At 47.0% G+C, this 144179-nt stretch overlaps 5 protein-coding genes, 4 long non-coding RNA genes and 1 pseudogene across 9 annotated transcripts in view; 4 read left to right on the plus strand and 6 right to left on the minus strand.

The window, feature by feature from the left end:
- LOC120962358 (uncharacterized) overlaps positions 1-2144 on the plus strand; it is a 2277-nt gene extending 133 nt beyond the window's left edge. The window contains exons 1-2 of the long non-coding RNA XR_005753131.3: positions 1-1764; positions 1862-2144. The exon at positions 1-1764 is cut by the window's left edge and continues 133 nt beyond it. This is a non-coding gene — a long non-coding RNA (uncharacterized lncRNA). The remainder of the gene's footprint in view (positions 1765-1861) is intronic.
- Positions 2145-26331: 24187 nt separating this feature from the next.
- LOC109761804 (UDP-glycosyltransferase 73C3-like) lies at positions 26332-28156 on the plus strand. Its single transcript, XM_020320627.3, has one exon. It carries the CDS (start codon positions 26387-26389, stop codon positions 27803-27805), a length of 1419 nt encoding a protein of 472 aa, XP_020176216.1. The 5' UTR covers positions 26332-26386; the 3' UTR covers positions 27806-28156.
- A 5322-nt stretch (positions 28157-33478) lies between these two features.
- Positions 33479-35338, minus strand: LOC109761805 (UDP-glycosyltransferase 73C1-like). The gene has a single exon (XM_020320629.2). It carries the CDS (start codon positions 35245-35247, stop codon positions 33817-33819), a length of 1431 nt encoding a protein of 476 aa, XP_020176218.1. The 5' UTR covers positions 35248-35338; the 3' UTR covers positions 33479-33816.
- Positions 35339-35802: 464 nt separating this feature from the next.
- Positions 35803-38319, plus strand: LOC109761802 (cytochrome P450 CYP72A616). The gene is made up of 4 exons (XM_020320625.3): positions 35803-36144; positions 36595-36815; positions 36886-37130; positions 37228-38319. Exons 1-4 carry the CDS (start codon positions 35832-35834, stop codon positions 38048-38050), a joined length of 1602 nt encoding a protein of 533 aa, XP_020176214.3. The 5' UTR covers positions 35803-35831; the 3' UTR covers positions 38051-38319.
- Positions 38320-43902: 5583 nt separating this feature from the next.
- On the minus strand, positions 43903-45408 carry LOC109761806 (1-aminocyclopropane-1-carboxylate oxidase homolog 1). Its single transcript, XM_020320630.4, has one exon. It carries the CDS (start codon positions 45291-45293, stop codon positions 44166-44168), a length of 1128 nt encoding a protein of 375 aa, XP_020176219.1. The 5' UTR covers positions 45294-45408; the 3' UTR covers positions 43903-44165.
- Positions 45409-55871: 10463 nt separating this feature from the next.
- LOC109761801 (geraniol 8-hydroxylase-like) lies at positions 55872-61928 on the plus strand (annotated as a pseudogene).
- A 5957-nt stretch (positions 61929-67885) lies between these two features.
- LOC109761800 (dolabradiene monooxygenase-like) lies at positions 67886-70510 on the minus strand. Its single transcript, XM_020320624.4, has 2 exons — positions 69603-70510; positions 67886-68953 (listed from the first exon to the last, which is right to left on the minus strand). Exons 1-2 carry the CDS (start codon positions 70461-70463, stop codon positions 68336-68338), a joined length of 1479 nt encoding a protein of 492 aa, XP_020176213.1. The 5' UTR covers positions 70464-70510; the 3' UTR covers positions 67886-68335.
- A 24806-nt stretch (positions 70511-95316) lies between these two features.
- Positions 95317-98582, minus strand: LOC120970870 (uncharacterized). Its single transcript, XR_005765423.3, has 2 exons — positions 95672-98582; positions 95317-95554 (listed from the first exon to the last, which is right to left on the minus strand). It is a non-coding gene; the product is annotated as an uncharacterized lncRNA (long non-coding RNA).
- Positions 98583-116319: 17737 nt separating this feature from the next.
- LOC141021140 (uncharacterized) lies at positions 116320-119585 on the minus strand. Its single transcript, XR_012181149.1, has 2 exons — positions 116675-119585; positions 116320-116557 (listed from the first exon to the last, which is right to left on the minus strand). It is a non-coding gene; the product is annotated as an uncharacterized lncRNA (long non-coding RNA).
- A 17737-nt stretch (positions 119586-137322) lies between these two features.
- Positions 137323-139734, minus strand: LOC120962665 (uncharacterized). The gene is made up of 2 exons (XR_005753385.3): positions 137678-139734; positions 137323-137560 (listed from the first exon to the last, which is right to left on the minus strand). It is a non-coding gene; the product is annotated as an uncharacterized lncRNA (long non-coding RNA).
- Positions 139735-144179: the final 4445 nt, after the last annotated feature.

A 144179-nucleotide genomic window follows, 5' to 3' on the forward strand; every position in this document is an offset into this window, starting at 1 on the left:
CATGATGTACTCTTGATTACAGGTATAATGGCTAATGGAGTTGGAGGGTGTTGTAGATAGGAATGGGATTGCAAGTACAAAGGGGCGAACTTGACGAATGGAGCGACATACTCTGAGCAAAGGGATTTCGTCTCCTTTATATAGTGAAGGCGGGCGGAATAGGCTTTCGAGGCACTTGCAATGCAGATCAGCCACGGGGCCCTTCATATAAGTTGTAAGCCATGACGTCATGTAGTCGGTGGTCGCTGGTACGAGCAGTGGTACGAGCATCCACTGCATATGGCATGATGTCTTCTCTGGAAGTAGTTGTGCGTCTCCGGTTGATTGACATTGATCTTCATGCCCGTCATATTCCTTTTATGACTTGATTTTGCACCTACAATAGCCCATTTCTACAGGAAAATAATGAACAAGGACATTTGCAATGCTTTGCAATTATTAGTCGTAAGTAGGCAAATCAATGTGATGGCCTCAGAAAATTCAGAAATTATCATGTGTAAGCATGGCTAAATCTGAGTGAAAATCCACTCATCATGCAACGACGAGCTTTAGCCGTTTGACGCCTTCTGTGGTGAGCTGTTTTTATTGTGACTCGGCCTCCTGCTTGTGCGGGCAAGGTCCTCAATCCTGTGGCTTCTCACACAATGATCATGAATGTACATAGTATTTGGGATCACTGAAAGTGGACGTGACATCACAAGAGGAGTTTGATTTGATGGTGCTTCTCGAGCACCCGATCTCGAGCTCTGAGGTGAAAACACTAGGTCTGACCCTAGTTGATCATACATGAAAACGAGAGTGTTTTTGCGTTGTTACCTTATCATAGGCAGTGCTTGGAATTCACTCAGACCTGCTTTTCGGGGTAAAAGCTCACAATCTTCCCTAAGATGGTTCGATCTGACAAAGGCACATGAGCATAAGTCCCTTCCTAGAGGTGTTGCTTTTGGATAAACATTCTCTTATTCCTGTTGTCAAGAGATGGATGGGCCTGATGCTCGTTGTTGTACTTTGTCGGTGTCATTTGATTGCTTCTGGGGTTTTCCTTTATCCATCGCCGAGGCATAGCTTTAGCCTTGTATGACTTTGCCCTTTGCAGGCATGATTCTTTTCATGTGTGAATTGATGTTGTTTATGTGCATTCAAGTCATGTAGAGGTCAGATGATTGTCCATCGTGCTTGTATCCCCTTGATGTTTCATTACGTGTCAATAAAAAATGCCCCTTGTCAGAAAAAAACTTTCAATGTTGTTATAATATTTCCTAATAGGGTTGTAATTTAACTTTCTCTATTATATTATACATTTTTATATTTTTCAAGGGCTACTGCGGTAGGTGACAAAAAGGACGACGTACACAAAAGATAATTAAGAAACAACAAATAAAAGATAGAGAAGGGAATATGATGAAGGAAACATTAGTGAGCACATAGATAGTGAGATGCTCAACTGAGGAAGGTAATAGTCAGTGATCATATAAATATCACATTTATTGTATGGATATGCATGCTATTCAAGGATAGAGTTTAATAACATCCAAAGAAAGAAAAACAATCAATGCATTTGGCGTTATATAAACACTAGCACATGGGCATAGCTTTTACGACATATTGGCAAGAACAATAGCAGGGCAAAGAAAAAAAGCTAGCTAACTACTTTAGTTTTCTTTATGGTGCTTATGAAGAACAGCGTGCAGGCTATGTGCTTGGTGGCTCTTGTTATCATGTCTACCGTTTTATTGCCCTCTCATGTAGAAGGAAGAATCATGGGTACGTTTCTTTAGTCATATTTCTCTTAATATTTGCATATACTATTGGATGTTACTTACTAGAAGTTGTTGTTGTGATCCTCATCCCCTGCGTGCAGATACGAAGGAGAGGAGCCTCACATTGTGCTTTCTTTGGAAACGCTGCACAATCGATCTATGCCGGCAAAATTGTTCAGCACGTGGATATGCTAAGAGTGAAAGCACCTGTGATTCATACAAAGATAATAAATACTGCTGCTGCGCGACGGATTGAAGGATACAGCTGTGATGGATACTACACATCATATCGTCCTACATCTAATTATTTCTTGCAAATAGCAAATAATGACTACCGATGGAATTGATGTAGCAGATTCAATAAACTTTAAATTTTACTAGTAACTGGTTAATGTATAACTGTAGTGTGAGCAAGTGATAAGTTTTCCTTGCCATGGAATTGATGATTGGGTGGGTGGGTGGGTGGGGGTGATTAAACACCTAAACAGACATGCCTCTTTCAAGTTTCAGCGAAGCAGTTTCGATCAGATGAAGCGTCGGCCTGTCGTCTCGATCGAGCCGCCCCCCGTGTCACCCGAATCGCGCGCAAGGGATCTCGGAGATAGATCGCCCGCATCACCCGTATCGTGCCTCTGTCCCATTGACCTTCCCTCTGGCAGAGACGAGGGCTTTTTTGGGAGGTTAACGATAGACGCTCAGGCTTTTTTCTAATAGATAGGCACTCGGGAGCCCCTATTGGGCGCTGCAAGTGCCGGCCAGCGCTCCTGGCGCTTGCACGCGGCGGGTACCGGGCCGGCCCATGAATCAGTGGAAAAATAAAAGCAAACACGAACAGAATGACGCTAATTCGGGCACAACAGGAATCAATTTCTGCACGCCAAAGTTAACAGCTTAGAGCCTTCACCGGTACACCAAGCTCTGTTTGTTTCGAAATTACACTATTTTATGTCTCCTTTAGTACAAACATTAACATATATTCAACTTTGTTCACGTTGATTAATATGAAAAACGAAAAGTTCGCCCAAAATGAAAACGTTTACGAATTCAAAAATGTTCACGGATTTTCAACAAAAAATCACGAAAGGTTCAGCGAAGTTGAAAAAAGTTCATCAAATTTGAAAATAGTTCATTGATTCTTTAAAAAGTTCATCGGATTGGAAAAGAGTTCATCGTTTTTCTGAAAAAAGTTCACCGAATTTGATATAAGTTCATCGAATTTGAAAAATGTTCATTAAATTTGAAAAAAAGTTCATCGAGTTTAATAAAAGCTCATCGATTTTCAAAAATAGTTCATCCAAAAATGAGAAAAGTTCATCGATTTGAGAAAAGAGTTCATCGAATTTCAAAAAAGTACATCAAAAATTGAAAAAGTTCACGAACTAAAAATTGCACATTTAAGAAAATAAATAAAATAAAACGGTAAAAGAACTAGAAAAAGGAAAAAAAAAAGAACAAAACAAACTGACAAATGAATAAAAGAGTAAAACGAAGATACAGTGAACAAATTGGTTAGTGGCCGGATGGTGGTCCCGTGTTTGTTTGTGAAGGAGGTCGCGGGTTTGAATCTTTGGTGCTGCATTTAATTTTTTGGATTAAAACACAGAAATAACAAACTATATACGGGCCGGCCCAGCAAGGGAGGTGGCCTGCGCTGCAGGTGCCAGTTAACGAAAATGCACGTTAACGGGCGCCTGCAACGCCAAATAGGATTTGCCTAGGCACACTCAGGTGTTAGCCAAATCGGCCGGCAGATAAAGCCCAATAGAACCACAAGCCTCCGTTTTTTCTTCTGGAGTAGCTACCCTTTAGGATATGTAACACCCCGAGAATCATGCTACAGTAACTCCTTGTGATTAAGCTAATCATGTTACTAAACAGGGCTTGATCACATTTGAATCACATTCCTTTCAAACTCCTAGTTCAAACTTCAATTAAATTTAAAGGTGGAAAATAAAACTTTTCAAATGTCAAAACTAAAATGTTCTAAAAGTGACAAATAAATCATAGGTAATATTGGTGGAGGAACCAAGTCTTTATAAAATGTTAAATGCACCAAACTAATTAAATCAGTAGCTAAAACCATTAGTTAAATGTCTTTTGTATTTTGTAAAATATTAAACTATATTATTTTGGGATGAAACTTTTTGTGGTTGTGACATATTTGGTAACAACAAATTAGGTGCCATTTTGGTATCTTGCTAAAACAAAATAAAAGAGAAACTAGAAATAAAACAGAAAAGAAAATAAACAAATAAAAGGAAAACAGAAAACAGAACACACCCAGAGAAAAGGAAAAAAAAAGGAAAAGGGCCCGTTTCGCCCCACTGCCCCCCCCCCCCCGGCCCAAACTGGGCCGCGACCCCGACCCCCGGCCCAGCCCATCTGGGGGCTTTCCCTTACCTCTGTTCACCGGAGGCGTGGTGGCCGCCGTTCGACCGCCCGCGGCCAAGGATGGCCACGCGGCGGCCATCCGCCGCTCCCCGTCGCCTACTAGGTCGCCCCCGACCTAAACCCTAACCCTAACACCCGCAGTTCCCCTCTCCTTCGCGCCGCTCCTTGCTCCCCCCATCATCCCGAGCGCCTCCGACGCCGCTCGCCGTCGCAGCCGCGGCTACCGACCTCGCCTCGCCTCGCCGACCTGTCCAGCAGCTCCGCCGTCGTCGACTTCCTCATCCCCGTCCACGAGCGCAAGCCGGGGAACACCGCAGGCAACGGATCGAGCCGCCCCCCTTCCGCCTCTGCTCCGACGATCCCCTTCGACTCCGGCGACGCCTGCTGCTGCTACTAACCTTCCAGGGGCTTTACGTAGCCGCCCGGTGAGCCTCGCCTCTCTCCCTTCGTCTTCCCGCCGTGGTCGTGCCCGTAGGTGCCGTCCCCCCCCCATGTCCGAGTTCGCCTCCACCGAGCTCGTCGCCGGCCACGTTCCGGTGACCGAACGACCGCGCAAGTGTGCCCATCATGTTCGCCCGCACGCGTAGACGTCGTACGTGCTTAGCACCGCTTGTTTTGCTCGCCGTTGCGCCGTTTGCAAGCTCGCCGTGCCTCGGGTCTCCGCCGTCCATGTCACCGGCGACGACTCCGGCCATCCCTACTCGCGTCACCACCCGTGTTGGACGCGGCGCTCTCCACTCGTTCGAACACAAGTCACGGCGCGTGTTTTGGCTTGCTGTAGCGAAAGTCCCGACGAACTCCGGCGAGAAACCGCCGCGGACGCGCTCGCCGGAGCTCCTCCGGCGCCGGCCCTGACCTGGCGTGGCGTGGGGCCCGCCCAGTGCCGCTGACAGTGGGCCCCTGCGCCTCTGTTTGACTGCGTTGACCGTGGTCAACGCGGGGTACTATTCCCCAGTCACTGACATATAGGCCCCACCACCTAATTAGGTTAGTCAAACTTTTTAAAAAATAAACTTAATTAGTTAAAACCTGATCAGTCACTGACAGGTGGGCCCAGTAGTTAATTAACTAAAAACTAATTAGTTTAATCCTCTGTTAACCCACTGTCTATGACAGGTGGGTCCCCCGTGTCAGCTTTGACCAGTCAACCCGGACTGTTGACCGCTGACGTCACTCATACGTCATGCTGACGTCATATCCCTTTTTCTGTTAATTAAATAATTCCAGAAATTCAAATAAACTTTGAAAATTCATATCTTTTAAACCGTAACTCGGATGAAAATGTTTTCTATATGAAAGTTGCTCAGAACGACGAGACGAATCCGAATACGCAGTCCGTTCATCCACCACACCTCCCTAACCTATCGAACTAGCAACTTTCCCCCTCCGGTCCGTCTGTCCGAAAACGCGAAACATCGGGAATACCTCCCGGATGTTCCCCCCCTTCACCGGTACCACCTACTGTCGCGTTAGGGCACCCCTAGCACCGCTCATTGTCTTGTCACGCATCGTCTTGCTTATGTTTGCATTGTATTTACTGTTTCTTCCCCCTCTTCTCTCCGGTAGACTACGAGACCGACACTGCTGCTGCCCAGTTCGACTACGGAGTCGACGACCCCTCCTACTTGCCAGAGCAACCAGGCAAGCCCCCCCTTTGATCACCAGATATCGCCTACTCTAATCTCTACTGCTTGCATTAGAGTAGTGTAGCATGTTACTGCTTTTCGATATCCTATTCTGATGCATAGCCTATCCTTGCTACTACTGTTGACACCTTTACCTGCAATCCTACATGCTTAGTCTAGGATGCTAGATTTCCATCAGTGGCCCTACATTCTTGTCCGTCTGCTGTGCTATACTATCGGGCCGTGATCACCTGGGCGGTGATCACGGGCATATACTTATATACTATATACATGACACATGTGATGACTAAAGTCGGGTCGGCTCGTAGGAGTACCCGCAAGTGGATCTTTGTGGCGGAGCGACAGGGCAGGTTGAGACCGCCTAGGTAAGAGGTGGGCCTGGCCCTGGTCGGCGTTCGCGGATACTTAACACGCTTAACGAGATCTTGGTATTTGATCTGAGTCTGGCCATTTGGTCTATACGCACTAACCATCTACGTGGGAGTAGTTATGGGTATCCCGACGTCGTGGTATCAGCCGAAGCTCTTTTGACGTCAGCGACTGAGTGGCGCGCGCCGTGTTGGACCGCTTTGACGTAACCGCCGTGATCGTGTGGGTTGCTAGGTCTGCTCGCGGCCGCGTTCGCAACGTGCAGGTGTGCATAGGGCGATGGGCCCAGACCCCTGCGCGCATAGGTTTAGACCGGCGTGCTGACCTCTCTGTTGAGCCTAGGTGGGGCTGCGACGTGTTGATCTTACGAGGCCGGGCATGGCCTAGGAAAGTGTGTCCGGCCAATTGGGATCGAGCGTGTTGGGTTATGTGGTGCACCCCTGCAGGGAAGTTTATCTATTCGAATAGCCGTGTCCCTCGGTAAAAGGACGACCCGGAGTTGTACCTTGAACTTATGACAACTAGAACTGGATACTGAATAAAATACACCCTTCCAAGTGCCAGATACAACCCGGTGATCGCTCTCTAACAGGGTGACGAGGAGGGGACCGCCGGGTAGGATTATGCTATGCGATGCTACTTGGAGGACTTCAATCTACTCTCTTCTACATGCTGCAAGATGGAGATGTCCAGAAGCTTAGTCTTCGACAGGACTAGCTATCCCCCTCTTATTCCGGCATTCTGCAGTTCAGTCCACTGATATGCCTCTTTACTCATATACCCATGCATATGTAGTGTAGCTCCTTGCTTGCGAGTACTTTGGATGAGTACTCACGGTTGCTTCTCTCCCTCTTTTTCCCCCTTTCCTTTCTATCTGGTTGTCGCAACCAGATGTTGGAGCCCAGGAGCCAGACGCCACCGTCGACGACGACTCCCACGGCACTGGAGGTGCCTACTACTACGTGCAGGCCGCTGACGACGACCAGGAGTAGTTAGGAGGTCCCAGGCAGGAGGCCTTGCCTTTTCGATCGTTGCTACTTTTGTGCTAGCCTTCTTAAGGCAAAACTTGTTTAACTTATGTCTGTACTCAGATATTGTTGCTTCCGCTGACTCGTCTATGATCGAGCATTTGTATTCGAGCCCTCGAGGCCCCTGGCTTGTATTATGATGCTTGTATGACTTATTTATGTTTTAGAGTTGTGTTGTGATATCTTTCCCGTGAGTCCCTGATCTTGGTCGTACACATTTGCGTGCATGATTAGTGTACGGTCAAATCGGGGGCGTCACAAGTTGGTATCAGAGCCAGGTTTCGATCCTGGGACCTGTGGGTTATGGGCCCACGTCGCCATTGGGTGGTACTAGGATCTTTTACTCCTCGACCTTTACTCTGGGACTCTGAACTCTCTTCTACTCGGGTTAAACGAATTTACTAACTCTAACACTAGGATCCCGTGACCGCGTTCACCCCTAAGATGGATAAGCCATAGTTGTTTCTTAGAATAGTATTTTGGACAATTCACACACTGTCATTTGACTCCTTTGAAACGTCTTTGCTTTCAGATGGAACCCACGAGGCAGGTTGTTCGCCACACGATGGCCATTGGTGCCTCGGGATCACCTGCGGTGCTAGCTGAGATGATGACCTATCTGGGTTATCGCTGGCACCCTGAGTTCACCGTCTACGAGGAGTTCCAGGACTTTAACCAGGAGCAGTACCGTGCCATCGTCCACCTCTACTCTCGGGAGTATGACTCCACTACTGTGCTGCACACCGCACATGGTGTTGGTGTGACCATCGATATGGCTGTCCACGATGCTGCCTATGCTGCTCTGACACGTCTTCGTGGAGAGTATCAGGAGTTGGACACCTCCCCTTTCAGGCACATTGCTATCGCCTCTGATGTTGGTGCAGAGGGATACTATACTGCTGCCTACTCCACTGTCACCCGAGGGCCCTTCTACCATCAGCACCTGGTTCTGCATGCTGATGGGCTGGATCGAGCTAACCGAGCTCTTCGCCACGAGATGTACACCACCCGTCAGCACCTTTACCGTGCTCTGACGCTGCTGCACCCCTTTGTTCGGTCTGGACAGGTACCACGTTCTGCGATCTACCCAGCCAGGACCGTGATGCCCCACGGTGTCGGTTGGCCAGAGGTGGGAGGCTACTCTCCCGCACTTGGTTCTCTTCTGCCACCTGAGCGTCGGACTCTACACCTGAGTATCCGCGGCCCCCAGTCTGCTGACGTGGAGAGCTATCCGTTGCCTCACTACCAGCTGTCGGGCTACGATTATCTCCACAGTACCTCTTGGGACTGATGTAGGCTTGTTTGTAGTGTTAAAGGCATTCGCCGCGAGCCTGTGTGCCGCCTATGATGTTTTAGTCTATGTACTGAACTCTGTGTACTGAACTCTATGCATGACCCCTTTTGTAAGCTATGCCGACTACTATGTAGTAGCTATCGTGCTCCTTTCATTATGCATGTTTCATCATGGATGATTCTTGTCATTGCCAATTTTCTCAATGCTGAACTACCCCTGTTATATATTAGCAGGATGGTTAGACCAGGTGGTCGTGGTCGTGGTGGCGATGCCCCACCACCACCTGAGTACATGGCTGGTATGATCCAACAGTTTGAACTGAACCGCCAATTCATGGAAAATATGATGGCTCAGTTTCCTCGCCCCAATATGAACCAGCAGCCAGCCCAAGTGACTCTTCAAGATTTCATACGCCTCAACCCAACCATCTACCGCAGCTCAACTCAGCCTTTGGATGCTGATGACTGGCTCCGTGACATCACCTATGAGATGGAGTCTGCTGATGTAGCCCCTGCCAGCTATGTCAATTTTGCTTCCTTCTTCTTGAAGGGACCCGCAGCTCAATGGTGGGACAGCCACAGGCGTACTCTGCCAGCTGGAACAATCATCACATGGCCAGACTTCCAAGCAGCTTTCCGTGCCCGCTTCATTCCTCAGGGAGTCATGGACCGGAAGAAGCGTGAGTTCCGCAACCTCACCCAAGGCAACAAAACTGTCGAAGCTTATCAGCGGGAGTTTCTGGACTTGTCCCGCTATGCTGAAGAAGACATTGCAACTGATGCACGCAGACAGGAGAAGTTCCGTGATGGCCTTCAAGCTGACATCAAGCTCGCACTTCTAGTGCATGACTTTGCCGATTTCGCCACCTTGGTGAATAAGGCCATCAATGTCGAGACTGGTCTGCAGGAATACCAGAGCTCTCAGAGGCGCAACCGTGACACGGGCTCATCTTCGGGCTCGCCCTCACAGAAGCGTAAGATATGGATCCCAAACAGCATGTATCGTCCAAATGCACCTGCTCCCAGGAAATCTTATGCTGCACCGCGTCTGCCTCCTCCACCATCTAAGCAGTCAAAGCTACCAGCTCCCCCACCTGGGGCTCCTGTTCCCACTCCCGATAATGGTCTGTGCTTCAAGTGTGGTCAACCGGGTCACTTTGCCAGGAACTGCTATCAGAACCAGAATCAACTGGCCCTTCCAGCAGCTGGCCGTGGTAACAACCAGCCCCGCAACAACAATGCTAAGTCTCATGGTCGTGCTCATGCCAACCACGTTGATCTCAGCGAAGCTCAAGACCAGCCTGCTACTGTGATGGGTACACTCCTCGTAAATTCAGTACCAGCATCCGTTTTATTTGATACAGGAGCATCCCATTCATTCATATCAGCAGAATTTGCATTCCTGCATGGCATTAATTACGAAGAGATAAACACTCCGATAGTGGTACACACCCCTGCGGGCCAATGTCAAACCACTATGGTTAGTCACGATGTTACTGTTGAAATTGAAGGACTGGAATTTCTTGTCTCTCCCATCGTGCTGAAGTCCTGTAGCATTGATCTCATTCTGGGAATGAATTGGTTAAAAGCGCATACTGCTTCAATCGTTTGCACCACTAAGACCGTCCATCTGCTACACCCTTCAGATGAGATAGTTACTTACCAAGCCCATCTGGTGCAAAATGCCGAGGCAAGGCTCTATGCATTGAATGCATTGAACGCTGCACCACTCGAGGGCATTGAAAACATTCCCGTCGTGCGTGAATTCCTCGACGTCTTTCCTGAAGAACTTCCGGGGATTCCCCCTGCTAGAGCTGTCGAATTCATCATCGACTTGAAACCAGGCACCACTCCTATAGCCAAGCGACCCTACAAAATGCCGCCGCATGAACTCCTTGAGCTTAAGGAGGAAATCGACAAGTCTCTTCGCAAAGGATTCATTCGCCCAAGTTGCTCTCCTTGGGGAGCACCTTCTCTCTTTGTCAAGAAGAAGGATGGGACAAACCGGTTAGTTCAAGACTACCGTCCTATAAACCAAGCTACCATTCAGAATAAATACCCTCTTCCTCGGATCAATGATCTGTATGATCAACTGGCGGGTTCGTCAGTGTTCTCTAAGCTCGACTTGAGGTTGGGCTACCACCAGATCCGTGTTCGCGAAGAGGATATCCCAAAGACCGCCTTCGTGACTCGCTATGGTTCATACGAGTACACCGTCATGTCTTTCGGTTTAACCAATGCTCCAGCCACCTTCTCTCGTCTAATGAACTATATATTCATGGATTACCTCGACAAGTTCGTCGTGGTTTATCTGGATGATATCTTGATATTTTCCAAGAACGAAGAAGAACATGCTGAACATCTTCGACTTGTACTGGAAAAGCTACGAGAACATCAACTATATGCCAAGTTCTCTAAATGTGAATTCTGGCTACCCGAAGTAACCTATCTGGGGCATGTCATCTCTAAGGATGGTATTGCCGTCAACCCCGAGCGAGTTCAGGCTATTCTTGATTGGACTCCTCCCAAGAACGTTAAGCAAGTCAGAAGTTTTCTCGGTCTCGCCAGCTATTGCCGTCGATTCGTCGAGAACTTCTCTAAGATCGCCAGGCCTCTGACTAACCTGTTACATAAGGGCGTCAAGTTCCAATGGACAGACAAATGTCAGGAAAGTTTCCAGGCACTCAAAGACAAATTGACTTCTGCCCCAGTTCTAGCTCCACCTGATACTAAGAAGGACTTTGTCATTTACTGCGACGCTTCCCGTCAAGGATTAGGCTGTGTCCTAATGCAAGACCGCAAAGTGATTGCTTATGCCTCTCGACAATTGCGCCCTCACGAAGAGAACTACCCAGTTCACGACCTCGAACTTGCTGCCGTCATTCATGCGCTGAAGCAGTGGCGACATTACCTTCTCGGTAATCGTTGCGAGATCTTCACTGACCACCAAAGTCTGAAGTATCTGTTTACTCAGCCAGATCTGAACCTCCGTCAACAGAGATGGATGGAGCTTGTTGCAGACTTTGACTTGGGTATCTCCTATACGCCAGGCAAGGCTAATGTAATGGCTGATGCCTTGAGCCGCAAGTCTTACTGCAACCACCTTCAGGTTCACAAAGTTCAGCCCTCGCTTGTTGAGGAATTCAGGAAGCTGAACCTCCATATTGTTCCTCCGGGTGCACTCGCTCCCCCTCCTAAACAATTTGGCAAGGTGAACCTCCACGTTGTTACCCAGGGTTCCCTCAATACCCTAGTTGCTAGACCAGATCTCGAGGACAGCATCAAAAGGCTACAGAAGTATGACTCTGAAGCCTACAAGATTAAGCGCTACCTCGCAGAAGGAAGGCCCTCATTCTTCACCATTTCTGAAGATGGCGCCCTATACTTCAAGGGCCGCCTAGTGGTGCCATGTGCAGAGAAAAACCTGGATATGACACAGGAAGTTATGAAAGAAGCTCATGATACGCCTCTAAGTATCCATCCGGGTAGTACAAAGATGTACCAAGATATCCGCCAGAGATTCTGGTGGACTAATATGAAGCAAGACATTGCTCGTTATGTTGCTGAGTGTGACGTTTGCCGTCGCATCAAAGCAGAACATCAAAGGCCTGCTGGAACTCTGCAACCTATCTCTATCCCTGAATGGAAATGGGACCATGTTGAGATGGACTTCGTCACTGGATTTCCCAAATCGCAGAAAGGTAATGATGCTATTCTTGTCGTCATTGACCGGCTTTCCAAAGTTGCACATTTTCTGGCGGTCAAAGAAACGATCACTGCTAGCCAGTTGGCAACGCTCTATATGTCCAGGATTGTTTCACTCCACGGTATTCCATTGGTTATCAGCTCAGACCGTGGCAGCTTATTCACTTCAAGATTCTGGGCAAGTTTCCAAGAAGCAATGGGAACTCATCTGTCATTCAGTACTGCGTTTCATCCTCAATCGCAAGGACAAGTTGAACGCGTCAATCAAGTTCTCGAAGACATGCTTCGAGCTTGCGTTATTTCCTTCGGCAAGAAATGGGAGGAATCTCTCCCGTATGCTGAGTTCTCTTATAATAATAGCTATCAAGCTAGTCTGAAGATGGCCCCCTTCGAAGTGTTATATGGACGAAAGTGCCGAACCCCTCTGAACTGGTCAGAAACTGGGGAACGTCCACTCTTCGGTCCGGATATTATCCAAGATGCCGAAGAACAAGTCCGCATTATTCGCGAGAATCTCAAGGCTGCTCAGTCACGTCAGAAGAGTCAGTATGACCGCCATCATAAAGACATGGTCTATCAACCTGGCGAAAAGGCTTATCTTCGAGTCACACCTATGAAGGGTGCTCACCGCTTCGGGATCAAGGGCAAACTAGCTCCTCGCTATATTGGCCCATTCACTATTCTCGAAAGGCGTGGAAAAGTGGCATACCAACTGGAACTACCGCCGAACCTTTCTCAGGTTCACGATGTGTTCCATGTGTCACAGCTCCGCCGTTGCTTCAAGGATCCAATCCGAGCTGTGGATCACGAAGTGCTCGAATTGCAGCAAGACCTCTCCTATAAGGAGCATCCGGTCCGCATTCTCGACCAAGCTGAACGCCGCACACGTCAGAAGGCGATCAAGTTTCTCAAAGTCCAGTGGTCGCACCATTCTGAAGATGAGGCCACTTGGGAACGAGAGGATCGTCTGCGCGAAGAATACCCCGCGCTGTTTCCTTCTACCTCCTAAATCTCGGGACGAGATTTCTTGTAGTGGAGGAGATTTGTAACACCCTGGGAATCATGCTACAGTAACCCCCTGTGATTAAGCTAATCATGTGCTAAACAGGGCTTGATCACATTTGAACCACACCATTGTCAAGCTCCTAGTTCAAACTTCAAATATAATTAAAGTGGAAAATAAAAGTTTTCAAAAATTCAAACAGAAATGTTCAGTGGGTTCTAAATAATACACTGGTAATTATGGTGGAGAAAACACATTTTTATAAAATGTCTAAATACTTTTAAATGAAATAAAACAGAAAAGGAAATAAACAAAAAAGAGAAAACAGAAAACAAAACAGAAAAAGAAAGCAAAAGGAAAAAGGCCCGCTCCCCCCCCCCACTGGAACCGCGGCCCAAACCCCCCCCGGCCCAAGCTGGGCCGCCACCCGCAGCCGCGCCCCGGCCCAGCCCACCCCCCCCCCCCCGCCCCGCGTCCCCTTCCTGTTCCCCCGACCGGGTCGGAACAGGGGAGCGTCGCCGCCGAACCCCCTCGCCGGCGGTGAACCCAGCGAGAGGATAAGGGCGCCAGCGGCCCCGCTCCCTCGGGCCTCTCTCCCACTCACCCCGCTCGCTCCCTCGGCCTCTGCGCCTCTCCCCCGGGTCCGCGCCGCTCCCCTCTTCCCCACTCCCGACGCGCTCGCCGCCGTTCACCTTGTTCACGTGGCCACCGTGCCCCACTCGCCTCCTCGCCGTGTCGTACGACGTCGCCGCCCTCGACTACACCCCCTCCGCCTCTCCGTCGAAGCTCAGAGCCACTGCAACCGCCTCCCCGAGCTCGCCTTCAACCTCGGACGCCGGCGACCCCCTTCTTCCCCGGCGACGACCTGCTGCTACTAAGCCACCCACGGGCCTTTCTTGCGCCGCGCGGTGAGCTCCTCTACCTCCTCCCCCTCTCCGCTAGCTCGCTCGCGCTCCGTAGCGGCTCCCCCACGAGCGCCCGAACGCGCTGCCGCCCGCGCTCGTCGCCGGCGTGCCTCCGGTGACCAAATGGCCACGGGCCAGCGCCCGTTGCCTTCGCCTCCTAACGCACGAACCACCTAGCCTCTCCGTTCGCTCGCTAGCATGCTGCGTCGCCCTTTCCTCTGGCGTCCGACTCCGGTCGTCCGCCGACGAGCTCGCCGCGCTCGATTCCGGTCACCCCTGCCGCCACAACCACCACCGTTGGACGCGGCGCAGCCGTAGCTTTCGAACGCGACCGAAAACTCCCTGAACGGTGCCCTGTACGTGGATTCCGGCGAGGTCCCGAGCGCCTCCGACGTGTTTTCGGTCGCCGGCGTTGCTCCGGCGCCGGCCACCGACGTGGCACACCTGGGGCCACCCCCTGGGTCACTGCCAGTGGCCCCCACGGGCCCAGTTGACTGGGTTGACCCAGTCAACTGCTGACTGGGCAGGCCCAGTCACTGACATGCGGGCCCCGCCGCAAAAATTAAAAAAAAGAAAAGAAAAAGAAAATGTTTTATAAATAAAAGTAATTAGTTTAACTAATTAGTCACTGACATGTGGGACCCAGCAGCTAATTAACCACGTTTAATTAAAATAACCCACTGTTAGCCCTCTCTCTATGACATGTAGGACCCACTGGTCAGTTTGACCTGGTCAGCGAGACTGTTGACCGCTGACGTCACTCCTACGTCATGCTGACGTCATATCCTTTTTCTGTTATTTAAATAATTCCAGAAATTCAAATAAACTTTGAAAATTCATATCTTTTAAACCGTAACTCGGATGAAAATGATTTCTATATGAAAGTTGCTCAGAACGACGAGACGAATCCGAATACGCAGTCCGTTCATCCACCACACCTCCCTAACCTATCGAACTAGCAACTTTCCCCCTCCGATCCGTCTGTCCGAAAACGCGAAACATCGGGAATACCTCCCGGATGTTTCCCCCCTTCACCGGTGCCACCTACTGTCGCGTTAGGACACCCCTAGCACCGCTCATTGTCATGTCACGCATCGTCATGCTTATGTTTGCATTGTATTTACTGTTTCTTCCCCCTCTTCTCTCCGGTAGACTACGAGACCGACACTGCTGCTGCCCAGTTCGACTACGGAGTCGACGACCCCTCCTACTTGCCAGAGCAACCAGGCAAGCCCCCCCTTGATCACCAGATATCGCCTACTCTCCTCTATACTGCTTGCATTAGAGTAGTGTAGCATGTTACCGCTTTCGGTTAATCCTATTCTGTTGCATAGCCTGTCATTGTTGCTACAGTTGTTTCCCTTACCTGCTACCCTACTGCTTAGTATAGGATGCTAGTTTTCCATCAGTGGCCCTACATTCTTGTCCGTCTGCTGTGCTATACTATCGGGCCGTGATCACCTGGGCGGTGATCACGGGCATATACTTGTATACTATATACATGACACATGTGATGACTAAAGTCGGGTCGGCTCGTAGGAGTACCCGCAAGTGGATCTTTGTGGCGGAGCGACAGGGCAGGTTGAGACCGCCTAGGTAAGAGGTGGGCCTGGCCCTGGTCGGCGTTCGCGGATACTTAACACGCTTAACGAGATCTTGGTATTTGATCTGAGTCTGGCCATTTGGTCTATACGCACTAACCATCTACGTGGGAGTAGTTATGGGTATCCCGACGTCGTGGTATCAGCCGAAGCTCTTTTGACGTCAGCGACTGAGTGGCGCGCGCCGTGTTGGACCGCTTTGACGTAACCGCCGTGATCGTGTGGGTTGCTAGGTCTGCTCGCGGCCGCGTTCGCAACGTGCAGGTGTGCATAGGGCGATGGGCCCAGACCCCTGCGCGCATAGGTTTAGACCGGCGTGCTGACCTCTCTGTTGAGCCTAGGTGGGGCTGCGACGTGTTGATCTTACGAGGCCGGGCATGGCCTAGGAAAGTGTGTCCGGCCAATTGGGATCGAGCGTGTTGGGTTATGTGGTGCACCCCTGCAGGGAAGTTTATCTATTCGAATAGCCGTGTCCCTCGGTAAAAGGACGACCCGGAGTTGTACCTTGAACTTATGACAACTAGAACTGGATACTGAATAAAATACACCCTTCCAAGTGCCAGATACAACCCGGTGATCGCTCTCTAACAGGGTGACGAGGAGGGGACCGCCGGGTAGGATTATGCTATGCGATGCTACTTGGAGGACTTCAATCTACTCTCTTCTACATGCTGCAAGATGGAGATGTCCAGAAGCTTAGTCTTCGACAGGACTAGCTATCCCCCTCTTATTCCGGCATTCTGCAGTTCAGTCCACTGATATGCCTCTTTACTCATATACCCATGCATATGTAGTGTAGCTCCTTGCTTGCGAGTACTTTGGATGAGTACTCACGGTTGCTTCTCTCCCTCTTTTTCCCCCTTTCCTTTCTATCTGGTTGTCGCAACCAGATGTTGGAGCCCAGGAGCCAGACGCCACCGTCGACGACGACTCCCACGGCACTGGAGGTGCCTACTACTACGTGCAGGCCGCTGACGACGACCAGGAGTAGTTAGGAGGTCCCAGGCAGGAGGCCTTGCCTTTTCGATCGTTGCTACTTTTGTGCTAGCCTTCTTAAGGCAAAACTTGTTTAACTTATGTCTGTACTCAGATATTGTTGCTTCCGCTGACTCGTCTATGATCGAGCATTTGTATTCGAGCCCTCGAGGCCCCTGGCTTGTATTATGATGCTTGTATGACTTATTTATGTTTTAGAGTTGTGTTGTGATATCTTCCCGTGAGTCCCTGATCTTGGTCGTACACATTTGCGTGCATGATTAGTGTACGGTCAAATCGGGGGCGTCACATGCTTGCATTAGAGTAGTGTAGCATGTTACTGCTTTTCGATATCCTATTCTGATGCATAGCCTATCCTTGCTACTACTGTTGACACCTTTACCTGCAATCCTACATGCTTAGTCTAGGATGCTAGATTTCCATCAGTGGCCCTACATTCTTGTCCGTCTGCTGTGCTATACTATCGGGCCGTGATCACCTGGGCGGTGATCACGGGCATATACTTATATACTATATACATGACACATGTGATGACTAAAGTCGGGTCGGCTCGTAGGAGTACCCGCAAGTGGATCTTTGTGGCGGAGCGACAGGGCAGGTTGAGACCGCCTAGGTAAGAGGTGGGCCTGGCCCTGGTCGGCGTTCGCGGATACTTAACACGCTTAACGAGATCTTGGTATTTGATCTGAGTCTGGCCATTTGGTCTATACGCACTAACCATCTACGTGGGAGTAGTTATGGGTATCCCGACGTCGTGGTATCAGCCGAAGCTCTTTTGACGTCAGCGACTGAGTGGCGCGCGCCGTGTTGGACCGCTTTGACGTAACCGCCGTGATCGTGTGGGTTGCTAGGTCTGCTCGCGGCCGCGTTCGCAACGTGCAGGTGTGCATAGGGCGATGGGCCCAGACCCCTGCGCGCATAGGTTTAGACCGGCGTGCTGACCTCTCTGTTGAGCCTAGGTGGGGCTGCGACGTGTTGATCTTACGAGGCCGGGCATGACCCAGAAAAGTGTGTCCGGCCAAATGGGATCGAGCGTGTTGGGTTATGTGGTGCACCCCTGCAAGGAAGTTTATCTATTCGAATAGCCGTGTCCCTCGGTAAAAGGACGACCCGGAGTTGTACCTTGACCTTATGACAACTAGAACTGGATACTGAATAAAATACACCCTTCCAAGTGCCAGATACAACCCGGTGATCGCTCTCTAACAGGGTGACGAGGAGGGGACCGCCGGGTAGGATTATGCTATGCGATGCTACTTGGAGGACTTCAATCTACTCTCTTCTACATGCTGCAAGATGGAGATGTCCAGAAGCTTAGTCTTCGACAGGACTAGCTATCCCCCTCTTATTCCGGCATTCTGCAGTTCAGTCCACTGATATGCCTCTTTACACATATACCCATGCATATGTAGTGTAGCTCCTTGCTTGCGAGTACTTTGGATGAGTACTCACGGTTGCTTTTCCCCCTCTTTTCCCCTTTCTATACCGGATTGTCGCAATCAGATGCTGGAGTTCAGGAGCCAGACGCCACCGTCGACGACGACACCTACGACACTGGAGGTGCCTACTACTACGTGCAGGCCGCTGACGACGACCAGGAGTAGTTAGGAGGTCCCAGGCAGGAGGCCTTGCCTTTTCGATCGTTGCTACTTTGTGCTAGCCTTCTTAAGGCAAACTTGTTTAACTTATGTCTGTACTCAGATATTGTTGCTTCCGCTGACTCGTCTATGATCGAGCACTTGTATTCGAGCCCTCGAGGCTCCTGGCTTGTATTATAATGCTTGTATGACTTACTTATGTTGTAGAGTTGTGTTGTGGTATCTTCCCGTGAGTCCCTGATCGTGATCGTACACATTTGCGTGCATGATTAGTGTACGGTCAAATCGGGGGCGTCACAGGATAACTGGGCAGGAAAAATTAACTGCGGTGAAGGACAAAATTTACAGCACATCTAACGACCCAGATAAGCCAGATGATGCAAATGGACGGCCACAAATTGTGAGAGGGCTGGGTTTTGACTCTGTTTTACTATCCTAGATATGTATTATGTATGTATGTCTGCTACTACAACTTCTGCTAGTTTCGAGTATTCTTACATTTTTTTATGACAATCGAAATATAATGCTTTATATGATGACCAAATCCATACACGTAGAATCAATCAAGTAAATTGGGGAGGCTCCACTTATTCCTCTGACTAGCTTTTTTGAAAAAAGAATAGAAAAGGAGGTTAAAACCCCCGGCCTATGCATCAATCAATGAATACTTTCATTTTTATTAACTATTCAATGAAGGTCTGACAAGAACATACATCAAGCCACCTAAAGCCACCACTCAATCCTACAAACTCGATAATGCAGAGTGCTCTCACTACCAATATCTAAAATCGGTGTCGTCGCTGATCTATCCACATAATGTATTGGAATCAACAGCCGGTGCAGCAGATCTAAAGTGTACACCACATCATCGGACCATTGACCCATCTTCAGGAGAGAGATCCCCATCATTCTTGCCAGTCCGGCCATCCGTCGACGCCACCACGGCGGCCAACAGTGCCACCGCCCTGCTCTCATCTATCCAGATGCGAAGACTCTGGAAGATCTGTCGTGCGTGGCACCTGCCGACCAGGCATGACACAATGTAGCACCCGTCGGCCAGGCATGACTTAACATCATTCTGTAATTTTCTTATATGTTGTTGAATCAGAAATACCGAACATTTGAGGAAAAGAATTTCATTAAATTGGTGGTCTATTAATTGAGATGTTGGTGTCAACATTAATCTAAATTGTAGCGCGGTGCAAGAAACCGAAGGGAACTACATGCAACAACTTGTCAACAAGTACCATTCGTGGCACGAAACAAAAACGAAGGCAGAACGCAGTAACCAGCAGTCTGTGTCATATATCCAAACCCGAAAATCACCTCATCTGCCGTGTTTGAAAAAAAACAGCATATAACCTGAAATTATAAAACACTAAGCATACTAGACTGAATCTGGAACTACACATTAGCTACCCCTTGCAGCAGTTGGATTGAGTGGTGCAATCTGGTTTCGATGTACACCATATCCCGAATTGCAGAATGGTGGAGGCTGCAATGGAGCTATGGATTCATGCGGCGTGGGTGCTCCACGATAGAATGTGGCTGCTGACTTTGAACATTCTGCAAAAAGGGGGGCAGGGATTAATTTCACAATACAAGAAAGCTAAATGCTTGCATGGGGAGAAGTGCATACATAAGTACTCCCTCCATTTTTGTATACGGGTGGAATTACTATGACAAAAATACGGGTGCCCGTATTTTTGTCATAGTAATTCCACCCTTAATTGGATAATTAAGTAGAATATATTAAGCATCCTAAAAAAATACATTTCAGATTTCTTCAACAAGCATAATCACTCAAATATATATTTATATTCACACATCTCAAACAGTACAGCTGTACAGTTAACAGTTATATTACAAATCTTTGGAAACAAAAACAAATATAGGGAGACCAGACTATGCTAAGCTATACAACAATGCCACACCAAACTTAGACCAACACAAAAATATTTGTGGGTCAACCAGGACAGCAAGACACATTTGAGATACACATTTGACCACCACCATCACGTGCATAATATGTACTAGTAGAATGCACGTGCGTTGCTACGGGCTACAATACATATAACGTTGCTTTTAAATGTCTTCACTGAAGCCGAAGAAATTGAATTGGTAATCATCTGATCTCAATACGGATGTTTGATTGTATACCGAATTCGTATTGGAAACACCTGGCCAATTCCATGCCGCTTTCGCTCCAACGCAAAGCTCGTTCCCATCATTCGGACGGATACCACTCCGTTTTCCTCCTACTTGTCCATCTCCCGCAAAACTTACCCCTTCAACCCCTAGCACCCAGGAAAAGAAAGAAAAAATGAAAGGAGATCTCAGGGCGACATATCTACCAAGGCGGCGGCGACGCAGGTGTACAATCACGCTTAACACCCCTCGGTAAAAGGACGACCCGGAGTTGTACCTTGAACTTATGACAACTAGAACTGGATACTGAATAAAATACACCCTTCCAAGTGCCAGATACAACCCGGTGATCGCTCTCTAACAGGGTGACGAGGAGGGGACCGCCGGGTAGGATTATGCTATGCGATGCTACTTGGAGGACTTCAATCTACTCTCTTCTACATGCTGCAAGATGGAGATGTCCAGAAGCTTAGTCTTCGACAGGACTAGCTATCCCCCTCTTATTCCGGCATTCTGCAGTTCAGTCCACTGATATGCCTCTTTACTCATATACCCATGCATATGTAGTGTAGCTCCTTGCTTGCGAGTACTTTGGATGAGTACTCACGGTTGCTTCTCTCCCTCTTTTTCCCCCTTTCCTTTCTATCTGGTTGTCGCAACCAGATGTTGGAGCCCAGGAGCCAGACGCCACCGTCGACGACGACTCCCACGGCACTGGAGGTGCCTACTACTACGTGCAGGCCGCTGACGACGACCAGGAGTAGTTAGGAGGTCCCAGGCAGGAGGCCTTGCCTTTTCGATCGTTGCTACTTTTGTGCTAGCCTTCTTAAGGCAAAACTTGTTTAACTTATGTCTGTACTCAGATATTGTTGCTTCCGCTGACTCGTCTATGATCGAGCATTTGTATTCGAGCCCTCGAGGCCCCTGGCTTGTATTATGATGCTTGTATGACTTATTTATGTTTTAGAGTTGTGTTGTGATATCTTCCCGTGAGTCCCTGATCTTGGTCGTACACATTTGCGTGCATGATTAGTGTACGGTCAAATCGGGGGCGTCACATGCTTGCATTAGAGTAGTGTAGCATGTTACTGCTTTTCGATATCCTATTCTGATGCATAGCCTATCCTTGCTACTACTGTTGACACCTTTACCTGCAATCCTACATGCTTAGTCTAGGATGCTAGATTTCCATCAGTGGCCCTACATTCTTGTCCGTTTGCTGTGCTATACTATCGGGCCGTGATCACCTGGGCGGTGATCACGGGCATATACTTATATACTATATACATGACACATGTGATGACTAAAGTCGGGTCGGCTCGTAGGAGTACCCGCAAGTGGATCTTTGTGGCGGAGCGACAGGGCAGGTTGAGACCGCCTAGGTAAGAGGTGGGCCTGGCCCTGGTCGGCGTTCGCGGATACTTAACACGCTTAACGAGATCTTGGTATTTGATCTGAGTCTGGCCATTTGGTCTATACGCACTAACCATCTACGTGGGAGTAGTTATGGGTATCCCGACGTCGTGGTATCAGCCGAAGCTCTTTTGACGTCAGCGACTGAGTGGCGCGCGCCGTGTTGGACCGCTTTGACGTAACCGCCGTGATCGTGTGGGTTGCTAGGTCTGCTCGCGGCCGCGTTCGCAACGTGCAGGTGTGCATAGGGCGATGGGCCCAGACCCCTGCGCGCATAGGTTTAGACCGGCGTGCTGACCTCTCTGTTGAGCCTAGGTGGGGCTGCGACGTGTTGATCTTACGAGGCCGGGCATGACCCAGAAAAGTGTGTCCGGCCAAATGGGATCGAGCGTGTTGGGTTATGTGGTGCACCCCTGCAAGGAAGTTTATCTATTCGAATAGCCGTGTCCCTCGGTAAAAGGACGACCCGGAGTTGTACCTTGACCTTATGACAACTAGAACTGGATACTGAATAAAATACACCCTTCCAAGTGCCAGATACAACCCGGTGATCGCTCTCTAACAGGGTGACGAGGAGGGGACCGCCGGGTAGGATTATGCTATGCGATGCTACTTGGAGGACTTCAATCTACTCTCTTCTACATGCTGCAAGATGGAGATGTCCAGAAGCTTAGTCTTCGACAGGACTAGCTATCCCCCTCTTATTCCGGCATTCTGCAGTTCAGTCCACTGATATGCCTCTTTACACATATACCCATGCATATGTAGTGTAGCTCCTTGCTTGCGAGTACTTTGGATGAGTACTCACGGTTGCTTTTCCCCCTCTTTTCCCCTTTCTATACCGGATTGTCGCAATCAGATGCTGGAGTTCAGGAGCCAGACGCCACCGTCGACGACGACACCTACGACACTGGAGGTGCCTACTACTACGTGCAGGCCGCTGACGACGACCAGGAGTAGTTAGGAGGTCCCAGGCAGGAGGCCTTGCCTTTTCGATCGTTGCTACTTTGTGCTAGCCTTCTTAAGGCAAACTTGTTTAACTTATGTCTGTACTCAGATATTGTTGCTTCCGCTGACTCGTCTATGATCGAGCACTTGTATTCGAGCCCTCGAGGCTCCTGGCTTGTATTATAATGCTTGTATGACTTACTTATGTTGTAGAGTTGTGTTGTGGTATCTTCCCGTGAGTCCCTGATCGTGATCGTACACATTTGCGTGCATGATTAGTGTACGGTCAAATCGGGGGCGTCACAGGATAACTGGGCAGGAAAAATTAACTGCGGTGAAGGACAAAATTTACAGCACATCTAACGACCCAGATAAGCCAGATGATGCAAATGGACGGCCACAAATTGTGAGAGGGCTGGGTTTTGACTCTGTTTTACTATCCTAGATATGTATTATGTATGTATGTCTGCTACTACAACTTCTGCTAGTTTCGAGTATTCTTACATTTTTTTATGACAATCGAAATATAATGCTTTATATGATGACCAAATCCATACACGTAGAATCAATCAAGTAAATTGGGGAGGCTCCACTTATTCCTCTGACTAGCTTTTTTGAAAAAAGAATAGAAAAGGAGGTTAAAACCCCCGGCCTATGCATCAATCAATGAATACTTTCATTTTTATTAACTATTCAATGAAGGTCTGACAAGAACATACATCAAGCCACCTAAAGCCACCACTCAATCCTACAAACTCGATAATGCAGAGTGCTCTCACTACCAATATCTAAAATCGGTGTCGTCGCTGATCTATCCACATAATGTATTGGAATCAACAGCCGGTGCAGCAGATCTAAAGTGTACACCACATCATCGGACCATTGACCCATCTTCAGGAGAGAGATCCCCATCATTCTTGCCAGTCCGGCCATCCGTCGACGCCACCACGGCGGCCAACAGTGCCACCGCCCTGCTCTCATCTATCCAGATGCGAAGACTCTGGAAGATCTGTCGTGCGTGGCACCTGCCGACCAGGCATGACACAATGTAGCACCCGTCGGCCAGGCATGACTTAACATCATTCTGTAATTTTCTTATATGTTGTTGAATCAGAAATACCGAACATTTGAGGAAAAGAATTTCATTAAATTGGTGGTCTATTAATTGAGATGTTGGTGTCAACATTAATCTAAATTGTAGCGCGGTGCAAGAAACCGAAGGGAACTACATGCAACAACTTGTCAACAAGTACCATTCGTGGCACGAAACAAAAACGAAGGCAGAACGCAGTAACCAGCAGTCTGTGTCATATATCCAAACCCGAAAATCACCTCATCTGCCGTGTTTGAAAAAAAACAGCATATAACCTGAAATTATAAAACACTAAGCATACTAGACTGAATCTGGAACTACACATTAGCTACCCCTTGCAGCAGTTGGATTGAGTGGTGCAATCTGGTTTCGATGTACACCATATCCCGAATTGCAGAATGGTGGAGGCTGCAATGGAGCTATGGATTCATGCGGCGTGGGTGCTCCACGATAGAATGTGGCTGCTGACTTTGAACATTCTGCAAAAAGGGGGGCAGGGATTAATTTCACAATACAAGAAAGCTAAATGCTTGCATGGGGAGAAGTGCATACATAAGTACTCCCTCCATTTTTGTATACGGGTGGAATTACTATGACAAAAATACGGGTGCCCGTATTTTTGTCATAGTAATTCCACCCTTAATTGGATAATTAAGTAGAATATATTAAGCATCCTAAAAAAATACATTTCAGATTTCTTCAACAAGCATAATCACTCAAATATATATTTATATTCACACATCTCAAACAGTACAGCTGTACAGTTAACAGTTATATTACAAATCTTTGGAAACAAAAACAAATATAGGGAGACCAGACTATGCTAAGCTATACAACAATGCCACACCAAACTTAGACCAACACAAAAATATTTGTGGGTCAACCAGGACAGCAAGACACATTTGAGATACACATTTGACCACCACCATCACGTGCATAATATGTACTAGTAGAATGCACGTGCGTTGCTACGGGCTACAATACATATAACGTTGCTTTTAAATGTCTTCACTGAAGCCGAAGAAATTGAATTGGTAATCATCTGATCTCAATACGGATGTTTGATTGTATACCGAATTCGTATTGGAAACACCTGGCCAATTCCATGCCGCTTTCGCTCCAACGCAAAGCTCGTTCCCATCATTCGGACGGATACCACTCCGTTTTCCTCCTACTTGTCCATCTCCCGCAAAACTTACCCCTTCAACCCCTAGCACCCAGGAAAAGAAAGAAAAAATGAAAGGAGATCTCAGGGCGACATATCTACCAAGGCGGCGGCGACGCAGGTCTGCTTCTCCCCCGTTTGTACCTCTCCTCCCATACCCAGGTCCGATTGCTCCGCCCCCGCTCACATCCCTCTCAAAACAGGTTGTCGCTCCGCTTTATAGATAAAGCAACAACCGAAGAAGTATAGGCTGAACAATACATGATGGTGAGATATCCCTCTCTGATCTGGAGAAATCCGGCACATGCAGAACACACGCGATTATGCTACCAACAACAAGTATCGGAAGAACTAAACACCCTCACGCTACAACCTAGCACACCTAAACTCCTCGACAACGCCCCTAACAGGGATAGCAGTGCAGAGCGTTGCCACTGTCGAGTCCACACCGGACATAAGTCTTCACCCGAAGCCCTGACATGGAAAGAAGAACCACACTGACGTCTTCAAGAAGAGCGTGGCACCCTCGGGTGTCGCCGCCGTCGGCGCCAAGGCATGGAGCTTTTGTTAGGCAACTCACCCATGCCACCACGAGGCCGCCAGAAGTAGTGCGACAATGTCAGATCCCCAAATCCGGATCAGGACGCCGCCCCACCGAGAGAGAGGGAACGTCCGAGCTGCCCGTCTCAACACCTCTCGTTGCCCACACAAACCGGGACGGTAGCCACCACCACTGCAATGATGCTTGCCGAAGACCTGATCGCACTACAGTTGCAGCTCAACGACACCATTTATGAATACTGCGACAGAAGATGGAGTACCGTGACCAAAGCAGGGCAGGTCAACTCCTTTCTTCATCTCTAAGTATTGCAGAGTGTTTGATCAGCGGTACTAAAACAATGGTAAAGGACTTCGTGATCAGCGAACCGGTGGTGTTTGGACGTGACGAAGAACGAAACAGAGTGATTAATTTACTGGGCTTGCCACTCACCGAGCGTAGAGCTACCAAGCGCCTGAAAGGAGAAAATGTTACTGTATTTTACAGTGGTGTTGCTGTTTTCAGCATCCTTGTATCTAGCCATGGAGGTGTGTGTGTTGTGGTGTGTGTGTTTGTATCGGCTGGTTGCTTTATATATAAAGTAGCCGGAAAATTTGTGAGTTGGAGAGCATGAATCAGCTCGGTGGATCGCTTTATATAGTATATACACGGCATTCGCTGCAGCTCGACTTGTTGACATACAGCACACGCGCGCTTTGTATATAAATACAGCTCTATACCGGCCGTACATCTCAGCTGCAGTCTTATTTTCTTGCACCGTCGACAATGGCGCCCGCGACGGCGACGGCGATAGAGACATCCATAATCCTTCCACCGCACTTTGTTCTCGTCCCGCTCATCGGGCAGGGCCACACCATCCCCATGTCGGACCTTGCCTGCCTCCTCGCGGGACGCGGTGCGAGAGTGAGCCTCGTCACCACGCCCGTCAACGCCGCGCGCCTCGGGGGAGTGGCCGACAGGGCGCGGCGCGCCATGCTGCCCCTGGAGATAGTTGAGCTCCCGTTCCCGTCGGCCGACGATGGACTGCCCACTGGCAGCACCGCCAGCGTCGACAGCTTCCTCCGGTTGTTCCTGGACCTCTACAGGCTCGCCGGGCCGCTCGAGGCCTACGTGCGCGCGCTGCCGCAGCGCCCCAGCTGCATCATCTCGGACGCCTGCAACCCGTGGACAGCCGGCGTCGCAAGGAGCGTCGGTGTCCCGCGGCTCTTCTTCCACGTGCCTTCCGTCTTCTACTCGCTCTGCGACCTGAACGTCGCAACGTATGGCAAGGACGACCACAACGCGTCGTATGTCGTGCCGGGCATGCCGGTGCGTGTAGAGATGACCAAGGAGACATGGTCCTCCTCCTTCTATACCACGCCTGAGTGGGAGCAGTTCACCAAGGAGGCGCGGGAGGGCATGCGCTCAGCCGATGGCGCCGTGATGAACACCTTCCTAGGCCTCGAGCAACAGTTCGTCACGTCATACGAGGCGGCACTGGGCAAGCCGGTGTGGGCGCTCGGGCCCTTCTACCTCGGTAACCGGCGGGATGAGGACGCCATCCACCAGAGCACGGTCACCGCTTGGCTCGACAAGATGGACAAGGACACCGTCATTTATGTCAATTTTGGCAGCCTCGTGCAGATGCCTCCCAAGCAGCTGTACGAGGTCGGACACGGCCTCGAGGACTCTGGGAAGCCGTTCCTTTGGGTGGTGAAGGAGTCCGAGACGGCGTTGCCAGAAGCGCAAGAGTGGCTGCAAGCCCTAGAGGCACGCACGGCAGGGCAGGGGCTCATACTCAGTGGCTGGGCGCCACAGCTCGCCGTCATGTCGCACCACGCCGTAGGTGGCTTCATGACCCACTGTGGGTGGAACTCCCTGCTAGAGTCCATCGCGCACGGCGTGCCTGTCGTGACGTGGCCTCACTTCAGCGACCAGTTCCTCAACGAGAGGCTGGTCGTGGAAGTACTTGGGGTCGGCGTGCCCTTGATGCCGTCCGGTAACAACAGGGCCGTGATGCGGGGGCACATTGCGCGAGCAGTGTCAGAGCTGATGGGCGATGGGGAGGTGGCAGAGGAGAGGAGGAGAAAGTGCAAGGATTACGGGGAGAGAGCTCATGCAGCCGTAGCGAAAGGAGGATCGTCGCATGAAAACCTGACGCGGCTATTACAGAGCTTCATGCCGAGTGGCAGCAAGGAACTGTAGATTATCCAACGTTTGGTTTCATCATTTTGTAGCATATAAGCCATGCATTGTGAGTTATGTCCACAACTACTTGGCTGTTATTTCAGCTTTCACCCAGGCTGGCTCATCGCCGTGATTTCTTCGTGGGATGGCATGGACAAACGGGATCACGGTGGCGTCGTATGTCGACCGGCAAGGGGCAGTGGAAGGCGAAGCCCATAACTCGGTCATGCCACGAAGAATAGGTCGTTTTCAGTTAACTTTAAGAGTAACCAGAAGGATACCCGCTCATTGCAGCGAGATCCCTTTAGAAAACTAAATTGTGTAGACAAATGGGTATGACATATGAGATACATTATGTTGTCAAAATAAATATGCAAAGGATGAGTGTGTATTGTAAATTATTAATGTGAAAAATTGGATTGTTTAAGTAAGACTGCTAACAATGAAGAATAACTTAGACTAGTAACATGCATATGTCACCAGGCTATCTTACCACCTTTATAGTGGGTACTAACATATGTGTAGTGTCATACAACTAGGGTTGCTAAAGTGAGCCAGAGCGCATTGTAGTTTATCCTACGCTTAGACCCACCGAACGCACCTGGTTGCCTGCTTAGTTACGCCTTTCTCTAATTAACCCCATCACGTCATGCAGATGGTCAATCTTTTAATTTGGTTACTTCATTTATCAAGTTTTTACTGGGGTGCGAAACGAGAATGAAGGGTGGAGGAGGTTGCATGCTTATAGTAAACGAAAACGCTACACAGGGCAGTGCATGCAAATGATTCTATATTGGCCATGTTTTTTTTACCACCTTGAGGTTTGAGAATGAAAAGCAGGTGACGCTGCATGTTGATAGTAACCTTTTTAGTTCTGTTACTATATGTACCAAGTTCTGTCTCTAGCATGAGTAATGTGAATGTGGGAAGGAGACGTTGCATCCTGATGGTAACTCGTTTAATTTTGCTACTTTATTTAACATGTCTTTTTTACTAGCGTGTAGTATAAGAGCCATGGAGTGAATGTATCAATCGGTAAAGCATCTTCTTCCATTACCATTTACTTCGTCCTTTTCATTTTACAAATGAAAAGACAGGTCTTTGGAGTTCACACATCTTAATTCGTTACTAGACATTAGCATGGTTTTACTAGAAACTGTATTGGCTAGTAAAGCATTTTCTTTCGTTACATATACTTCATCCTTTTTACTACCAACTTTGTGAGCAAGGCACATATAGTAATTCGTTACTAGATATTAGCATGGTTTTACTAGGTTTAAGAGCCAACGGGCCGAACCACCCGAACCTTTTTGCTTGGTAGAGTATTTTCTTTCATTACTACTTATTCTATCCATTTTACTGCCAACAATTAGTGACTTTTGAAGCAGGGCATACATGGACTAGCGCATACGATGGTAACCAAATTAATCCCGTTACTATTTGTTCAAGCAATTTTACCCTCAACTAACTAATTAGCGGGGCGTACCTGGACCAGCGCATACTATGGTAACAAAATTAATTATGTTACTATTTCTTCACCCAGTTTTACCCTCAACTAACTAATTAGCAGGGAGAAGTGGAGCGACCCGCCAGTCTAATTAGGCCAGTGCGTGCGATTACCTATTCTGCGCGCTCGCTTACTTTAGCACCACGGACTCTATTTGTTATGGAACGGACTCATTTTGACTTGGTACATGTGATGTTACGGTAACATATTATGTTACAACAATCTTCTCTTTCCTCATTAATTAAGTGCCACATCATCTATTTTGCAAAGGTATATGTGACGTTACCAATCCTGTTACTCCCACAGTGTGTTGATAATAAATATAAGTGGAGATGACATGGACCATAAAAATTACATAGTGAGGTTGAGTTGAGTGCAACAAACACTAGAAATAATAAAAATTTGCATCTAGATCGTAGACCACCTAGCGATGACTATAAGCACGGGAGCGAGCCGAAGAACGAAGTATGTTTGGACTACAGAAACTTGAGTTTAGTAATATTACACAGATCCAAACACACTTGATTAGGACGTGGATTCATAGTGAGGTATGAATTAAGTCATTATTGTGAACAACAAAGGATAGTGGATGGTGCTGAAGTCCAAAGTATAGAGGAAAGTCACACAAACAGAGACCGTTGCCGTCATGCATGTTGTTGATATTAACACTATATCCTTTATTTTTTTCGAAATGGGGATATAACCCGGCCTTAGCATCTGTTGCACAGAGACCTTTTATTGCATCGTTTAGTAGTATCGGGATTACACTAATCACATATCACATGAGATTGAAACATGAATCAACCAACGAAAAAATGACGTCAGTAAAGCGATTAGGCACCCCGTAGTTGTCTAATATGCTGACACCTAGCCCGGTAGAATATATCCCGTAGACTAGCAGTATATTTCCATCCACAATAAGGTTTGTCATTCACAAGATGATCAGATATCGGATTGGGACAAGCCACATGAACAAAACAATTAATTTGAGTCGGGTGTTACTTATGTTTGAAGAGAACTATAAGGATCAGACAAAGTACAAAAATTATGTCCGTATCCGTAGCTCACGAGCCTGACAGATACGACTATAAAACGAGAAACTGGCCGATCTCAAGCATATTTAGGAGTCCGTTAATTAATGAGAAAGTGGCTGGTCGGGCATTTTTAGGAGTGTGTAGCCGACCACCGCTACATTACAGAGATCCTAGATCGATGACCCATGTTAGAAGGTTTAATTACACTCAAGCCTGACACAATGTAGGTTATTAAACGAGCAAGTGGCTGGTCAGGCATATTTAGTAGTTCGTTCAAATTATGTGTAAAGGCTACCCGCGCTGGGTGCACAGATCAAAAATGACAGATGCTTGCTCAGAAAAAAAAATTGACAGAAGACAGAAGGTTTAAAAACAAAGATGCCTGACAGGATGATGGTTGCCAACAAGCAATTGGCGCCTCAGGCATATCTGGGAGTCTGAATTTAAGATGGATGAAAGCCTGCAGCCGCTGCATACACAGATGACAAAAGCGAATGTTTGATTAACCACAAACCTGACACAGTGCAACTTGTGAAATGAGCATGTCGCCTGTCCACCGGTGCTTGCATGCTGAGATGAAGTTCACAGACGACCGGAAGTTTAATTTCGAACAAGTATACCCGAGAAGTTCGACGCATTAGTATAAACTAACACAGTGCAGGCCGCCACCCCTCCTACATAAATCTGCAGCCACCGACCCTATTTAGATATTTCTTCCGGTTGGAACGCTTGAGTCTGCTTAAATCGGTGGTGTCACGGACGGATCCAGCCAACGATCGTAGATGGAATATTATGTATTGCGCTCTGCCATGAAAACTAATGTTTCCCATCATATGTACCTTTTTTGCCGCAAAGATACATGATTACTATGTTCAAAATTTGCACATAAACACACAAGGACAAATTTTTGATAACTCTCAATTTAAAATTGGCTATCCAATTACATACAAGATCGTATGAGTTAATATCTCATTCGGCTAGACCAAAGTTATATCTGAATTTTATGCTTAGAAGAGTTTGGTATTGATGCACATGGATTGGAAAAATCAATATGTTGACCTACATTATTATCTAAAAAGAGTATAGCTATACTAAACCAAAAATGTAGATATATATCTCATATATAAGAACATGTAACTACTATTACTACCTAATGTTTTAGGAGTTATCACATCAAATCAGATTGGTAGTATGTGTATACCTTGAGAGATAATCTTGTGATAAGTTCCCTTGACGATGGTACGGGCGGAGCGACGGGGGCAAGTCGACAACGCGGCCGTCAAGGCATCGCTGATTGCCGGATTATGGACGCGGAGGAGGAGACGAAACAACTACGCAGCTGAGGTTTTCCATTGGTGCCATAGCATAGGCGGGCGGCGACGATGATAGGGCAAACTCGTTCTTATGCAAACTGATCGCGTTGATGGCTCCACCACTCCAGGCATCACCTATGTTGCTGTGTATAGTACGCCCTATGTTTCACAATGTATCACTTTTTAGCAAGGTAGTAGAACAGAGCGAGTAGGTATATTCAGGTTGTGTGGGCAGTTGGGCAATCTACCTCCTGAGCTTGTTGGGCTTGGCCCATGTGGCAATATCTACTATAATGGCCGTAAAAAATGCTACGATTAGCAAAATCCTACTGTAAAATAAATATTGACCATGCCGTAATTACTTTGGGGGCGGGGGGGGGGGGGGGGGGGGGCTGGTAGTGTGACACTGCTTAAGATATCTTTAATACAAAAGAATTCTTTGAAAGAGGATATGTAAGCTTTGGTGCAAAAGTAGCATGGAAAAAATATTAGAAATAAATAAAAGGACCACAAGCATTACAGAGATTGTTGTAGTATGTGAATGGAGCACATGGGAAAGGCAAGGCAGAAATGGGGATAGCAAATGATACTTCTTTTTCCGGCATTTATAGATTGATCGGAGCTTGCTTTACTTACTGCAGACGAAACTCGATTATATTTGTCTATGTAGGGTTGCGCATACAGAAAACAAAAGTTTTCGTTCGACTGCGCAACAGCCAAGATCTAGCTATCAAGATACATGAGAAGGTTAGATCTAAGTCATTACCAACACAACAATTGCGGAATAGATGTTGATAACGATGTTGGTGAAGCCTCATAAAGATTCTCAGCGCTAAGCCGTCCATGTAAGTTAGCATGAAGTTTTTCACTGAGTTATTACATGCTAGATGAATATTTTTCACTGTCCTTACTGTCATCCCGTGAGATAGGTGCATCTAGAACATAAAGTTTCTTGGTGTTTCTGAGAGTCATTCTCAGACTGCAGATCTAATCTATTCCGCAATCGTTGTTCGATAACGAGTGGACATGACTCAGTACTCTTGCTGCCCAATAATCAATGGCAGAGTTGTGGACGCCCATATTGACTACAACCATTATAGGAAAAGACACTGTTGAACTTGTTGATTTTCATGTATGTTCCTATTGCTTCACGATACTGATCAATACCTGATGTGAGATATTTGACATCCCGTGAGTGAACCCTTCAATCACTATGTCTACTTATCCTCGTTACTGGCATGACACCTTTTCTCGTTCCTGTATTCAAGTATTCCCATGATATGCATCATGCCGATGTCTGTGCAGACTTGTTTGTAAATGCTTTCATACTGAGTGAAGCCTAAAAGTATCTCTCTATTATCTAGAGGAGCAATTTCAATTCTTGAACTATTAAGACCAAATGTGTAGTCCCTAGATAACTCAATGACAACTTTTTTTAGCACCCTGTTACGGATGATACTTGGTAGACCAAAGTGATCCTTCTAGCATACATCATCTCAACACTCTCTTGGTTCAAGGATAAAAACAAGTAAATCTTTTTAGTGATGATACTATTTAATAAAACCAATAACAACGTCTCGTAGTATATTAGCTAGATGGGTCTACCCAGCCACATTGTTGAAACAACAATGTGCCCTCATTGAGATTCAATTGCCCATGACCATGAAAACGGAGTCATCTGGTGTTAACGAGTTCGTCTAAGAGACTAGACAAAAGGTATAAAGTTGTGTTCATGTTTCTACACGTGCGCATGGGTTTTTCTCTGAATCTCACATTCATGAACCATAGCAGTTATAGCATAAAATCATGAAACATAATTTTTGAAACAGATGTAAATAACAAATATTATAGTCTCTTGCGTATACATCCAACAGTATAGTGAACCTTGTACCGACATACCTTACCGCCTCAAGAAAGGTATTAGTATTATAAGTATTATTTGATTCAGATAATAGTAAAAAAAAATATGCCCACATACTGGTAACCCCTTTTGGTGGTGGAAAAGGTTCGAGGAGGGGATGTCCATTTCTAGTGGGCAAAATAACCAAGTGGTAGGGATATTCTTGAGCATTGATACTAGAGATTTGGACCATTTGTTATCCTTTGACAGTTTAGCACGATTCACACTTCACCTAGCAGAGCAACGGAATTGAGTGCCTAACAATTCCGAATCTACTATTCCTTGCGGCCACTCCGCATGAAGCTGTGTAATAGCAGCGTCAGGTTTTCATGCGACGAGCCTCCTTTCGCCATGGCTCCGTGAGCTCTCTCCCGGTACTCCTTGCACTTTCTCCTCCTCTCCTCTGCCACTGCCCCATCGCCCATAAGCTCCGACACTGCTCGCGCAATGTGCCCCCGCACTACAGGGTCCACGGCCTTTTCGGCATCGAACGGCCTAACTGGCACGCCGACGCCAAGTACGTCCACCGCAAGCCTCTCATTGAGGAACTGGTCACCGAAGTGAGGCCACGTCACGACAGGCACGCCTTGCGCGACGGACTCCAGCAGCGAGTTCCACCCGCAGTGGGTCATGAAGCCACCTACGGCGCGGTGTGACAGGATGGCGACCTGAGGCGCCCAGCCATGCACTACGAGCCCATGCCTTGCCGTGCGCGTCTCGAGGGCTTGGAGCCACTCTTTCGCTTCTGGCAAAACCGTCTCGGACTCCTTCACCACCCAAAGGAATGGCTTCCCAGAGTCCTCGAGGCCGTGTCCGATCTCGTACAGCTGCTTGGGAAGCATCTGCGCGAGGCTGCCGAAACTTACATAGACGACCGTGCTCTGGTCCATCTTGTCCAACCAAGCGGTGACCGCGCTCTGGTTTACGGTGCGAGCCTCCTCGTTCCGGCTATTGAGGAAGAAGGGCCCGGGCGCCCACACCGGCTTGCCCAGCGCTGCCTCATAGCACGCAACAAACTGTTCTTCGAGGCCGAGGAACGTGTTCACCACGGCGCCGTCGGCCATGCGGATGCCCTCCCTCACCTCCTCCACGAACTTCCCCCATGCAGGAATGCAAGTTAAGAAGGCAGCGGCCCATGTGTCCTTGCTCAAGTCCACTCGCACCGGCATGCCCGGCACGACGCACGTGTGATCGTCGCCTCTGTGAAGAAGCCCGTGCTTGGCGACGTTGAAGTCGCAGAGTGAGTAGAAGCAGGATGGGCCGGTGAAGGTGAGCCGAGGGACCCCGAGGCTCCTGGCGACGCCGACCGTCCACGGGTTGCAGGAGTCGGAGATGATGCAGCTGGGGCGCCAGGGCAGCGAGCGCACGTAGGCCTCGAGTGGCCCGGCGAGCCTATAGAGGGACAGGAACAATTGGAGGACACTGTCGCTATTGTCGCTGCTGCCCCGGGGCAGCCCGTCATGGGCCGGCGGGAATGGGAGCTCGACAATTTCCAGCGGCAACATGGCGCTCCGCGCCCTGTCGGCTAGTCCCCGCAGGCGCGCGGCGTTGACGGGCGTGGTGACGAGGCTCACTCGCACGCCGCGTCCTGCGATGAGGCATGCAAGGTCGGCCATGGGGGTGGTGTGGCCCTGCCCCATGAGCGGGACGAGAACAAAGTGTGTTGGTGGAAGAGTAATGGATTTCTCCGTCTCCGCGGGCGCCATTGTTGACGTGTACGCGGTACCAACGGTGTGAAAATGTGCCTCTATCTATTAGGAGTAGTCCCCAACGCCTCTATTTGTTGTCCATCTGCTTAAGGAATCTATGAAAAGGGAACACGTACAGCGGGAATTCAACAAAACAAAACACAAAAAACTAGCCATCACATGTGATGTGCCTCTGTGCTCGGCTGTTGGCCAAGCGCGTACTCCCATGCATGTCGTGTCCTCCCAGCAAATGCAACGGGCCAAAAGACAAAGCTACAAAGCTGCACATATGATAGTGCGGGTTGCACGTGTAATTCACGTGTTCGTACACACATTTTCCTTGATGTCCGGTTTTGGTTTCTAACGTGAGCACCCGAGTAGATTATACTTACCTCTATCTACAATGTAAGACATTTTCGCAATCTACTCCCTCTGATCAGATACATTCGTATCTTGACAAATTTAAGATAACTAATATGGATTGGAGGGAGTAGCAATAGAACAAACACAGTACTAGTATATAGCAGTGCAACGGTGAGCAGCCACCACGCGTAAAACATCATTCCCATTCCCCTCAAACTAACGACGGTCAAAGCATAAGCATGGCGACGAGCGTGGTAGAAGACTCTTTTCCATGGGAGCAGCAGCCGCTGGTGCATGTGTACGCGGTGGCTGGCACCGTTCTGGCGTGGTGCGCCGTGAGGGCGCTGGAGTGGGCGTGGTGGAGGCCCCGGCGCCTGGAGCGGGAGCTGCGGGCGCAGGGCCTCCGGGGCAGGGCGTACCATTCCGTTGCCGGCGACGCACCGTTTATGGAGCGTCTCCACAAGGAAGCCAGGTCCCGGACCATGCCGCTGGGCAGCCATGACGTCGTGCCGCGGGCGATGCCCCTGTTTCACCAGACCATCATGGAGCACGGTGCGTGTACTTTTCTTCCCTTTCCTTTTTCTTGAGTGACCGTAATGTTTCTTTTTAGCGGCATTATTAGCTTAGCTTCGCTACACCCTGAGTCGTTTGAGAACAACCAAATGTGTCCATGGAAGGATTTAGTTCTTGTTATGTTCGGTTTTAATGGTTCTATAATGCATGTCGGAAATGCCTTTATTAATTTAAAGCTGGAAAAAATATGATGTCTTTATAAAAAATGTTTTTGGGTATGAAATCCACTGTTCTACCAACATCTTAATTTGGTGGCATGGCATCTCACATGAGTCTCTCACACGCAACAGACGGCTTGATAATAGTCCCACTTGACAAATACTCCACCTAAATAAACAGACTATAACACAAAATGAAATCGGAAACGTGTATATGCCCATGTACACTGCTAGTAACAAGCTTCGATGTATTTGTCAAAAAAAAAAACAGGTAAATTGTCGATCACTTGGTTTGGACCGGTGCCTAGAGTGACCATCACCGAGCCTGAACTGGTGCGTGAAGTCCTGTCCAACAAGTTGGGTCACCTTGAGAAGCTCAACCTGGGCCGACTTCAAAGGATGCTGCACCATGGTGTGGGTAGCCACGAGGGCGAAAAATGGGCTAAGCACCGGAAGATCATCACCCCTGCCTTCCATCTCGAGAAGCTCAAGGTTATAATACTTGTGTTCTGTCATTGACAACAAGTTCAGACTGTAACAAAAATCCCCATTCCATTTACAGCGCATGTTGCCAGCTTTCGCCACATGTTGCACGGAGCTGGTGCACAGATGGGAAGTTCTAGCCGCTGGTGATGCGCCATGCGAGGTAGATGTCTGGCCTGATATGAAGAATCTGACAGGGGATGTCATCTCGCGGGCCGCATTCGGCAGCAGTTACCATGAAGGCAGGAAGGTATTCCAGCTTCAGGGTGAGCAGATCGAGCTCATCGTGCAGGCCATGGACAAGATGCATATCCCTGGTTACCTGTGAGTTCATTCTCCTTTGGCATTTACCATGGCTTAGCACAACAATATTACTAGATTGAATTGCTCTGATTGTGCTAATGCATTTTCTTATGTGCAGGTTCTTGCCAACCAAAGGCAACCGAAGGATGAATCAGATTGTTGCGGAGATCGAGAGGGTCCTGAAAGGCATCATTGCGAAAAGAGAGAAGGCCTTGAAAGCCGGTGAAGCTACGAGTGGCGACGATCTTCTCGGGCTGTTGCTGGAGTCCAACATAGCACACTGCAGGCCGGGAGATGCCGGCGCCGGCATCACGACGGAAGACCTGATTGGAGAGTGCAAGCTGTTCTACTTCGCCGGCATGGAGACCACGTCCTTGCTGCTCACGTGGACCATGATCGTGCTATGCATGCACCCGGACTGGCAGGACCGTGCCAGGGAGGAGGTCATGCATGTCTTCGCCCACGGCACGACGCCAGATTACGACAGCTTAACTCGCCTAAAAATCGTGACCATGGTGTTGTACGAGGTGTTGCGGCTGTACACGCCGCTGACGTCGGTCCATCGCAAGACATGTAAGCCCATGGACCTCGGCGGTGTCAGGTACCCAGCGGGCATGCTGTTCATGGTGCCATTCCTGTGCCTCCACCACGACAAGGATGTTTGGGGCGCGGACGCCGATGAGTTCAGGCCAGAGAGGTTCGCCAATGGGATCTCCAAGGCAGGGGCGTCGGCCGACGCGCCGGCCTTCTTTCCATTCGGGTGGGGCCAGCGGACCTGCGTCGGCCAGAGCTTCGCGATGCTAGAGGCCAAGATGGGGATCGCCATGATTCTGCAGCGCTTCTCCTTCGAGCTCTCGCCGTCCTACACACACGCGCCGTTCCCCATCGGCCTGCTGCACCCAGAGCACGGTGCGCAACTCATGCTCACAAGGCTTCCGTGAGTTGCATATTGCAAAATCCATTGGTTAACCTGCATGTTGTGTTCGAATAAATGGGCTCGGGCCAATAAATTTATGAATTTCCAGAAAATATCAAATGCTCATGTTGACAATAGGTGGGGTGCTAAGTTTGGTCACAGGTGGAAACTTAGAGCATCTCCACCGGCGCTCCCACTAGAGCGTCCGGCAAGTATACCGGACAGGCGGCTGCCCGCACCGGCGCTCCCAGTTGGTTTTATCTTTCATGTTTTTGAATGATGATTTTAAATGAACCGGTGATATTTGTTTTAAACAAAAGTTAACAAACTTAAGCGGAATTTAAACTAAACCCTAGATCTAGCAGCGCAATTGGCTCCGGCCTTGAGGTACTTGTATGATCATGGCCTGTCGGAGTCGATGGTGGCGGCGGTACATACGCTCTGGGCACGAGGAACTTGCATGCCTCAATGACCGGCCGGTGGTGGTGGAGTTGGCTGACGCAAGGATGCTTTAGCTCGGTATGATTCTGACCCTTGGAGGACACTCGGTCAGTTTTAACGTTAGTGTGTGTAGCTCAACTGCTAAATCTGCTCTTGGGGAGGAATTGAAATGAAATGAAATGATGGTGAGCTCGGAGGATACCAATGTTTCTGTTCAGGTGCTGCTCTTGCTTGCTTGTAGGTAGGATTGTGAAAGAGTCACATTCTGCTTAGACAGAGGAAGAAGTATACAGGCCAAGCTGTGTAATCCCGGCCTGCCGGGAGCTTGATTTGCACATCCATCCAGTTTGGGCGGCCATCTAAGCGGCACAAGCCCACCCCAACGGAGCAGGGCGATCCGACTTGCTCGCCGTCGACGGCTTCTCCCGCTCCCAGCCACCTCAGCCTCTGATCCACCCTTGCAAAGCAGCTAACGAAGATGCTCCTTCAATCCATCAGCGGAAGTGAGAGAGATTGATGTAGTAAGTACATATTGATGACCCCAGCTTGGGGTCTGAGCAAGGTTTTGGTTACCGAATGGTGCATTTTTACCCAGCGGGGGCGGTAAAATTGGTTGCCACGGTTACCACGAAATTTCGAGCAAATTTTGAAAAAAAATTATAATTTAATTTTGAATTCAAATTAGTTCAAAATAGATCGATATAGATAGCACTTGAACCTATATTTATCATAAAAGAGCTACTAGCTAGTGGAACGTTGTCTACATGTGTGCTATCAAGTGCTGCCATACTTTACTATACATTGAGCGTTTGAATTAAAAAAAATTGAAAAATTCGATTTTTTTGCTTGAAATGCCCATTTACCGAGGGGGACCGAAATATGCAGTAACCGTGGTAAATCTCGAAATTTCGAGCGGTAACCAAAACCCTGGGTCTGAGCAGCATGATCAATTTGTTAATCAGACTAAATAATATGTTAATTGCTTCCAAAACAAACTTATCAATATTAATTGGGGTTGCTAGATGGATGATCAATCATTTAATTCCGCCAGCGCAAGTGAGAGAGATTGGTGTACTCTTCTGTCTGATTAACAATGTGCATAATAGATTTGTAGTATGTTGGAGCAGTACGAAATGGATATTTCTAAAAAGGGAGCCATATCATCTAATCTTTTACTGAATTTGCCACCTTGAGCAGAAAAGTGATCTACAAGATCTATTGAGTAATCTTGGCGATCCTTCTCATTATGTTCAGGGCTTGAACATGAAAGGCTGCCCTCTTCTTCTACATAAGGCGGAGCAATACCATCAATTATGCATTAAGTCAAGATTGAATGAAAAGGGGGATATAATCCAGCTGACCTGAATTTATTGCATGATGCATTTGTGTCCTGTACTAGAGAGTACATCACAGACAAGCTCAGTGTATCTTTGAACTTGACCTCAGTACACTACACTGAAATATAATTACTTGCTTAAGAATTCACACAAAGATTTGAACTACATAATTATATGGTATTAATGCATCATTACATGTTAAAGAATTGATGTGAAGATATGAGTCACAAATATTATATGGGAATTGAAGGAAGCAATAAGTTAGGATTAGGTCTTGGCGACAGCGTCGGCGCAAACAAACACATCAAAAGTAGTAACACCTAATCTTATTTTATGTCCTTTCCAACTGTTGGAAGTTGCAACATTTCTAGTGGTTTATAGTGATTGCTAGAACTCCTTGAGGCTGATATAGGGTATTTATAAATAGGCAAACTTAGTTTTTTTACTGATTCAACCGCAAGCCATGCTCGGGTGTTGCACAGTAAGAATATGCACCTAGTTGGCGCAGATATATCATGAAGACGAGTCTTAAATACACATTATAAAGTCTCAGGATGGAGACAATCGTTAACGATGTGTCCATGTCATTTGCGGGTGAAATGATTATAGATGGAAATTCATTGTTTACCGATAGAGTGTCTACTTGTAGGCCACTAGGATAACATTGGCGCTCGGCAATGTGCGATTGCAGTGGCTTTTTTTATCTGCGAGCGCGCTGAAAATTGGACATCTGGCAATGCAGAAGAGCTTCACCTATGATTATTAAAGGTCCAGACCATTAAGGGGTCGCGTTAGAGTTTTAGCACCTCAATTCCACCACATTGTGACTATCTCCGTTAAGTCTCCATTTGTATACATCATTGATATCGTTTGACTCGTCATTCAAAATTATGCATTGCTCATGTACTTCATTATTTTGTGTTGACGCAAGTAACAATGACGTGAACAACCAAGCGTGAACGAAACAAAAGAAAAATGATAGCTAGAATGTTCCATGGTGGGGCCTTATAAGATATTGAAAAACAATTACATAGTTGAATCCAACGTACATTGAGACAACTTTTATAAGAGAAGAACTATCGGCTTCAAAAGAATACAACAAAGTACTCTTGTTCCAATCAATTAATTGCCGCTTTAAAAAGGAGAAACTCAAATTGATGGGGATGTATGGTTAAAGATGGCAGGGGTGTCTTTTTGGCATGCTTTCTTGCACTCCTCCATTGATACAAAGCAATCTTCCAGCACTAGACACAAGTAGCAACAATTACCCGAGCAGCCCTTACTATAGATGCACAGTCCAGTTGGTAAATTGATCTTGTCGTTCTCCATGCCCTCGATGATCCGGCCTGGGGAGTGAAAAAACGAAACCACAAGTAGTTCCCACTTGTGTATTAGTAAACAAAGTTTGAGTCGAATAGGAAACAAGACGAAAACGTACGAGAGAAGGAGCAATAGCTTTGTGGCATATATGATAGACGTGCGACTTACATTGTGCATGAAGAGCAAAGCACACGAGAAACAGTAGAGGGAGCAGCATGGCTGGTGCACGTGTGTGATTGGTGTGCCTGTCCATCAAGATCAACAATCTAATGGATGCTTTGGTTGATATGTGTTGTGAATATGTGTTCTAGTCAACTACCATATGCACTCGTCCTATATATAGAGAGATGGAGACCATGGTCGAGAAGGACGAAGAAATAGGAATATTGTTCATGCCGACCTGCCGTATCAAGGTTCCCCAAAAAAGATCTGGCCGTATCAATTGCAATTAATTTCTTGTTTCCTGTGGGATCTTCTCAATAAATAGAGAATATAAATATTGGCAAACAGTTAAATAGATAGATATTGCATGCGAGAAGGGAAATCCAACACAATATGCGCTTCATTCAAGTACCTAAATCAACAGATTTGCTATGGTAGGGAAGGATGGAGTCGGTCAGAGGTACATATATACTCTCCTTATGGCCTACAACCAATTCATATGCATGCAGATTAGTATGCCCATGGCGTTATGTGCTCTCAAGACTTTGAGGACACTATGTGGATTCTCAGCCCACATGGATGGTGGTTGATGTAGTTTGGAAGAGCTTGGGCCTCTTTCTTAGCTTAGGGCGATTGGTTTAGTGAGTCTGCAAAACTTACCTCATTCGCTACAAAGGTCAGGCTTAGTAAAATGGTATATCTTGCCAACCTTGGCTATATACTGCACCCGTGGACTGGGCATAGATGGAGTATTTGAGAAGGATCAAAGGATAATCGATGAGGTGTTTGATGAGATATTTTGGGCGTCAGCTACCGAGATGGACAATTTCAACAACACCAGTGCCCCACAATACCTTAAGGATAGTAAGAATGAAAGACTTGGCTTGCTGCATTCAACTCCTTGATGGCTTGTGTCAGAGCATCTCTAACCGACCCCTATAACTTAAAGGATAAAATTGCCGAGTATCCTTTAGCAGAGTATATACCCTCCTCTAAAAACTGGCATTTCTAACCGGTCTCCTAAGCTTAATAGAGTAAAACTTACATTTTGCTCATGCAGTTCGTCGAACATTTGCTATGAGCATCCGCAGCGAGAAGCAATGATCGATGGCGACACTGCTGGCGACAACCATGGACACGAACAGTGCGCCGCCGATGGCATTGTTGGGCCCTACAAAAAAATCAAACTAGAACAATCCCTTTGTGAAACCATTTGTGCATGGGCATGTTGCGCTCACTGTTCTCCCACGGTCGCAGCGGCCTGCGCTCCTCCAAGTGGCCACCACCGTCCGCTGCCCAGGGTGATGACTCCCCGATACACGATCATCTCTAGAGGACAATATGGAACGCATGTTCAGGATGTTCAATGGCAACCTCAACGGCAGGATCTCGCGGGTCGAGCTGGCCGCACTATTCAAGAGCAAAGCCCGATCGGCGGCAGTGGCAGCGGGGCGTCTTCTTACCCTCGCGCGACGGGGCAGCGCGGGTGGCCTCCTCGGGCCTGAGGCACTAGTGAAGGTTGTCGTGGTGTGGCGGCTCGCCGGCGTGGATGTCTGCGTGGGTGTTGCGGCGGCGTGGGAGAAATCGTGGCGATGGTGCTCGCTTGCTACGGTGGCCGGATCTGGCCTAAAGCCGCACCGGTGCGGACCGGTGACTGATGGGCCATGGTCCGGCGCGGTGGTGCTCTACACCTACTCCAGCGGCTGCATGGTGGCTGCGGTAGGATGCAGGGCGGCACTGCTTAGATTTGGCCCATCGTGATCAAGTGGAGGTACGTGGTGGTTGGCCCTGCTGTTCTTCGAGCTCCAAAATTTTGATCTATTCATGACGGCCTCCTCGATATGGACACCGACCGGTTCCGGTCTTCCTTTCGAAGATTTCAGCTTTTGGCACATGGCGCCAGTGGATATCTATCGGAATTAATCCGGTCGTACGCGCCCTCATCTTCGGCTAGAGAGGCTTCATGAGGGCGTGGCCGTGGGACATGTCTAAGTATATATTTCCACGGCGTTGACAGAGGTGAAGAAAGTCATGGTGGCTGCCATTAGAGACTGGTAATGGTGAACAGGATTTTTCGTTGGGTTGAAGAATGGCAGCACAGGTCTTTCCTGTGTGTCGGGTGTTGAGTACTTGCATCAGCGGCGTTGGTAGGAGGGGGCGGCAACACAGGTGGAAACCATTTTTGTGGTGCTCTTGAGTACCGAGCCGTGATTTCCAGGATGAAAGCCCAAGGCCTGGCCTTCATTGGTTGTACCTGGCAATGGCCTTGTTGAAGGCATTGATTTGCGATCTCGGTCTTTCTTCAGGATGAAAACTGAAGATCCTTGATCGGGCGACGACAACGCTTCTGCATTGTTTCATCTTTGGAGGCGTCGCTTTTGGAGAGCCTATTTTGCGGTCCGAGTGTTGTTTTTGGTGGTGGTTAGAGTGCTGCTGTTGCAAGTGTTTCGTCACCGGGGTCTTCGGTTTTATATTTTTTTTTGTTCTTGGTTATGTGCATTTTGGATGTCTTTCGATATCTATATCTTATTAGTGCATAGGCTGGGTGTAATTGATATCATTGTCATATTAATATATTACTCTATTCAATAAAAAAAATGTATTTATTAACAGCCTGTTGCAGAAAATGTAGTAAAAGGCTGCGTATAATAGACCCAAAGTGGTCAGAACCTGCGCAAGCAAGCGGGAGCTACATGCACCGGGCTGCCCTTGCATGTATGTATGTATTGCCAGGTATAGTGAAGACGGTACGTGCTTATGTTTTTACTGCCTTCCTGTATGCATGTATGTTCTAGACCGTACCTCTGACTTTTTATTGTCTTCCTGTATATGTATGCATCTTCCAGACTGTACGTGCTAGCCAGTTTCGATCAGATTGATTCAGAGCCTCAGGTGCTGCAGCGCAGAGCTGCCGTCGAGGCCCTTGGCCCTGTTGTGCCGGATCAGCTCTGCCATCGTCGTGCTCCTGAAGCGCGCCTCGCCATCAGCGACGATTGGCCTTAGCACTCTGGTAGACGTGGGCGCGTCCTGTCTTCGGAAGAAGCAGACCACGGAGACGCGAGGCCCGGTGCTCTGGGCCACCACGCGGTGCTCCACGCTCTTGAACCTGTCGTTGGAGACGATCTGCAGGAAGTCGCCGACATTCACCACCAGCGCACCTTCCATCGCCGGTACGTCCACCCACACAGCAGATGACTTGTTGCTGCTGCTGCTGCTGCTGCTGCCGCCGCCGCCATCGTAGTCTTCCTTGAGTAGCACCTGGAGGCCGCCGACGGCGTCCTGAAGAAGCACGGTGAGGAAGCAAGGGTCAGAGTGGCGTGTGGTGCCCAGTGTCAGGTGCGGCTCCGGGCAGGACGGGTAGTAGTGGCCGGCGAGCCTCTCCAGGCATGCCGCGTCCTCCTCCAGGTGGCTACTGCGAAGGCCCAGCGCCTCCGACAGCAGCTCAAGCAGGGTGCGTCCCAGCTGCTGCATCAGCCTCGCGTACTCAAGCGCGATGAGCCGGCACGCGGGTGGGATCTCCTCCGGTGGCGGCAGCTCCGGCGTCGTCTCCATGTACAAGGTGTCGCGCCACTGGGCCGCCGGTGACTGGAACAGGTCGAAGTTGCTCCAGTACCTCACGGGCCGACCAAGGTCCCGGCTGTAGTACGGTGCCTTGGCCTCCGCCGGCTCCTCGTGGAATCCCCGCACCGCCGCGAGTATCTCCGACATGACCGCCTTGGGCACGCCATGGTTCACTACCTGGAAGAAGCCCACCGTCTCTGCAGCTGCCTTCACCGCCGCAACCAGCTCAGTTCGCTTGGATGGTGTGGTAGTTGTACCACCCGTGGCAGCCGCGAGGTCGATGACCGGGATGGTGAAGTGGTGATCATGATCTGTGTGCTCTATGGGCAGTGGGTGGTGGAAGATGGAGGGGATGGTGGTGACGCCCGCATCGACGAGGCCTTTGACGCCGGCCTTGGTGTCGTCGAAGGCCTTGAGCGCACCAAGGCGATCGTAGTCTGAGGCCATCAATAATTGTACTACTCCACTCCACTCCACTAGATGATTATTGCTGCTCGCTCAAATGAACTCTGGGCTGGTGCAAATCCTGCGACAAAAGCTCAGTCCACTATATATTAATTTTCTGCATTACCTATCTCTTTCCAACTACTCCCTCCGTCCCATAATATAGGACGCTTTTTGATATTAATATAGTGTCAAAAAACGTCTTATATTATGAGACGGAGGGAGTAATATACAAGAGACAGCCTAACTTGCAGTTCCTTAATTATGTAATCAGTGCGGTGGTTGATCCATCATTGTTTCCCTATCATTTTCCGAAAATCAATCATTGTAGTTCTTTATGTAATCAGTTCTTACCTAATTTCGAATGCTAAGTAATTGCAGCCTTGCAGGGTTCAGTGGCTTGAGCTGGAACTGAAACAACAAAATTACTCCTTATTATGACTACCTTTCACACATCAACAGTCACGTGCTAAGAAATGGAAAGAGAAGGATAGTCAGATTTGATCAACAGAGACTATCAACAATTCCTGCTAAGGAGAGGTGCGGCTTGCACACCAATGTTTTAAATAGCGGGCTATTTGTACATGGGACCATTTAGCGGCACCCTAGTGAAAAGGCTATATAGCGGGCTATAGCGGAGCTATAGCCGGCTATTTAAAACATTGTTGCACACAACAGAAATGCACACTAGATTGAGGAGATGATCAATTTTTTAGTAGTGTGGTGGAGCTCGAACCGATGAATTACCTTGGATCGACCAGACAGATGGGAGACTGGATCTTGGTTGGCACTTGATCCATAGGAAAATCTCCCTCGCTCTTTCAGAAGTAATAGTTTTTTTTTCTTTTTGCGGAATTTGAGAAGTAATAGTGAGCAGCAAGGTCTCCATCTCCTTCCTAAAGTACACAAACCAAAGCTTGGTACTCAAAAAAATGATATGAGCTTAATAATTATTATTTTTCGCGAATGATATGAGCTTAATTTGTACTGCAGAAATCAAAATCTAGACTTTGTACGGAAGAAATTGAAGCCTCTATAGTCTGAATGAATCCCTTCACCACGATGTTGCCAAGTACCAGTCCCGGTTCTTTTGGGCAGGAAAAGGCAATAAACAGAAATACCACATGGTGAAGTGGTCTGAGTTATGCAAACCCAAGGACCAGGGTGGTCTTGGGATTATCTCATCCAAAAGGATGAAACTACTAGGGAAAACCCTAGTAGTAGCGCGGGTTTTGAGGCTATCAGCAGCGCGGGCAGCTGCGCTACCAATAAGGCGCTACAACTAACTGTTAGTAGTAGCGCGGTCTGTACCCGCGCTACTACTATGGACTATATCAGCAGCGCGTTTCCGGAACGCGCTACTATTTATTAGCTGTAGCGATTTCCTGGCCCCGCGCTACTGCTATATCTTTCATCATTTCCTCCCGGCTTCCTACCCCGTTTCAGCTTCAGCAATTTCCAGATACTAGGTACTACCAGATATCAATTTCATAAAGCATTATAGGTACTAGGTAGTACTCCCTCGGTTCCAAATTACTCGTCGTGGTTTTAGTTCAAATTTGAACTAAAACCACGATGAGTAATTTGGAACGGGGGAGTACTAGATAACAATTTCATATATACTCAACATGCATCCTCAAGCAGTACAAGGTGATGTCGACGACGATCATCATATGTAGTTCTAGATGATATCGACGACGATCATCATATGTAGTTCTACATGATATCGACGACGATCATCATATGTAGTTCTAGATGATATAGCCACACACACATATGTAGTTCTAGATGATATCAATGACGATCATCATCCTCAAGCCTGGGCAGTGGGTGTTCCTGTTAGTAATTAGGATGGCCTGTCCAACACGAAGATTCTTGCCAACGAGGAATCTCTTCCACCCAACCGAGTTTAAGTGTGTGCGACCGTCTGTGTCCATGCGGTAAGTACAGGTGGTGACGGAGCACCTTGCGGTAAGGCGTAGTCCAGCTGAGCCTTCTTCATCAGGCTCAATACCACAACTCACATATAGGTTCTTTGGCAATTTCTGAATAAGAAAAACATATCAATTAATAAATAGCCTCGCACATACTCTTGCAAATATATTTCTATTAAGTCTAGATTTCTACACTATCAAAAGACACAGTACTATGCATTTGTACTAACTAATCATAAATTCTACTAATAAGTATATATGGATTATCTACACTATTAAGAGTTCCTTGGATTCTACACTAATAAGCATGTGATCAGACTCTACACTAAAGCATATCATCGACTAGATTCCACAAAGCATATCATTGGACTCTACACTAAGCATATCATCGGATTCACTAAGCATATCATCGGATTCACTAAGCATATCATCGGATAATTTGCATTTGTAAGTATAACTATAAAGCATATATATATATCATCAAATTACTACAGTCAGTACGTATAACATACCATTTCATGCCGATCGACCATGGTACTTGTCAGGCGGGTCACGAATGGCACCCTGACAAAGTCATCACGTGGCGGAATTATGTCCCATATGTTGCACACCTCCTCCGCGCTCAGCCTCATTCTTTGAGCTACGATGGCTTCATGAAGTGGGTTCTCATCATCTTCATCGAGTGGGTCCTCATTATCTTCATCATCTTCATCATCTTCGTCATCTTCATCATCTTCCACCAGGTTGAGATAAATGACAGCCAACTTGGGTCTTTCTGCTCTGAAGGAGAAGCTGATCAACTCACCACTAGTAAGACGCATGCGGGCAAGGAAATGGGCCCATCCATCTCCTCTAATCTGCGACATATTGCGTCCTTTCTCGACCTCCATAGTGTACGCCCCCCCCCCCAGGAGCCTGAAATGTCACTACTAGGGAAAACCTTATACACAGAACATTAGCAGTAGCGCGGGTTAAAAACGCACGCTGGTGCTAATTAGCAGTAGCGCGGTGGTGTAAACGGCGCTACAGATACAGTTATAGCAGTAGCGCGGCCGAGTACAAAAGCGCTACTACTAAAATTCCCACGGCTTAGCCGATAGGCTGCACATAGTAGTAGCGATCTTCGTAGAACCGCGCTACCGCTATTTGCTTTGTAGCAGCGCGTTTACGCGGAGAGGCGCTACTGCTAAAGTAAATAAAATTAAATGGAAAGCAAATAGAAAAGTAAATTAAAATGAAAGAAATACAAAAAGGTGAAAGAAAAAAAATAAAATGTAAAGAAAAATAAATGAAGAAGGGAAAAAAGAGAATGGTATAGCAGTAGCGCGTATACGGAAACGTGTTGTAGCTATGTTAGCAGTAGCGCAGTTCCTGGAACGCGCTACTGCTACTTTTGACTTAACCGCTCGATTCGTTCTTCCCAACGGCCACTTCCCCCAAATCGCAACTCCTCCGCTGTCGCCGCCGCCGTCGCCCGTCGGCCGCCGCGCGCTCTCCCGCCTTAACGCCGCCCCGACCTCGGATTCGACGCCGCCCCCGACCCCGACCTCGACGCCGCCCCCGACCCCGACCTCGGCGCCGCCCTCCGCCGCGCGCCCGAGCCCCGACCCCGACCTCGGCGCCGCCTGCCCCTCCCTCGCCGCAGTCACCGTAAGGCTCTGCCTCTCCTCTCCCCTACCCTCCTCTCTCTCTCTCTGCTAGGGCAATTTATATATGTGTTGATGTTGTGTTGATGTTCATATGAACCCTAGTAGATTTGTTTAGGGCAGTAGGCATTTTTTAGCATTTAGGAAAAATGATTAGCAATTTTTTTAGGAAATTAGCTAGGGCAATTTTTTATGAAAATGCCTAAACAGTAATTTCATTTGCATATTGTTGTTATATGATATATGTCATTGATGAAATGAAGCCGAGAGGCTTTGTTGTTTCCAGCAAATGAAGCCGAGTGGCCTATGTTTTGCTGGAATGTTGATTCATTTCCGTTCCGGCAAATTTCAGGTTCTCGATTTGTCCACTTTTTAGCAAAAGTCATGCCAAAATTTTCCGTGAATTTCGGCATGACTTGTGCTACAAACTAGGACATATCGAGTGCCCGGGATTTGCCGCACCGGGAAGGAGTCAACGTTCCTGCAAAGCATAGGCCTTTTTATGTCATTATTCATTTTATTAGGTATAGAATTAATTGACTAGATTTAATCATAAGAACTAGTTGAATTAATAGAACTAGTTGAACATGTCACATTTGTTGTTATTATTTTAGTTAAAGCAATTTTTCCCGCATCGACGTCGACGATGCCTATCCCGCATCCTCGTCATCGAATCGGCGGAGGACACCAGCGTCACCAGATGGGCCATGTCCGGGACTGGGCTCCGCCGGGGTGGTACTGGGAGGCGCTACCTACCGGGGGGCGCAGGTTGGTGAGGAGCCAGCATGTCGTTGACCCGAACCTTCTTTGGTGGCGGTCGCGCGGGCCAGTGACGGTCTAGAGGCTCGAGGACCTCGCGAAGGTGGTGCGTCGCCGTGTTAGTGAGGAGGACGCGCACGTCCGTCGCTACTTGTTTGCGTTGGAGCACAGGTTCTCCAATACCTGGCATGTTCTCCAGGGATCTCACTGGAGCTATGATCCTGTGATGGTTCCTTCTCTTTGGGTGTCCACCGCCCACGCCGATACCCGTCGTGCGCTAGGGTTTTAGTTGTATTAGTGATGTTATATGTATGATACTATTCGGGATGTATTAGTGATAATATTCAACGATGTACGGACGCATGAGATGATTTACTTTTGCTTATTGAATGCATGCTAATTTGAATACTTATTTATTTTAAGATTTGGTTTTGCTTATTGAATGCCCATGTCAATATGAGTCCTATAAGATATTTGGAGTATCCTGGTAGTTGTCTTCGATCGATTTTCAATTAATGTTTCAACTATGAACATAGGAAATGTCTGACAACGAAAAGGATTTCGGTATTTGCAAATACTGCGAAGACGAGCGCGGCCTGTGCGACGGAATCTTCCTAGATGATGATAGGCGCTTCAGCATCAAGCTGGATGTGAACTTCGAAGTGGATACAGTAAGTCACAACGACAAGTCTTTTTTCGTAATTAAGCATGACATCTGCTTCATTTGCTTCAACTTATAATTTTTTTTACTATTCTACTAGCGTATCCCCTGCCATGCAAGAGTTTTTGTCTTGGATAAGATAGGTTTCAGTCGTACTATGGAGGTAAAGAAAGTTTAATTGAAGACCCAGCATGGTTATAGTTTCCACGCAAAATTATACAACGCAGACGATTACACCTATTTTGGATGCAAAACTTGGCGAGCACTATGCAAGACTTATTCATTTGAGCCTGATATGGTTATCACCTTTGATATTTGTCCGGAAGATGATATTGAAGGTAATACTGACATCTGGGTCGATGTGCAGACACCTCCAGTTATACCGTTATGTGAGTTTCTCAACCATATTTATGTCTTTGATATTGTTTATTTAAAAATAGTTGACAACTAATTTCTATTGTCAGCTTATTTCCGTTCAAGCAAACATGTCCAGCGCTTGGTAGACAGGACCTACTACTGTCCCGGGGCTGAACTAAACTGCGAGGAGCTAAGTCATTATGTTTCATGGCTTGAGGATCTTGATACTGTCAAGACAAATTTTCTTCCTGCACTTAGAAATGTTAGTACTGAAAACGTGCGACCAATAGTGTTCGTAATGAACTACGGTCACATCTATTTAGGAAAGATGGTAAGATTTTTACTATTTGTCCTCAGTGCATCTTTTGCATACATTATTTTTTAAGCTAATTAACTTCATTGCTAACTATGTTACTATACGATGTTCTTCAACAGGGACTCCTGATGAATGTTGTGCCTCATGGGATCGAGACTAATGGTACCATTAGTATTGTTAGCTTACGGCCAAGATATCCTACAATGCACTTTAGTGCATTCTGGATTTCTAAAAGCGACGAATGCTTAATAGTGAAAGACTGGACCAAATTTGTGATGGAGGAGCGCAGAGAAGTACTAGGGGGCAGCAATCAGAAGCGCAACCCACGATTAGGAGACAGGTTCATCTGCATGCTCCAACTTGATGAAGGAGGAGAGCTACACATGTTTTATGTTATTTTACCTGAGAGAGATCGAGCAGCAGGAGTGATTAGCTAGTAAGAAATGAGTTTGAAGATGATGATGTGCTACACTATGACTATGATGATTAAATAGCTAGTGTTGGTGGTAATGACTATGATGATTATTATTAGCTAGTGTTGGTGGTGATTAGATAGCTACCGCATCTAGTGTTGGTGGTGATTAGCTAGCTAGAATGAGTTTGAAGATGATTATGTGCTACACTATAACTATGGTGATTAAATAAATACAGTTGATGGTAATGACTATGATGATGATTAAATAGCTTATGCTGGCGGATTAGATTCAAGTGGAGGCAACATGTGGTGCACATCGAAAGTACTACTAGTCCAAACTAGATCAAGTTTGGATTAGTAGTATACTTTTGACATGCACCATATATTGCATCCGCTTGAACCTAATCCACCTTCATTTGACACACTGTTATGGACATAATGATATAAACATCATAATTGGTATTGTACCAAAATTTGTATAACGGCGTATAAATACACTAAAAATAAAAAAATAAAAAAAAGAATACTTGTAGCGATTGATAGAAAACACGTTGCAACTAGCTAGTTTAGCAGCAGCGCGGGAGAGAACAAGCGCTGTCGCTATGTGTCTTAGCAGTAGCGCGTGTCGCACGCGCTACTGCTAAGTAATAGCTGTAGCGCCTTATTAGTAGCGCGGCAGTCCGCGCTACTAGTGGACATTAAACCCGCGCTACTACTAGGGTTTTTCCTAGTAGTGTGTCACATTGTCTCCTGTCACCTTGTTGAATTTCAACCTCACATTGCATGGGACGATCTGTGTAAAAAAAGCAAAATGACACAATGCAGTAATGCCAACACTAAAAATAAAATAGTTGTTACATTTCATCTAATTTCTTACTGCTGCATGATGAAAACTCGGCTGGAAGTAGATGCCACAGCTTGCCAGTTGCAAGGCTGTTGGCGCACCTTGACATGCACAGTCGACATAGTGGTGGTGGTGGCGGCGCCATTTTCCTAAAGCAATATGAGCAAAGGATTAACGATTCACTTCACAGGAAAGAAAAACAGTAGCATGTGATATTTTTGGTTCTTCCGCGAGAAGAAATTTTATGGACAATTATAATCCTAAGATCTAGTAACATATTAGATAACAAGGTACCACCTACCAAAGCATTTCGGTGGCACCTATTGCCGAAAAAACTTTCCACAAATATCTACCAAATAAGGGTACCACCTACGAAGACATTTCATCTAATTTGGCCCCTATTGCTTAAGATAATTTATTAAAAAACAAGTGGCAAATTTAACTAAATTGGCACCTACATTTTGCCAAAAAATAACTTATTATAAAAAAAACAAAAGCATCTACCTATCCATGTACAGAAAAAATAACAATAAAATGCTGCATACTAAATCAACTAGCATCATAAATCCACTAGCATACTAAATCAACTAAATCAAAATGTTCTAAATCAACTAAATCAACTAGCCTACTAAATCAACTAAATCAACTAGCCTACTAAATCAACTAAATCAAAATGTTTTAAATCAACTAAATCAACTAGCCTACTAAATCAACTAAATCAAAATGTTCTAAATCAACTAGCCTACTAAATCAACTAAATCAAAATGTTGCATATGAACTAGCCTACTAAATCAAAATGTAGCAGGGAGGAGGGAGAAGGAGGGGCGACTCGAGGAGGGAGAAGAGAGTAGGACGGAGAAGGAAGGCGAAGCGAGGAGGGGCTGGCCGGCGGCGAGTGGAGGGAGGACGGAGGAGGAAGGCGGAGCGAGGAGGGGCCGGCCAGCGGTGAGTGGAGGGAGGACGGAGTAGGAGGCTGGTACCGAGTCCAGCGAGGAGGAGGAGGTGACGGCGGCGCGGATCGGAGGGGCGACGGGGGAGGACCGGCGCGGGGGCTTGAGGGGGAGATCGAGTGAGTGTGAGTGTGATCTGGATCGGATAGAGGAGAGTGGGGGTGGGAGATGGAATGGCTTACCAGTAGCGCGCTATAGCAAAAAGCGCTACTCCTAAACTACCTATCAGTAGCGCCTTTCACAAAGAACGCGCTACTGCTATGTGTCAACATGTAAAAATAGGCATTGATCATCAATGGTCTTTTTTTGTACAATCTGATTTGTCAATAGGAATTCTCACCGGTTGGTTTAAGAACCGGTGAGGATTCCTATTGCGGCCATAGATCCTACACATAGAGTTCAATGAAGACCAAGTGCTTGTGAAAGTTGTAGAAGTAACATATTTAAGGTGGTACAAACTCTCTTCACGGAGTAAGGTGGGACTAAATTTTTGTAGTAAACTTAGCAGTAGCAGTTATTGTGTAAATGCGCTACTGCTATGATCCGTAGCAGTAGCGCTCTTTATGTTAACGCGCTGCTGATAGAACTAGCCTCGCGGCGGCATCGTGGCAATTATAGCAGTAGCGCGTCTTAGAGCGAGCACGCTACTAATACATTTGTTACAGCAGCGCGTTTTTCGCGAGCGCGCTACTGATACTTAGCAGCAGCGCCTTATTTTAAAGTGCGCTGCTGATAAGATTCTGTGTATAGGCTTTTCCCTAGTAGTGATATTGCTCTCCTATCCAAATGGTTATGGAGGATCGCTTCCGGAGAGGGTGTTCTGTTGTTAAATATCATTCGCGCCAAATACTTGCGAGGCCAACCCCTGGCGTTTGCTCAAAGATCTGGTGGATCGCAATTCTGGTAGACGATTGTTCAGCTGATGCCAGTCCTACGGCTTGGCTCCTCCATCGAAGTGGGCCTGTGCACCTCCACCCTGTTTTTGCTAGACCGGTGGTGCAGCGTCCAGCCCTTCGCCATTAGTTTCCAGGCGCTCTTCAATATCTACACAGATAAAAACATGACAGTGGCAGCCGTCTTGTCCAACCTAGAGAATATCGCCTTTAGACGGACCTTCGGCCCCAGTGAACGGGACCTATGGGAGGATCTAGTTGCATGTGTGGCACTCCACACCCCATCCCTAGAGGCGGACGTGCTGCATTGGCACCTAGAGCCTAATGGACGTTTCTCCGCGAAATCCCTATACCAAGCGATTATGCCAACTCTGGGCCCGACCGAGTTGAATCACCTTTGGGAGATCAAACTGCCATTGAAGATTAGGATCTTCCTATGGAAGTTGGTGCGGGGACGTATACCCTCCGGCACGGAGGTGCTAAAGCGGAACGGCCCTCCGATGGGATGTGTCCTTTGTGTACGATTCGAGAGGACTCCAACCATATATTCTTCATACGTCCGGCTGAGAGGTTCCTTTGGAGCTGTTTAAGGGAGGTTGTAGCTGGCGGATGGTGCCATAACAACCTCCCAGATATGTTTAGCGAGGTGCTCGGTCCCCACAGTTCTGCTATACGACCGGCCCTCTGGGTTACCATAGGTGCCCTTTTGTGGATGCTTTGGAATATCTGAAACAAGCTTGTAGAGCATGTCATTCCTTTACGTGCGACTGATGCAATGTTCAAATTATGTGGTTTTCTACAGCTCTGGCGGCCGCTTAGCTAGCGCCACGATCGGGTCTCCATTGACAAAGATGTCGCCGCGCTTCGGTCCGTTGCCGCCCGCTTGACCGCGCCATCGCTCCTTCCTCCACCTCCGGAGCCGGATTAGTGTAGTAGTCCTTGGACTTCCTTTTTTGGGGATTATTGTGCTTTTCCCCAGCTAGACTTCATGTTCTGTGGTGCACTTCGTTTCTCTGTTGCGCGTATGTGTGGGTGTGCGTGTGTGTGTGCGTTGAACCTCTTTGTCACCTGTGTGCTTTGGTCGTGGCTTTATAATATAAAGCGGGGGAAACCCTATTTCGTCGGAAATTGAAGCCTCTGTGATAATCTAATATCTGAGCTTAATTTGTGCACAAATGAAAGTCTAGGCTTTGTTGTTAAAACTTTATTGCACGAACCAAAATCAAAGCTTTCTAATACATAAATAGGAGGTTTCAAACTTATATTTTTAGTTGCTTGAGCAGCTGTTGAAACATGCATGCTAATAAAAAATGATTGTGCAGAGCATACACGAACCTTCTGTTGAGGAAGAGAGCACCACTATGCATAGCAGAGAAGGGAGCCGACGATGAATTGCGCAGCGGAGAGGAGGAAGGTCCTCTCCACTCCTCTCCTCTCGTGTCAAACCCATCTCCAGACCAATGTGCTTGATTGATTGACTGAGGTCCCAGCGAGCGAGCGGCACCTTCAATGACACCGTCCCCACCCCCCAGAAGGGCCTGCGTGATTGAGAAGCTGGTGTCGCCGCTGCGCTACCAAGTGAAGGATGAGTTGGCATCACCACCTCTCCGCACATGAAGGCATAGCCATCGCCCCCCCTCCCCCCCCCCTCGGCGAGCAACTGCAGCATCCAAATCAGACGCGGCATGGAGGAGCCGACGTCACGACTGCGCGCGGTACCGCGGGAAGGATGAGCTGGCATCACTGCCTCTCTGCACATGAAGGCAGAGCAGCATCCAAATCAGAGGCCGTGTAAGGGAGGAGCCGATGTTGCTGGTGCACAACCGGTACGGCCGCATCAACCAGCCGGCATCATCGCCTTGCCACATCAGCCGCAGCAAGGCCGTGAAGGAGGAGGTGCCGCCGGTGGTTGTGAAGGCGCGGGCACCTCCTTCACGCCCCCGTGCCCTTCGGCAGCTGGAGGGAAGACTCCGACTCCGACAACCACAAGGATAGCGATGAAGCTGTCGAAGGGCAGCCCACCAGGGATACGAGGTCACTAGCCGCTACAAGCTAGCCTAGGTTTTTTTAGGTTTAAGATAAACGGACGAAATATCGTCCGATTTATGTAAATTATGTCTGAACTTATGTTCATTTGAATGAATTCCGTCCGCAGCCAAGCACGCTCGAATGCTGTCATGTCTATGGTCATCATATTCAGAACCAAGGGAAGTTTAGGCCAACATATAAAGTGAGTAAAAATGAGGTTTTAGCCAGGGCCACAATTTAGTAGACGTACATCAGATCTTTACCAACCACTCATGGCAGAAAAAACAAAAAAAAACACTTATCCGCGAAATAATGCAGTCCATGAAAAGCAAGAGCAACTTGGCAAATATTTGTATATGTATGTCCTAGTGCTAAGGCGTGCTTGCATCGCATCCTAGTGTCCCACTGACAGCAAAATAATACCTAAAAGGACCACAAATCGACTGAAATGTTTCACCAAACACACTGACTTGGTGTCCAATATATATGGAGCCTTTCTGTACCATGCAGTAAAATAAGAGCAATTTGTTCTGACACTGTTGCCTACAAAATACATCACGATATGGTCGAAAAGGACAAAAGATGGGTTTATAGGAAAAGGTGTAATACAATTGGCTTCTATTTTGTGGAGTCGACTCCCGCAATAGATCATTCAATTTGGTCACTTGTACTCCCTCCGTGAAGAAATATAAGAGTGTTTTGAGAGAACATCTTTAGATTGTGACGCATCACTTGCTACTACAGAAGTAAAGTCACCATGTGGGCTACAGACATGCATGCGATCGAGAGGATGGAGGTGGGGTGGATGAAGAAAGTGGCAGACAGAGGAGGCAGCAACGTTGGTCCTATGATTCAATTGCCTGATTGCTAATATTGTGGATCAACTTTTGAACGCTGACTAGCATAATGGACCGAGGGGGGTTGCTCGCTAGGCTTCGCCCCCCCCCCCCCCCCCCCTAGGGTTCCCCTCCCGCCGCCGGCGGCCTCCTCGCCTGCCTCCGCCGCCGTCGGCCGCCGGGCGAGCACCTCCAGGCTCTCCCCGCTCCCCCCACCCCCTCCCCCCTCCCCCCTCTCCTCCCCCCACCCCCCCCCCCCCCCGCGGCGCGCCCGCGCGCGCCAGGGGGGGACTGCTCCTGCTGCGCCTCGGTCCCTCCTTCCTCCCCTCCCCCCCGCCGTCGCCGGTGAGCTCCGTCGGGCAAAGCCCGGTGGGCGCAGCGGCGGCGGGGCCCCTCTCCCCCTGCTCATGGGACGCCGGCGCGGGGCGGCCTCCTCAAGCTGCGGTGCTGGACTTCGCGGGGTTCAGCAGTTCGGCGGCTAGCTCGCGGGGCAGCCGGCTGGTGGCGGCGCGCTGGTGCCCTGGGTCTCGTGCGTGGCGGGGCGGCTGCGGCGCTCCCATCTCGGGAGGTGGCGCGCGGTCGGCCCCTGCTGGATCCAGCCGGATCTGGTGGTGGGGGTCGGCTGGCGGCGCGTGGTGGCGGTGGTGCGTGCCCGGCGACTCCGGCGCTATGAGCTCGCCGGGCGACGCGGGTAGGGCAGCGGCCGGGCGTGGCCGTTGCTCCGGCCGTGGGCGGCGACGTGTGGAGGTCCGGCGGTGATGGACTCCCGGTGTCGTGGCGGTTCCATGGTGGCTTGGCGGATCTGCTTGCGGCGGCGGCTAGCTTCTCCCGCGTCGGCTTGTCTGCGATCGGTCCGTTTCGGCCTTCACTCCATCTCCTCGGCGCTCGGTCGCTTCTCCCTTCAAAGGGCTGGCCCTTTCCCAGCTACGGTTCATCGCTCGTCTCGCGCCCGGTGCAGCAGGACCGAGCTCGTCTCGCGCACAGTGCCGCCGGACCGAGCTCGTCTCGGGCACGGTGCAGCAGGACTGACCTCGTCCCCGCCCCACGGTGCTGCAGGACCGATCTCGTCTCGTGCTCCAGGCTGCAGGATGGGTCGATGGATGCCAGTGTTGGCCGACCTGTTGGGTCTCGATGCTGGGGGTGGGCCAGGTGTGCAAAGGCGGATCCTTTTTTGCTTGTCTCTTTGGTTGGGGTAGCGGCGGGTCTCGGGTGCGGTGGTGACAAGGTCTTGGATGCCTGGGCGGCGGCCCTAGTGGCGGTGCACGGTGCTCTTGGGCAAAGCCCGTGTCTTGGCGCTGCCCGGTGACCATGGCCGTGTGGGCGGCGTGGTTGCCGGGGTGTAGCGTTCGGCGGCGGTGAGTGTTGGTCGGGGTGAAAACCTGCTCTTTCTTCGGACAGACCGGCGACGGCGAAACTCGTTCCCTTCTTGAAGGCGTCGTCACGGCTCTCACCGCCCGTCGTGCGGCTTCGGAGGAAACTCTGATCCTCGGATCGGGCGGTGGCGGCGCTCCGGTGTTGTATCCTTCCTGAAGGCACCGCCTTGGAGTCCACGGTTCGTTATATGCGGCTTCATCTCTTCGTGGTAGTGTGCTAGGGATGGTGTTGCTGCGCTCAGCGCTTTTGTATCCTGCCTTGGGGGTGTGTGGTGTTGGCGTGCGTTTGTATTGGATGATGTGGATCTTTGCTTTATATATAAAGCGGAGTGAAAGCCTTTTTGGGTAATGGACCGAGGGAGTATAAGCTTGCAGTTCATGAGACACAACATGTACCGCGCAGCAGCATCATCAAATCATGCATGGATTGATCGCCTCATTACAAGAAAAGAAAAAACATCTCTTCTTTTTTTAGCCCACTATAGTTATTAAGGTATTTATTATTGTTTATACATATTACTGTCCGTTCTTTTTTATTTGAGGCAGTTGACTTTTAGCGTCATCATTGATCATCAGTTTTATTCAACAGATTGGTTCAAATGCGTAAATTTGAAGTCATGTTTCAAATACTTTTTGTAATAAACACAATATCACAAAATATATACTATTACTATATTTTTTTAAACAAGATAATTGGTCAAACGTAACTAAATAGTGAACTGCCTCAAATAGAAATTTAAGTGTTTCCCATAGAAATAACGGAGGAGGGAGTATTAGTACTAAACACAGTGCACTGCTCATGATATTTTTCGGCATCCTTTTCCTCTGCAACTACCATCATGCCATGCATGATTGCAAAAAGAAATAAATATAGGTTGGGTTCATAGATGAGAGGCTAGGAAGCAACCAAACGGTCGTCCATGTAATTAGTGGTAGAAGAAAGCACCGTCATTCCTACCACCGTCCATATAGGTTGGGTTCATAGATTTTTTCTAGATTGCATTCTTTTTGTGGTGCGATCAGCCAGATCACCTTTGTGGTGCGATTACACGTACCTTTTTCTAGAGAAAAGAACCATTTATTAAATGAGGTGCAAGTATCAATCTCCAGTACATAACTGTCAACGACTAAAAAATGGAAGGTCACAACCGGTAAAAATAGGGATATATGCCTACGTACAGAGCCTACATTTGATTGTTCTTCAAATATGTTGTACGTATCACATGCTACCATCTACCACGAGTTGCACCAAGATACCACAAGCTCACGCATTTTCGCATGGTGTAGAAAGTCAGAAAGGACAAGTACATATTCATCTTGTAGCGCGGAGGATAACCTGTAAACTGTAAACATTTGCTCTGTTAGAAATAGAATCATTGCGGCAGTTCCATAAAACCCGATGCAGGATACAAACTTCTACACGGACTGGTGTCTTAGTTTTTACCCAACCAATTGCCAAACATATTTTACATACTAGTAGGCGAAGGTAAGTTAAATGCCGCATAGATTGTACGTCAAAGTAATTGTGCCCCATAGTTTATTACACACGTAGTCTGCCTCCTATATAAAGTGCTCCATGTCACAGAGAGCTCAGCTCACCAAGTGATCACCAAGCATAGAGCTCCTCTTGTTTTGCACAACAGTTTTCATCCTCATCATCTCCTCTCTATACCTCTTGGGCCTCTTGGCCGACCGTCGTCGCAACCTGCCACCCCCCCCCCCCCCCCCCCGGTCCTCGCCCGCTGCCACGTCGGCAACCTCCTCTCCCTGGGTGCACTACCACACCGCTCCCTCGTGCGCTTCGCGGAGCGCCACGGCCCGATCATGGCGATCCACCTAGGCACGGTCACCACCATCGTTGCCTCCTCCCCGGATGCCGCCCGCGACATCCTCCAGCGCCATGACGCAGCTTTCTCGGGGCGCTCCATCCCAGACGGCACCCACGTGTTCGCGCACAACACACACTCCATGGGCTGGCTTCCGGCCAGCAGCCCCCGGTGGCGCGCCCTACGCAAGGTGTGCTCAGGTGAGCTCTTCGTGCCGCACCGTCTCGACATGCACCAGTCTCTGCGCCAGGAGAAGGTGCAGCAACATGTGTTTTGATTTTCGGTTTGAGCTTTTTTTTCGCCCTTGGCCGAGATGGCCGAATTTCGGCCATTTTCAAACATTTCGGCTGAAATTTAACCAAATTTTGACTGCAATTTGACTTAAATTTGATCAAAATTGGCCAAATTTGAGAAATTTCGGCCTAAATATACTTTTCGCCCCAGGCCGAGATGGCCGAAATTCGGCCGAAATCCACTTTTTTCGGCCGAAAATCAAAACACGCCAGCAACTCGTCTCCCACGTGACGCAGCTGGCACGAGAGGGCACACCCGTTTGTGTCGGCCGCCTCGGTTTTATGACTGCACTTAACCTGCTCTCCTCCACCATCTTCTCAACCGAGTTGGCCATCCTCGACGACCGCCATGTCAAGCCTTCGGACTTCAAGGCCATGCTCGCAGAGCTAAACGTGACCGTCGGATTGCCAAACCTCTCGGACTTCATCCCTGAAGTGGCGTGGCTAGACCTGCAGGGCCTGAGGAGACGCATCGAGGGCTTGTTCACGCGGCTGCATGCCATGATCGGCGAGCAGATCGAGCATCAGATGCGGGACCGTGCCGCCATCGCAGGTGCGCCGACCAAGAAAAACTTCCTGGACGTGCTGCTGGACTACCACAACTTCCTGGACGTGCTTCGAGCGCCAGACGGTCCTCTCATTGATTTCGGTATATATCTTCCAAGTTCTTTACTGAGTCTCTTTTCCCAACTGCAAACGTGCATCCATACCGAAATATAGCGACAAATATATAGCTCACGTACGTACGGTACATGCATGTGATCAGGACTTGTTCAGCGCGGGGACGGATACAAGTTCAGCCACGGTAGAATGGGCGATGGCGGAGCTGCTACTGAATCCATCATGCATGTCGAGAGCCCGCGAAGAGCTCGACCAAGTGATAGGCTCTAAAGAACACGTTGAGGAGTCCGACATTGGACAGCTCAAGTACCTCCAAGCCATCGTGAAGGAGACTTTCCGGCTCCATCCTCCTGCGCCGTTCCTCCTCCCGCACGTGGCGGAGAGAACGACACAGGTCCGGGGATAGACAGTTCCCAAGGGCGCGCGCATTCTGGTGAACGTGTGGGCCATGGGACATGACGGCAAGGTATGGCCCGAGCCGGAAAAGTTCATGCCGGAGAGGTTCCTGGAGAAGGAGGTGGACTTCAAGGCCGAGACTTCGAGCTCCTGCCCTTTGGGTCCGGGAGAAGGATGTGTCCGGGGTGGATGCTGGCTTCTCGCATGGTTCATCTCATGCTCGCGTCCTTGCTGCATCGCTTTGAGTGGAGGCTTCCCGTAGACGTGGAGAAGAAGGGGCTAGACATGGCTGAAAGGCTTGGGGTCAACTTGTCCATGGCTACGCCCCTTGAGGCTATAGCCACGCCAGTTTGATATGATCATCATCGTTCTTAATTTGCAGCTCACGTTGTGGCATGTGAACATCATCAACATGCGTAAATAAGGAGTAACCGAAAAGAGTTTGCCTTATACTGCTGCTATACTAATAAAAAAGTAGTAGCTAGGGTTTATGTGCTTGTGTTACGAACGTACTCCCTCTGTTTCTTTCCGATAAGGACTCCCTCTATTTTATATTAGTTGTCGTTGATTTAGTTATGACTTAGTATAAAGTTATACTAAATCAGCAATAACTAATATGGAATGGAGGAAGTAGTATTGCATTACTGAATGACAAAAGAGTGCATTCCCATAATACGCTAATATGTCTTTTAGCCTCTGCCGTTGTCAACTCTATGACAGAGAGGACATATCCTATATACCTAAAAAGTCCATCCTCACTATCTTATTTATCTAAACTTGCAACCTATCCACTTCACTTAGTTTGCCACTCACCAATTTCTTTATTATTTTCACATAAACGAATCGTGTGATTTATCTCTTCTTTAGTACACAATCGATTCCTCCACCATCTTGTGAAACCAATGAGGTAATCCACTTCTAAGAACTGAGATGTGTTATCCTAACTCCGCACGGCATCTGCTCCTCCATTTGGTCTGCACATCGCACCTTCCTTTCAATCAAAATTGTGAATGCTCCATGAAAGATTGGCAGACGATATGAGCTTGGGCTACCCCACTTGATGGCAGACGACCCAACCTAAACGTACTCACCTAGGTCTGGCAGCCCTGGCCTCTGGCTTCTCCGGCGAGTCGACTTTAGGCTGCGGAAGCGGGACTGTGGTCAGCAGGGTGCCACCACGTCCAGGTCGTGCAGACTGCGGAGGCCCCACGGTCGTCCAGGTCGTGCGGACTGCTTCTCCAACCTGAACTTACTCACCTCCACAAGGGTTAGCGACAAGCTGACAAATCCTTGATCTAGATGAACACTCAACCGTGCCAGTGAAGGTGTCCAGCATGACGCCTTGGGCGTCCTCATGAACACCGCCGTTGATCATGTCAGACGGTTCAGCGCATGGGACTAGGGGTTCGAGACAGTCGACCGGTCCTTCTCTACCTAAGCTCCCAGAGCCATCCAGGGGGGCTGCTCCAGCACCGACGAACGTGTTGTCACCAACGGTCAGATGAGGTTTGTTTATGTCATTTACACTGAACCATACAGGAATCCATTTGTTAATAATGAACTTTTTTTGTGTGTGGTATCTTCCATGCAACTGTTTATCTGCTGCAAATTGCTGAAAATTATAATGTAGGCAAATATTTGTTGAGGCCTGGAAAGTTAACTGCAACATCCAGGGTTTGATGTTTGGTATCTGCAATACAACTACATTAGCCTTGCTTTTTTTTTCCAAACGTTCCATCATGCATAGATCTTCTAGCGTAGCATTAAGGCCTCTCTACCATTTCAAGTCGCTGAAGGTGCTGAAATTTGGCCTCCACGATTTTGCAATTTCTCCTTTCCCAACATGCTTACAGTGATGAACATTCTCCAAAATTTTCATGATATCTAGACCGAGGAATCAAAATTTATCCTACTACATATTCTTGTAGTAATCTGGTGTACTAAAAATGCAGAGAAGCTTGGAAGCAGCGCAAGGATTACAACAAGGTTCATAATTCAAGGAGTTTATTCATTCACAGTTTATATGCACAATTCAGTCTTTGGACCAGAAATATTTTCACAATTGAGGGATAAAATAGTGAGATTTTTATCCTTTGGAAAGGTAAATCAATAAGGATCTGTTAAGAAACAAAAACGTAAAAACTCAACGCAGACTGATCGAGTCCATTTAGATCTGCACAACACATTATTTAATATGATTCCAACATATCCTAAATACACTGTCAAGACCAATCAGGGGTCTTTTATTATCTGTTTTACTTGTGCTAAAAGAAGTACTCTGGTCTTCAGAGTTCTACTCAAAGGAATTCGGAAGCATCTGGTCTGTAATACTTGACATACAAGAAAACCTTGGTAAACTAGGAGTAATATCAACCGAAAGATTATTCTGAACAAGAAACTTTGGAAATCTTCTTCAGCTTACTATAGTATGTTCTAATAATTGGGGCACATCTTTTCCTTAAGAAGGATGGATGGCAGTTCACTTCACCTTTTCCTAAGGGGTGAGCTTTAGCAACGGTCCTGGCTTACAATAGAAATTCAACAAGTCTCCAATTGTGTTTTATTAACCATTCCCTTCTTAATTATTTATAGTTTATTTGTTTCCTGCTTTCCTTTGGAAGCAATTAACTTACTTTATTCTTCTATTGTTATCTTATGCTTATCTTGATCATAGTATATTTATTTTGTAGGAATTTATTGAGCGTCATCCTCATGTCCACTAATAAGAAAGCCAAAATTATCCACACTAACTTGTTTATTTCTCAATTGTCTGATTGTAGGATCCTCCTATCATGGCAAGAAAAAGCTGAAAGGATTCGTAAAGCATCTCAACTCCCGTAACATGGGAGCCCGCATGTATATATATTGATATTGGCGAGGCCAGCTCTCGCAGAGGCATACATCGATAGAGATTACATCGTTGGTTAAACAACCAGAGAGATACGGGGATATAGAGGAGGATTACAACAATAAGAGATAAGCGAAACTAAACAACCTAGATCCTCCTAACTACTCTATCGTGAGGCTCAAGACATGCACGTACACAACCTGTAATGTGACATGTTTAACAAAAGCAACTAGGCAGAACTAGGCATTAAGAAAACTGAGAATTAGAAATTGGTTAGTTTATATAAACTAACCAATTTCTAATTCTCAGTTTTCTTAATGCTAGATATGCAACAAGTCACTTGGTCTTATAAGAATTCAGTTTTAACTGTATTTGCTAGATCATAGTTGTGTTATTTTCTGTAACCTTTCCCTCCCTAACATACTTGGTGCAAGTATGATATTAGAAGACAAGGGTGTCAAACACTCAAACTCCATATGTTTTGTGCTCCTGTATATAACCATCTGCCGCCGTTAGCTCATTTTTTCCTGCAATGATTCCGTCGCAAGTTCTGGTCACATGTGTTGTACATTCAGATTTTTTACTATGGCCTTTGTCATCAGAGCTACATTTGGATTACTATTTTCTCTATCAGTTGATATTTTTTTCATGAATCTTCAAAGATACCTTTTGGATTTTTAGATCTTTGGCTCGGTGGGCTGTGGTAATTATTAGTTAGCTTTCCTTCATTTTTCATGCGTTAAATATCATGTTGTTCTCTTTCTTATTGTCAATACACTGTAGCCTACATCAAAACGTTCTGCCATGTTCAATCTAAGTCACGATGCAATATTCTTCAAAGCCCTCGAATGAGCAGCTGTAATTACAGTAGTTTGGTAAGAATGGAATTGAGAAAATGCATCAATGTTAACTTTTCATGCTGAAATGTGTCACTCCAATATACCACACACTATCAGTTGCATTTTTTCATATTTCTCTAAATTATTGTCGAGTTTCCCGCTGCAATGCATGGGGTATCATCTAGTATACCGTTATACACACTCCCTCTCATTTTCTTTTCACTAGTAGAAAAGGGGCCTAATGTGAAGCACATTAGTCCCGGTTTGTAACTGAACCGGCACTAATGTGACCATTAGTGCCGGTTCGAACGGCTATGCATTAGTGCCGGTTCATGTTGAACCTTTAGTACCGGTTCGTGCCACGAACCAGTACTAAAGGAGTGGTGGCAGGCTGGCGTCAGGCCGGGGCCCCACGAGCCCCTTTAGTGCCGGTTTGTGACACAAACCAGGACTATAGGTTAGACCTATAGTCCCGGTTGGAGAAATAAACCGCACTATAGGGCAATTTTCATACCTCCCCCCCCCCCTCCCCCCGTGTATCGCCATTTCAGTTTTGAAAAAACCGAAAGAAAATGATAAAAAATTCAAAAATTAAAATCCTTCAAGATGTAGTTACGTTACTACATCTACTAGTTAGGAAAATTTAAAAACTTAAATTTGGACATGTTTTGCAAAAAAAGTGTGACGAAAAAGTAAAACGACTATATCTTTTGCATACGATGTCAAAAAAACGTATAATATATCAAAATGTTCAGCACGAAAATGCGCATCCGATTATGACTGCCGTAGGCCGTTTTGCAAATTTTTAGAATCCTCAAATTCTAAAAGGAAAAAAAGATATGCTCAAATTTCAATTTTTTTGAATTTTGGTCAAACTACTTATTCAAGAAATATTAGTGTTACTAAATAATTATTCAAGAATATTAGTGTTACTAAATAATTATTCAAGAATATTAGTGTTACTAAATAATTATTTTAGTTTTTTGAATTTTGGTCAACTCTGGTCAAACTGTGGTCAAACTACTTATTCAAGAAATATTAGTGTTACTAAATAATTATTGTTTTTTAGAATAATAGTTTCAAACTCAAACGGTGAAACGTGTGACCTAATGCTCAAGATAAACTCCTGAGGGTTAATAGGATTGACAGCTTACTATTGTCAGGAAAACAACAAGTGCAGACTTGAAAACTAGGGGGAATAGAACTCGGAAGTTAAGCGTGCTCAGCCTGAAGTAGTGAGAGGATGAGTGACCGGCCAGGAAGTTAGACGATTTGGAATGAGTGCTCCACACTTGAGCAGTGACGAGGGGTGATTAACGATTAAATCGTCAAATAATTCAGAAATTTGAAAATCGGGAAAAATATTCAGGAAATTTAAAAAAAAATCAAAAAAATCCTTTAGTCCCGGTTGGTGTTACCACCCGGTACTAAAGGTCCCCCATACCATGGCGCGGGCTCGCGCCACGTGGTGGGCCTTTAGTGACGGTTCCTGTTGAACTGGGACTAAAGGGGTGGGGAGGGGGGGGCTTTAGTCTCCACCCTTTAGTGCCGGTTGTAGAACCGGCACTAAAGGCCCTTACCAACCGGTAATAAAGCTCTGTTTTCTACTAGTGTTTGCTGATTTTGGTTTATGCAAATTTGTACTGGCCAAAATCAACAAACACTACTACAAAAAGATATGCGGTGGATTTCATCAAAATCATTGTAATCCGTAGAAATGTAACGTCATTTATAGTGGTGGGCTATCTAGTTAAGTATTTGAAACCCACAAAAAATAAATTGAGCTTGTATCACAAAACTACAGGTTTTTCAAATTTGAAATATGTGAAATACTCCCTCCGTCCACAAATATTTGATGCAGTTAACTCTTTGAGTTACGTTTGACCATTTGTATTATTCAAAAAATCTATTAAATATCATATATTTTTTTAGAATTTGTTTTATCACTGACGTTATTTGAAGTAGGACTTGTAATTTTGCACATTTGAACTAATATTTTGAATAGGACAGAGTTCAAAGATGATGCTAAAAATCAACGGCCTCTAATATTTGTGGATAGAGGGGCTATATAATTTTGATGGAAATTATTTATAATAATATTATTTAAGTACTTTTTTATAAAAAAATAATTTTTTTTGTTTTAAGATATATTTCTATGTAAACTACTCCTATTTGTTTTTACAAAATTTGTATCTCTTCACAAAGCTTCATCTTTGGGCCACAGCCCAAATCCTGCAGAACTTTTTATGGACCCTGCCATTCGTCCTGCACAACAGGAGCTTTGATTACCCTAAATAAAATCAGGAGTTAGATCTTTGGGGATGGTTTTGCTTTAACCTGATAAGCTCTTTCTCTCTCCTTGGAGCTTTATTCTCGTAGTTTTTATTATACTTATAAGTTTGTTAACCAATCTCAATGGAAGAGTGATGCTGACTGCTGGGTCTTTCAAAATTAAAAACTTGCATTAGGCAAATCCAGCATCAATTTAGGGTCCAGTGGCACTTCGAGAACTGAAATTTACTCCCTGGTTCGTCCAGTGGCACTTCGAGAACTGAAATTTACTCCCTGGTTTCTTGGTTCCTATGGGTGATCTCAAGGTCCGTTGAGTGCACGTGCTTTACCAAAGGTTAAATGTTCCCATTTGTTGAGAAATAACCCAAGCATCTTTTTTATTTATGGAGCAATCATAAGGCCAACATGTTATTAACTTCTTATCATCGTCATCTATGTGAATCCGAGATAAAAAAATGTGAAAAAATATCAGAAGGTATTATCTTCACGGAGGATGGACACCTACCAAAGAGAGGGCTAGGGGTTACCTATGAGTGCCACTCGCCATCCTGGCCTGCCCCAGGGTCGATACTTTTTTATCTTAGAAATGTTGATATTTTTTGTTGATAAACTTGGTCAAATTTCAAAAGTTGACTTAAAAGCAACCTAAATACAACTTACAATTTTTTCCTCAAAATACTATGCCCCCATGGCTCGGAAAACGTAACAACTCCGAGTTTGACCAAGTATACAAACATGGCCAACACAAATAGCGGGCTTGTGCGACACCAATTTGAGAGATTTCACACACGCGCGCCGCACACGCGCGCGCGCACACACAGAGACTCGCGACACAAATTTGAGAGATTTCACCCACCCACCCACACACACACACACACACATGCGCGCGCTAACAATCATGGTTTCCTTCTGGCAAGACTATTGGGACGGCACCCGAAGGACAGGACGCAGCAGGAGGTCAGCCTTCCGCCGCACCGTTAGACCAAACTCCTCGGCCATGTCAATCTCACCCGGTGGTGGACCCTCCCAGTCAAAGTGGAATAGCAGGCTTGCGAGGGCGAGCTCGATGTTGGCGAGGCCAAACCCTATCCCTGGGCACATCCTCCGGCCAGCGCCAAATGGAAGGAAGGAGAAGTCGGTGCCCCTGAAGTCCACCACAGCCGCCTCGCCCTCGAATCGCTCGGGCCGAAACTCGTCGGGCGGGTCGTGCCAGTAGCGCTCATCATGGGCCAGTGCCCAGACATTCACCAGCACATGTGTACCCCGCGGCACGTCGTAACCTAGCACCTGACATGGCTCCTGGCACTGCCGCGGGAGGAGCAGCGGCACGGGCGTGTGCAGCCGCAACGTCTCCCGGATAACGAGGTGCATGTAGGGGAGCTTGCCGAGGGCATGCTCTGCCACGGTGCCGCAGGCCTCGAAGGCTTGCCTGACTTCGGCTGTCGCCTTTTGCATCACTTTAGGGTTCTTGACCAGCTCTGTGATCGCCCACTCCAGCGTCGTCGCTGTCGTGTCATTGCCAACGCTGAATACTTCCTGCCGCGCATGCAAACATTGTGAAGAGTCACTCAGAAAAAAAAATATTGCGACGAAAGTTCTGAGATACCATGAAGGGGAGAGCTTTTCATTATCTAAAAAACTGGTTTTACTAAGTTTCAATCCACCGTGATTTTCTAAAAGTGAAATAAGGTGAAGTTGCACTTTTCTTGATGGTCTAAAGTTGTGACTTTTCTTGTAAATTTATCAAAGTTTTAAACAACGGACTATGAGAAATAGGGCAGAAGTAATGATAGCATGCTAATTTCGCGCTATAACACTCTAAATGGCTGCTTAGCATGATGCTGCTGGAAACTCTATAGCGCTAAGATAGCCGGAAAATGCGAACGGAGGCCGTCCTGCAGGCAGGCCGGAATCTCGGCCATTGAACCGCCATGGGGATCTGTGCTGCCAGAGTATATGTCACGTATTTTATTTATTTTTGGCCCGTATTGAACCAGGAAGGCCCCACGCACATGCAAAAGCATCTAGGCCTCCGACGTCCACGTGACATGTACGCAGAGCACTCGCGCGCTGTAGACCTGTACACCCTTGTGTACCCAGTATGATAGCGCGCTATTTAAATCTATGAAATTTATTGGGACAAGTATCTCAAGTAGTAAGCAGAGTAACAAGTCATAGTACTTACCAAGACGACGTATTTAACGGTGTCCATGTCGATCCTGCCCTCTTTGTGCATGCTTAGAAGACCATCGAGTAAGTTGTGCTCCTTCTGGCCTCCCATGGTCCTCCCACGGATGATGGCGTCAAAGACGCCATTCCCGATATCTGAGCACTCCTTGGCACGGCGCACGGCCCCGCTGAGACAGCCAACAAGCCTGGATGATGGCCACAGGTCCGGTGGGTTGAACCCCGCTGAGAGCTTCGCAGAGCGGTCGAGGGCGCTAAGGAACACCGCGCGCTCCTTGAACCGGCGGTCACCCATCACGGTGCGGGCCGTGATGTCGGTGACGAGCGCCGAGACACGCGCACGCAACTCCACGGGGCGCCCGGCCGCTGCGGCCTGCGCGACATCGCGAAGCATGAAGGCGACCTCCTCCTCACGGACGGCGCGGAAAGACAGGACGCGTGACGCCGAAAGCAGCTCCGAGACGGCGATCTTCCTGAGCTGGCGCCAGTACTCGCCATACGGCGCGAACACAATGTCCCGGCCACCGTCGGTGAGCACGCGCATGGTGGCATTCAGGGGCCGCGTGGCGAACGCCAAGTCGTGGGTCTTCATCAGCTCGCGGGCACCCTCCCTGGACGACACCACCAGCGTGGGCACCTCGCCGAGCCGGAGGAGCATCACCGGCCCATGGCGCCGTGCTAGTTCACAAATCGCGTGGTGGGGGAGCTGCCTGGAGAGGGCGAGGTGGTGCAGGCTGCCAATCAGAGGCAGCTGCCACGGCCCCGGCGGCTCGTTCGCCTTGCGGCTGCACCTAGCAACAAAGAGCACAATGGACATGGACACAAGAGCTACGCCGAGGTATATGACCTCCATTTGCATTCCAGCTGTGCGTGCTCTAATTGCAGGACTGATTGCGAATTGCGAGGTTGCATGTTTGCTTTTATAGAGCATGTAAGTCTTATATTACTAAATATCGTATATATTTTATATTTTATGAGTTTTATTTTAATTCAAGGTACTTTCATCAAGTTTATTAAAAAGAACTATATCTAGCCCCGCAAGAAAAACTATTTCTAGAATACCAAATCTATATATCTATCTATATCTATCTCTATCTCTATCTATATCTATATCTATCTACTGATGCAAGCGGACGGCGTCCGCATGTCCGGGACCGTTTGCTTGCATCCCTATATCTATCTATCTATCTATTACAACCTCCATTCCAAAATACAAGTCTTTTTAGAGATTCTAATATAGATTACATACGGAGCGAATCTACGCTCTAAAATGCGTCTATATACATATGTATGTAGTCTGTATTAAAATTTCTAAAATGTCTTATATTTAGAAATGGAGGGAATGCCTATTTTCTATCTATATATATATATATATATATATTAATTATCATCATCTATTATAGATTACTTTATTAATTCTAGATCTTCTTGAAGCCACCACATGAATCATTGTCATTATAATTATTTTAAGCATCCAATCTATATAATTGTGCAAATCAGATTTATCTTGAGCATTCAATTTACATAACACAAGTGTTCACACTTACCCAGTACAGCAACACCGATACCGCGCCATCCTTTCCACAAGTGGTACTAAACTAAATGAAGAACTTTCATGGTTTCCGAAAAGACACATCATGTGTATATCACTATCCTCTCAAGGTGTGTGCTACTAAACTAAAAAACAAACGCATACACCCTTCCGTATACACGCGCCGTCAACGGACACAGTTATGTTTTGTCCGGCGGATCTAACTGCGAACTCTGCCACCAAGCCAGGATAACGCAAGATTGGGGCCAGGCCCATACAGCTGTCGCCTAGAGCCACCACCCACATCATCCAGAGGCATGCCAGCCGCAGCTCCTTCTCCAGGCCACAAGGATGGACGGTCTCTCCGTCGCAGTCCTCCCCCGCAGCGAGCGGGCGCAACCGCCGAAGGAGGGTCGAGATGCTGAGGTGGTGTTTGGTTCTCTAGTCCTAGGACTTTTTCTAGTCCCTAGGACTTTTTGAAAAATACTCTTAAGGAGGTGCTTCTAAGGACTTTTAACAAAAAGTCCCAAAAAAGTCCCACCCTGTTTGGTTTGCTAGGGACTTTTTCTAGTCCCAACACAAAAAAGTCCCTGGAACCAAACACCCCCTGAATGTCAGAGCACGGCCCGACGAGGAAAGTGCATCACGCTGCAGCCTTGCCAAAGCACAGCGACGCACCGGGAGATATCGCACGCGCACCACAAGAGCACCCTTGCACGCGGGGGACCAGGGCCTGTCACCAATGGGCAGAGTAGAGGGACGAAGTGTGTGGGCGGGGGATGTGGGGGTAGGGCTCCACCCGAGTTTCCCATGAGAGCGACGCAGGGGACTTTTTGTTCTTACTCTTGTCCATGCTTACAAAGTTTGTGTGACCTAATGTCCAAGTAGGTAATCATGAACCGAAGCGACATAACTGAGTGGATATCAAGCTGACGAAATGCTTAGAATGATGAGGCCAAGTGATTGGGGGTGCATGTCTTGGCCCCCCAATTCCATAGATTGTCAATGCAGTTGGGCTTGAGAATCCCTTACCTTTGCCTGATGCAGCCTGAGAGCGGGCAACGGAAGAAGATGTGTTCCTTCTCTTCGAACTCGTGGTTGTAGCGAGGGAATGCGGAGTCATTTGAGATATGCTTCTGGGCTAGGTTGGCCTTGCCATTGAGCCGGCAATCAAACAGGAGGCACATAAACACTTTAACTTTGGTGGGTGTGCGTGTCTTCAGATTAGGTCGGCATGTTGGTCTTCCTCGTCCCCCTTGGATAGGACGGCATATTCTGCCTTGGAGTAGAAGTCCTTACCTCCATTGAAGAACCATTGGTCCGGCTCGAGCAATGTTATGAAGTCCCGCAACAATGCCAACAGGAAGTAATATAGGTTAGCCGATTCTATGGACTGGGGTCTAGAACATGTCGTAGAATAGTAGCGACTCTGACATGTAGGTTGGTGGAGTGTGTAAACAAGTTTGTGAATGCAAATGCTAAAGTGATGCGGCACAACTAAGTGCCTAACCATGCATAAATAAGCACTAGTGCAGAAAACGCTAGTGGTGACGTGTCAAAAACCACCTTGGTGGCGTGGTGCCCCACACACCACCAGCGTGGGGCACCACGCCACCAGTAAAAGATATAATGGTGGCACACCAAATGCCAGAACCCAGTAGGATAATTCTTGAGCTAGTGGCGTTCGATATTAGGCACGTCACCACTATGTTTCCAGCGAATAAAAAAATGCGGCACAATGGCAACGCATCCCACATGGAAGCGGCACATATTAAAGATAAAACTAACAAACAATCAGATTAATGTGTGGCCAAACGTATATAAAATGACCAACAATCTCACAACTTCATTGATCATCTAGAACCAACACTATGTATGTTCAGGAAAACTAGCTATTTCATCGTCAACACAATCAAACTATATATGCAATTTAAGACACAAATATCATACATGCACTTTTAGATGATATCAATGACGATCATCATCTTCAAGTTGGGGCATGTGGTGTTCCTATAGTGAGTAGCCCGGCATTTCGAACCTAGAGATTCTTCCTGAGCATCACCTTCCGACCCTCCTTGCTGCGACCGTCCGTGTCCACCGTCTACACACACGTACTGACGACACCCCTTGCTCCAAGGCATGGTCCAGCAAGGCATGCTTCATCACTCACTATGCCACTTCTCAAAGCTACATTCCTAGGAAATTTCTGAAAACATAAAAAAGCAACGATGTCAGACCGCCCCACATGATGGACACAAAAAAGGAAAGAAGATAACTAAATTACTTGAAATAACATACCATGACATGTTTGGTAAGATAGGTCGTTGTCAAATGGGTCACAAATGGCACCCTGACATAGTCCTCATGTGTTGGTAATTACAACATGCACATGCAACTACCGACCATGATCACTTTTTCTTGGCAGTTAAAATAAGGTATTACAACGATTACCTTTGTTTAGTTAATTATCGCAACGATCTAGCATATGTGCGAAAATTAGTGGCACAAGTCAGCGCTAGTGTGCTGTCTGTACGTTATTAACTATGTATCCAACTCCTTGCAGGTACTCACTACAGAAAAAGAATAAACCGAGATTGAGATTCTGAAGGATATTGGCTTTCAGATTATAGAAATCTGTGATCTCTACAACTTGTTATAAAATGATGGGAGAGCTCCTTTGCCAGAGGGTGAAAGGTCAACGTGCTTGGCAAAAGGTTTTAAATGATGCCATTTGCTCAGTATCCTAAATGCCAGAAGAGAAAAAATATACAATATTCTTAGCTATGAGGACTTGCCCTCTTGTTTGAGGCAATTCTTTTTGCATTTCTCCCTTAAACCTAAAAAGAAAGATTTGGTATCCTCTGAAATTATTGGCATGTGGACAGTGAAGGTTTTGTTCATGGAAATTAAGATGGATTATAAAAATTAGGATTTGAGTATTATAGGGAACTAATACTATAACCTTAGAGAGCCAGAGCCAGATTATATTGGTCTAGATTTCTGCAATATGCATGATGTTGTTCGCTCATTCGCTTAATTTTTAGCTTGAGATGACGCACTAATAACTGACACAAGAGAAAACATCAAAAATAGTTTGCAAAGCTTTCTTAGGTTTTCCATAGAAACCGAAGGATTGGAATCAGATGAATTTGAGTGGAGAACTTTACAAGAGTAGAAATCACTAAGATCATTAATGTTAATTGGGAGTTTGAAGATACAGGCAGGTGATTCATTGGGAACCTTTTCAAGTCAGATATAAAATCCTCAAATTTTGTTGACTTGGCTGAATCTCTGTACAAGCTGAAACATTCGAGGTATTTGGCATTAAATAAATGCAGTGACTTGAATAGACTGTCATTTTATCTGTTTCAGTTTGTTGATTCCATTCCATCTCAGTATGGTTTTGATTCCATTCCATCTTAGTTTTTGTTTTGAAGCCTGGACCGTAGAACAATCGTTCTATGTTATTTTTTTATATATATCAAAGCAAAAAAGTACAAAATAGCAATCCAAATGAGTACAACTAACTAATTCCAGCTCTCGGAAACATATAGAAAAAAATTTACAAATGATTATCTATCCAGGACTGTATCTTCTGTGCTATAACTAGTTTGGCTCTGTACACTGTTGCACAGAGGGTTTCTTTCAGATAGTAGGACCAGATCATGATATGTGGGGCTGCCATCCTGAAGATCTTATCGTTTCTTACTGACCAAATACTCCAACAACTTACACGAATTATGTCAAGTGCAATGTCTTGACGAAGTTCAGTGAGCCCGAGGCATATTTCATCATAGCTAGAGATGCCTCTTCTTCTGTTTGGTAGTATACCCAACAATCAATGGAAAAGTTGCAGTCCCAGAGAAGAGGCATGAGTGTTTCTTCAGACTTTTCGTTGCATATGGCATGGTTATAGTCTTCCAAGTACATAGACTTTCTTTTCAAGAGGTATCTGGTGTTAATTCTGTCATAGAGCATCACCAGAAGAACTTATGTGTAAGTTGTGCAGCACACTTCCATAGGAGCTTGAAGATCATATGAGTAGTACTAGGGCCAATTAGAGCTTTGTACATTTCATAGCAGAATAACCACTAGTTTTCCCCGGATAGCTCCATTTATCCTTCACTATCAGTTGTGCTCTGTTCTGTAGTTGTATCTTGAGGTGCAAAAGTTGTTGATATTTTCTGAATTTCAGACAGGGGGAGAAAATTCTCAAGGCGGCGCACTGAAAAATATGGGTAGAGAACGGTCTAGGTAGGCGATCCCCGTCTCGCATGCGCCGCTGGCCGCTCCGGCCGCGGCGGCCACCACCTCGGTCTCCCCTAGACGCCGCTGCCTCCATGGGGCACGGCCTGCGGTCTGCTATTGCGCGTGCGCCGGGGGGTTTCGCTGCCTCTGGCGTCCTCGGGCCGCGTGAGGCTTCTCTTGGAGGGACGGACGCTGCCGGAGTTCGGCTCCCTCCCTCCATCTCATTCGCGTCGAAGGAGGAGCTGCTCTTGGCGTCGTCTTTCCGGCCGGGCTTCCTCGCCGCCTCCACTCCGACCATGCTGCGTCGCCGGCTGGCTGGGGCTTCGCCTCCGCTTCTTCGGACGCCGGGCGATGCCCTTCTTCACTACTCGCTGACTCAGTTCTCCTCGCCGGTATGTTTCCCTCTCACTCCGGCGCCTGCCTCGACATCACCGGATTTGGTTTGGGTCCAAGTGATGCTGCCGTCGCCGCCGCCCGCCGCCTCCTCCATTGCCGCCCTGCTTAAGTCTTGGTTAGGCTCTACTTTCGAAACCCCTGTTTGTCGTCAGTTTAGTGCTTGCCTATTCTCGGTTTCGGTTGCTAGTAAGCGTATTGCCCAGTTCATTGTCTCTTTGGAAGGTATCAATTACCAGGGTACTGTCGTTTCGTTCCACGTCGCTCCTCCGGCACGTGCCTACGCTCCTCCGAGGCTTTTCATGGCTGAGTTTGAATTGCCTGCTGCGCCCACCTTACCGCCTAGCTCTTCTCTTCCCTCGCCTCCTTTGGCCCTCGCTGATGCAACGCGCTCTGACCAACGCTCCACGCGCGCTGTCGCTGCTGACCCTCTGGCCAGTCCCTCGGGCTTGCCGTCTGATCCACTTCCCTCGGCCTCCTCTCAACAGGAGCAAGTTGACATCCTTGCTGCTGATGGTCACCTCATCCATAGTCAATTAGTTCCTGTGCAGTCCCGTACCGCGTGCCCGACCCGCCCAGTGAAACCTGCCATGCGTTCTGTCGTTTTGGACGTCCTCGCAAGTGGAATCTTGCCCACTCCCCCGGGCCCGCTGCCATGGCCTACCTATGATCGCTCCCTGGACGTAGGCCGCTGCATGGAGATCGGCATGCATCCAACCACAGCTCGCCTCGCCTCCAAGCCCATTCGCTCGCGCTGGGTGATTCCGGTTGATCTTCTGGCGCCTGGATTACTGCCAAGGCCTGAAGGCCCACTTCCCTGGCTGTCGTATCCGGCATGCATGCCACCCTGCCAGCCCAACCCACAATCGCCAACTAGGGCTCTGTTCACGGGATGTGACTACGTCCCTCCCGAAACCTTTTCCTCGCCCCTGCAGGCTGCCAACACCTCAAACCCCGTGCTCTCCCCACCCTTTGGTGGCGGCAAGGAATCCTACGCCCGTGTCCTCTCCTCCCCCTCTTATAGCATGCATACCCCTCCTCGGCTGAAATCATTCCATCTCTCCATCCCCAGAAACCCTAATTTCAGCATGCGCTGCCATCGCTGCCTTGCTCGTGATCACTGGGTTAAGGAGTGCAGAGACCCGTTTCGATGCTGGCAGGTGGGGCATGCCCAGCGCCTCTGCGTGGCTATTTTACCACCCCCAAGCCTCGGCTCTTCATCCACCCCTTCTCACATCTCTCAAACCCCCTCCGAGCCCAGCTCCCCTCTTGCTCCGCCTTCCGGTAGCTCCTCTTCTCCCACCGCGGCCCCAATGGCTGACTTCATCCCGGTGCCCATCGAGATCTCCTCCTCCTCTGAGGATGGCGAGCTTCCTTCACCCCCCCCCCCCCCCCCCCCCCCCCCGCATGGCCTCCCCACCACCACGCGTTTTCGCCTTCCCTGAGCAAGTTGATGCCGCCGATGTTGATGGCGAGGAGGAAGAGGATCCGGAGGAGATTGAATTCGAATCAGGGGAGGAATCCACTGATTCGGATGCAATCCCACCCATTTTTCCTCCTTCCCCTCCGCGGCATCGCAGAGACTAATCCAATGTCTTCATGCCGCATGTTCCGCTTGAGCACTTCCAGAACCTTGCCTTTGCTTTTGTCAACCCGCCGTGCCCGTCTCCCCACGCTTCCATCCGTAGAGCTCTCCAGTCCGGGGCGGGGGACCCCCAGGTGGCCATTAGGGCTTCTTCTCTTGGGGCGGGCCTTGTCATCTTTGGCTCGGCCTATGAACGAGAAATCTCCTGCCTATCTAGCCCTTTCAACTGCCCAGTTAACTCTGTCCAGCTGGTCTGCCACGAGGACACCGACAACATGTTCCTTTTTCGCCTGGGCACCGTTTCCGCCTTAAACATCGAAGACTTTCCCATCGAGTACTGGTTCGCCGACACTATCACCAATTCCGTGGTCCCCTTTGCTTGTCCCATCCAGATAGATCCTATCTGCCTCACCAGCGTTGACTACTCGGCCGTCCTCGTCTCTGTCAAGAGCAGGACCCTCACCGATGTCCCTCACTCCATCCCCGTCCATGGCTTCTCTGGCCTCGGTGCGATCGCTACGGTCCTGGTGGTACGCTCGGAGGAGCTGCCGCCGGACCCCGCCTTCCCTGTTGACTCCGACGACGACAACAGCTATGGGGGAGGCGATGGAGGTGACGATGGGGGTGACGGTGGGGATGGAGACTTCCCTGCTGGCATGGATGAGGCCCTGGCTCCGCCCCCTCCCCCGCCCTCGGACGCGCTCCTCCGCGACCGCGTGGTGGTTCTCCCCGGGGGCCAGACCATGATGGCCAACCACAAGCCAATGGTGATGGCGGTCCCCCTCGACGCTCGTCCGGCCGCTGTCGACGTCAAGCTGTTCGCCGGCTTCTACGACATCTGCATCACCGGCCGGAATGGCGAGAGGTGCTTCTACCGCATCCCCATGCGCCCGGCAGGCTCCCCGCGCCTCATCGTTGCCAACCTTGCCTCCTGCTCCATTGGATACCTGAACAAGGTTGGCACGGTGGGGGTGAGGCGCAAGCCCATCACCGACGCCGACATCTTCTGCATGGACTGGCGCGGGCGCACTTTCGGCAACATCGTCTCCGGGGACGCCCAGGTCATGGAAGCCATCGAGCGCTTCGACTCGGGCGCCCCCCTCGCCCCCTCTCCGGAGCCTCTGCTGCTCGAGGCCCCGCCGGCCTCACCTACTACGCCACCGCCTTCTTCCTCTATCGTCGTCCCGGTGCTGCCTCCCAAGGGCAAGACCTCCATCGTCTACACGCGCCGCAGCGCTCGTCTCAAGGAGAGGGAAGAACCCAGGCGCATGACCATGCTCGAGAAGGCCACGCTGCTCAAGAAGTCCAAGCTGGAGGGGCTCAAGCAGAAAGACTCTTCACCTGGGCTCCTGCCGGCGGCCGAGCTCATGGAGCTGGCGGCGAAGGTGCCGTCCCCTCTGCCTCGCTCGGACGTGTTGGAGCTGGCGGAAGCTTGTGGTGTCTCTGAGATCGACCTGAACATGGTGGCACCCGAGTTCTCCGATGTGTGACAGCCTCAACTTCTTCGGTCGTCACCGGCGCTGCTACCGGTCTTTCATTACCTGCAGCTGCAACTCCCTGGCCAATTTTAGTTGTAGCATCTTTCTCCTTTACCGTTGTAGCATGCCGCCTTGTCTTTCTCCCCCCTATGTATTTGTTTCTCGCAGCTGTGCTAGTGCTGCCATCGGGGTATCTCATTCTGTAGCTCTAGGGTTCTCCCTAGATAACATCAACCCTGGTTCGTTTTTGTTATCCGCTGTAACCTGGCCGTTCACGGGCATCGTTATCTACCACTATCCCCATTATATCTGTCCCTCGTCGCCTAATCTGTTACCCAATGAATAAATGCCTTAACATCGCCTCGTGGAATGTTCGGGGTCTTGGACGTCCGAACAAATGCGTTGATGTAAAAAAAGCTTTACAATCTGCCCAAGGTTCGATCCTTTGCCTTCAAGAAACTAAGCTGCAAGATATTCCTCCTTTTAAGGTTGTCTCCTTCCTGCCGATCGGCCTTAGAAACTTTCATTTCCTCCCGTCGGTTGGGGCATCCGGGGGGCTGCTAATCGCTTGGGACGACGCTAATCTAGAGTGCACTAACGTTCATCTAGACCGGTTCTTCATCACGTGTTGGTTCTCCTTCCGGGCATCTGACGTCTCCTTCGCTATTACCAACGTCTATGGGCCGTGCGATCTATCCCTTAAACATGAATTCTTGGACCCCCTAATCCTTGCGTCGTCTACGATTACTTGCCCCTGGTTGGTCTTCGGGGATTTCAACCTTATTCTTCGCCCAAGGGACAAATCTTCCAACCACTTTAACACTAACGAGGCTAGGTTATTTGCTTCGGCCATTAACTCCATGCAGCTCCAAGAAATCCCGCTCCTAGACCGCCTCTACACGTGGTCTAACCAACAAGACAACCCTACTCTAGTCCGGCTGGATAGGGCTTTCGTTAGCATGGCATGGTCATCGGTGTTCCCGGACTCCACGCTCTCCTCTATGACAAGGACTACCTCGGATCACGTCCCAATTTTGTTACATGCATCCTCGGACATCCCAAAACCATCAATCTTCAGGCTTAATAACTGTCTTCTGTCTAACCACTCGTTTCTGCAGCAAATCGCCACCACCTGGTCTAGCGTGGGGCCTCGCCACTCCCATTTGGGCAGCGCGGGCATGCTTTGCCTGAAATTAAAACGGTCAAGAAATCTTGCGAAAAAGTGGGCAGTTAATGCAAAAACCCCAAAGCGTCTAGCTACCAACTGCACTACAACCATCGATTTCCTCGACAAGCTGGAGGAGTTTAGACCCCTCTCAACTCTTGAGCATAGTCTCCGAATGGCGGTTAAGGTAGCGCTTCATCGTTACAATAAAAGCCTGGCGGACTACTGGCGGCAACGGGCCAAGTTGCGAGAGTGCACTGTTGGGGATGAGAATTCGGCCTACATGCATGCCTGTGCCTCCGTGCGTTTTCGCAAAAATCAAATCAAGACTCTTCATGTTGATGGCCAAGACATCTCCTCCCACCTAGGCAAAGAACGCGTTCTTCATAGCTACTTCACCGACTTGCTTGGCACTTCCGCCCCTTCCCTCTTCACCTTCGATCTTCTGAATCTCTTCCGTGACTCCCAGCTAACTCACTCTCAGGCGCTTTCCCTGTCTCGGCCTTTCTCTATGGATGAGCTTCGTGCGGCTATTCTGGCCATGAACTCAAATGCAAGCCCGGGTCCAGACGGTTTTGGCCCGGCTTTCTTCAAGGCCAATTGGGATCTCGTGAAATCTGATCTTTTGGCCCTTATGGAAGACTTCCACAAGGGTACTGCCCAGCTAAATCGTATTAATAAAGCTTTCATCGTGCTTCTTCCCAAAAAAAGTAGGTGCCACTTCTCCGGACAACTTCCATCCGGTCTCCCTGCAAAATTGCATCATCAAGCTAAGCTCCAAATGCCTTACCTCTAGAGTCCAACCATTTATCTTCTCTATCATCCACCAGGATCAATCTGGATTTATCAAAGGTAGAAGCATTGCGGATAACTTTACGTATGCCGCTGATATTGTTCAAACTTGCTTTAAGCGCAAAAAATCGGCTATTGTGCTTAAACTTGATTTCAAAAAAGCGTTCGACTCGGTCTCTTGGACCGCTCTAGCAGCTATCATGCTTGCCAAGGGTTTCCCCGAGATTTGGTGCAATTGGGTTGATAGCCTGAACCGTTCCAGTCAGTCGGCTGTTGTTCTGAATGGCAAGCCTGGCCCTTGGATCAACTGCAAACAGGGGCTGCGACAGGGCGACTCGCTTTCTCCGTATCTTTTTATTATTGTTGCTGATGTCCTTCAACGTCTGATCTACCAGGCCTCCAATGATGGTAGGTTAGCTCACCCTATTAATCAGGAGCTTCCTTGCCCAGCTCTTCAGTACGCTGACGATACGTTGATCATCTTGCCGGCAGAGGCTGCACAACTTCAGTCCTTAAAAGATATCCTGCTTCAATTCTCTCAAGCCACGGGGTTGCATATCAATTTTCATAAGAGCACGTTTGCCCCCATCCACGTGCCTCCTGAGTTAGCCAAGGATTTAGCTGACATTTTTGGTTGCCCGGTTGCTTCTTTCCCTCAGTCCTACCTCGGCCTTCCTCTATCTACTCACAAACTTCACATCGCAGATTTTTTTTTCATTATCGACAAGATCGACCGCCGCCTTGCTGGATGGCGCGGGATTCTTCTTTCTATTGCTGGGCGAGCTATCCTGGTTCGAGCTGTTCTTCGAGCCCTTCCTATATACGCCATGACTTCTCTGCTGCTGCCGATGGGTGTTGTCGCTGAAATAGATAAACGTTGCAGAGCCTTTTTTTGGGCGGGTCAAGACAAAGTTTCGGGAGGTCAATGCAAAGTTGCTTGGGATTTTGTGTGTGCGCCTTTCACTCGTGGGGGACTAGGTTTCTCTTCTCTTCAACACCTCAACTCTTGCCTACTTCTCTCTCATTTAACCAAGCTTCACTCACGCTCCACGGCTCGCGGGGTTTCTCCGTTGGCTGCTAGATATGGGTGGTCCGACGACCAGGACCTAGGCACTACTCATGCTTATGATTCCCATGTGTGGCGTGATATCGCCAAGGGGATCCCCCTCTTTCGTAACTTAACACAAGTGGACGTCGGCAACGGTACCTCCACCGCCTTCTGGCTTGATCTTTGGGTTCCGTGCTCTACATATATTCTTGCTTCACAGTACCCTGCTCTGTTCTCTCATGTTCTCCGACCCTCGACTTCTGCTGCCAGGGTTCTAAGCTCGCCGGATCTGTGCCTCGACCTCGCTCCACGCCTAACTCATGCTGCTGAACTTGAACTGGGCTACCTGCGCAACTTGCTGGCTTCCGTTTCCTTGAATTTGCAGGAACCAGACCGACGAACAGGACGATCTGATGGCAAGCCTCTGACTTGCAATGCGGCATACAAGGCTTTGTGGGTGGGAGAGCCTATCGATCCCTTGGCAATGGCCATCTGGAAGAATTACGCTCCAAACAAATGTAGAATTTTCCTCTGGCTGGCAAACAAGAATCGTCTCTTCACCAACGAACGGCGTTTTCACAGAGGCATCACAACTTCTCCGGCTTGCCCTCTCTGTCCGGGGACGGAGTTCGTAAACCACCTGCTTCTGCACTGCCCGGAGCTCACTACTCTGTGGGGAGAACTCTCCTCTCTCACTCCAGGTATACCCGCAGATCTTTGGGATCTTTGGGCCAACGACATGCAGAATAAAATTCGCTCTACAATAATCCTCGCCATCCTTTGGAACATTTGGAAAAGAAGGAATGCAAAAGTCTTCAGGGATGACACTCGACCGGTTCACCTCATCGCTCGTTCTGCCGCTGATGATGTTCTGCTTGGTCTAGCAGATGTAATAATGAGCAAGCGCAAGGTTTGCTGCGCGACTGGGCTACCATGTTGTTTCACCTATCTATGAGATTGTAAACTAAAGCCGGATACCTCTGCTCCTCCTCCCTCCTCTGTTCCTCTGCTGCAAATATTATCTGGTTATTAATGCAAAGGTTCAGGCCGGCGTAAGCCCGCCGTAGCGCCGTCAAAAAAAAAAAGTTGATATGCTTGGGAGGAGAGTGGGAGTTAAAACATACCTTCAGTGTTTGGCAGTGCTAAAACAGCCTGGAGCGTGATCTCTGTTTCATTGCAGTAGGAGTAAAGTTGAGGATATATAGCTGTGATGAAGAACTTGATCCTTCCATTTATCACTCTAGAATGCAATGGTATTTCCTATTCCAGAGATACATAGAGCATTTTCTTTGTAGAGTGGCAAAAGTTCTGCACAGATTTTCACCAGAATGATCCAACTGGTTTGTCACTAGGAAGGTGTTGAGAGTAGCATGTTTCCCAGACCTTCTGTACTCTACATAGCTAGCAGCAGGAATTTAGCTGCTGGGAAACAGTATGCACTCAACCTTCTGTTGTTTATGTTTGTTTAGGATTTCACTAAATCATTATATGAAATGGGGGGCCCCCGATAATTTTGGTACTTGTAGGTTACTCTGCTGTTTGTTGTGCATGCAGTGCAAATATATGGTCAAATGAAGTTCCATTTCATTTAGGCAGCTCTTGCTGCTCTCAATTTGTCTAGGTAATTGTTAAACAGCAAGTCGGTCAACCTGCTAGGTTTCAGGTTCTCAAACTGAATCTACTGCATGATGCATGCGCTCTTCTCCAGTTCGATCTCTTGAAAAAGGGCAGAGCAGCCGATCAGAGGAAGATGCTGCAGCAACTAAAGGAGACATATGGCAGAATTTCACAAGTAAACCCTACAACATGGAGACAAATATGGAGCCAAGTTTGTTGGTAATGTATAGTTCGATTGCTCTGTCCGATATGAGTAATCTCATATCTATCATCGGTTCCATCATAGTTTCAATCGTATGCACGTTTTTTCTTTTTTGACAAAGGAAATATATTAATATCACGGAGATACCAATTACACCCGGCCTCTACAACGACGAGATGTCCTAAAGACATTACAGATGCACGCAACCCAAAAACAAAAAGAAGAAGAAAAAACGAAAGATCCCGCTACAGTGATCGATTCGTTGTCACTGCAGCACGAACCACCACCAAGACAACACTCTAAGTCCAAATTCTCCAAAAGCGACACCTCCAAGAAGGAAATAGTGCACAAGCGCCATCGTCGCCCTATCATAGATCTTAGGATTTCACCCAGAAGAAAATCTGCATTCGCAAAATCAGAACTTAGCTAAATCGGAATTTATTTCTTCTTGTTGTTCAATTTCGCATGGCAGGTTCAGTCGGAGCATGAAGATGAAGATGACTAATAGGGCAAGATGCAAAGGATATGTATGTCCATCTGCTGCTAGTTATTCTCTTTTGCGTATTCTTCTTACCTTTTTCTGTACCAAAAATCCAGAACCATTCTCTTCATCTCCATGGTGAATTTTGTTCTTATTTTCTTTCACAAGAATTGGGATTTTAGTTTATCAAGGGCCAAAGAGGATAGGAATATCGACGAGACAAAGAAATTTCATGTTCAACACTTTTTCATTTGAGTCGTCTCATGCAAGAGAAAAAGTGTCGTCAACAATTGCATACTACTTCTTCGAGAAGATATGTCGTTTTTACCAAAAGATGAGAAAAAAAACTCAAGGAATATATATCACGTACAATATGTAGAAACCACTGTTATAGCTGCAATCATGCATTCAGATACTCCCTGTAGTGTCCAGGATAGATTAGCACAAGAATGGCATGTTGTTCATTAGCACAAAAAGGACTCGTACATCAAATACCAGATGAGAGGGATGGACTTTAGTTCATCCTAAACTACTTTCCCGGACAGCCAAATGACTGAGGCAACACTGTAGGAATGTGGGCACCCCAGCCTAGGCGGTAACATTGGTGCACTCGGCGGTAAGCCTCGATAGCTGTAGCGGTACAGTCCATCAACTCCGTCCTCGGTGGCAGCAGTCACAGACATTTCTCATCCTTGGTGGCGGCAGCTCCGTTAAGAGGAGGATGGGCACATGTAGAATCCTATGTATGACTCGGCGCGACATGAAGGAAGGCATTAATGGGAGGCGAGACACCAAAGGAGGCATGCCAATGGAGGCGCATGGATAGTGGTGGTTTTCACTGTACGGATGGCGCGTGGTACAACAGGAGCGTCGACCACGACTTTCACCATGACTACAGGGAGTGGAACAGGAGAGATGTAGTGTGACGCTGAATCAAGGAGAGATCAGAGAGGAGATGGGATGTGGTGTCGGATCGGGGAGATATAGGAGACGGGGCGGGAATGCTCAATGGAAAAGGGGGAATGGGAGGTGGGGAGGTGACCCAATAGACCTGGGTGCATGGGGTGGGTACCCATTCGTAACAAAAAACGATGGGAGTTGAAGACGGAAAAAAATAGAAACAAGACGCGCGGGGGGGAGGGGGGTGGCTTTTTTGTGTGTCAAAATCATAAGATCTATTATCGTAGTTCAACGGAAGTACAAAATATCTCAAATATAATAAAAGTTATATCAGGATTCCATAACCACCGACCACTATTTCCGCCAGAACGAGCCGCCGACACGCGGCCGTCGCCGCTCCTCTACCGAAGCCGCCTTGACTTTGTCGATGACAACCGGGAAGTCATCATGCATGTGCCCCTAAGAACCAGCGCCCCGCAGCCGCGGTTGTCTCCATTGAACCCTTGCATAGACCCGACCAAATCTTGTCACAAGACGAGAAACATTGACCTCACCGCCCCAAGAACATGGCATGAATATACGCCGGAGCGTTATCGACTACGTCTAGACGGACGAACTCAAGGAGAACCGGAGCCCGGAAGACAAACCCGAAGAAGCGCAACCATCCGTCTGAGTGTCACGCCTGCAAAGAATAAAAACCCTAACCTAAATACTAATGGGAGCTGAGGCACCGGGATTCTCCTCCCCACCAACGTCGCCAGTCGTTAGGGGAGGAAACAAAAGGACATATATTGATTTCTTTGTTGCAATTGATTATATATGACGTTGGGAAGGCTTGATGAAGCGATCGAGCGAACAAGGTGATAGTGAAAGCTAGATCTTTCTTTGTAAGTAGTAGCGAATTGGTGATGGCCTGGTATGATTGAGGTGAGAGGAAGCGATTAATGTTGTTAATGTGGCTTGCAAAATAAATGTGCCATTAACGTTGTTTCTAAGTCAGTTGTAGTTAGTGTTGTTTTCAAGTCCAATTACAATTAATATGTTGTTTTAAGTATTTTCGGTAATGTGGAGGATACATCATTAGAGCCATGAGGGACATTCGGTAATGTGGTTGAATAGCTTTGATCATATGGATTCACACAAATAATCTTGCTTTTATAGGTATTGGTAGTAGATTGGCTTAGCTTTTGAAATTCCTTCGACGTAGTGTTTCACAAAAGTAAACCAATTTGCTTGAGGCCAGCTCACCCAACAAATGATCATATGCAGAGGAAATTTGAGGCAAGTCAGTACAGATGCCTTATTCTTGTGTCCTACCCAACGAAAAAAATAGCACGCTATTTCGCGGTTATAGCGCGGTTATAGCATATTCGGAAGGGAGACGTTACGTTTTGACAAAATCGGCCGCTACGGCGCTAATCGCGTAATTAGCGCGCTACACACGCTATAACGTTGTAGCGTTTTAACGTTATAACGTGCAGACCATGCAAAACTAAAATAAGCACAGCCCAGCAGGCCCAGCAGGCCCACTCCTTTTATCAGTCTCCCATCTAACTGGCTAACCCTAGTTCTCACATCTCATCCCCTTCCCAGTTCCCAGCCCAGATGAGCGGCGACGGCGGCGGCAACATCTGGGCGTGAGCGCAGGCGGCGACAACATCTAGTCATCAGCACGGCGGCAACATCTTCACATGAGCAGCGGCGGCATCATCATCTCGCGGCGGCGGCGTCCTCCATGTCGACTCCATCCTATTCCTAGCACGGACGGGCGATGTCAACCGCACCGTCGGCAAGTCAACCACCAGGTAATCAAGCATCCACACCGTCACATACCCACTTTCCCTTGTGCCATCTCCATGCCCTCCCCGTCTCCCGCTATGCCGCCGGCAAGGGCACCACCAGGTGAACGCCGGCAAGAGCACCAACAAAGGGAAGTAGGATTCAGAAGGAGATCCCTGTATATTCAGTTATTCATAGAAAGATGTAGGATCCAGGTGCATATTTACATTTAATTTTTTCTCCATTCTCAAATCAGAACTTGCAATGCTTTCTTAACTCCGGTTTTTACTCTTAATGAAGCTGATTGGTGGTCCAATCATGGGTCAAGTGCACCAAATCTCAGGGTATTGGCGATGCGGATTTTGAGTTTGACATGCAGCTCCTCGGCTTGTGAGAGGAATTTCAGTGTTTTTCAGCAGGTCAGAAAGATGCATGCCATATGTCAACTTGTTTATTGTCTATCCATGTGTTGATTGAAGTAGAAAGATCCTTGACATACGTTTTAGTACTTATAGTAGGACTATTTGGTGCTTGTCAATTGTCATGCTACCTTGAGCATCATGTTTGAATCTTAACCAGTATCATGTTTGAACAACTCATAACCAGAATAGTCTTTTGCTTTTAAGAAGAGGAAGAAGAATGTTAACCAGAATAGTCTTTTGCTTTTAAGAAGTGGAAGAAGAATGTGCTAATTATCAGTTCTTCATTGTCACATTAGAAGGACAACCCGGTATCTTTGTCATACTTTTCTTGCATTGGTTTCGTTGTTTTTTCATACTAAGATATCATTGCTCTAATCCCATCACCTACAGATTCACACAAAAAGACGCAATAGGCTACTTCATGACAAAATGAGAGACCTTGTGTTCATCAAGTTCAACTCCAAACTAAAGCAAAAGAGAGGGATGAAAAACAGGGACCCAATTGAGGACCACACATTTGTAGATGTTGTAGAAGATGAAGGCAATGAGTGGATCACTGGTGTTGTGCCTATTGAAGGAGTGCAAACAGGATTTGAACCTGAAGATGTACAAGTTGTAGAACCAACATTAGAAGGAGAAGTTGCTCCATCAAAAAGAAAGATAGTGTCTCAATATCGTCCTAGGAAGAAGAAGAAGTTGCTTCCTATTTATCGTGATGATGAGTTGCAATCAGCTGAGTCTTCTTCTGAATCGGAAGATGATGACATGCATTTACCAGTGAGTGATTCTGAATAATCTCATTGTGCTATGTTGTAATGTTGTTGCCTTCGGTGGCTGTTGGTGTAGACTATCTTAAAAGTCTGTGTGTCATTTTGTGTTGTATTGTTGCTGCCCCGGTGGCTGTTGATGTTAGAGACTCTTAAAACTATGGTTGTTGAAGAGACTTACCTTAAAATTGTAGTTGTTGATGTTAAAGACTATGGTTGTTGTTGCCCAGGGTCGCTGTTGATGTTTGTTGATGTTAGAGACTTTTAAAATTGTAGTTGTTGATGTTAGAAACTATTGAAACTGTTTGAGACTTACTACTTTTATGTGCTGGATTTGGCCCTTATGCATATATTGCTTGCTCGTATGAAAAATTTAGTTGCTTAAATACTTTATTTCTAGATATATTTGAATTTTTTTTGCAAACGCTATTCTGAAATATAGCATGCTATTAGCGCGCTATAACTTGTGTAGCATTTAGAGAAGGGCCTCGCTATATTTTGTAGCGCGCTATTTTTTTCGTTGGTCCTACCTAATGCAAACTAGAGGAATATTAACAAGCATTTGCGAGTAATCATAAATCTAGACGAAACAGACTATCCAGCAAATGGAAGAAGAGCCATTTATTTATTGTTCCATACATATTACAAGGTAGTATGAGCACGACGATGTATGATGGAAGGTTTAAAACATGTATGCAAGCAGATCAATCATCAAACTAGACACACTAGAAATAAAACTTGAATTAACGGCGAACGGAATCAGATGCACTCGCATTATTTACTTAGTTTATTCGAGCCAGGATTACATGGCGTGTGGTCTATCCGATGACCGGAGTCCGGGAGACGATTGGCGGGTCGCCAGCGTAGCACCAGACGAGGACGCGGTTATATTCGATATTTGGCGGCTCCAGTTCACCCTCGGCCCATATAAAGGCAAACACGTCCGGCCGCTCCGTCTCGATAACTCTAATGGCTTCACCGGCAGGCACCCCCACCAGTTCCGGCCACGCCGACTTGTTTGAATGCAGTTCCCTCGGCATGTCTTTCCCTGATAATACGATTACTGAGGATTAATAATCAAGCATACATAGAAAATAATTGAACAACGCATGCAGTCATCATGCATGGATGATCAGAGAGAGAGAGAGAGAGAGAGAGATTCCATGGGTGATTAGTCATCAGGGTTCATTAGCAAATTAACCTGCAGATGAGAGGAAGAAGTCGAGCCAAGAACTGCTTGTACTGCAATTGCTCTATCTCTTGTGATTATTGCATGCGCTTACGATTATAGGCCTAGTGCCCTCTGTATTTATATATGTACCTCCACAAAAAATGCATTGCATGTCGTGTCGATGACAACAATGCATATATAATGCTGCATCGCGTCAACCGCCCTTCGCCTACATGATTTGTACTTGCAATACGCTGCCGATGATGCCAGCAACCAATAGCATCTTTGACCAGGATGCACTGATGTATTGTCTGATATCATCAGTTTCTAAACACATGATCCCATGTTTGCTTCATATTCCCTTCGTTCCAAAATATAAGGTGTATTGCTTTGTTAAAAGTCAAACTTGTGCCTGTTTGACTATGTTTTTAGATTTAAAAAAGTATTAATATCTCCTCCTTCAAAGAAAGAAAGCTAGGGTTTCTGCCTCTCGCCGGCGCCGCCGCAGGTCTGCCTCGTCTCCGGTGGCCCTAGGGCCATGGAGGGGCGGTGGATCCTGCCAAGGGCCGGCGGGAGGGCTCCGTTTTCAGTCGTTTTTTTCCTGTCTTGTTAGGGTTTGTGTCCTGCTCAGGATGGCGAGACGGTGGCGGCTCCCTGAAGATGGAATAAAGGTCTCCCCGCCTAGCCCCCGTTCCGGCGGTGCATCTAGCATCGTTGGTAGGCGTGTGGAGGTGTGTCTCCGGCGGATCTATCTTTGGTGGATTTTCTCGGATCTCGTCGTTGTTCGTCTACATTCGTGTGTCTTCGGGTTGAATCCTTCCAACCTACGTTATTCTTCATCGGCGGCGGTTACTGTTCTGGTGCGCTGGTCCTATGGGGCCTTAGCACGACGACTTCCCGACTGTCTGCTATAACAAGTTGTGCCCGACTCCGGCAATGGAGGGGTGATGACGGCGGCACGCCTTCGGCTCGCTTCAGTGCTTGTAGTCATCGCTAGGTGGTCTGCGGATCTGGATGAATTTTTTATTTCTGGTGTTCGTTGTACTGCCATGATTGAAGATGAATAGATTGGAAGTTTTTCTGCAAAAAAAAGTATTAATATCTATAATACCAAATTTGCATCATTGGATCCATTACGAAAACTTATTTCATATTTGTTTTTTTTCATTGCAGATGTTAATATTTCATTCAATAATCCTGTTCTAAAACATTTGCATGACTTCCAGAGAAATTTATGCACCTTATATTCCAGAACGGATGGCGTATATATTGTCTTCTAGATTTCCAATTATAGAAATGATATGGCATCAAAACTACCACTATGTCAGACTAGAAATTGTGGATAGATGTACACATCTGTTTTAGAAACTCATAGCCCATATCCAAAAATATAAGGCCGGTCGCATCCCACGCCATACGATGCGATATCTGCTAGCCATTGATATGCCCCGCTTGACAAGCTGCAACGCATCGTCGTCGATACCCACCATGGGCACGCGTGAGGCTACCGAGCTCGAAGCACCGCCGCACTACCATCTCGCCGCCGCTCGCCACCCTTGCAAAACCTCCTTCCCGCATTCGAAAACATCGCTCCATGGAGCTTGCATCACCGGCTCTCGCTGGTTCCAACACGAATCCTTGCCCGCAACTGCAGTCTCCTCGTTCTCGCCGAGAACCTTGCAGCTGTCGCAGCATCCACCCCGTCGTTGTGCTTATACACGCTGCAGTAGACGGTCCCAGCAAAATCTTTTGCAAGTCGCAGCAAAACTCAATGACGATCCCGGCAAAAACGTTTGCCTGTCATAGCAAAATAGCTGTTGTAGGTCCCAGCAAAAACAATCAATGTCCCCAGGTTGAAGCTTGTCCATTTGTCGGTTGTAGCTTCCTCTTCCACCAATTGCAGCTTTTACGGTTGCGCGATCCCAGCCCCCAGCTTCCTGTCTCCGGTTGAAGCTTTTTTGGTCGTCGGTTGTCGCTTTCTCGGTCGCCGATCCTAGCATTTGCCATTGCCAGATGAAGTTTCTCTGTGCGCCGGCTACAGCCCCATGGTCTCTGATTCTATCAAAAAATGACAACAATCATAGCAATTGGTTTTGTGGTTGCAACTCCGCTGCACGCCAATCGCAACAATTGCAACACCCCCACATGACGTGTATGCAAGAATGGATTTGACATAGGAAGACAGTTTCTCTTCTTCCCATTAGAGGTTAGTGCAAAGTAAAAAAAGTTAATGTATACCCTCTGGGCCCATTGACTAATCCAAGGAAACATTCATAGGGATATGAGGATTGTGTCTATGTTAGTCTATGTTAAGTGGTTGGATGATGAATGGCAGGGCAGGGCTCAGAGTGTTATCACCAAGCTTGCCAAAGATATTGCAAGGTTGAACAAGAGAGTGACTGGTCTAGAGGGTACAATTACTCGACCTACGCGCCAAATAGAGATCGCCGTCAAATAGGGTTTTCGTTCTCCTTCTGCGCTGATGATTACCTTCCATCAGAACAGACCCATGTAATTGTGTTGTTGGGCCTGCTCTGCATCAAATCGCTCTAGGCTACTGGTGATCCTTCTCTTATGGGTCGTGAGCCACCTTTTCAAAGAGGATGCATGGATATTCTTTGTTGAATAGTCCCATCTTGCTCTCTCATACCGATTTCCCACCAATTTATATATGTTGACAAATTAATTGAAATATGAACAAGTGGCTTTGGGAATAAACAAACTGAGGATGAGAACAAAAGAGAGACCTTCAATAAATGAGCAGGAGCAAACGGGAGAAATGTGTGTTGTTGTTGTTATCTCATGTTCTCCAAATTGCACAATCATGATTTGTGATGGGGTGTCAGCCGGTAGTTTTACAAAACCAAATTACATAATATTTTGATATTTTTACCGTATTTTTTATGGGGTGTCCTCGCTATTTCTCAAAAGAAACTACCATTTTTTCGCCCATAAGTTATTTTTTGACAATGTAATATTTTTGGGTAGTAAATTTCTTCTAGTGTAGTAAATATAATGTGTATAGATTACATTGTTTGTGTAACAACACCGACTATATTACAAACCCCTCATTCTTAGAGCAGCGATTCGGCGCCCAGACTCATCTACACCTGCATGAAGAAAAAAATTCAAAACAAATAGTTTAAAGATTCAAAAAAATTCTAGTTTTTTTACCTGGTAGATAGTTTTGGTGCGCGAGGTGCGCTCGAAATTTCAGATCATTTGGACATCTAAGTAGGTCTCGGCAGAACAAGCAATTTTGGGGTCTGTAAAAACTTATTGGTCTTGCATTGTTCTGGCCCAATTTGTCTTTTTACTGAGAACTACTCATATGTCCAAATGATGTAAAATTTGGAGCGCATCTGACGCACCAAATTATCTACCATGAAAAAGTTTGGATTTTTTTGAATTTTTTATTTTCATTTGTATTTTTTATCGAATGCAGATGAGCTTGGGTAGAAATGGATATTTGCCTCATTCATCCTTTTTCGCCCGATCGTTGGCCCGTATTGGGCTGGCTCGTGTCTCGTCTTGCTGGATGGCTTCGATTTGCTAGCTAACATCTTTTGTTATAGATAATGTACGTTGACCTCCTATATATATGAAAACTATAAGAAAAAAATGTTGCCATCAATTTATCTTCTACTAGTGAGCACAAGATGTTTGTGGTAATGCTTGAGTGAGTTGCCCTGGCGGCGAGCTGCCAAGTGACCTCTGAATGTGGCGGTGGACAAGGTTGGGATTTTCTATGGTTTGACCTTGTCAAAAAACTTAAGCACAAAATAAGCTCCCCACGAAATTATTTCACGATCTGACCCTTTTCAAAAACGCCAAAAGCCGTGGCGTTGCTGCTCTATTTGGAAACGCCAAGCCAGCCTAAGTTGCTGGCCTGTTCGGAACGCTACATGGCAGGGCAGAAACGCCAGCATCTATGGCGTTGCTGTAAACGACAAGGACTTTGGCGTTGCTACCCCAACTCCAAATGTCATAGGGTGCGGCGTTTCCAACAAGAAGTGCCCATTTGCCACTTATCTATTAAGGAAAGAAACGTTGTGTGGCCCGGCGTATCCATGTGGGGCAGAAACGCCACAAACCGTGGCGTTATCAAAAGGGCCAGATCGCGAAATAAAATCGGAGAGAGTTCATTTTGTGCTAAATTTTCCTGATAAGGTCAAAACAGTGAAAAAGACTGAGAAGGTTATCTTGCGCTAGTGGTGAGCACAAGGTGTTTGTGCTAATGCTTGAGCGAGTTGCCTTGGCGGCGAGTGGCTAGCAAGTGGCCAAGTGACCGCTCAATGTGGTGGTGGACAAGGCCTCGTACATGATCCTACCCTTAATCGATTCATTGTTTTTGCCATTAGCAACCTTTGTTACGTGACACGGCCACTTGACCCAGACAACCCTGGTACATGGTGATTGGCGTTTGCTCTATAACGAACCACGGGCATTGTACAGGGGATGTTGTATGGAGGATGTGCCCAAGGGACACGGAGGGCAGCCCTCACACCCGGCTCAATAGTTTAGTTTAAACATTCCCTTGCGCTGATGGGATTCAATGACAGATGTGCCATGTGATGGTCAAGCTCATCATCTAGAGATTGACTGTTGGAACTAATCTTGTTATTAGTATTAAGCATTTAATATTAGGTCATGTTTAATTTGTTGCGTTGTGTAATAGCCACGTAGAGTTGCATTAGTCAGCCAAGTACAGAGAAAATTGCATGCTCGGCAACATGGCGTAGCGGCCGGATCAGCAGCAGAGAGATAGAGCAAGTGCACGCAAGCAGGTCGGCAAGCCAGGAGATGAGTGGTCGTAGTCATGTATATGTGTATTAGGTGACCAAGTGATCAGTGCATGTGGAGAGATGTGACCTGCATGCACATGTACTATTAGTGTGGTCAGGTCGTACTTAGTGTGAGGCTGCATGCACGCAGTTTGGCCTGGTTGTATGACCGTTGAGGAAGGCAGTACTAGTGTTGAACATGGGCGTGCAAGTAGCTTGTGGTAAGTAAAAATAGGATCAAGTAGGTGCGGCTTGACCGGCGTGTGTGCATGCTAGTGGTTAGTGGGTGCGTGATAGTCGTGTGAGTCCGGCTATTAAAACCATGTATTTGCATCATGTATGTGTGAGAAGGAACAAGAGAAAAGGCAAGTGCGTGTGCCACCAAAAAATGCTCTGCGTGTTCATTATCTTCTTCCACCTTGAGTTTGTGTGCGTGAGTCTACTTCCTCCTCCTGGGCTGTTCCAACATTGACCACGTCTAGATATATTGTGGTCAAGTGGACGCTAGGCACCCATCAACGAGGGCGGAAAGGAGGATAATCGGTGACGCATGGGATGCTACATTAATATAGAGCATGTGCGCCAGCACAGGGTAGCACGAGAGTTTTTTCGGTCATGCTTATTAGGCTAGATGCGTGTGATATATTCTTTTCTCTCATTGCAACGCACGTACATATTTGCTAGTACTAGTATATGTATACGTGCAATGCACGTCAATATCAGGCAAAATATATACATGTTGATATTAGGCAGAAAATTAATTGCACATTAATATTAGGTAGGATGTCAATTACAAGTTAATTATATAATAGTCTATATTTGGTATGTTATTAATTGCGTGCTAAACATGTTGATCGGTTACCATTGGAGGAACATAGATCATTGGATTGACACTGTTTGATGGCTGAGATTTGTTGAATATGCCTTTTTGGGTCTTTTTATATTGACTAGTCAATGTACGTGCAATGCATGTTAATTTGGAAATATATTAAGTGCATGCGGATATTAATTAGGATGTTATTTACGTGTTATTATGTGATTAGCACTATTTTTGGCATGAAATTAACTGCACGCTAAATGTGTTGAGCGCTTGACATTGAAGCAGTCTAGGTCGTTGGATTGACATAATTTGATGGCCAAGATTAATTGGATATGCCCCTTTGGGTCTTTTTATATTGATATATATATAGATGATGTAGATATAGATAGATGATACTAAATATAGTATCACGCGGTACTCACTATCAAAAGGTATTGTAAACCTGCTTCGTGAGTTTCCATTCCAGGAAGGATCGCGTTTATTTAGCATGTCTTAATGTGTTTACATTTTGTATTGTAGCAAAAAGATATAGTAGTAAATTATTGCATTTATTATATCATGAGAAGATACATATTGTTCTTCTTCGTTGCTTGCACATACGAGCTTGTAAGAACATTATTCTGACCCATCCTTGCTACAGCAACAGAATGTCCTTCCAAATTGTTTTACGCAAGAACTCGCTTTTGCCTCGTAACCTTGGCTAGCACATGTATCCTTGCATTTACCATCTGAGCAATTCGGCGTATCATCACAATTCCCTATACGAGCTGTGGAGAATAAAATGTAATGCAACAAAAATAATCAGAACGCCACAATAACTCCAACAAATGGTACAAAAATATAAAACTATATGTGCAAGTAAATAAAAATGTTTATGTGCCTACCTGATGTATCATATGATTGGGCAGTGGTTAAGATGGCCAACAAAGCCACTATGCCTAGTACCCATGTGATTTTGCTTCCAAAAGCCATGGATAAGAGCTACACACTCCTTCTGTTGTATAGTTCTTCCGGTAAAATGTTATAGAACTAGTGATGTCGTTTCTTGTGTTTATATAGAGGGCCACTAAAATTGGTCGCAATCAATGTCTTCCATATTTGTTCTTTCATGATAAATGATTTCTCCCATATCCAAGCACATTATTATTAGGATACATTCATGGCAATAAACTCATTCCTATTTATTCTAGTATGCTGAATATTTTCTCCCAAGATCAGACTCATTGGTTGTTCAAGGTAAATCATTAAAATAGATTGCACGTAACATTGATGTTTTTGGCTTAAATCTTCTACATTATTTTTTGTCAATCATTCCTATGCTAGCTGGAATTAATCAATTCTACTGAGTATTGGTAAATTGTTGATCCAACGATATGTCGAAGAAGTAGGAACGCGACGGAATCATGTAGTGGTCTATCAGGACAACACCACGGGTTATATAGGTTCAGGCCTCCCCGAGGACAATAGCCTTAGTGGCGCGTGTATTGCACTGATATCAAAGAAGGATAACAAGGGCCTTGGAGACTAATCAAGATAGGATCTACAACTAGGCAGGAGATGGGATGTGCCATCACGTCTAACATATCCGAAGTAATGCTTACATGGCTATATGGATGGAATTTTTTACAAGGCTTTTATAATTGGTTTAGTTTCCTTTTCTCATTGTAATATGCATTATGATCCCATTGCATTGATCCCATTATTCCATAGACTATAGCATGCCCATATCATTTTGTTGAGTTTGGTTTGCCTTGTTACCAGATTATTTATAGTTTGGCACAATGTTTGTTTCTATCTATATCATGTAGGGTTTTGCGCCAAAGTTGCAAATTCTTCTATTCCTGTAGAATTCTCTGCACTCGACACACTGTTCTCATATCATTGATCGAGTGGCATCTTCATTTGTACACAAAATATGGTATGTATATGTTGCATGACTGACCGACACACAACATGTAGCATGTCTATTCCTAAGTGGCGAGACATGTGTGACTCAACTCTTGGGTAAAGATGTACACCCTTTGCAAAAGCATTCAATCTGCTCGACTAGCCACTATCCACGGTATTGGGTAAATTAATATGGTTAGCTCTTTTAAGCTGAGCCCCTTGGCAGGGATGTTCTAAAATAGGTTGTGGTTAAGTCACTCAGGGTATTGGTAGGCCGTCATGGGGCACCCGAAAACCACTTGGCAAGGCCATAATTCGAGGCTATAGAAGATTAGGCGAAGCCCTAGTGGTCAATATGTATTTTAGTTCATTGTTAGTTAGTTGCATGCCTGTCATCTTGCAACCAGTTATACATACACTAACTTGTTAATTCTGGAATTTCTGCGTTGTTAGGAAATTTCCTCAGAGGAGAACATGATAACCCATGGTTGTGCGCAAGTGATTTCAATGAGTTGCTCGATGAGAATGATCAATCTGGACTCTGGAGGTGTGCACAGGGAGGAGTACGTGGATGATGGATGGTTTTCGGGAGGTGGTCAATTTCTATCGCTTCACAGATTTTGGCATAACTCGAAAGGACTAAAGGCTAAAGCTAGAACATCTATAGTGACAGATGAGGGCGAATCGTAACTTAGAAGAAGGCCACCTTCAAACTGCTTAAAATCAAGAAATTGTAAGGATGTTGGACTACCGCGTATTTGGGACTACAGGCAGCAGGGAAACAGAAGCTCTTTGAGAACACAATGGTTGCACACATCTAGAGAACCGAGTCTGATCCTTGTGCCTTGCTAGTTGGCATTAGTACATCAGACTGGGATAACGGGGGTGGTCGGCAGAGGCCGTTCAAGTTCGAAAGTGCATGTAGTAGGCATGGAGCGTACCATAGAGGATTATTGGGTGCCGATTAACTAAAATTTGGAGCATGTCTATGAAGCACTTGGTGAGGTTAAAGACATAGTAGATACTACGGAAATGGAGCAAGGAGGAATTTGCTCTGTCAAAAAAAGCTAAAGACTATGTGTGCAATGTTATAAAGAGTGAGAGCTAAATCCCTGTGGAAGGGTGAGGGAGTCCTGGATTAAGGGGTCCTCGGGCGTCCGGCCTGTTAGCTATGGGCCGGACTGATGGGCTGTGAAGATACAAAGACCGAAGACTCTACCCGTGTCCGGATGGGACTCTCCTTGGCGTGGAAGGTAAGCTTGGCGACCAAATATGAAGATTCCTTTCTCTGTAACCGACTTTATGTAACCCTAGATCCCTCCGGTGTCTATATAAACCGGAGGGCTAGGTCCGTAGAGAGGAAGGATAATCATAGTCATACAGACTAGACTTCTAGGTTTTTAGCCATTACGATCTCGCGGTAGATCAACTCTTGTAACACTCATATTCATCAAGATCAATCAAGCAGGAAGTAGGGTATTACCTCCATAGAGAGGGCCCGAACCTGGGTAAACATTGTGTCCCCCGTCTCCTGTTACCATTGACCTTAGACGCACAGTTCGGGACCCCCTACCCGAGATCCGCCGGTTTCGACACCGACATTGGTGCTTTCATTGAGAGTTCCACTGTGCCATCGTCAAAAGGTTTGATGGCTCCTTCGACCATCTACAGCGATGCTGTCTAAGGGGAAGTCTTCCTCCCCGGACAGATCTTCGTATTCGACGGCTTCGCACTGCGGGCCAACTCGCTTGGCCATCTGGAGCAGATCGAAAGCTACGCCCCCGGCCATCAGGTCAGATTTGGAAACTTGAACTTCGTCGCGGATATCCGTGGAGACTTGAGCTTCGACGGATTCGAGACCATGGCAGCCGCTCCCTGCCACCACGATGAACATGATGTAGATCTGTCATCAGACCATACCCAGGAGATAGCACCTATTGCTGCTCTGGCCTTAGATCCGGAGCAGATCGCGCCATCCGAGGATGGGAAGCTCAACCCCGCCATGGAAGCCACAGATTCAGCGGCATTGGAGCCGCACACAGACCTAACTTCAAGTGACATCTATGTCACCAGAACCACGGACTTGTCTCCGGTCACAGGTTCCGAACCATGTGCGTCCGCATACCTCGAGCTTGATCGGACATCTATTGTCGAATTTAGCTCCGCGGACATCTTCCGGCACTCGCCACTAGGCGACGTGCTAAACTCATTAAAAAATCTATCCTTGGCGGGGGACTCACAGCCGAATGATATCCAGTTCGAACTAGAGGCTGATGATGGAGAATTTCGTTTCCCACCCACCGCCCACTTCATAGCCACTGTCGAGGACCTAACCGACATGCTTGATTACGGCTCCGAGGACATCGACGGTATGGACGGCGATGCCGATGAGGAGCAGGGCCAAAACCCGCCGCTTACCGGACGCTGGACGGCCACTTCTTCATACGACATATACATGGTGGATACACCTAAAGAAACTAACGACGATGACAAACCCAGGCGTCAGTGGCGCCGCTCTAAGTCACGTTATGCAAAAAATAGCAATACCAGCACTGGAGTAAACAATACTCCGGACTATGCCGAAGACAATGAAGACCCTGTTGGGGCAATCTCCGAACAGGATGGACGGGAAAACGGGCAAGTTAGCCCTGACGAACAGGCCATACACGACGACTCAGAGGACATTAACTACCTTCCGCTCTCCGAGGATGAGGTGAGCCTCGGCAACGAGGATTTCATCGTGCCTGAGGAACCTCTCGAGCAGGAGCGCTTCAAGCGCCGGCTAATAGCCACTGCAAGGAGCCTGAAAAAGAAGCAGCAGCAGCTTCAAGCTGACCAAGACCTGCTCAACGATAGATGGACGGATGTCCTAGCAGCCGAAGAATACGGCCGCAAGCGCCCAGCCAAAAGCTACCCGAAGCGCAAATTACTACCTCAGTTCGATGACGAGGCGCCAGAGCCCGCACCATCATTGCGCAATGCAGCTGACCGACCACTACGTGGTCGGGATAAAGCAGCAACTCAAGCCGAACAGCAGCCCGCCCTGCCTCATCGTAAAGGCAGAAATAAAACAGCTCGTGGTTATACATACGACCTTCGGCAGGACCTGGACAATAGAGCAGGACATACCAGATCGATCTACAGATCGCGAGGACGTGCCCCGACACGTGACGATGACTATCTATTCGGACGTGACAGGCCTAGTCACACCCAGGCCGAAAACCACAGACGGACTCCATCGGAGCTACGTCGCAATGTGGCCCAATATAGAGGCGCCGCACACCCTCTTTGCTTCACGGACGAAGTAATGGAGCGCGAATTCCCACAGAAGGAAACCCGTGAATATCGAATCATATGATGGAACAACTGACCCCGTGGTATGGATCGAGGATTTCCTTCTCCACATCCATATGGCCCGCGGAGATGACCTTCATGCCATCAAATACCTCCCACTAAAACTCAAAGGGCCATCTCGGCACTGGCTAAACAGTCTGCCTGAAAACTCTATTGGAAGTTGGGAGGATTTGGAAGACGCCTTCCGCGACAACTTCCAAGGTACATATGTCCGGCCACCAGATGCCGATGACTTAAGTCACATCGTCCAGCAGCCCGGAGAGTCAGCCAGGAAGCTCTGGACTAGGTTCTTAGTTAAAAATAACCAAATCGTTGACCATCCGGACGCGGAAGCCCTAGCGGCCTTCAAACACAGCGTCCGGAACGAGTGGCTCGCCCGCCACCTCGGTCAAGAAAAACCAAAATCCATGTGAGCCCTTACCGCTCTGATGACCCGCTTTTGCGCGGGAGAAGACAGCTGGCTAGCTCGTAGAAGCAACAGCGCCAGCGATTCAGGCACTTCCGAAGTCCGAGACGGCAATGGCAAGCCACGACGCAGTAAACACAAACGTCACAATGATAATGAAAGAACGCACGACACAGCAGTCAACGCCGGATTCAGCGGTCCCAAACCCGGTCAACGGAAAAAGCCATTCAAGGTAAACAGAGACGGACCATCCAATTTAGACAAGATATTGGATCGGCCCTGCCAGATCCATGGCAACCCCGATAAACCAGCGAATCACACCAACAGAAGTTGTTGGGTCTTCAAACAGGCCGGCAAGCTCAACGTCGAACACAAGGGGAAGAGGCCGCCCGGTGACAGCGACGACGAAGAGACTCACCAACCAAATACCGGGGGTCAGAAGCAATTTCCCCCCAAAGTAAAAACAGTGAACATGGTATACGTGACACACACATCCATAGGGGAGCATGAGAAGCACTCCCTCCGGACTAAGGATCATACTACGGCCACTTCAGCTGAAGTACAAAGCGGTCTTATTAAACCGCATAATTTGTCGGCCATTAAGCCGCCGGTCTCCATTCAGCAGGACGGACCAATTTCAGAGCTGGACTAGCAGTTCGGCTTCTGCCGTCCGCCCCATACACCTGCGAAATTTGTACCGCGCATACATAACTATGCACTTAAAATACCCTGGACATCGGCGGAAGCACAATACGGACGGGCCTACAAGTACGCTCATAACCTCCTTCCTTTTTTTTCTAAACACTACAGGAATCAGCTAGTTTGTCGTCTGGCGGTAACAGACGGCAAAGAGCGGAATACAGACGGCAAAGAGTTTGCCGTCAGCCGGCTGACGGCAAAGAGGATGGCGACAAAGACTGCTTTGCCGTCAGCTTTTATTCGGGCATACGGCAAAGATTTTGCCGTCAGCCAAACTACTTTTGCCGTCCTGCACGTATACCCCAGACGGTAAAGAAAAGCATCGTTGCTATCAGCTAGAATCTGTGCCTTTGCCCTCTGCCTCAAAAATCACTAACGGCAAAGAATGTTTTTATATTAAAAAAAGGAACAAACAGACCACGACAAAAACCACAATATCCATCAACACTTGCTGTTCCAGTACTCCACGGATGAATTTCACAATACAAAATTGTTCCATTTCACAAAATAAATAGATTACACACGAACGGATTACACAGAGTAGATGCAAATGAATTAGTACACGCAAATGAATTACACAGCATACAAGAGGCATATCTCACCAAAAAAATTACAAGAGGGATGGGACTCAAGGCGTCCACCACTGCAACGGAGCTTGCCACGCTCATCCACGAGGTGGTGCGGCACTGCAGCATCAAGGGATGGGGCCGGTGGCTGGTGGGGGCGACGGGATAGGGGCCGGAGGCCGGCAGGGGCAAAGCAGGACGGTGCTGGCTTGGCGGCGCCGGAGGCGGAGAGGAAAGGAGCTGGCGGCCGGTGGGGGCGACCGGGGACGGGGTCGGCGGCCGGCGGGGGACGGGGCCGGAGCCGGCGGCCGACGTGGGCGACGGGGTAGGAGCGCTGAGGTCGGCCGTGGCGGTCGGTGTGCGAGGTGGTGGCCGGTGAGGCTAGGGTAGTCGAGGTGGTGGGGGCGCCGGTGTGGTCTGGATCGAGAGGGAGAGAGAGGTACGAGAGAGAGAGAGAATCGTGGTGGGCAGGTGGGCAGGTGGGGGTGGGGTGGAGGATAAGGTGAGGTCGTGGGGCACGTGGGCCGTTGGGCGTCGGGTGGAGGATAAGGTGGATGTGTGCACCAGATTCTGCCATGTCACGGATCCGCGTGATCGATCCGTGGGCTGTGTTTCTTCTTTGCCGTCTGCATTTATATTACAGACGGCAAAGAGCTCACTTTGCCGTCGGCATTTTATATTACAAACTGTAAAGATCTTTGTCGTCTGTAATATAGAATGCAGACGGCAAAGTGAGCTATTTGCCGTCTGTGTTTTTTTCCGCAGACGGCAAAGTATATTTTGCCATCAGTTTTTCTTTGCCGTCTACTGATGACGGCAAACCCTTTCTTTGCCGTCTGTCCGATGAAAAGCTGACGGCAAAGACGCCCCTTGACTGCAAATTAGCTGTTTCCCGTAGTGAAACTACTCTTTCTTTTTCATTATCCTTTACCACAGGTGGCTCAAAGGCTGGTCATCTCATTGACTCTATCGGAGTCCGGGTTCGTACATTCACCCAAAGGTTATTCCTGTTAAGGAATCCCTTTACCGAGGAAAGGCGGCGCAGACGTGCGACAGGAGGTCCAAAACAACTTTTTGTAGACCGCACTCTCTATTTCGAGCCAGTAAAGTGCCTTTTTCCTCAGCCTTCGACCCCTGGCATGTCAAATAGCCGGGATGGCGGCGTTGTTATCTGTAAAATAACGATTGGCATATCACTCAGGTCCCGTGAACATAATCCGTATTCAGTATTTGCTTTTTTGTAAAAAAACTGAATTTTGCTCCTTTGGTTGTTTCACACACACCTCGGCACAAAATTGCCAGGGGCTCGGTATGGGAACAAATGAGTTGCCGACAAGTCCGAACAGCTTATTAGCTTACTTCGGCGTCGCGAGTTTGGTCTTATATGCATCAGCTCCGAATCATGTCTTGGGTCAATAGTTGGGTTGCCCGGCTCCTGTGCTTGCTACCTTATGTTCCGCTCTATCGGCTAGGGTAGTAAAGGGAGAACTACTGCGATTGTGCTTCCGGTTCATCTGGTCAAGCACCTCAGTAGAGAAAGCCGAAAACTGACTGTCATGATGAGGCGAGAGTTGGTCAACCACTCAATGACTTATCGGAATCTTTGTGGGTGGGAGAGCCTATCGATCCCTTGGCAATGGCCATCTGGAAGAATTACGCTCCAAACAAATGTAGAATTTTCCTCTGGCTGGCAAACAAGAATCGTCTCTTCACCAACGAACGGCGTTTTCACAGAGGCATCACAACTTCTCCGGCTTGCCCTCTCTGTCCGGGGACGGAGTTCGTAAACCACCTGCTTCTGCACTGCCCGGAGCTCACTACTCTGTGGGGAGAACTCTCCTCTCTCACTCCAGGTATACCCGCAGATCTTTGGGATCTTTGGGCCAACGACATGCAGAATAAAATTCGCTCTACAATAATCCTCGCCATCCTTTGGAACATTTGGAAAAGAAGGAATGCAAAAGTCTTCAGGGATGACACTCGACCGGTTCACCTCATCGCTCGTTCTGCCGCTGATGATGTTCTGCTTGGTCTAGCAGATGTAATAATGAGCAAGCGCAAGGTTTGCTGCGCGACTGGGGTACCATGTTGTTTCACCTATCTATGAGATTGTAAACTAAAGCCGGATACCTCTGCTCCTCCTCCCTCCTCTGTTCCTCTGCTGCAAATATTATCTGGTTATTAATGCAAAGGTTCAGGCCGGCGTAAGCCCGCCGTAGCGCCGTCAAAAAAAAAAGTTGATATGCTTGGGAGGAGAGTGGGAGTTAAAACATACCTTCAGTGTTTGGCAGTGCTAAAACAGCCTGGAGCGTGATCTCTGTTTCATTGCAGTAGGAGTAAAGTTGAGGATATATAGCTGTGATGAAGAACTTGATCCTTCCATTTATCACTCTAGAATGCAATGGTATTTCCTATTCCAGAGATACATAGAGCATTTTCTTTGTAGAGTGGCAAAAGTTCTGCACAGATTTTCACCAGAATGATCCAACTGGTTTGTCACTAGGAAGGTGTTGAGAGTAGCATGTTTCCCAGACCTTCTGTACTCTACATAGCTAGCAGCAGGAATTTAGCTGCTGGGAAACAGTATGCACTCAACCTTCTGTTGTTTATGTTTGTTTAGGATTTCACTAAATCATTATATGAAATGGGGGGCCCCCGATAATTTTGGTACTTGTAGGTTACTCTGCTGTTTGTTGTGCATGCAGTGCAAATATATGGTCAAATGAAGTTCCATTTCATTTAGGCAGCTCTTGCTGCTCTCAATTTGTCTAGGTAATTGTTAAACAGCAAGTCGGTCAACCTGCTAGGTTTCAGGTTCTCAAACTGAATCTACTGCATGATGCATGCGCTCTTCTCCAGTTCGATCTCTTGAAAAAGGGCAGAGCAGCCGATCAGAGGAAGATGCTGCAGCAACTAAAGGAGACATATGGCAGAATTTCACAAGTAAACCCTACAACATGGAGACAAATATGGAGCCAAGTTTGTTGGTAATGTATAGTTCGATTGCTCTGTCCGATATGAGTAATCTCATATCTATCATCGGTTCCATCATAGTTTCAATCGTATGCACGTTTTTTCTTTTTTGACAAAGGAAATATATTAATATCACGGAGATACCAATTACACCCGGCCTCTACAACGACGAGATGTCCTAAAGACATTACAGATGCACGCAACCCAAAAACAAAAAGAAGAAGAAAAAACGAAAGATCCCGCTACAGTGATCGATTCGTTGTCACTGCAGCACGAACCACCACCAAGACAACACTCTAAGTCCAAATTCTCCAAAAGCGACACCTCCAAGAAGGAAATAGTGCACAAGCGCCATCGTCGCCCTATCATAGATCTTAGGATTTCACCCAGAAGAAAATCTGCATTCGCAAAATCAGAACTTAGCTAAATCGGAATTTATTTCTTCTTGTTGTTCAATTTCGCATGGCAGGTTCAGTCGGAGCATGAAGATGAAGATGACTAATAGGGCAAGATGCAAAGGATATGTATGTCCATCTGCTGCTAGTTATTCTCTTTTGCGTATTCTTCTTACCTTTTTCTGTACCAAAAATCCAGAACCATTCTCTTCATCTCCATGGTGAATTTTGTTCTTATTTTCTTTCACAAGAATTGGGATTTTAGTTTATCAAGGGCCAAAGAGGATAGGAATATCAACGAGACAAAGAAATTTCATGTTCAACACTTTTTCATTTGAGTCGTCTCATGCAAGAGAAAAAGTGTCGTCAACAATTGCATACTACTTCTTCGAGAAGATATGTCGTTTTTACCAAAAGATGAGAAAAAAACTCAAGGAATATATATCACGTACAATATGTAGAAACCACTGTTATAGCTGCAATCATGCATTCAGATACTCCCTGTAGTGTCCAGGATAGATTAGCACAAGAATGGCATGTTGTTCATTAGCACAAAAAGGACTCGTACATCAAATACCAGATGAGAGGGATGGACTTTAGTTCATCCTAAACTACTTTCCCGGACAGCCAAATGACTGAGGCAACACTGTAGGAATGTGGGCACCCCAGCCTAGGCGGTAACATTGGTGCACTCGGCGGTAAGCCTCGATAGCTGTAGCGGTACAGTCCATCAACTCCGTCCTCGGTGGCAGCAGTCACAGACATTTCTCATCCTTGGTGGCGGCAGCTCCGTTGAGAGGAGGATGGGCACATGTAGAATCCTATGTATGACTCGGCGCGACATGAAGGAAGGCATTAATGGGAGGCGAGACACCAAAGGAGGCATGCCAATGGAGGCGCATGGATAGTGGTGGTTTTCATTGTACGGATGGCGCGTGGTACAACAGGAGCGTCGACCACGACTTTCACCATGACTACAGGGAGTGGAACAGGAGAGATGTAGTGTGACGCTGAATCAAGGAGAGATCAGAGAGGAGATGGGATGTGGTGTCGGATCGGGGAGATATAGGAGACGGGGCGGGAATGCTCAATGGAAAAGGGGGAATGGGAGGTGGGGAGGTGACCCAATAGACCTGGGTGCATGGGGTGGGTACCCATTCGTAACAAAAAACGATGGGAGTTGAAGACGGAAAAAAATAGAAACAAGACGCGCGGGGGGGAGGGGGGTGGCTTTTTTGTGTGTCAAAATCATAAGATCTATTATCGTAGTTCAACGGAAGTACAAAATATCTCAAATATAATAAAAGTTATATCAGGATTCCATAACCACCGACCACTATTTCCGCCAGAACGAGCCGCCGACACGCGGCCGTCGCCGCTCCTCTACCGAAGCCGCCTTGACTTTGTCGATGACAACCGGGAAGTCATCATGCATGTGCCCCTAAGAACCAGCGCCCCGCAGCCGCGGTTGTCTCCATTGAACCCTTGCATAGACCCGACCAAATCTTGTCACAAGACGAGAAACATTGACCTCACCGCCCCAAGAACATGGCATGAATATACGCCGGAGCGTTATCGACTACGTCTAGACGGACGAACTCAAGGAGAACCGGAGCCCGGAAGACAAACCCGAAGAAGCGCAACCATCCGTCTGAGTGTCACGCCTGCAAAGAATAAAAACCCTAACCTAAATACTAATGGGAGCTGAGGCACCGGGATTCTCCTCCCCACCAACGTCGCCAGTCGTTAGGGGAGGAAACAAAAGGACATATATTGATTTCTTTGTTGCAATTGATTATATATGACGTTGGGAAGGCTTGATGAAGCGATCGAGCGAACAAGGTGATAGTGAAAGCTAGATCTTTCTTTGTAAGTAGTAGCGAATTGGTGATGGCCTGGTATGATTGAGGTGAGAGGAAGCGATTAATGTTGTTAATGTGGCTTGCAAAATAAATGTGCCATTAACGTTGTTTCTAAGTCAGTTGTAGTTAGTGTTGTTTTCAAGTCCAATTACAATTAATATGTTGTTTTAAGTATTTTCGGTAATGTGGAGGATACATCATTAGAGCCATGAGGGACATTCGGTAATGTGGTTGAATAGCTTTGATCATATGGATTCACACAAATAATCTTGCTTTTATAGGTATTGGTAGTAGATTGGCTTAGCTTTTGAAATTCCTTCGACGTAGTGTTTCACAAAGGTAAACCAATTTGCTTGAGGCCAGCTCACCCAACAAATGATCATATGCAGAGGAAATTTGAGGCAAGTCAGTACAGATGCCTTATTCTTGTGTCCTACCCAACGAAAAAAATAGCACGCTATTTCGCGGTTATAGCGCGGTTATAGCATATTCGGAAGGGAGACGTTACGTTTTGACAAAATCGGCCGCTACGGCGCTAATCGCGTAATTAGCGCGCTACACACGCTATAACGTTGTAGCGTTTTAACGTTATAACGTGCAGACCATGCAAAACTAAAATAAGCACAGCCCAGCAGGCCCAGCAGGCCCACTCCTTTTATCAGTCTCCCATCTAACTGGCTAACCCTAGTTCTCACATCTCATCCCCTTCCCAGTTCCCAGCCCAGATGAGCGGCGGCGGCGGCGGCAACATCTGGGCGTGAGCGCAGGCGGCGACAACATCTAGTCATCAGCACGGCGGCAACATCTTCACATGAGCAGCGGCGGCATCATCATCTCGCGGCGGCGGCGTCCTCCATGTCGACTCCATCCTATTCCTAGCACAGACGGGCGATGTCAACCGCACCGTCGGCAAGTCAACCACCAGGTAATCAAGCATCCACACCGTCACATACCCACTTTCCCTTGTGCCATCTCCATGCCCTCCCCGTCTCCCGCTATGCCGCCGGCAAGGGCACCACCAGGTGAACGCCGGCAAGAGCACCAACAAAGGGAAGTAGGATTCAGAAGGAGATCCCTGTATATTCAGTTATTCATAGAAAGATGTAGGATCCAGGTGCATATTTACATTTAATTTTTTCTCCATTCTCAAATCAGAACTTGCAATGCTTTCTTAACTCCGGTTTTTACTCTTAATGAAGCTGATTGGTGGTCCAATCATGGGTCAAGTGCACCAAATCTCAGGGTATTGGCGATGCGGATTTTGAGTTTGACATGCAGCTCCTCGGCTTGTGAGAGGAATTTCAGTGTTTTTCAGCAGGTCAGAAAGATGCATGCCATATGTCAACTTGTTTATTGTCTATCCATGTGTTGATTGAAGTAGAAAGATCCTTGACATACGTTTTAGTACTTATAGTAGGACTATTTGGTGCTTGTCAATTGTCATGCTACCTTGAGCATCATGTTTGAATCTTAACCAGTATCATGTTTGAACAACTCATAACCAGAATAGTCTTTTGCTTTTAAGAAGAGGAAGAAGAATGTTAACCAGAATAGTCTTTTGCTTTTAAGAAGTGGAAGAAGAATGTGCTAATTATCAGTTCTTCATTGTCACATTAGAAGGACAACCCGGTATCTTTGTCATACTTTTCTTGCATTGGTTTCGTTGTTTTTTCATACTAAGATATCATTGCTCTAATCCCATCACCTACAGATTCACACAAAAAGACGCAATAGGCTACTTCATGACAAAATGAGAGACCTTGTGTTCATCAAGTTCAACTCCAAACTAAAGCAAAAGAGAGGGATGAAAAACAGGGACCCAATTGAGGACCACACATTTGTAGATGTTGTAGAAGATGAAGGCAATGAGTGGATCACTGGTGTTGTGCCTATTGAAGGAGTGCAAACAGGATTTGAACCTGAAGATGTACAAGTTGTAGAACCAACATTAGAAGGAGAAGTTGCTCCATCAAAAAGAAAGATAGTGTCTCAATCTCGTCCTAGGAAGAAGAAGAAGTTGCTTCCTATTTATCGTGATGATGAGTTGCAATCAGCTGAGTCTTCTTCTGAATCGGAAGATGATGACATGCATTTACCAGTGAGTGATTCTGAATAATCTCATTGTGCTATGTTGTAATGTTGTTGCCTTCGGTGGCTGTTGGTGTAGACTATCTTAAAAGTCTGTGTGTCATTTTGTGTTGTATTGTTGCTGCCCCGGTGGCTGTTGATGTTAGAGACTCTTAAAACTATGGTTGTTGAAGAGACTTACCTTAAAATTGTAGTTGTTGATGTTAAAGACTATGGTTGTTGTTGCCCAGGGTCGCTGTTGATGTTTGTTGATGTTAGAGACTTTTAAAATTGTAGTTGTTGATGTTAGAAACTATTGAAACTGTTTGAGACTTACTACTTTTATGTGCTGGATTTGGCCCTTATGCATATATTGCTTGCTCGTATGAAAAATTTAGTTGCTTAAATACTTTATTTCTAGATATATTTGAATTTTTTTTGCAAACGCTATTCTGAAATATAGCATGCTATTAGCGCGCTATAACTTGTGTAGCATTTAGAGAAGGGCCTCGCTATATTTTGTAGCGCGCTATTTTTTTCGTTGGTCCTACCTAATGCAAACTAGAGGAATATTAACAAGCATTTGCGAGTAATCATAAATCTAGACGAAACAGACTATCCAGCAAATGGAAGAAGAGCCATTTATTTATTGTTCCATACATATTACAAGGTAGTATGAGCACGACGATGTATGATGGAAGGTTTAAAACATGTATGCAAGCAGATCAATCATCAAACTAGACACACTAGAAATAAAACTTGAATTAACGGCGAACGGAATCAGATGCACTCGCATTATTTACTTAGTTTATTCGAGCCAGGATTACATGGCGTGTGGTCTATCCGATGACCGGAGTCCGGGAGACGATTGGCGGGTCGCCAGCGTAGCACCAGACGAGGACGCGGTTATATTCGATATTTGGCGGCTCCAGTTCACCCTCGGCCCATATAAAGGCAAACACGTCCGGCCGCTCCGTCTCGATAACTCTAATGGCTTCACCGGCAGGCACCCCCACCAGTTCCGGCCACGCCGACTTGTTTGAATGCAGTTCCCTCGGCATGTCTTTCCCTGATAATACGATTACTGAGGATTAATAATCAAGCATACATAGAAAATAATTGAACAACGCATGCAGTCATCATGCATGGATGATCAGAGAGAGAGAGAGAGAGAGAGATTCCATGGGTGATTAGTCATCAGGGTTCATTAGCAAATTAACCTGCAGATGAGAGGAAGAAGTCGAGCCAAGAACTGCTTGTACTGCAATTGCTCTATCTCTTGTGATTATTGCATGCGCTTACGATTATAGGCCTAGTGCCCTCTGTATTTATATATGTACCTCCACAAAAAATGCATTGCATGTCGTGTCGATGACAACAATGCATATATAATGCTGCATCGCGTCAACCGCCCTTCGCCTACATGATTTGTACTTGCAATACGCTGCCGATGATGCCAGCAACCAATAGCATCTTTGACCAGGATGCACTGATGTATTGTCTGATATCATCAGTTTCTAAACACATGATCCCATGTTTGCTTCATATTCCCTTCGTTCCAAAATATAAGGTGTATTGCTTTGTTAAAAGTCAAACTTGTGCCTGTTTGACTATGTTTTTAGATTTAAAAAAGTATTAATATCTCCTCCTTCAAAGAAAGAAAGCTAGGGTTTCTGCCTCTCGCCGGCGCCGCCGCAGGTCTGCCTCGTCTCCGGTGGCCCTAGGGCCATGGAGGGGCGGTGGATCCTGCCAAGGGCCGGCGGGAGGGCTCCGTTTTCAGTCGTTTTTTTCCTGTCTTGTTAGGGTTTGTGTCCTGCTCAGGATGGCGAGACGGTGGCGGCTCCCTGAAGATGGAATAAAGGTCTCCCCGCCTAGCCCCCGTTCCGGCGGTGCATCTAGCATCGTTGGTAGGCGTGTGGAGGTGTGTCTCCGGCGGATCTATCTTTGGTGGATTTTCTCGGATCTCGTCGTTGTTCGTCTACATTCGTGTGTCTTCGGGTTGAATCCTTCCAACCTACGTTATTCTTCATCGGCGGCGGTTACTGTTCTGGTGCGCTGGTCCTATGGGGCCTTAGCACGACGACTTCCCGACTGTCTGCTATAACAAGTTGTGCCCGACTCCGGCAATGGAGGGGTGATGACGGCGGCACGCCTTCGGCTCGCTTCAGTGCTTGTAGTCATCGCTAGGTGGTCTGCGGATCTGGATGAATTTTTTATTTCTGGTGTTCGTTGTACTGCCATGATTGAAGATGAATAGATTGGAAGTTTTTCTGCAAAAAAAAGTATTAATATCTATAATACCAAATTTGCATCATTGGATCCATTACGAAAACTTATTTCATATTTGTTTTTTTTCATTGCAGATGTTAATATTTCATTCAATAATCCTGTTCTAAAACATTTGCATGACTTCCAGAGAAATTTATGCACCTTATATTCCAGAACGGATGGCGTATATATTGTCTTCTAGATTTCCAATTATAGAAATGATATGGCATCAAAACTACCACTATGTCAGACTAGAAATTGTGGATAGATGTACACATCTGTTTTAGAAACTCATAGCCCATATCCAAAAATATAAGGCCGGTCGCATCCCACGCCATACGATGCGATATCTGCTAGCCATTGATATGCCCCGCTTGACAAGCTGCAACGCATCGTCGTCGATACCCACCATGGGCACGCGTGAGGCTACCGAGCTCGAAGCACCGCCGCACTACCATCTCGCCGCCGCTCGCCACCCTTGCAAAACCTCCTTCCCGCATTCGAAAACATCGCTCCATGGAGCTTGCATCACCGGCTCTCGCTGGTTCCAACACGAATCCTTGCCCGCAACTGCAGTCTCCTCGTTCTCGCCGAGAACCTTGCAGCTGTCGCAGCATCCACCCCGTCGTTGTGCTTATACACGCTGCAGTAGACGGTCCCAGCAAAATCTTTTGCAAGTCGCAGCAAAACTCAATGACGATCCCGGCAAAAACGTTTGCCTGTCATAGCAAAATAGCTGTTGTAGGTCCCAGCAAAAACAATCAATGTCCCCAGGTTGAAGCTTGTCCATTTGTCGGTTGTAGCTTCCTCTTCCACCAATTGCAGCTTTTACGGTTGCGCGATCCCAGCCCCCAGCTTCCTGTCTCCGGTTGAAGCTTTTTTGGTCGTCGGTTGTCGCTTTCTCGGTCGCCGATCCTAGCATTTGCCATTGCCAGATGAAGTTTCTCTGTGCGCCGGCTACAGCCCCATGGTCTCTGATTCTATCAAAAAATGACAACAATCATAGCAATTGGTTTTGTGGTTGCAACTCCGCTGCACGCCAATCGCAACAATTGCAACACCCCCACATGACGTGTATGCAAGAATGGATTTGACATAGGAAGACAGTTTCTCTTCTTCCCATTAGAGGTTAGTGCAAAGTAAAAAAAGTTAATGTATACCCTCTGGGCCCATTGACTAATCCAAGGAAACATTCATAGGGATATGAGGATTGTGTCTATGTTAGTCTATGTTAAGTGGTTGGATGATGAATGGCAGGGCAGGGCTCAGAGTGTTATCACCAAGCTTGCCAAAGATATTGCAAGGTTGAACAAGAGAGTGACTGGTCTAGAGGGTACAATTACTCGACCTACGCGCCAAATAGAGATCGCCGTCAAATAGGGTTTTCGTTCTCCTTCTGCGCTGATGATTACCTTCCATCAGAACAGACCCATGTAATTGTGTTGTTGGGCCTGCTCTGCATCAAATCGCTCTAGGCTACTGGTGATCCTTCTCTTATGGGTCGTGAGCCACCTTTTCAAAGAGGATGCATGGATATTCTTTGTTGAATAGTCCCATCTTGCTCTCTCATACCGATTTCCCACCAATTTATATATGTTGACAAATTAATTGAAATATGAACAAGTGGCTTTGGGAATAAACAAACTGAGGATGAGAACAAAAGAGAGACCTTCAATAAATGAGCAGGAGCAAACGGGAGAAATGTGTGTTGTTGTTGTTATCTCATGTTCTCCAAATTGCACAATCATGATTTGTGATGGGGTGTCAGCCGGTAGTTTTACAAAACCAAATTACATAATATTTTGATATTTTTACCGTATTTTTTATGGGGTGTCCTCGCTATTTCTCAAAAGAAACTACCATTTTTTCGCCCATAAGTTATTTTTTGACAATGTAATATTTTTGGGTAGTAAATTTCTTCTAGTGTAGTAAATATAATGTGTATAGATTACATTGTTTGTGTAACAACACCGACTATATTACAAACCCCTCATTCTTAGAGCAGCGATTCGGCGCCCAGACTCATCTACACCTGCATGAAGAAAAAAATTCAAAACAAATAGTTTAAAGATTCAAAAAAATTCTAGTTTTTTTACCTGGTAGATAGTTTTGGTGCGCGAGGTGCGCTCGAAATTTCAGATCATTTGGACATCTAAGTAGGTCTCGGCAGAACAAGCAATTTTGGGGTCTGTAAAAACTTATTGGTCTTGCATTGTTCTGGCCCAATTTGTCTTTTTACTGAGAACTACTCATATGTCCAAATGATGTAAAATTTGGAGCGCATCTGACGCACCAAATTATCTACCATGAAAAAGTTTGGATTTTTTTGAATTTTTTATTTTCATTTGTATTTTTTATCGAATGCAGATGAGCTTGGGTAGAAATGGATATTTGCCTCATTCATCCTTTTTCGCCCGATCGTTGGCCCGTATTGGGCTGGCTCGTGTCTCGTCTTGCTGGATGGCTTCGATTTGCTAGCTAACATCTTTTGTTATAGATAATGTACGTTGACCTCCTATATATATGAAAACTATAAGAAAAAAATGTTGCCATCAATTTATCTTCTACTAGTGAGCACAAGATGTTTGTGGTAATGCTTGAGTGAGTTGCCCTGGCGGCGAGCTGCCAAGTGACCTCTGAATGTGGCGGTGGACAAGGTTGGGATTTTCTATGGTTTGACCTTGTCAAAAAACTTAAGCACAAAATAAGCTCCCCACGAAATTATTTCACGATCTGACCCTTTTCAAAAACGCCAAAAGCCGTGGCGTTGCTGCTCTATTTGGAAACGCCAAGCCAGCCTAAGTTGCTGGCCTGTTCGGAACGCTACATGGCAGGGCAGAAACGCCAGCATCTATGGCGTTGCTGTAAACGACAAGGACTTTGGCGTTGCTACCCCAACTCCAAATGTCATAGGGTGCGGCGTTTCCAACAAGAAGTGCCCATTTGCCACTTATCTATTAAGGAAAGAAACGTTGTGTGGCCCGGCGTATCCATGTGGGGCAGAAACGCCACAAACCGTGGCGTTATCAAAAGGGCCAGATCGCGAAATAAAATCGGAGAGAGTTCATTTTGTGCTAAATTTTCCTGATAAGGTCAAAACAGTGAAAAAGACTGAGAAGGTTATCTTGCGCTAGTGGTGAGCACAAGGTGTTTGTGCTAATGCTTGAGCGAGTTGCCTTGGCGGCGAGTGGCTAGCAAGTGGCCAAGTGACCGCTCAATGTGGTGGTGGACAAGGCCTCGTACATGATCCTACCCTTAATCGATTCATTGTTTTTGCCATTAGCAACCTTTGTTACGTGACACGGCCACTTGACCCAGACAACCCTGGTACATGGTGATTGGCGTTTGCTCTATAACGAACCACGGGCATTGTACAGGGGATGTTGTATGGAGGATGTGCCCAAGGGACACGGAGGGCAGCCCTCACACCCGGCTCAATAGTTTAGTTTAAACATTCCCTTGCGCTGATGGGATTCAATGACAGATGTGCCATGTGATGGTCAAGCTCATCATCTAGAGATTGACTGTTGGAACTAATCTTGTTATTAGTATTAAGCATTTAATATTAGGTCATGTTTAATTTGTTGCGTTGTGTAATAGCCACGTAGAGTTGCATTAGTCAGCCAAGTACAGAGAAAATTGCATGCTCGGCAACATGGCGTAGCGGCCGGATCAGCAGCAGAGAGATAGAGCAAGTGCACGAAAGCAGGTCGGCAAGCCAGGAGATGAGTGGTCGTAGTCATGTATATGTGTATTAGGTGACCAAGTGATCAGTGCATGTGGAGAGATGTGACCTGCATGCACATGTACTATTAGTGTGGTCAGGTCGTACTTAGTGTGAGGCTGCATGCACGCAGTTTGGCCTGGTTGTATGACCGTTGAGGAAGGCAGTACTAGTGTTGAACATGGGCGTGCAAGTAGCTTGTGGTAAGTAAAAATAGGATCAAGTAGGTGCGGCTTGACCGGCGTGTGTGCATGCTAGTGGTTAGTGGGTGCGTGATAGTCGTGTGAGTCCGGCTATTAAAACCATGTATTTGCATCATGTATGTGTGAGAAGGAACAAGAGAAAAGGCAAGTGCGTGTGCCACCAAAAAATGCTCTGCGTGTTCATTATCTTCTTCCACCTTGAGTTTGTGTGCGTGAGTCTACTTCCTCCTCCTGGGCTGTTCCAACATTGACCACGTCTAGATATATTGTGGTCAAGTGGACGCTAGGCACCCATCAACGAGGGCGGAAAGGAGGATAATCGGTGACGCATGGGATGCTACATTAATATAGAGCATGTGCGCCAGCACAGGGTAGCACGAGAGTTTTTTCGGTCATGCTTATTAGGCTAGATGCGTGTGATATATTCTTTTCTCTCATTGCAACGCACGTACATATTTGCTAGTACTAGTATATGTATACGTGCAATGCACGTCAATATCAGGCAAAATATATACATGTTGATATTAGGCAGAAAATTAATTGCACATTAATATTAGGTAGGATGTCAATTACAAGTTAATTATATAATAGTCTATATTTGGTATGTTATTAATTGCGTGCTAAACATGTTGATCGGTTACCATTGGAGGAACATAGATCATTGGATTGACACTGTTTGATGGCTGAGATTTGTTGAATATGCCTTTTTGGGTCTTTTTATATTGACTAGTCAATGTACGTGCAATGCATGTTAATTTGGAAATATATTAAGTGCATGCGGATATTAATTAGGATGTTATTTACGTGTTATTATGTGATTAGCACTATTTTTGGCATGAAATTAACTGCACGCTAAATGTGTTGAGCGCTTGACATTGAAGCAGTCTAGGTCGTTGGATTGACATAATTTGATGGCCAAGATTAATTGGATATGCCCCTTTGGGTCTTTTTATATTGATATATATATAGATGATGTAGATATAGATAGATGATACTAAATATAGTATCACGCGGTACTCACTATCAAAAGGTATTGTAAACCTGCTTCGTGAGTTTCCATTCCAGGAAGGATCGCGTTTATTTAGCATGTCTTAATGTGTTTACATTTTGTATTGTAGCAAAAAGATATAGTAGTAAATTATTGCATTTATTATATCATGAGAAGATACATATTGTTCTTCTTCGTTGCTTGCACATACGAGCTTGTAAGAACATTATTCTGACCCATCCTTGCTACAGCAACAGAATGTCCTTCCAAATTGTTTTACGCAAGAACTCGCTTTTGCCTCGTAACCTTGGCTAGCACATGTATCCTTGCATTTACCATCTGAGCAATTCGGCGTATCATCACAATTCCCTATACGAGCTGTGGAGAATAAAATGTAATGCAACAAAAATAATCAGAACGCCACAATAACTCCAACAAATGGTACAAAAATATAAAACTATATGTGCAAGTAAATAAAAATGTTTATGTGCCTACCTGATGTATCATATGATTGGGCAGTGGTTAAGATGGCCAACAAAGCCACTATGCCTAGTACCCATGTGATTTTGCTTCCAAAAGCCATGGATAAGAGCTACACACTCCTTCTGTTGTATAGTTCTTCCGGTAAAATGTTATAGAACTAGTGATGTCGTTTCTTGTGTTTATATAGAGGGCCACTAAAATTGGTCGCAATCAATGTCTTCCATATTTGTTCTTTCATGATAAATGATTTCTCCCATATCCAAGCACATTATTATTAGGATACATTCATGGCAATAAACTCATTCCTATTTATTCTAGTATGCTGAATATTTTCTCCCAAGATCAGACTCATTGGTTGTTCAAGGTAAATCATTAAAATAGATTGCACGTAACATTGATGTTTTTGGCTTAAATCTTCTACATTATTTTTTGTCAATCATTCCTATGCTAGCTGGAATTAATCAATTCTACTGAGTATTGGTAAATTGTTGATCCAACGATATGTCGAAGAAGTAGGAACGCGACGGAATCATGTAGTGGTCTATCAGGACAACACCACGGGTTATATAGGTTCAGGCCTCCCCGAGGACAATAGCCTTAGTGGCGCGTGTATTGCACTGATATCAAAGAAGGATAACAAGGGCCTTGGAGACTAATCAAGATAGGATCTACAACTAGGCAGGAGATGGGATGTGCCATCACGTCTAACATATCCGAAGTAATGCTTACATGGCTATATGGATGGAATTTTTTACAAGGCTTTTATAATTGGTTTAGTTTCCTTTTCTCATTGTAATATGCATTATGATCCCATTGCATTGATCCCATTATTCCATAGACTATAGCATGCCCATATCATTTTGTTGAGTTTGGTTTGCCTTGTTACCAGATTATTTATAGTTTGGCACAATGTTTGTTTCTATCTATATCATGTAGGGTTTTGCGCCAAAGTTGCAAATTCTTCTATTCCTGTAGAATTCTCTGCACTCGACACACTGTTCTCATATCATTGATCGAGTGGCATCTTCATTTGTACACAAAATATGGTATGTATATGTTGCATGACTGACCGACACACAACATGTAGCATGTCTATTCCTAAGTGGCGAGACATGTGTGACTCAACTCTTGGGTAAAGATGTACACCCTTTGCAAAAGCATTCAATCTGCTCGACTAGCCACTATCCACGGTATTGGGTAAATTAATATGGTTAGCTCTTTTAAGCTGAGCCCCTTGGCAGGGATGTTCTAAAATAGGTTGTGGTTAAGTCACTCAGGGTATTGGTAGGCCGTCATGGGGCACCCGAAAACCACTTGGCAAGGCCATAATTCGAGGCTATAGAAGATTAGGCGAAGCCCTAGTGGTCAATATGTATTTTAGTTCATTGTTAGTTAGTTGCATGCCTGTCATCTTGCAACCAGTTATACATACACTAACTTGTTAATTCTGGAATTTCTGCGTTGTTAGGAAATTTCCTCAGAGGAGAACATGATAACCCATGGTTGTGCGCAAGTGATTTCAATGAGTTGCTCGATGAGAATGATCAATCTGGACTCTGGAGGTGTGCACAGGGAGGAGTACGTGGATGATGGATGGTTTTCGGGAGGTGGTCAATTTCTATCGCTTCACAGATTTTGGCATAACTCGAAAGGACTAAAGGCTAAAGCTAGAACATCTATAGTGACAGATGAGGGCGAATCGTAACTTAGAAGAAGGCCACCTTCAAACTGCTTAAAATCAAGAAATTGTAAGGATGTTGGACTACCGCGTATTTGGGACTACAGGCAGCAGGGAAACAGAAGCTCTTTGAGAACACAATGGTTGCACACATCTAGAGAACCGAGTCTGATCCTTGTGCCTTGCTAGTTGGCATTAGTACATCAGACTGGGATAACGGGGGTGGTCGGCAGAGGCCGTTCAAGTTCGAAAGTGCATGTAGTAGGCATGGAGCGTACCATAGAGGATTATTGGGTGCCGATTAACTAAAATTTGGAGCATGTCTATGAAGCACTTGGTGAGGTTAAAGACATAGTAGATACTACGGAAATGGAGCAAGGAGGAATTTGCTCTGTCAAAAAAAGCTAAAGACTATGTGTGCAATGTTATAAAGAGTGAGAGCTAAATCCCTGTGGAAGGGTGAGGGAGTCCTGGATTAAGGGGTCCTCGGGCGTCCGGCCTGTTAGCTATGGGCCGGACTGATGGGCTGTGAAGATACAAAGACCGAAGACTCTACCCGTGTCCGGATGGGACTCTCCTTGGCGTGGAAGGTAAGCTTGGCGACCAAATATGAAGATTCCTTTCTCTGTAACCGACTTTATGTAACCCTAGATCCCTCCGGTGTCTATATAAACCGGAGGGCTAGGTCCGTAGAGAGGAAGGATAATCATAGTCATACAGACTAGACTTCTAGGTTTTTAGCCATTACGATCTCGCGGTAGATCAACTCTTGTAACACTCATATTCATCAAGATCAATCAAGCAGGAAGTAGGGTATTACCTCCATAGAGAGGGCCCGAACCTGGGTAAACATTGTGTCCCCCGTCTCCTGTTACCATTGACCTTAGACGCACAGTTCGGGACCCCCTACCCGAGATCCGCCGGTTTCGACACCGACATTGGTGCTTTCATTGAGAGTTCCACTGTGCCATCGTCAAAAGGTTTGATGGCTCCTTCGACCATCTACAGCGATGCTGTCTAAGGGGAAGTCTTCCTCCCCGGACAGATCTTCGTATTCGACGGCTTCGCACTGCGGGCCAACTCGCTTGGCCATCTGGAGCAGATCGAAAGCTACGCCCCCGGCCATCAGGTCAGATTTGGAAACTTGAACTTCGTCGCGGATATCCGTGGAGACTTGAGCTTCGACGGATTCGAGACCATGGCAGCCGCTCCCTGCCACCACGATGAACATGATGTAGATCTGTCATCAGACCATACCCAGGAGATAGCACCTATTGCTGCTCTGGCCTTAGATCCGGAGCAGATCGCGCCATCCGAGGATGGGAAGCTCAACCCCGCCATGGAAGCCACAGATTCAGCGGCATTGGAGCCGCACACAGACCTAACTTCAAGTGACATCTATGTCACCAGAACCACGGACTTGTCTCCGGTCACAGGTTCCGAACCATGTGCGTCCGCATACCTCGAGCTTGATCGGACATCTATTGTCGAATTTAGCTCCGCGGACATCTTCCGGCACTCGCCACTAGGCGACGTGCTAAACTCATTAAAAAATCTATCCTTGGCGGGGGACTCACAGCCGAATGATATCCAGTTCGAACTAGAGGCTGATGATGGAGAATTTCGTTTCCCACCCACCGCCCACTTCATAGCCACTGTCGAGGACCTAACCGACATGCTTGATTACGGCTCCGAGGACATCGACGGTATGGACGGCGATGCCGATGAGGAGCAGGGCCAAAACCCGCCGCTTACCGGACGCTGGACGGCCACTTCTTCATACGACATATACATGGTGGATACACCTAAAGAAACTAACGACGATGACAAACCCAGGCGTCAGTGGCGCCGCTCTAAGTCACGTTATGCAAAAAATAGCAATACCAGCACTGGAGTAAACAATACTCCGGACTATGCCGAAGACAATGAAGACCCTGTTGGGGCAATCTCCGAACAGGATGGACGGGAAAACGGGCAAGTTAGCCCTGACGAACAGGCCATACACGACGACTCAGAGGACATTAACTACCTTCCGCTCTCCGAGGATGAGGTGAGCCTCGGCAACGAGGATTTCATCGTGCCTGAGGAACCTCTCGAGCAGGAGCGCTTCAAGCGCCGGCTAATAGCCACTGCAAGGAGCCTGAAAAAGAAGCAGCAGCAGCTTCAAGCTGACCAAGACCTGCTCAACGATAGATGGACGGATGTCCTAGCAGCCGAAGAATACGGCCGCAAGCGCCCAGCCAAAAGCTACCCGAAGCGCAAATTACTACCTCAGTTCGATGACGAGGCGCCAGAGCCCGCACCATCATTGCGCAATGCAGCTGACCGACCACTACGTGGTCGGGATAAAGCAGCAACTCAAGCCGAACAGCAGCCCGCCCTGCCTCATCGTAAAGGCAGAAATAAAACAGCTCGTGGTTATACATACGACCTTCGGCAGGACCTGGACAATAGAGCAGGACATACCAGATCGATCTACAGATCGCGAGGACGTGCCCCGACACGTGACGATGACTATCTATTCGGACGTGACAGGCCTAGTCACACCCAGGCCGAAAACCACAGACGGACTCCATCGGAGCTACGTCGCAATGTGGCCCAATATAGAGGCGCCGCACACCCTCTTTGCTTCACGGACGAAGTAATGGAGCGCGAATTCCCACAGAAGGAAACCCGTGAATATCGAATCATATGATGGAACAACTGACCCCGTGGTATGGATCGAGGATTTCCTTCTCCACATCCATATGGCCCGCGGAGATGACCTTCATGCCATCAAATACCTCCCACTAAAACTCAAAGGGCCATCTCGGCACTGGCTAAACAGTCTGCCTGAAAACTCTATTGGAAGTTGGGAGGATTTGGAAGACGCCTTCCGCGACAACTTCCAAGGTACATATGTCCGGCCACCAGATGCCGATGACTTAAGTCACATCGTCCAGCAGCCCGGAGAGTCAGCCAGGAAGCTCTGGACTAGGTTCTTAGTTAAAAATAACCAAATCGTTGACCATCCGGACGCGGAAGCCCTAGCGGCCTTCAAACACAGCGTCCGGAACGAGTGGCTCGCCCGCCACCTCGGTCAAGAAAAACCAAAATCCATGTGAGCCCTTACCGCTCTGATGACCCGCTTTTGCGCGGGAGAAGACAGCTGGCTAGCTCGTAGAAGCAACAGCGCCAGCGATTCAGGCACTTCCGAAGTCCGAGACGGCAATGGCAAGCCACGACGCAGTAAACACAAACGTCACAATGATAATGAAAGAACGCACGACACAGCAGTCAACGCCGGATTCAGCGGTCCCAAACCCGGTCAACGGAAAAAGCCATTCAAGGTAAACAGAGACGGACCATCCAATTTAGACAAGATATTGGATCGGCCCTGCCAGATCCATGGCAACCCCGATAAACCAGCGAATCACACCAACAGAAGTTGTTGGGTCTTCAAACAGGCCGGCAAGCTCAACGTCGAACACAAGGGGAAGAGGCCGCCCGGTGACAGCGACGACGAAGAGACTCACCAACCAAATACCGGGGGTCAGAAGCAATTTCCCCCCAAAGTAAAAACAGTGAACATGGTATACGTGACACACACATCCATAGGGGAGCATGAGAAGCACTCCCTCCGGACTAAGGATCATACTACGGCCACTTCAGCTGAAGTACAAAGCGGTCTTATTAAACCGCATAATTTGTCGGCCATTAAGCCGCCGGTCTCCATTCAGCAGGACGGACCAATTTCAGAGCTGGACTAGCAGTTCGGCTTCTGCCGTCCGCCCCATACACCTGCGAAATTTGTACCGCGCATACATAACTATGCACTTAAAATACCCTGGACATCGGCGGAAGCACAATACGGACGGGCCTACAAGTACGCTCATAACCTCCTTCCTTTTTTTTCTAAACACTACAGGAATCAGCTAGTTTGTCGTCTGGCGGTAACAGACGGCAAAGAGCGGAATACAGACGGCAAAGAGTTTGCCGTCAGCCGGCTGACGGCAAAGAGGATGGCGACAAAGACTGCTTTGCCGTCAGCTTTTATTCGGGCATACGGCAAAGATTTTGCCGTCAGCCAAACTACTTTTGCCGTCCTGCACGTATACCCCAGACGGTAAAGAAAAGCATCGTTGCTATCAGCTAGAATCTGTGCCTTTGCCCTCTGCCTCAAAAATCACTAACGGCAAAGAATGTTTTTATATTAAAAAAAGGAACAAACAGACCACGACAAAAACCACAATATCCATCAACACTTGCTGTTCCAGTACTCCACGGATGAATTTCACAATACAAAATTGTTCCATTTCACAAAATAAATAGATTACACACGAACGGATTACACAGAGTAGATGCAAATGAATTAGTACACGCAAATGAATTACACAGCATACAAGAGGCATATCTCACCAAAAAAATTACAAGAGGGATGGGACTCAAGGCGTCCACCACTGCAACGGAGCTTGCCACGCTCATCCACGAGGTGGTGCGGCACTGCAGCATCAAGGGATGGGGCCGGTGGCTGGTGGGGGCGACGGGATAGGGGCCGGAGGCCGGCAGGGGCAAAGCAGGACGGTGCTGGCTTGGCGGCGCCGGAGGCGGAGAGGAAAGGAGCTGGCGGCCGGTGGGGGCGACCGGGGACGGGGTCGGCGGCCGGCGGGGGACGGGGCCGGAGCCGGCGGCCGACGTGGGCGACGGGGTAGGAGCGCTGAGGTCGGCCGTGGCGGTCGGTGTGCGAGGTGGTGGCCGGTGAGGCTAGGGTAGTCGAGGTGGTGGGGGCGCCGGTGTGGTCTGGATCGAGAGGGAGAGAGAGGTACGAGAGAGAGAGAGAATCGTGGTGGGCAGGTGGGCAGGTGGGGGTGGGGTGGAGGATAAGGTGAGGTCGTGGGGCACGTGGGCCGTTGGGCGTCGGGTGGAGGATAAGGTGGATGTGTGCACCAGATTCTGCCATGTCACGGATCCGCGTGATCGATCCGTGGGCTGTGTTTCTTCTTTGCCGTCTGCATTTATATTACAGACGGCAAAGAGCTCACTTTGCCGTCGGCATTTTATATTACAAACTGTAAAGATCTTTGTCGTCTGTAATATAGAATGCAGACGGCAAAGTGAGCTATTTGCCGTCTGTGTTTTTTTCCGCAGACGGCAAAGTATATTTTGCCATCAGTTTTTCTTTGCCGTCTACTGATGACGGCAAACCCTTTCTTTGCCGTCTGTCCGATGAAAAGCTGACGGCAAAGACGCCCCTTGACTGCAAATTAGCTGTTTCCCGTAGTGAAACTACTCTTTCTTTTTCATTATCCTTTACCACAGGTGGCTCAAAGGCTGGTCATCTCATTGACTCTATCGGAGTCCGGGTTCGTACATTCACCCAAAGGTTATTCCTGTTAAGGAATCCCTTTACCGAGGAAAGGCGGCGCAGACGTGCGACAGGAGGTCCAAAACAACTTTTTGTAGACCGCACTCTCTATTTCGAGCCAGTAAAGTGCCTTTTTCCTCAGCCTTCGACCCCTGGCATGTCAAATAGCCGGGATGGCGGCGTTGTTATCTGTAAAATAACGATTGGCATATCACTCAGGTCCCGTGAACATAATCCGTATTCAGTATTTGCTTTTTTGTAAAAAAACTGAATTTTGCTCCTTTGGTTGTTTCACACACACCTCGGCACAAAATTGCCAGGGGCTCGGTATGGGAACAAATGAGTTGCCGACAAGTCCGAACAGCTTATTAGCTTACTTCGGCGTCGCGAGTTTGGTCTTATATGCATCAGCTCCGAATCATGTCTTGGGTCAATAGTTGGGTTGCCCGGCTCCTGTGCTTGCTACCTTATGTTCCGCTCTATCGGCTAGGGTAGTAAAGGGAGAACTACTGCGATTGTGCTTCCGGTTCATCTGGTCAAGCACCTCAGTAGAGAAAGCCGAAAACTGACTGTCATGATGAGGCGAGAGTTGGTCAACCACTCAATGACTTATCGGAATCTTTGTGGGTGGGAGAGCCTATCGATCCCTTGGCAATGGCCATCTGGAAGAATTACGCTCCAAACAAATGTAGAATTTTCCTCTGGCTGGCAAACAAGAATCGTCTCTTCACCAACGAACGGCGTTTTCACAGAGGCATCACAACTTCTCCGGCTTGCCCTCTCTGTCCGGGGACGGAGTTCGTAAACCACCTGCTTCTGCACTGCCCGGAGCTCACTACTCTGTGGGGAGAACTCTCCTCTCTCACTCCAGGTATACCCGCAGATCTTTGGGATCTTTGGGCCAACGACATGCAGAATAAAATTCGCTCTACAATAATCCTCGCCATCCTTTGGAACATTTGGAAAAGAAGGAATGCAAAAGTCTTCAGGGATGACACTCGACCGGTTCACCTCATCGCTCGTTCTGCCGCTGATGATGTTCTGCTTGGTCTAGCAGATGTAATAATGAGCAAGCGCAAGGTTTGCTGCGCGACTGGGGTACCATGTTGTTTCACCTATCTATGAGATTGTAAACTAAAGCCGGATACCTCTGCTCCTCCTCCCTCCTCTGTTCCTCTGCTGCAAATATTATCTGGTTATTAATGCAAAGGTTCAGGCCGGCGTAAGCCCGCCGTAGCGCCGTCAAAAAAAAAAGTTGATATGCTTGGGAGGAGAGTGGGAGTTAAAACATACCTTCAGTGTTTGGCAGTGCTAAAACAGCCTGGAGCGTGATCTCTGTTTCATTGCAGTAGGAGTAAAGTTGAGGATATATAGCTGTGATGAAGAACTTGATCCTTCCATTTATCACTCTAGAATGCAATGGTATTTCCTATTCCAGAGATACATAGAGCATTTTCTTTGTAGAGTGGCAAAAGTTCTGCACAGATTTTCACCAGAATGATCCAACTGGTTTGTCACTAGGAAGGTGTTGAGAGTAGCATGTTTCCCAGACCTTCTGTACTCTACATAGCTAGCAGCAGGAATTTAGCTGCTGGGAAACAGTATGCACTCAACCTTCTGTTGTTTATGTTTGTTTAGGATTTCACTAAATCATTATATGAAATGGGGGGCCCCCGATAATTTTGGTACTTGTAGGTTACTCTGCTGTTTGTTGTGCATGCAGTGCAAATATATGGTCAAATGAAGTTCCATTTCATTTAGGCAGCTCTTGCTGCTCTCAATTTGTCTAGGTAATTGTTAAACAGCAAGTCGGTCAACCTGCTAGGTTTCAGGTTCTCAAACTGAATCTACTGCATGATGCATGCGCTCTTCTCCAGTTCGATCTCTTGAAAAAGGGCAGAGCAGCCGATCAGAGGAAGATGCTGCAGCAACTAAAGGAGACATATGGCAGAATTTCACAAGTAAACCCTACAACATGGAGACAAATATGGAGCCAAGTTTGTTGGTAATGTATAGTTCGATTGCTCTGTCCGATATGAGTAATCTCATATCTATCATCGGTTCCATCATAGTTTCAATCGTATGCACGTTTTTTCTTTTTTGACAAAGGAAATATATTAATATCACGGAGATACCAATTACACCCGGCCTCTACAACGACGAGATGTCCTAAAGACATTACAGATGCACGCAACCCAAAAACAAAAAGAAGAAGAAAAAACGAAAGATCCCGCTACAGTGATCGATTCGTTGTCACTGCAGCACGAACCACCACCAAGACAACACTCTAAGTCCAAATTCTCCAAAAGCGACACCTCCAAGAAGGAAATAGTGCACAAGCGCCATCGTCGCCCTATCATAGATCTTAGGATTTCACCCAGAAGAAAATCTGCATTCGCAAAATCAGAACTTAGCTAAATCGGAATTTATTTCTTCTTGTTGTTCAATTTCGCATGGCAGGTTCAGTCGGAGCATGAAGATGAAGATGACTAATAGGGCAAGATGCAAAGGATATGTATGTCCATCTGCTGCTAGTTATTCTCTTTTGCGTATTCTTCTTACCTTTTTCTGTACCAAAAATCCAGAACCATTCTCTTCATCTCCATGGTGAATTTTGTTCTTATTTTCTTTCACAAGAATTGGGATTTTAGTTTATCAAGGGCCAAAGAGGATAGGAATATCAACGAGACAAAGAAATTTCATGTTCAACACTTTTTCATTTGAGTCGTCTCATGCAAGAGAAAAAGTGTCGTCAACAATTGCATACTACTTCTTCGAGAAGATATGTCGTTTTTACCAAAAGATGAGAAAAAAACTCAAGGAATATATATCACGTACAATATGTAGAAACCACTGTTATAGCTGCAATCATGCATTCAGATACTCCCTGTAGTGTCCAGGATAGATTAGCACAAGAATGGCATGTTGTTCATTAGCACAAAAAGGACTCGTACATCAAATACCAGATGAGAGGGATGGACTTTAGTTCATCCTAAACTACTTTCCCGGACAGCCAAATGACTGAGGCAACACTGTAGGAATGTGGGCACCCCAGCCTAGGCGGTAACATTGGTGCACTCGGCGGTAAGCCTCGATAGCTGTAGCGGTACAGTCCATCAACTCCGTCCTCGGTGGCAGCAGTCACAGACATTTCTCATCCTTGGTGGCGGCAGCTCCGTTGAGAGGAGGATGGGCACATGTAGAATCCTATGTATGACTCGGCGCGACATGAAGGAAGGCATTAATGGGAGGCGAGACACCAAAGGAGGCATGCCAATGGAGGCGCATGGATAGTGGTGGTTTTCATTGTACGGATGGCGCGTGGTACAACAGGAGCGTCGACCACGACTTTCACCATGACTACAGGGAGTGGAACAGGAGAGATGTAGTGTGACGCTGAATCAAGGAGAGATCAGAGAGGAGATGGGATGTGGTGTCGGATCGGGGAGATATAGGAGACGGGGCGGGAATGCTCAATGGAAAAGGGGGAATGGGAGGTGGGGAGGTGACCCAATAGACCTGGGTGCATGGGGTGGGTACCCATTCGTAACAAAAAACGATGGGAGTTGAAGACGGAAAAAAATAGAAACAAGACGCGCGGGGGGGAGGGGGGTGGCTTTTTTGTGTGTCAAAATCATAAGATCTATTATCGTAGTTCAACGGAAGTACAAAATATCTCAAATATAATAAAAGTTATATCAGGATTCCATAACCACCGACCACTATTTCCGCCAGAACGAGCCGCCGACACGCGGCCGTCGCCGCTCCTCTACCGAAGCCGCCTTGACTTTGTCGATGACAACCGGAAAGTCATCATGCATGTGCCCCTAAGAACCAGCGCCCCGCAGCCGCGGTTGTCTCCATTGAACCCTTGCATAGACCCGACCAAATCTTGTCACAAGACGAGAAACATTGACCTCACCGCCCCAAGAACATGGCATGAATATACGCCGGAGCGTTATCGACTACGTCTAGACGGACGAACTCAAGGAGAACCGGAGCCCGGAAGACAAACCCGAAGAAGCGCAACCATCCGTCTGAGTGTCACGCCTGCAAAGAATAAAAACCCTAACCTAAATACTAATGGGAGCTGAGGCACCGGGATTCTCCTCCCCACCAACGTCGCCAGTCGTTAGGGGAGGAAACAAAAGGACATATATTGATTTCTTTGTTGCAATTGATTATATATGACGTTGGGAAGGCTTGATGAAGCGATCGAGCGAACAAGGTGATAGTGAAAGCTAGATCTTTCTTTGTAAGTAGTAGCGAATTGGTGATGGCCTGGTATGATTGAGGTGAGAGGAAGCGATTAATGTTGTTAATGTGGCTTGCAAAATAAATGTGCCATTAACGTTGTTTCTAAGTCAGTTGTAGTTAGTGTTGTTTTCAAGTCCAATTACAATTAATATGTTGTTTTAAGTATTTTCGGTAATGTGGAGGATACATCATTAGAGCCATGAGGGACATTCGGTAATGTGGTTGAATAGCTTTGATCATATGGATTCACACAAATAATCTTGCTTTTATAGGTATTGGTAGTAGATTGGCTTAGCTTTTGAAATTCCTTCGACGTAGTGTTTCACAAAGGTAAACCAATTTGCTTGAGGCCAGCTCACCCAACAAATGATCATATGCAGAGGAAATTTGAGGCAAGTCAGTACAGATGCCTTATTCTTGTGTCCTACCCAACGAAAAAAATAGCACGCTATTTCGCGGTTATAGCGCGGTTATAGCATATTCGGAAGGGAGACGTTACGTTTTGACAAAATCGGCCGCTACGGCGCTAATCGCGTAATTAGCGCGCTACACACGCTATAACGTTGTAGCGTTTTAACGTTATAACGTGCAGACCATGCAAAACTAAAATAAGCACAGCCCAGCAGGCCCAGCAGGCCCACTCCTTTTATCAGTCTCCCATCTAACTGGCTAACCCTAGTTCTCACATCTCATCCCCTTCCCAGTTCCCAGCCCAGATGAGCGGCGGCGGCGGCGGCAACATCTGGGCGTGAGCGCAGGCGGCGACAACATCTAGTCATCAGCACGGCGGCAACATCTTCACATGAGCAGCGGCGGCATCATCATCTCGCGGCGGCGGCGTCCTCCATGTCGACTCCATCCTATTCCTAGCACAGACGGGCGATGTCAACCGCACCGTCGGCAAGTCAACCACCAGGTAATCAAGCATCCACACCGTCACATACCCACTTTCCCTTGTGCCATCTCCATGCCCTCCCCGTCTCCCGCTATGCCGCCGGCAAGGGCACCACCAGGTGAACGCCGGCAAGAGCACCAACAAAGGGAAGTAGGATTCAGAAGGAGATCCCTGTATATTCAGTTATTCATAGAAAGATGTAGGATCCAGGTGCATATTTACATTTAATTTTTTCTCCATTCTCAAATCAGAACTTGCAATGCTTTCTTAACTCCGGTTTTTACTCTTAATGAAGCTGATTGGTGGTCCAATCATGGGTCAAGTGCACCAAATCTCAGGGTATTGGCGATGCGGATTTTGAGTTTGACATGCAGCTCCTCGGCTTGTGAGAGGAATTTCAGTGTTTTTCAGCAGGTCAGAAAGATGCATGCCATATGTCAACTTGTTTATTGTCTATCCATGTGTTGATTGAAGTAGAAAGATCCTTGACATACGTTTTAGTACTTATAGTAGGACTATTTGGTGCTTGTCAATTGTCATGCTACCTTGAGCATCATGTTTGAATCTTAACCAGTATCATGTTTGAACAACTCATAACCAGAATAGTCTTTTGCTTTTAAGAAGAGGAAGAAGAATGTTAACCAGAATAGTCTTTTGCTTTTAAGAAGTGGAAGAAGAATGTGCTAATTATCAGTTCTTCATTGTCACATTAGAAGGACAACCCGGTATCTTTGTCATACTTTTCTTGCATTGGTTTCGTTGTTTTTTCATACTAAGATATCATTGCTCTAATCCCATCACCTACAGATTCACACAAAAAGACGCAATAGGCTACTTCATGACAAAATGAGAGACCTTGTGTTCATCAAGTTCAACTCCAAACTAAAGCAAAAGAGAGGGATGAAAAACAGGGACCCAATTGAGGACCACACATTTGTAGATGTTGTAGAAGATGAAGGCAATGAGTGGATCACTGGTGTTGTGCCTATTGAAGGAGTGCAAACAGGATTTGAACCTGAAGATGTACAAGTTGTAGAACCAACATTAGAAGGAGAAGTTGCTCCATCAAAAAGAAAGATAGTGTCTCAATCTCGTCCTAGGAAGAAGAAGAAGTTGCTTCCTATTTATCGTGATGATGAGTTGCAATCAGCTGAGTCTTCTTCTGAATCGGAAGATGATGACATGCATTTACCAGTGAGTGATTCTGAATAATCTCATTGTGCTATGTTGTAATGTTGTTGCCTTCGGTGGCTGTTGGTGTAGACTATCTTAAAAGTCTGTGTGTCATTTTGTGTTGTATTGTTGCTGCCCCGGTGGCTGTTGATGTTAGAGACTCTTAAAACTATGGTTGTTGAAGAGACTTACCTTAAAATTGTAGTTGTTGATGTTAAAGACTATGGTTGTTGTTGCCCAGGGTCGCTGTTGATGTTTGTTGATGTTAGAGACTTTTAAAATTGTAGTTGTTGATGTTAGAAACTATTGAAACTGTTTGAGACTTACTACTTTTATGTGCTGGATTTGGCCCTTATGCATATATTGCTTGCTCGTATGAAAAATTTAGTTGCTTAAATACTTTATTTCTAGATATATTTGAATTTTTTTTGCAAACGCTATTCTGAAATATAGCATGCTATTAGCGCGCTATAACTTGTGTAGCATTTAGAGAAGGGCCTCGCTATATTTTGTAGCACGCTATTTTTTTCGTTGGTCCTACCTAATGCAAACTAGAGGAATATTAACAAGCATTTGCGAGTAATCATAAATCTAGACGAAACAGACTATCCAGCAAATGGAAGAAGAGCCATTTATTTATTGTTCCATACATATTACAAGGTAGTATGAGCACGACGATGTATGATGGAAGGTTTAAAACATGTATGCAAGCAGATCAATCATCAAACTAGACACACTAGAAATAAAACTTGAATTAACGGCGAACGGAATCAGATGCACTCGCATTATTTACTTAGTTTATTCGAGCCAGGATTACATGGCGTGTGGTCTATCCGATGACCGGAGTCCGGGAGACGATTGGCGGGTCGCCAGCGTAGCACCAGACGAGGACGCGGTTATATTCGATATTTGGCGGCTCCAGTTCACCCTCGGCCCATATAAAGGCAAACACGTCCGGCCGCTCCGTCTCGATAACTCTAATGGCTTCACCGGCAGGCACCCCCACCAGTTCCGGCCACGCCGACTTGTTTGAATGCAGTTCCCTCGGCATGTCTTTCCCTGATAATACGATTACTGAGGATTAATAATCAAGCATACATAGAAAATAATTGAACAACGCATGCAGTCATCATGCATGGATGATCAGAGAGAGAGAGAGAGAGAGAGATTCCATGGGTGATTAGTCATCAGGGTTCATTAGCAAATTAACCTGCAGATGAGAGGAAGAAGTCGAGCCAAGAACTGCTTGTACTGCAATTGCTCTATCTCTTGTGATTATTGCATGCGCTTACGATTATAGGCCTAGTGCCCTCTGTATTTATATATGTACCTCCACAAAAAATGCATTGCATGTCGTGTCGATGACAACAATGCATATATAATGCTGCATCGCGTCAACCGCCCTTCGCCTACATGATTTGTACTTGCAATACGCTGCCGATGATGCCAGCAACCAATAGCATCTTTGACCAGGATGCACTGATGTATTGTCTGATATCATCAGTTTCTAAACACATGATCCCATGTTTGCTTCATATTCCCTTCGTTCCAAAATATAAGGTGTATTGCTTTGTTAAAAGTCAAACTTGTGCCTGTTTGACTATGTTTTTAGATTTAAAAAAGTATTAATATCTCCTCCTTCAAAGAAAGAAAGCTAGGGTTTCTGCCTCTCGCCGGCGCCGCCGCAGGTCTGCCTCGTCTCCGGTGGCCCTAGGGCCATGGAGGGGCGGTGGATCCTGCCAAGGGCCGGCGGGAGGGCTCCGTTTTCAGTCGTTTTTTTCCTGTCTTGTTAGGGTTTGTGTCCTGCTCAGGATGGCGAGACGGTGGCGGCTCCCTGAAGATGGAATAAAGGTCTCCCCGCCTAGCCCCCGTTCCGGCGGTGCATCTAGCATCGTTGGTAGGCGTGTGGAGGTGTGTCTCCGGCGGATCTATCTTTGGTGGATTTTCTCGGATCTCGTCGTTGTTCGTCTACATTCGTGTGTCTTCGGGTTGAATCCTTCCAACCTACGTTATTCTTCATCGGCGGCGGTTACTGTTCTGGTGCGCTGGTCCTATGGGGCCTTAGCACGACGACTTCCCGACTGTCTGCTATAACAAGTTGTGCCCGACTCCGGCAATGGAGGGGTGATGACGGCGGCACGCCTTCGGCTCGCTTCAGTGCTTGTAGTCATCGCTAGGTGGTCTGCGGATCTGGATGAATTTTTTATTTCTGGTGTTCGTTGTACTGCCATGATTGAAGATGAATAGATTGGAAGTTTTTCTGCAAAAAAAAGTATTAATATCTATAATACCAAATTTGCATCATTGGATCCATTACGAAAACTTATTTCATATTTGTTTTTTTTCATTGCAGATGTTAATATTTCATTCAATAATCCTGTTCTAAAACATTTGCATGACTTCCAGAGAAATTTATGCACCTTATATTCCAGAACGGATGGCGTATATATTGTCTTCTAGATTTCCAATTATAGAAATGATATGGCATCAAAACTACCACTATGTCAGACTAGAAATTGTGGATAGATGTACACATCTGTTTTAGAAACTCATAGCCCATATCCAAAAATATAAGGCCGGTCGCATCCCACGCCATACGATGCGATATCTGCTAGCCATTGATATGCCCCGCTTGACAAGCTGCAACGCATCGTCGTCGATACCCACCATGGGCACGCGTGAGGCTACCGAGCTCGAAGCACCGCCGCACTACCATCTCGCCGCCGCTCGCCACCCTTGCAAAACCTCCTTCCCGCATTCGAAAACATCGCTCCATGGAGCTTGCATCACCGGCTCTCGCTGGTTCCAACACGAATCCTTGCCCGCAACTGCAGTCTCCTCGTTCTCGCCGAGAACCTTGCAGCTGTCGCAGCATCCACCCCGTCGTTGTGCTTATACACGCTGCAGTAGACGGTCCCAGCAAAATCTTTTGCAAGTCGCAGCAAAACTCAATGACGATCCCGGCAAAAACGTTTGCCTGTCATAGCAAAATAGCTGTTGTAGGTCCCAGCAAAAACAATCAATGTCCCCAGGTTGAAGCTTGTCCATTTGTCGGTTGTAGCTTCCTCTTCCACCAATTGCAGCTTTTACGGTTGCGCGATCCCAGCCCCCAGCTTCCTGTCTCCGGTTGAAGCTTTTTTGGTCGTCGGTTGTCGCTTTCTCGGTCGCCGATCCTAGCATTTGCCATTGCCAGATGAAGTTTCTCTGTGCGCCGGCTACAGCCCCATGGTCTCTGATTCTATCAAAAAATGACAACAATCATAGCAATTGGTTTTGTGGTTGCAACTCCGCTGCACGCCAATCGCAACAATTGCAACACCCCCACATGACGTGTATGCAAGAATGGATTTGACATAGGAAGACAGTTTCTCTTCTTCCCATTAGAGGTTAGTGCAAAGTAAAAAAAGTTAATGTATACCCTCTGGGCCCATTGACTAATCCAAGGAAACATTCATAGGGATATGAGGATTGTGTCTATGTTAGTCTATGTTAAGTGGTTGGATGATGAATGGCAGGGCAGGGCTCAGAGTGTTATCACCAAGCTTGCCAAAGATATTGCAAGGTTGAACAAGAGAGTGACTGGTCTAGAGGGTACAATTACTCGACCTACGCGCCAAATAGAGATCGCCGTCAAATAGGGTTTTCGTTCTCCTTCTGCGCTGATGATTACCTTCCATCAGAACAGACCCATGTAATTGTGTTGTTGGGCCTGCTCTGCATCAAATCGCTCTAGGCTACTGGTGATCCTTCTCTTATGGGTCGTGAGCCACCTTTTCAAAGAGGATGCATGGATATTCTTTGTTGAATAGTCCCATCTTGCTCTCTCATACCGATTTCCCACCAATTTATATATGTTGACAAATTAATTGAAATATGAACAAGTGGCTTTGGGAATAAACAAACTGAGGATGAGAACAAAAGAGAGACCTTCAATAAATGAGCAGGAGCAAACGGGAGAAATGTGTGTTGTTGTTGTTATCTCATGTTCTCCAAATTGCACAATCATGATTTGTGATGGGGTGTCAGCCGGTAGTTTTACAAAACCAAATTACATAATATTTTGATATTTTTACCGTATTTTTTATGGGGTGTCCTCGCTATTTCTCAAAAGAAACTACCATTTTTTCGCCCATAAGTTATTTTTTGACAATGTAATATTTTTGGGTAGTAAATTTCTTCTAGTGTAGTAAATATAATGTGTATAGATTACATTGTTTGTGTAACAACACCGACTATATTACAAACCCCTCATTCTTAGAGCAGCGATTCGGCGCCCAGACTCATCTACACCTGCATGAAGAAAAAAATTCAAAACAAATAGTTTAAAGATTCAAAAAAATTCTAGTTTTTTTACCTGGTAGATAGTTTTGGTGCGCGAGGTGCGCTCGAAATTTCAGATCATTTGGACATCTAAGTAGGTCTCGGCAGAACAAGCAATTTTGGGGTCTGTAAAAACTTATTGGTCTTGCATTGTTCTGGCCCAATTTGTCTTTTTACTGAGAACTACTCATATGTCCAAATGATGTAAAATTTGGAGCGCATCTGACGCACCAAATTATCTACCATGAAAAAGTTTGGATTTTTTTGAATTTTTTATTTTCATTTGTATTTTTTATCGAATGCAGATGAGCTTGGGTAGAAATGGATATTTGCCTCATTCATCCTTTTTCGCCCGATCGTTGGCCCGTATTGGGCTGGCTCGTGTCTCGTCTTGCTGGATGGCTTCGATTTGCTAGCTAACATCTTTTGTTATAGATAATGTACGTTGACCTCCTATATATATGAAAACTATAAGAAAAAAATGTTGCCATCAATTTATCTTCTACTAGTGAGCACAAGATGTTTGTGGTAATGCTTGAGTGAGTTGCCCTGGCGGCGAGCTGCCAAGTGACCTCTGAATGTGGCGGTGGACAAGGTTGGGATTTTCTATGGTTTGACCTTGTCAAAAAACTTAAGCACAAAATAAGCTCCCCACGAAATTATTTCACGATCTGACCCTTTTCAAAAACGCCAAAAGCCGTGGCGTTGCTGCTCTATTTGGAAACGCCAAGCCAGCCTAAGTTGCTGGCCTGTTCGGAACGCTACATGGCAGGGCAGAAACGCCAGCATCTATGGCGTTGCTGTAAACGACAAGGACTTTGGCGTTGCTACCCCAACTCCAAATGTCATAGGGTGCGGCGTTTCCAACAAGAAGTGCCCATTTGCCACTTATCTATTAAGGAAAGAAACGTTGTGTGGCCCGGCGTATCCATGTGGGGCAGAAACGCCACAAACCGTGGCGTTATCAAAAGGGCCAGATCGCGAAATAAAATCGGAGAGAGTTCATTTTGTGCTAAATTTTCCTGATAAGGTCAAAACAGTGAAAAAGACTGAGAAGGTTATCTTGCGCTAGTGGTGAGCACAAGGTGTTTGTGCTAATGCTTGAGCGAGTTGCCTTGGCGGCGAGTGGCTAGCAAGTGGCCAAGTGACCGCTCAATGTGGTGGTGGACAAGGCCTCGTACATGATCCTACCCTTAATCGATTCATTGTTTTTGCCATTAGCAACCTTTGTTACGTGACACGGCCACTTGACCCAGACAACCCTGGTACATGGTGATTGGCGTTTGCTCTATAACGAACCACGGGCATTGTACAGGGGATGTTGTATGGAGGATGTGCCCAAGGGACACGGAGGGCAGCCCTCACACCCGGCTCAATAGTTTAGTTTAAACATTCCCTTGCGCTGATGGGATTCAATGACAGATGTGCCATGTGATGGTCAAGCTCATCATCTAGAGATTGACTGTTGGAACTAATCTTGTTATTAGTATTAAGCATTTAATATTAGGTCATGTTTAATTTGTTGCGTTGTGTAATAGCCACGTAGAGTTGCATTAGTCAGCCAAGTACAGAGAAAATTGCATGCTCGGCAACATGGCGTAGCGGCCGGATCAGCAGCAGAGAGATAGAGCAAGTGCACGCAAGCAGGTCGGCAAGCCAGGAGATGAGTGGTCGTAGTCATGTATATGTGTATTAGGTGACCAAGTGATCAGTGCATGTGGAGAGATGTGACCTGCATGCACATGTACTATTAGTGTGGTCAGGTCGTACTTAGTGTGAGGCTGCATGCACGCAGTTTGGCCTGGTTGTATGACCGTTGAGGAAGGCAGTACTAGTGTTGAACATGGGCGTGCAAGTAGCTTGTGGTAAGTAAAAATAGGATCAAGTAGGTGCGGCTTGACCGGCGTGTGTGCATGCTAGTGGTTAGTGGGTGCGTGATAGTCGTGTGAGTCCGGCTATTAAAACCATGTATTTGCATCATGTATGTGTGAGAAGGAACAAGAGAAAAGGCAAGTGCGTGTGCCACCAAAAAATGCTCTGCGTGTTCATTATCTTCTTCCACCTTGAGTTTGTGTGCGTGAGTCTACTTCCTCCTCCTGGGCTGTTCCAACATTGACCACGTCTAGATATATTGTGGTCAAGTGGACGCTAGGCACCCATCAACGAGGGCGGAAAGGAGGATAATCGGTGACGCATGGGATGCTACATTAATATAGAGCATGTGCGCCAGCACAGGGTAGCACGAGAGTTTTTTCGGTCATGCTTATTAGGCTAGATGCGTGTGATATATTCTTTTCTCTCATTGCAACGCACGTACATATTTGCTAGTACTAGTATATGTATACGTGCAATGCACGTCAATATCAGGCAAAATATATACATGTTGATATTAGGCAGAAAATTAATTGCACATTAATATTAGGTAGGATGTCAATTACAAGTTAATTATATAATAGTCTATATTTGGTATGTTATTAATTGCGTGCTAAACATGTTGATCGGTTACCATTGGAGGAACATAGATCATTGGATTGACACTGTTTGATGGCTGAGATTTGTTGAATATGCCTTTTTGGGTCTTTTTATATTGACTAGTCAATGTACGTGCAATGCATGTTAATTTGGAAATATATTAAGTGCATGCGGATATTAATTAGGATGTTATTTACGTGTTATTATGTGATTAGCACTATTTTTGGCATGAAATTAACTGCACGCTAAATGTGTTGAGCGCTTGACATTGAAGCAGTCTAGGTCGTTGGATTGACATAATTTGATGGCCAAGATTAATTGGATATGCCCCTTTGGGTCTTTTTATATTGATATATATATAGATGATGTAGATATAGATAGATGATACTAAATATAGTATCACGCGGTACTCACTATCAAAAGGTATTGTAAACCTGCTTCGTGAGTTTCCATTCCAGGAAGGATCGCGTTTATTTAGCATGTCTTAATGTGTTTACATTTTGTATTGTAGCAAAAAGATATAGTAGTAAATTATTGCATTTATTATATCATGAGAAGATACATATTGTTCGTCTTCGTTGCTTGCACATACGAGCTTGTAAGAACATTATTCTGACCCATCCTTGCTACAGCAACAGAATGTCCTTCCAAATTGTTTTACGCAAGAACTCGCTTTTGCCTCGTAACCTTGGCTAGCACATGTATCCTTGCATTTACCATCTGAGCAATTCGGCGTATCATCACAATTCCCTATACGAGCTGTGGAGAATAAAATGTAATGCAACAAAAATAATCAGAACGCCACAATAACTCCAACAAATGGTACAAAAATATAAAACTATATGTGCAAGTAAATAAAAATGTTTATGTGCCTACCTGATGTATCATATGATTGGGCAGTGGTTAAGATGGCCAACAAAGCCACTATGCCTAGTACCCATGTGATTTTGCTTCCAAAAGCCATGGATAAGAGCTACACACTCCTTCTGTTGTATAGTTCTTCCGGTAAAATGTTATAGAACTAGTGATGTCGTTTCTTGTGTTTATATAGAGGGCCACTAAAATTGGTCGCAATCAATGTCTTCCATATTTGTTCTTTCATGATAAATGATTTCTCCCATATCCAAGCACATTATTATTAGGATACATTCATGGCAATAAACTCATTCCTATTTATTCTAGTATGCTGAATATTTTCTCCCAAGATCAGACTCATTGGTTGTTCAAGGTAAATCATTAAAATAGATTGCACGTAACATTGATGTTTTTGGCTTAAATCTTCTACATTATTTTTTGTCAATCATTCCTATGCTAGCTGGAATTAATCAATTCTACTGAGTATTGGTAAATTGTTGATCCAACGATATGTCGAAGAAGTAGGAACGCGACGGAATCATGTAGTGGTCTATCAGGACAACACCACGGGTTATATAGGTTCAGGCCTCCCCGAGGACAATAGCCTTAGTGGCGCGTGTATTGCACTGATATCAAAGAAGGATAACAAGGGCCTTGGAGACTAATCAAGATAGGATCTACAACTAGGCAGGAGATGGGATGTGCCATCACGTCTAACATATCCGAAGTAATGCTTACATGGCTATATGGATGGAATTTTTTACAAGGCTTTTATAATTGGTTTAGTTTCCTTTTCTCATTGTAATATGCATTATGATCCCATTGCATTGATCCCATTATTCCATAGACTATAGCATGCCCATATCATTTTGTTGAGTTTGGTTTGCCTTGTTACCAGATTATTTATAGTTTGGCACAATGTTTGTTTCTATCTATATCATGTAGGGTTTTGCGCCAAAGTTGCAAATTCTTCTATTCCTGTAGAATTCTCTGCACTCGACACACTGTTCTCATATCATTGATCGAGTGGCATCTTCATTTGTACACAAAATATGGTATGTATATGTTGCATGACTGACCGACACACAACATGTAGCATGTCTATTCCTAAGTGGCGAGACATGTGTGACTCAACTCTTGGGTAAAGATGTACACCCTTTGCAAAAGCATTCAATCTGCTCGACTAGCCACTATCCACGGTATTGGGTAAATTAATATGGTTAGCTCTTTTAAGCTGAGCCCCTTGGCAGGGATGTTCTAAAATAGGTTGTGGTTAAGTCACTCAGGGTATTGGTAGGCCGTCATGGGGCACCCGAAAACCACTTGGCAAGGCCATAATTCGAGGCTATAGAAGATTAGGCGAAGCCCTAGTGGTCAATATGTATTTTAGTTCATTGTTAGTTAGTTGCATGCCTGTCATCTTGCAACCAGTTATACATACACTAACTTGTTAATTCTGGAATTTCTGCGTTGTTAGGAAATTTCCTCAGAGGAGAACATGATAACCCATGGTTGTGCGCAAGTGATTTCAATGAGTTGCTCGATGAGAATGATCAATCTGGACTCTGGAGGTGTGCACAGGGAGGAGTACGTGGATGATGGATGGTTTTCGGGAGGTGGTCAATTTCTATCGCTTCACAGATTTTGGCATAACTCGAAAGGACTAAAGGCTAAAGCTAGAACATCTATAGTGACAGATGAGGGCGAATCGTAACTTAGAAGAAGGCCACCTTCAAACTGCTTAAAATCAAGAAATTGTAAGGATGTTGGACTACCGCGTATTTGGGACTACAGGCAGCAGGGAAACAGAAGCTCTTTGAGAACACAATGGTTGCACACATCTAGAGAACCGAGTCTGATCCTTGTGCCTTGCTAGTTGGCATTAGTACATCAGACTGGGATAACGGGGGTGGTCGGCAGAGGCCGTTCAAGTTCGAAAGTGCATGTAGTAGGCATGGAGCGTACCATAGAGGATTATTGGGTGCCGATTAACTAAAATTTGGAGCATGTCTATGAAGCACTTGGTGAGGTTAAAGACATAGTAGATACTACGGAAATGGAGCAAGGAGGAATTTGCTCTGTCAAAAAAAAGCTAAAGACTATGTGTGCAATGTTATAAAGAGTGAGAGCTAAATCCCTGTGGAAGGGTGAGGGAGTCCTGGATTAAGGGGTCCTCGGGCGTCCGGCCTGTTAGCTATGGGCCGGACTGATGGGCTGTGAAGATACAAAGACCGAAGACTCTACCCGTGTCCGGATGGGACTCTCCTTGGCGTGGAAGGTAAGCTTGGCGACCAAATATGAAGATTCCTTTCTCTGTAACCGACTTTATGTAACCCTAGATCCCTCCGGTGTCTATATAAACCGGAGGGCTAGGTCCGTAGAGAGGAAGGATAATCATAGTCATACAGACTAGACTTCTAGGTTTTTAGCCATTACGATCTCGCGGTAGATCAACTCTTGTAACACTCATATTCATCAAGATCAATCAAGCAGGAAGTAGGGTATTACCTCCATAGAGAGGGCCCGAACCTGGGTAAACATTGTGTCCCCCGTCTCCTGTTACCATTGACCTTAGACGCACAGTTCGGGACCCCCTACCCGAGATCCGCCGGTTTCGACACCGACATTGGTGCTTTCATTGAGAGTTCCACTGTGCCATCGTCAAAAGGTTTGATGGCTCCTTCGACCATCTACAGCGATGCTGTCTAAGGGGAAGTCTTCCTCCCCGGACAGATCTTCGTATTCGACGGCTTCGCACTGCGGGCCAACTCGCTTGGCCATCTGGAGCAGATCGAAAGCTACGCCCCCGGCCATCAGGTCAGATTTGGAAACTTGAACTTCGTCGCGGATATCCGTGGAGACTTGAGCTTCGACGGATTCGAGACCATGGCAGCCGCTCCCTGCCACCACGATGAACATGATGTAGATCTGTCATCAGACCATACCCAGGAGATAGCACCTATTGCTGCTCTGGCCTTAGATCCGGAGCAGATCGCGCCATCCGAGGATGGGAAGCTCAACCCCGCCATGGAAGCCACAGATTCAGCGGCATTGGAGCCGCACACAGACCTAACTTCAAGTGACATCTATGTCACCAGAACCACGGACTTGTCTCCGGTCACAGGTTCCGAACCATGTGCGTCCGCATACCTCGAGCTTGATCGGACATCTATTGTCGAATTTAGCTCCGCGGACATCTTCCGGCACTCGCCACTAGGCGACGTGCTAAACTCATTAAAAAATCTATCCTTGGCGGGGGACTCACAGCCGAATGATATCCAGTTCGAACTAGAGGCTGATGATGGAGAATTTCGTTTCCCACCCACCGCCCACTTCATAGCCACTGTCGAGGACCTAACCGACATGCTTGATTACGGCTCCGAGGACATCGACGGTATGGACGGCGATGCCGATGAGGAGCAGGGCCAAAACCCGCCGCTTACCGGACGCTGGACGGCCACTTCTTCATACGACATATACATGGTGGATACACCTAAAGAAACTAACGACGATGACAAACCCAGGCGTCAGTGGCGCCGCTCTAAGTCACGTTATGCAAAAAATAGCAATACCAGCACTGGAGTAAACAATACTCCGGACTATGCCGAAGACAATGAAGACCCTGTTGGGGCAATCTCCGAACAGGATGGACGGGAAAACGGGCAAGTTAGCCCTGACGAACAGGCCATACACGACGACTCAGAGGACATTAACTACCTTCCGCTCTCCGAGGATGAGGTGAGCCTCGGCAACGAGGATTTCATCGTGCCTGAGGAACCTCTCGAGCAGGAGCGCTTCAAGCGCCGGCTAATAGCCACTGCAAGGAGCCTGAAAAAGAAGCAGCAGCAGCTTCAAGCTGACCAAGACCTGCTCAACGATAGATGGACGGATGTCCTAGCAGCCGAAGAATACGGCCGCAAGCGCCCAGCCAAAAGCTACCCGAAGCGCAAATTACTACCTCAGTTCGATGACGAGGCGCCAGAGCCCGCACCATCATTGCACAATGCAGCTGACCGACCACTACGTGGTCGGGATAAAGCAGCAACTCAAGCCGAACAGCAGCCCGCCCTGCCTCATCGTAAAGGCAGAAATAAAACAGCTCGTGGTTATACATACGACCTTCGGCAGGACCTGGACAATAGAGCAGGACATACCAGATCGATCTACAGATCGCGAGGACGTGCCCCGACACGTGACGATGACTATCTATTCGGACGTGACAGGCCTAGTCACACCCAGGCCGAAAACCACAGACGGACTCCATCGGAGCTACGTCGCAATGTGGCCCAATATAGAGGCGCCGCACACCCTCTTTGCTTCACGGACGAAGTAATGGAGCGCGAATTCCCACAGAAGGAAACCCGTGAATATCGAATCATATGATGGAACAACTGACCCCGTGGTATGGATCGAGGATTTCCTTCTCCACATCCATATGGCCCGCGGAGATGACCTTCATGCCATCAAATACCTCCCACTAAAACTCAAAGGGCCATCTCGGCACTGGCTAAACAGTCTGCCTGAAAACTCTATTGGAAGTTGGGAGGATTTGGAAGACGCCTTCCGCGACAACTTCCAAGGTACATATGTCCGGCCACCAGATGCCGATGACTTAAGTCACATCGTCCAGCAGCCCGGAGAGTCAGCCAGGAAGCTCTGGACTAGGTTCTTAGTTAAAAATAACCAAATCGTTGACCATCCGGACGCGGAAGCCCTAGCGGCCTTCAAACACAGCGTCCGGAACGAGTGGCTCGCCCGCCACCTCGGTCAAGAAAAACCAAAATCCATGTGAGCCCTTACCGCTCTGATGACCCGCTTTTGCGCGGGAGAAGACAGCTGGCTAGCTCGTAGAAGCAACAGCGCCAGCGATTCAGGCACTTCCGAAGTCCGAGACGGCAATGGCAAGCCACGACGCAGTAAACACAAACGTCACAATGATAATGAAAGAACGCACGACACAGCAGTCAACGCCGGATTCAGCGGTCCCAAACCCGGTCAACGGAAAAAGCCATTCAAGGTAAACAGAGACGGACCATCCAATTTAGACAAGATATTGGATCGGCCCTGCCAGATCCATGGCAACCCCGATAAACCAGCGAATCACACCAACAGAAGTTGTTGGGTCTTCAAACAGGCCGGCAAGCTCAACGTCGAACACAAGGGGAAGAGGCCGCCCGGTGACAGCGACGACGAAGAGACTCACCAACCAAATACCGGGGGTCAGAAGCAATTTCCCCCCAAAGTAAAAACAGTGAACATGGTATACGTGACACACACATCCATAGGGGAGCATGAGAAGCACTCCCTCCGGACTAAGGATCATACTACGGCCACTTCAGCTGAAGTACAAAGCGGTCTTATTAAACCGCATAATTTGTCGGCCATTAAGCCGCCGGTCTCCATTCAGCAGGACGGACCAATTTCAGAGCTGGACTAGCAGTTCGGCTTCTGCCGTCCGCCCCATACACCTGCGAAATTTGTACCGCGCATACATAACTATGCACTTAAAATACCCTGGACATCGGCGGAAGCACAATACGGACGGGCCTACAAGTACGCTCATAACCTCCTTCCTTTTTTTTCTAAACACTACAGGAATCAGCTAGTTTGTCGTCTGGCGGTAACAGACGGCAAAGAGCGGAATACAGACGGCAAAGAGTTTGCCGTCAGCCGGCTGACGGCAAAGAGGATGGCGACAAAGACTGCTTTGCCGTCAGCTTTTATTCGGGCATACGGCAAAGATTTTGCCGTCAGCCAAACTACTTTTGCCGTCCTGCACGTATACCCCAGACGGTAAAGAAAAGCATCGTTGCTATCAGCTAGAATCTGTGCCTTTGCCCTCTGCCTCAAAAATCACTAACGGCAAAGAATGTTTTTATATTAAAAAAAGGAACAAACAGACCACGACAAAAACCACAATATCCATCAACACTTGCTGTTCCAGTACTCCACGGATGAATTTCACAATACAAAATTGTTCCATTTCACAAAATAAATAGATTACACACGAACGGATTACACAGAGTAGATGCAAATGAATTAGTACACGCAAATGAATTACACAGCATACAAGAGGCATATCTCACCAAAAAAATTACAAGAGGGATGGGACTCAAGGCGTCCACCACTGCAACGGAGCTTGCCACGCTCATCCACGAGGTGGTGCGGCACTGCAGCATCAAGGGATGGGGCCGGTGGCTGGTGGGGGCGACGGGATAGGGGCCGGAGGCCGGCAGGGGCAAAGCAGGACGGTGCTGGCTTGGCGGCGCCGGAGGCGGAGAGGAAAGGAGCTGGCGGCCGGTGGGGGCGACCGGGGACGGGGTCGGCGGCCGGCGGGGGACGGGGCCGGAGCCGGCGGCCGACGTGGGCGACGGGGTAGGAGCGCTGAGGTCGGCCGTGGCGGTCGGTGTGCGAGGTGGTGGCCGGTGAGGCTAGGGTAGTCGAGGTGGTGGGGGCGCCGGTGTGGTCTGGATCGAGAGGGAGAGAGAGGTACGAGAGAGAGAGAGAGAATCGTGGTGGGCAG

The sequence above is a fragment of the Aegilops tauschii genome, chromosome 4 (genome assembly GCF_002575655.3).
Source record: "Aegilops tauschii subsp. strangulata cultivar AL8/78 chromosome 4, Aet v6.0, whole genome shotgun sequence".
NCBI classification, from domain to species: Eukaryota; Viridiplantae; Streptophyta; class Magnoliopsida; order Poales; family Poaceae; genus Aegilops; species Aegilops tauschii.

Coding starts and splice junctions, on each gene's coding strand:
- LOC109761805 (XM_020320629.2), bottom strand. CDS start 35,247: ATGGCGCCCGCGGAGACGGAGAAATCCATTACTCTTCCACCAACACAC.
- LOC109761802 (XM_020320625.3), top strand. CDS start 35,832: ATGGCGACGAGCGTGGTAGAAGACTCTTTTCCATGGGAGCAGCAGCCG. Junction 36,816..36,885: donor TCCATCTCGAGAAGCTCAAG/GTTATAATACTT, acceptor TTCCATTTACAG/CGCATGTTGCCAGCTTTCGC. Junction 37,131..37,227: donor ATGCATATCCCTGGTTACCT/GTGAGTTCATTC, acceptor TCTTATGTGCAG/GTTCTTGCCAACCAAAGGCA.
- LOC109761800 (XM_020320624.4), bottom strand. CDS start 70,463: ATGCAAATGGAGGTCATATACCTCGGCGTAGCTCTTGTGTCCATGTCC. Junction 68,954..69,602: donor CCGTTAAATACGTCGTCTTG/GTAAGTACTATG, acceptor CATGCGCGGCAG/GAAGTATTCAGCGTTGGCAA.
- LOC109761804 (XM_020320627.3), top strand. CDS start 26,387: ATGGCGCCCGCGACGGCGACGGCGATAGAGACATCCATAATCCTTCCA.
- LOC109761806 (XM_020320630.4), bottom strand. CDS start 45,293: ATGGCCTCAGACTACGATCGCCTTGGTGCGCTCAAGGCCTTCGACGAC.